Source organism: Orcinus orca, chromosome 15 (genome assembly GCF_937001465.1).
Source record: "Orcinus orca chromosome 15, mOrcOrc1.1, whole genome shotgun sequence".
In the NCBI taxonomy this organism is placed as follows: domain Eukaryota; kingdom Metazoa; phylum Chordata; class Mammalia; order Artiodactyla; family Delphinidae; genus Orcinus; species Orcinus orca.
In genome coordinates, this window is record NC_064573.1 from 2,135,872 (window position 1) to 2,280,050 (window position 144,179).

The following is a 144,179-nucleotide window of genomic DNA, read 5'->3' on the forward strand; positions in this document are numbered from 1 at the left end:
TTATTTGTTTATACCAATATGCCTTTGTGATTGCTTCTTTTATTCAAGGAGTTATTATAACCTATTACTATAATTTATTTTTTGCTCACTCAAATTGTTCCAAATCATGCCAGTGAGAGTCTGGCCAGCAGGACTCCTGCATCATTTGTTTCCTCACTGTCTGGTGTCACAGGTGGTTCGGGCTCATCTCATACTTTCCTTATCCCTGTAGTGGTACCAGCCATATCTCTAAGGAGCCCTGGTTACTCTCACTGGACAATGTCATTTACAAATCAGAACTGGGTACTAGATGTGATCCATATAGTAGAGATAGGAAATATATATAAATAGATATAGATAGATACACACACGTCTGCAGCTATTTTCATACCTATCCACCTCCCTTCCTCCCTCCATCCCTTTTTCACTCTCTTTGCATCCATAGCTCCCATCCCAATGGCAGATGGTTTCTTCCAGCTTTGCATTTTTCTTTATTTGTAACTCTCTTCTCCACCAGGAAGAAACCTTCCTCACATTATCCACAAGACCTCCATCTATTTATTTTCTCACACCTAAAAAGCACATAGTTTCATAATTACCAAAAGCCACATTTCTGTGTTTACAGAGTCCAAACACTGTCCCAAAATAGCTTGTTCCAAAGTTTATTCATTCTTCTCCCTCACCCGTCAGTATGTTAATGTTATTCGTTTGAAAAACATAAACCTTATTTCCTTCTGTTGTATTTTGGGGTTTTTCCTTCTTCTTCCACACTTGTTCATTTTACTTATTTTTCGGGAATATGAATCATTAAATTGTTCTAAAAGTCAGAACCATAAAAGGTATAATCAGAGAAGTATCACTCCCCTCACGCCGTCTACTCACTGCCCTGTAGGAAACCAATCTCATTCCTACAGCTGTGTCTCTTCTGTGCTTCCTTCTGTAAAAATGGGGAAACACATGCACAGTTTTCCTTATTTTCTTTCTCACTTGCACACACACAAAAATTATCCATCATCTTCCCTTATTTGCTTCTTTAAGTAACAATATAATAGAGCACTTGGAAGTAATTTCAGATTAGTTGACAGAGGTCCTCAAGGCGGGGGCTGGCCAGATTTGCACTCCTGGGAGGTCCATCTTGACACATTGCCTTGAGACCACTGTGCGGTGAGGAAAGCCCAGCTGGTCCAGTGGAGAGCCGGCGCTGCAGCCTTGGTTGCAGACCGTCTCTACTGACCCACCCGCTGGATGGAGCCCTTATAGGAATGTGGAAACCGTAGAAGGACTGCTCAGAACAGGAGGGGTGACAGAGTCCTTTTTCTCTTTAAAAAAAAAAAAAGGGCTTTGTTTCTATTACATCGAGACGGGTCTCTGCATGACTCCTTCCTGGTTTCCAACAGAGTGACACTTCGGTGCTCTGATGACACTCTTTTCCCCCTGTTCCTTTAACATTTGTTGCAGGCTACTCAGTGGTCAATTTATTTGCCGACATATTAGAACTGCTCATGAAGATTGTAAATCCCCTACTCGTATGTGTTTGCATCATCCCAGACTCATGCCTTCAGTATTTCCCAAATGCACGCCCCCTAAATGAACTACCCATCTTTGTCACCACTACAGGCGGAATCTTTCTAACCTCCAAGTCTGGTTAGGTTATTCTGATTTAAAGCACATCCGTGATTTCCTGTTTTCTCCTGTGTAGGAGACAGAACTCAGATTACTTGGTGGGGCATAAAAATCCTTTATTATTATATTTATAATATAATCCCCTTTTAGCCTATCCACTCTCATCCTCCACTGTTTCCCATGAATCCCAGCTCCAGCCTCCCCAGGATACCCACACGCTCTGCATTTATCATGCTGTTTCATGCCGGTCTGTAAAAACTGTATTTTCTGTTTTTCATCCTTCCCCTTCTTATACAAAAATCCCTTTATTAGTCATACCCGGCAAAACCACTCCAAGGATGTTGTCCCTGAATGCTCCGTATGGAGCTGCCATCTAAAACCTGTCTTAGGGTGGGAGGGAGGGAGGGAGACGCAAGAGGGAAGAGATATGGGAACATATGTATATGTGTAACTGATTCACTTCGTTATAAAGCAGAAACTAACACACCATTGTAAAGCAATTATACCCCAATAAAGATGTTAAAAGAAATTAAAAATAAAAAAATAAAATCTGTCTTGACTTCTCTTCAGATAAGCCTGTACTTGAGTTATAACATCGACCAGACTACTTTAAATTTAATTCACATTCTCTCTCTCCCTCTCTCTTATTTTTTACCCTTCATTTAGATCAGGAAAACAATATTAATTATGTTCGTATCCTCAGTGCCCAGCACATAGTAGCTACATGAAAAAAATGACTCCATTAATAATTCAAGCATAGGGATGAGTGTATTTTTTAACTGAACTGATTGTAAATGAAATGAACAGAAAGATGTCCTTCCAGGAAGTTAAGCTTCATTCCTCTGAATCAATTATCAAAATTACCTTGGAGTTTTTCCTCCAGTCTGTTTGGTAATCCAATTTAAAATTTAGGCCCAAATATTTTAAAATTTAAAAGTTTTGGGCTTCCCTGGTGGCATAGTGGTTAAGAATCCGCCTGCCAATGCAGGGGACACAGGTTCGATCCCTGGCCCGGGAAGATCTCACATGCCACGGAACAACTAAGCCCGTGCGCCACAACTACTGAGCCTGCAATCTAGAGCCCGCGAGCCACAACTACTGAAGCCCACACGCCTAGAGCCCGTGCTCGGCAACAAGAGAAGCCATGACAATGAGAAGCCCACACACCACAATGAATAGTAGCCCCCGCTCGCTGCAACTAGAGAAAGCCCCGAGCAAGCAACAAAGACCCAAAACAGCCAAAAATAAAAACAAATAAATATAATATTTTAAAATTTAAAATTTTATCAGAAAATTCGAACACAAAATGAGATCCAGGGTAGATTGAAAAAACCTCAGTTAAATCTACTGTGGGATTATTTTAGAGTTCCTATCATCAAATCAGAATATGTTATTACAACAAATAACCAAAGCTTGTGTTATTATTTCTAAGGTCATAACCTCATAACTTCAAGTTTAAAGATCAACTTCAAAAGCAAAATTGGATTTATCTCTTGGAAAAATTGGGAACTTTTTCTGTTCCTTCTATAAGGCTAACATAATTCTAAAAGCAAAACCTAAACACAACTTAAATAAGAATTCTGAAGCTCTGATATGTAGAGAGCTTGTCAGTCTCCACTCCCAGCCCTACACTAAGAAAACAACTGGAGGAACTGAAACCCTTTCCTTAGGAACTGAGAACCGAGGTCAGGACAAATCATACCCAGAAATCTGGAGAGATGGGTTCATCCGGCATCACAGCCGCGATGTGCCGGCCTGGAGCAGAAGCCTCTAGAACGTCAACGTAAAATGGTCATTTTGAGGAAGTGCTGGAGAGTGAAAGGGCGCTGAATGAAAGCAGGAAGCCTGAGGGTCTGCACACCTAGGGGACCTCAGCCTTCTGTGCTTTTGCACCTAGAACCCCACCAGGTTTTCACAGTAAATATCCCCTCTTGTACTTGGCAGTGGGAGGGGAAGGTCAGGGATGCTGGATCACACCCGGAACCTTCTCCACCACAAGAGCTACTCCACAGGGAGGAGAGTGTCAGCCTTATACCCTCGCCCAGAGCCCCCTAGGCTTCCTGTCTCTCCTAAAGGGGAACAGGTATGTGTCTTAAACACAGTCAGCGTGGTGAGGGAGTCAAGGGAACAGGCTGGCAACACTGCAGCCAGGGATGCACTTGGGGCAGGAGGACAAAACGCTGCAGCTTTGGAGAAACACTCGTGAAAGCCACGGCCCCAGGAGGCAGGCTCCAACAGGACCTGTAACTGGACGGATATGGGACACGCCACGCCTGCCTCCACACCAGCAGGGCTCCTGGGAGCGGGTCCCAGCTGAAAGACCCCAGGACTCAGACTCTGCCTGAAGAGGAGTGCTTGGAGGACCCTGCAGTCCAGAGGGCAGGAAAGACAGGGAGCTGGGGGACCCTGGGGTGTCTGATCCCTAGAGTGACAGCAAACATCAAGGACGCAGAACTCCTCCACAGAGTAACGTAAACCCTCACACTGAGGCCTGTCTGACTCAGTTCTTATTACACAATACAACACGTCTGGCCTTCACAAAACAATACAAGGCATGCCAAGAGGCAAGAGATGAGTGAACGTCACAACCAGACTCAGACATGGCACAGACGTTGGAATTGTGGTACAAGGAATTCAAAGGAACTATGATTGCTACGTTAAGAGCTCTCGTGGAAAACGTAGACCACAGGCAACAGCAGATGGGTACTGTCAGCAGAGGAAGTGGAGCTCTAGGGAAGAATCAAAATAAAACGTGAGAAGCCAAACTCAGTGAGAGAAATGAAGAAAGCTTCGGGGGCTCGTGAGTAGACCGACACAGCAGAGGTCATCTCAGCAAGATCGCAGAGAGGGCGAGAGACACTCTCCAAACTGAACCACACAGCAAAAAAGACAACAGACGCAGCACAGAACACACAAGACCTGTGGATGTGAGACAGACAGAGTCGGGATACCAAGAGAATAAGAAAGAGAGAACTGAGCAAAGGAATGTTTGAATGAAGAATGGCCAAAATCTTCCCAAAATTACTAGCAAACACCAGACCACAGATCCAGGAATCTTGGAAAACACAAAGCAAGATTAAAAGCAGACACATAGAAACCTCACACGCTAGGCATAATGTATGCTTTTTTGTTTAATTGGGATACAGTTGGTTTACAATCTTGTGTTAGTTTCTTCTGTACAGTGAAGTGAAACAGAGTTCCCTGTGCTACACAGCAGGTTCTTATTAGTTACCTATTTTGTTCATATTAGTGTGTACATGTCAATCCCAATCGCCCAATTCATCACACCACCCCCCACCCCCCACCACTTTCCCCCTTGGTGTCCACACGTTTGTTCTCTCCATCTGTGTCTCTATTTCTGCCTTGGAAACCAGTTCATCTGTACCATTTTTCTAGATTCCATACATAGGCATATTGTATTCAAATTGCAGAAAACCGAAGACAAAGAGAGAATCTTGAAACAGAGGGAGGACAAATCTCAACTCTAGAGGAAACAGGATAAAAATTACACTAGACTTCTCATTAGAAACTATTTGAGTAAGGAGAAAGTAGAGTGAAATATTTAAAGTGTTGAAAGAAAAAAAAGAAACACCAAACCTATAATTCTATGTGCAATAAAACTATCCTTCAAAATGAAGGGGAAAAGACTTTCTCTGACCCCGCAAAAAGAAACAAATACAAGGAAATCATTGCCTGCAGACCTGCTTCCCCAAGAAATGACTGTTCTTTAGACAGAAGGAAAATACTGTCAGTCAGAAACTTGCATCTGCATAAAGAAAAAAAAGAGCATTAGAGAAGGAAGAAGTAGAGAAAACAAGACCAGACTACAACTTGTTTAGAAGAACACACTTTAAGTCATCAGGGCAGCTTGGTGTTGCGAAAAGAATCTAAACGTGTCACAAATGTATGAAACAGCCTCCCCGAAGGCACTGGGGGAAAGTGCTGACCTAAGTCGATTTGGAAATGAACAGCGTCCGTAAGGCTACAGATAAGTGCTCTGCACACAGACACCGACTCTAGTTGACAGCTGGTTTCCATGGGGATGCAGGTTAATAATTCTGAACCAGCCACGCGTGCACACTGGGGCTGAACAAGGGAGTTAATACACGGCAGAGATGGAATCAGGACTCTCCCTGTCCTGTCAGAGGGAGGTTACAGATTAGCAAGGGGATGAGGCCAGAATTATCCGTGTGGTGCTGCGTTAGACACAGAGAGCTCAGGGAACACGTTTACCTTGACACAGATACAGATGCGGCCAGTAGAAATAGTTAGAGGTACGTGTGTATGCTGATTGGTTTACGTGCAGGTCTCCCCTTGCTGTGTCAGCTGAGAAAGACTCTGGAAGCAACACCTCCAGTGAGCACACCTGGTACCCAGGGCTTGGTTTCTAACACCATTTTCCAATAAAAGGAGCTAGCACTCCTGCCGAAAGTGACTGATTCTAGGACCGGGGCAGGAAATGGCCGGATAAGCCACAAGTATCTTGTAGGAAGTCGGGAAGTACTCAACAAAAATGAGCAAACAAACAAAACCAAAACTCCCGAATATGGTGAAGATATGTCACAGGACACAGGAGCCAACTGAAAGAGCTCCCAGGGGCCAAAGCCAATCAGAGCAATGATTACATAAAGTAGTCCTGGAATACAGCCATACTGTAGTATAATCCACCGGATAGCATCCATGTGTCCCTAGAGAACAAACGAATTCTTGAATAAATCAACCCCTGCGAGGGAACAGATAGATTCCGTGGCAGAAGATTTCTGTCGATTGTCCTCATGGAGAAGTTGGAGCCTAACTCTGCAACCCACATGCGGGGGCTTCCATCCACAAAGGGAAGAGATTTACCCAGGTGACCAACCGTATGGCTACAGAGAACCTGAATTGTTGCCGTTTGTCAGACTTTATACTCGCAATTAGAAACGGCTGAGAAAGACAGGACACATCCTGTTGGATAAAACAGGCCCACCTCGCTGAAGTGCTTACTTACGCGCGGCTCTGTGTTTTATAATAGATGTAGATATATCAATAGAGGATCACCTGTAAAGTGTTTCAGACGTGTCCCCTTAGACCAGACGGCCGGACACGTCCTGAGCTGGGTAAGTGGAACCATCGGGCCTTCAACCTGTCTGCACTGTCCTGGTCCTCCCTCCGTCATCCTGCGAGCCCCTGGTCCATCCCACCGCCTGAGAGAGACTTCCTCCGTCAGGATGGAGAACAAGGGACAGAACATTTCAGCCTCTGTCTGAATTCAAGCCTTGGATTCCATGTGCCGAGTCTTCCTCGTCGTTGCATATTCCTTTACAGGGCCCGTCTTCTCAATGTTTCATAAGTTTATGCCTTATTTACCCCTTTTTCTGACCCCTTTTTCTGTTCTTATATAAGCCTGCAAACAGGGCCTTAAAAACAGGCCCAAATACAGATATTAAACAGAGTAGATAGTCAAGAATTCAACTTCAACTTTTTCATTTTCATAGGCTGGTCAGCTGAGTAGGCCTGAGAATTTAAAGGACAGAGAAATTGTGACACCAGAATGTTGGAAAGTCACTTTAAATATGACCCTCTGAAGCTGTGTAATCAGGGCTTTGTATTCAGAGACGCTTAGGACCTCTATGGGGATTGAAGGTGATTTCCTAATATCAGTCAGGAGATGAGGTCAGCCATAGCCGATAAACACATGCTTTACTGTTCTTTACACATTGATTAGAGATGCTACAAATGGTCAACTACTCGAGTTCATCCAGACGAGGGGTTTCTTGGGGTGCCGGCAATTTGAGGAGATGGGACAAGCGAGTCTTCCCAGGGCTGTGCCTCTACCTGCTCCCGATTACGACCCCATTCACGGCATATGTCTGCAAAGACGCGTCAGAATCCCGTGTCTAACGAATGAACTTATCTACGAAACAGAAACAGACTCACAGACATAGAGAACAAGACTCGGGGTTGCCGGGGTGGGGGCGATGGATTGGGAGTTTGGGGTTAGCAGATGCAAACTGGTATACATAGGATGGATAAACCACAAGGTCCTACTGTATAGCACAGGGACCTATACTCAATATCCTGTGATAAACCATAATGGAAAAGAATATAAAAGAGAATATATATAGATGTATAACTGAATACCTTTGCCATATAGCAGAAATGAACACATTGTAAATCAACTATACTTCAATTAAAAATTAATTAATTATTAAAAGGCAAAAATAAATGTTAAGAAACCTCAAAAAAAAAAGAATCCCGTGTCTAAAAACATATGCACACATGAGGAAAGTAATGAGATACTGAAAGCAAACATCCATTTTCTCTTGTTCCCAGGGCATTAGTAAGAGTGAGGAAAATTTGAAAATCGAGTCACGCTCAATTTCATGTGCTGATACCAGCACTAGACGTGGACGCATTACAAGAAGGCAGCTTAGAACTGCCGGCTGGTCATTAGCACTTGGGGCCCAGAAAGCCTGCCCGCCATCTGGGGTGCTGTGCTGGCCACATCCCACTGCGAGAATTTCTCTGTGGGTTTAAGGTGTCCCCTGCACAGTTCCCCATCTGTATATACATTCTAGGGCCTTGACTAACGAAGCCCATTTTCATATTAGCAGGGAATGGAGCCTGGGAGGAGTAAGACCTGCCACAGGCCTCACGGGGGACCCTGCGCTGTGGATGCGAGGGTACCAGAGCACGGAAGAAAGGAAGGAAAGCAGGCAGCGCAATCAGAACGCCACACCCTGTCCTCATGAAAGCCGTGCCCATAGCAAACTCTGCGTGCAGACTAGTTATTTATAAATTCAAGTAATAACAACATAAACACTTTAACCTTCTGTGAATCTCCGAAGGGAACAGACATCGCTAAATAGCTTTCCTCTGCTTTCAAACTTGGATCCACCCTAGATTCCTCCCTTGCCCTTTGCAGGAGGGGAGCCCTCCTCACCCTGACGATGGAAATCACGACAGCGGACTTGTGAAACCAGCCGTCAGATGAATGCTTCAGGCACTGCTTATGGAATTCATCCTCGCGTTCCTGCTTTAGCTGGTGCTCAGAAAAAGACGAATAGGTTTCTCAGCCGTCGTTATAACTGAGGATTTGTTCAGCAAGAAGGGAAGCTGAGCATCTTCCTTTATTTCAAATACGGATACTCGTTTTAGAACAACCCAGACGGTGCTAGTCTGTAAACTGGGTTGTTTACGGAAATGGGGGGAAAATGTGCTTTCATGTTTCATTGGATGTTCTGGTCTCATTCACTCTCAGTGTGAAGTGAAGAAACTCTGAATGTATTTCCTATCATTTATGTCTGGACCTTTGAAATAGGAATAACACAGACCTCGGAGGTGTATGAAACGAGCCGGTATCTGCAAGGTGCTCTTTGGTTCGCAGAGCGAGGTTAGGTAATGCCCTCTATGAGCACTCACAAGGTCTCCCTTAGAAGCGCTAGCGTCAGTGGCAACATAAGAAATAAACTTTTGTGTGTGTGTGTGTGTGGTACGCGGGCCTCTCACTGTTGTGGCCTCTCCCGTTGCCGAGCACAGGCTCCGGACGCACAGGCTCAGCGGCCATGGGTCACGGGCGCAGCCGCTCCGCGGCATGTGGGATCCTCCCGGACCGGGGCACGAACCCGCGTCCCCTGCATCGGCAGGCGGACTCTCAACCACTGCGCCACCAGGGAAGCCCAGAAATAAACTTTTTAAATGGACTCATGTGCAAATCAAAACTACAAGGAGGTGTGATAACTGTCTCAACCTTAGAGCCGCTCAGTCGAGCATGCTGGCTCTGAAGACAGTGACGGAGGGCTCTGTGATTGGAGATGCTCTATCCGAGAATGGATGAGCTCCCAGAAACCTTGGTGCTCCTTTATCAGCTAGACTCTTGAGCTAGAGGACCTCTTAGGTCCCTTCCAGAAACACCAGCTTATAAGGTCATTTAATGCCATGTGAGCTAGAAGTGCATGATTCCTGTTTTACAGCTATGTCTCATTTAAGTATTATTTCAAGGTTACTAAAAAGTATTTTATTATTATGAATCATTGTTTAAGTTTGACCTTTCATCCCATTACTATTAATTACATCTTTAATACAAACTGCATATCTTACTATGTAAAAAGAATTAATTCATATTTCCAAAATTTTTTAAATACTTTGATAAATAAAATGTTTATTATCTAAAAGGTCAACATGTAATAACGTACAAATGATGACTCTTCGTTACCACATATGTTCAGGTTTTCTGTACACTTTCTCTGATTTATCTAATTTGGTGTCTGGGACAGCTTAGCGCTCAGGAGAAACGAGCATTCGTTCTTCCTAGCGCCACTTATAACACGGAATGTGACATAACATGGAGGTTCCCCTATAACACTGAATATAAACGGAAATAAAACTAATATAATGTGAACATCTAAGTTAAAGAAATCAGGAAATTTTCTGGAAAAGTACATAAAGGTGTCTTGATCTTGTTAGAAACACTGGAATTTGCCCAATATGCACTTTGCAGTCGACCTTGTCCTATTACTATGGGCACCATGCTGTAAAGTGAGGCAAATGACAATGAATAAAAATCTCACTTCAAATTTTATAAAATTACCTCTTTATGCAGAAAAAAAAGAGAAGCACCATCTTGTCTTCTTCATCCTGCCTCTGCCTGAGTTCCACGCGCAGCGCAGTCTGAATCTTGGTGAATCTAACACAAAAACTGTGCCGATAAATAACTCCAACTCAATAGTACAGAGAAGATGAAAATGTTCCCTTCACTCCTAATGAGGCGTGTTATGAGGACAGTATTCCGAGCCCTGCTGAACAACACACTGGGAATCACAGATTGAAAATGACTGTTCTCACGGGTTCAGCCAGGAATCGGTAACGAGAGAGTCCCTGACACCCCCGGCGGGATGACTTTGACATTTAGACCACACTGCGTCGTCACCAGCGTGTGTGGTGTGTGAGCTGCAGCGCACAGCCCATGAGAACTAGAGTATCACGTGAACCCAAGTCTCAGTCGTTCATAAGAAAAATACAACTTAATGTGTTTGCCTAGCCAAGGGGAAAACCCAAATCCCTTTCAAATCATCCGAAAGTAGGTATTTGCCTCATGAGTACTTGAGGAGATAGTTCTCTGAAACAAACCAGAGTAACAGAATTAACGGATCTCACAAAATTGTAGGAGCGAAGAAGCAGGAGTGGGAGGCAGGTTGGGCAGCTGTGATTCGGGAGCGTGACTGATGAAGATTAAGCGCTAAACTACAGAATTTTAATCCAGAAGAGAGCTGAGCACGCGAGGCAGGTACGTGTGAGGGTCAATCTGATCAGAAAAGGGGCCAGACCCGCCTGCCCACAGGGAGCCAGCTGGCCCCACCATCTCCCCCCAGGCCCCTCTCCTGGACTCTCAGGGAGGGCAGAAGTGTCCTAGCCTCTCCCAGGGCTCACACACTCAGGCAGCATCCTTGAACAGCCTCCCGCCAGCCTGGGGAGGATGCGGCAGCCTCCACCCACCCCCTGACACAGGCGCTCAACACATCGCCAGAGAGGCCTCCCTGGAAACGCCATCTCACTGGCTCCCCCAGAAACACAGGGGAGGCGTCATGAAGAATCCACTCACTTCTCTCGCCTCACAGAGCAGCAAGGAGGACACAGGGGGAAACCCAACAACCCGGCATCGTGAAACTTAAAAAGACATAAACTCTCTAACTCTAGAGTTAGAGTTTAGGTAAACTCTAAATTACATACGCGTAAGAGCTACCAAAAACAAAGAGACCAAGTGTGTGTTCATAAGTCCCCAAGGAAGCCTGGGGACACTCCAACGGGGTCAAGAAGGGGCAGGGGATTTCCGAAATTCTCAAGACCACACGCACCCAGAGAGCGGTACCTCCAGGGAGTCTCTGAGGACGGGATCCCTTAATCGAGTCAAGATCCAGAGGGGAGAGGGGATAGAAGATGCCTGTGGGCCTTGGCTGCTACCAGAAAGCAGCCATCATAACGCACTTTCTGAAAATGAGAGAGGGCAGAGGCCTCTGGAACCTGGTAGGGTTCTAAGAGTCCCAGGGGAGTAGTGGCATCACAGGAGCCCTTGAACTGTTTGTGGGGCTGTGATGCTGACCCGTCCACAGGACCCTGCCGTCACAGTGGCGAGTAGCATCCTCAAGTGCTTTAAAAAAAATTGATCAAAAGGAGTTTATTCTAGGGATGCAAGGAGCAGTAGCAATCCTGCTGCATCACTCATATTAGAGCTAAGAACAAAAATTATATGATCATCCCTGTTGAGGTTGAAAAGGCTTTTGACAAAACACAACATTTCTTGATTAAAAAAATTAAATATCAAAGGAACTATTGAATTCCACTTTTATATATATATGCAACAACTTAAAAGCCAGAGACTTCCCATGGCATCAAAGGAAATATTTCCACTCAACCCAGGAAAAAGGCAAGGGCAGCCACCATCCCCATTAATATTTACTGCAAGCATTTACTAAAGCAATTAGGCATAGAAAGAACGTGGATGGACAAAAATCAGAAGTAAATATACCCCTATTTGCAGATGATATTTATGCAAACACTATCCAAAAGAATCCACTGAAAAACAACTACAAAGAATAAGTGCATCTGTAAGGCTGCAGGACAGAAGGAAAAGGCAGAAATCAATACGCTTCATTTACCGCTTGGGACAATCAATTAGAACCATAGCATCATAGAAGGTTCAATGGAAGAGATAATGCTGCTGACAAAAACAGCAAAAAAGAAAAGGAAAAAGTACCTCAGGAGGATCCTAACCAAAACTGGGGGGGAAACACATTAATAGAAGTTTAGAAAAACATCAAAGACGTGAAAGTAGATCTAAACACACAGAAGGACAAACCCTGTTCTCAGACATGAGATTCCACATCATCACAATGTCAGTCCTTCCTGAATAATTGGATACATTTAACAAGATCCTAAGACACGTACCTGTAGGTTTTTATTTTAATGTCTGATTCTACACTTTATGTGGAAAAATAAATCAGTTAAAGCTGGAGAACTCTCACGGGGGGTGTGGGTGGGAGGCTGAGGGGTGACTGTTCCTACCGGACATTAAAATAAAACATAAAATGGCAGGATGATGAAAACGTGTCCGCTGGGTACACAGACAGCCAACAAAGGACCAGGATAGGAAATGTGAAATGATCAGAGATTTGGTAACACAGTCAGAAATTCAGCATATGATAATGTTTGCATTTGGGATTGTCAGATAAAATACGAGATACCAAGTTTAATGTAAGTTCCAGGAAAACAATGAGTAATTTTTAGTATATTTTTCAGAATGCTATTTTGATCTAAGCGTCACATGAATGTGTTACTAATGTAGTATCTGTTTTAAAATTTTTTAAATATTTTCAAACTCAGTTTGCCACTCAAAAGATGGGCAGCGGGGCTTCCCTGGTGGCGCAGTGATTGAGAGTCCGCCTGCCGATGCAGGGGACACGGGTTCGTGCCCCGGGCCGGGAAGATCGCACATGCCACGGAGCGGCTGAGCCCGTGAGCCATGGCCGCTGGGCCTGCGCGTCCGGAGCCTGTGCTCCGCAACGGGAGAGACCACAACAGTGAGAGGCCCGCGCATCGCAAAAAAAAAAAAAAAAAAAGATAGGCGGCAATTAAAATGGGGAGAAATACGGAGAAAGCAAAGCTCATATCTGGTGGGTGTGCAAATCTGTAAAAGCAGTGGGTTAGTACAGTGAAGCTGCGAATGTTCACAGCCCGTGAGCGGAGACCCGACTCCCAGGTACAAAATATAGAAAGACATGCTCACGTGCACCAGGAGGTGGGCCCAGAGAAGCCCACAGAGCAAAACTCAGGACAAAAGGCACATCCAGCTGGGGTGCAGCGCACTGTGCAGAAAATGCATTAACTACAGTAATTAACAATTAGCTTTTTCTTTTCTTTTTGTTAAAAAATATGTTTACATATACCGTAAAGAGAAGCCAAAGGAAGATAGTTTAGGCTTGTGGTTACGTAGGAAGGGAGAGTGTCAGAGGACTTCAAAATTGATGGTGATTTCCTGGCAGCAACATGCAGGGACCTGGAGATGATCGTATACTAAGTAAAGTAAGCCAGACAGAAAAAGACAAGTATCCTATTATTTTGCTTATATGTGGACTCTACAACAAATGAACTTATTTACAAAACAGAAATAGACCCACAGACATAGAAAACAAACTTATGGTTACTGAATGGGGAAGAAGGGGTATAGATTAGGAGTTTAGGATTAGCGGATACACACTACTGCACAGAAAATAGATAACCAACAAGCACCTACTATATAGCACAGGGAACTCTACTCAATATTTTTTAATAACCTATAAGGGAAAAGAATCTGAAAAAAATATGTCTATATATGTATAACTGAATTTCTTTGCTGTACACCTGAAACTAACACAATATTGTAAATTAATTATACTTCGATTTTAAAAAATCATTGTAATATAAAGGGCCTAGAGGAAAGAAAAAGAAAATTTACCCTGGAGTTCATCTCAGGATTTATAATCAATGGTTTGGTATATTTCATGTAATTTAAATTCATTTTGAAAAATTAAGGTATCATTGATCAGTCTGCATTTACATGGCTGAAAACCGAAGAATGAGCATCTTCGTAAGACATATGTTGTCCTAGTAACTCCATTATTAAATATAAAATACTCCTGAAAATATGAGAGCCTTTCAAATAAATTAAAAACAGCTTATGAAGACAGCACATTTCAAAATCAATTCAGAGCCAGTTCCTACTCTGTCCTGATGTTACTATTCTACCTCTTCAGGCAAATTCACAGTGTCAGTCTTTTCCGCGAAGCAGAAATCTAACTAAATCAAATGAAAGACACGTAGGTGGGTGCCAGGGGTTCAGTAAGGTGATCTGTGTTTCATTTAAAATGAGGACACCACTCCTTGTTATACCAAGGCTTTAAAAAATGCAAACTAAGACTAGAACGGCTGTCAGTAAAGGTAAGTGGGGATCATCACCGAGGGGGGCGTCCTCTGTGTGCACACACCCCCGGGCTCCCTGAGCCCCGCTGGCTACGGGCAGAGGCTGGAGGGAAGGCTGGAGCCCCATCCTTGTTCCTTTGTTCACAGTTAACCTTCCTGACCCGAGGCAGACGCGTGAAGAAATTGTGGGACTCTCCGGAGAAAGTCAGAAGCAGAGGATCTCAGAATTCCCCCTTCTCTCTGTCTCCACCAAACCTGTCTTGGTCCTTCTCTCCCAGGCTGAGGCGTGACTGTCCAGTCTGCTTCTGAGCTGTTGATTGAGGGTGACGAATAAAACGTGAAACCCAGAGAAAAGCACAGCAAAACAAATCCTTCGCCAGAAATCTGGCAACTCGGCTAAAATCAAGGCTAAGGAGCAACCGAGGTTCTCACCAGTCTTTTTTAAATGTCAAGGGGAAAAATAACAAAGAAAGAAATATGTTCCTGTGATCGTAAGAGCTACGATTTCACAGAAATAGTGAAGTCAGCTGAGGACTGAAGGAGAGGGAGGCCACCAGAAACATAGCCCTTGGAAGGAAGGAAGGAAGGAAGGAAGGAAGGAAGGAAGGAAGGAAGGAAGGAAGGGGAGGGGAAGGAAGGGAGGAAGAAAGGAAATTTAAAAATGGAGATGATGACTTTTTAAATGTTTATGGGAAACTGCGTGGTGATTCACTTCAGCTTGTAGGATTCTCTGTGGAAGCACTGAATTGTATGTCCTGAGGGAGATGACATGATGCCAAAGAAGACAAGATTGTCTTGGAATCAGACACTGGACTCAAACCCTTTAGAAAAGATAGGAGATTATCACTTCTCTAATTTTCTCCTTGACCAGAAATTTGGTTTGTGTACACTTGCGGTGTTTAACCACGGGGTTTGCATGTTGCAATACTGATTTTCAGCTGCTGCACTGATTTTGCAGTTGTGTGTCCACTTTGCAGCTTGGACTGCCTGCTCTGGACAGTCTCCTCCACGCTGCTGGGCCAGCACCCCTAGTAATAAGAACCCATACCAGCTTCCCGTCAGAAACAGGGGCCACCTCTACCTGGTCTCCAGAACCTTTTTTTCCACCCAAAGAAACTTCAGGGCCCTTTAAATCTTAACATTTCCTTGAAAGTTAAGTTAAATGAAAAAATCTTACCCAGAACCATTTGTTTACAAAGGAAGTCAGGGGGAAGTTTGGGATAAAGGTGACTTTGGTTACCACGGTAACCACTGCTAGCATCTCTCTTTTAGTTTAAAGCCATAGCTCAGAGAAGAATCTCTCTGCACGTGTAGTTATTGATTAACAGCACAGAATGCTCCCATCTGCACCTTTCCGTTAAGTGCCCTTACCAGCCGTATGATATTGACAGGTTTTTCCATCCTAAGCGACATCTAGAGAATACACTCTGAAAACTAGGATTCTATATGCTAGCTGTTAGCTTTTAGAATGGGAAAAGAATGACGAAATTTGGGTTTGTCTGGTAAAGTCACAAATCAGGACGAGACCTTATAAGGCTGTGAGGTCCAACCTCTACACTAGGAAACCAACGTTATAAACAACCTTATCTTTGGGAAATTATCATGACATAATTGACGGTCCCAGGATAATTCTTCTATCAAATAAGTGTTTTCTGGGGGCTTCCCTGGTGGCACAGTGGCTAGGAATCCACCTGCCAATTCAGGGGACACGGGTTCGAGTCTTGGTCCGGGAAGATCCCACATGCTGCGGAGCAACTAAGCCCGTGTGCCACAACTACTGAGCCTGTGCTCTAGAGCCCGCAAGCCACAACTGCTGAGCCCGTGTGCCACAACTGCTGAAGCCCGTGCGCCTAGAGCTCGTGCTCTGCAACAAGAGAAGCCACCGCAATGGGAAGCCCACGCACCGCAACAAAGAGTAGCCCCCGCTTGCCGCAACTAGAGAAAGCCCGTGCAGCAATGAAGACCCAGTACAGCCAAAAATAAATAAATAAAATAAATAATTTATTTTAAAAAATAAGTGTTTTCTGAAATATAAACTTCTTTTCTTCAAAAAATAATTTCCTCAGCTGCTTTTGCTTGGAATTAAAATTTTTCTGCTTATGCCTTTGTCATGATTATCCTAGTATTTACTCGTTCTCATTTGTACCCCTGGTTAAAGGGGAGTCATCCTGTGGAATAAAAGTGGAGGTATCTCCTCCGCTACCTCTCCTCTGTCCAGATGCTCATTTAAAATCTCAGCTCTGCCTGGAACCAGAAAGCGACCTTCCTCAACTTTCTGAACTTTCCTGTTCCCAGGGGTTTTCTCAGGGAAACTGGGATTGTGACACAGCACATAGAGCTGTTATGAGGATGAAATAAGATACGTAAACTCCTTTCTAAAAGCATCTGGCACCAGCCAACCCCAGTGGCTGGGGCACAGAATCAGCACAGAGAGGCCAAACGACAGAGGATCACCTGGAAATTAAGTTTCCAGAGACCTGGAGTGAAACGCCCTGCAGATGCATGAGAAGGTCCACCCAGTCGAGTGGGGACACCAGGGGCGGGGGGTTCGGGGGAGACGGTGACAGCCACTGGGCCTCTCACAGAGAAGGCAGCAGAGATGTCCCAAGGAATCCAAGCGAGGGGAGCAGGGGGACAGACCTGCCTCCTAAGCCCGCCGTTCTGGCCAGGGTAGAGAGTGTGGTCCTGCTGAGGACATGGCTGGCAGGAGGGAATCAGGTTGAAGGCTGTTTGCCCATTTGTTAGATAATTATTGATCATCTGCTTTGTGATAGGATGGACAGAGCAGGAGACAGGAAGGACTCCCTCCCACGGGCCATTTCCATGGATTGTGATAAATTCTCCAACGGAAAAGTACAAGTTGTCACAAGACCATGAAACAGAGGGACGCTGCTGAGAAGACATCAGGAAACCATTCCCTGTGGAAATCATCTTTCACCTGAGACCTGCATTTCTGTGGTCCATCCAGGGGTGTGGGCTGGAGAGGGGCTGGTCCCTGCAGGAGAAGAGGGGTGCAGGGTTGTAGGCAGGAAGAATAGCACATGCAAAGAACAGGAGGAGTGGGATTTGAGAAAGGGGGAAGCAGTGGAGGAAGAAGGACAGTCCCAGGGAGCGTTGAGGAGCTGATGGCCTCTGCAGGGACCAGGGTTCCACCACGCACAGCCCTCCGAGGAGCCGTGAGCTAGCGTCTCAGTCTGGCTCTCCCCTGGCAGTTCTCCGCAGGCTTCTGGTCTCCACAGGCAAAATGTTAATAATAGGATGAACTGCGGGGACAGGGGAGGGTGAGCATGGGAACTTGGCACCTTCTGCACAATTTGTCAGTAAAAGCAAAACAGCTCTGAAAAATAAAGTCTATTAGAAATTTTAAAAATGTTTAAATGTAGGTTAACAATAAAAAAAATTAAGTGCATTTTAGGTTCTGTCTTGGGAATTTTAACTTCCACTTTGATGCCTCCCGCCTAAATCAGGACTCCATGGAGGAAACAGGATGGAACGTGAGAATGAGAGAAAATAAATTTTGTTTTGAGCGCGTCAAGTTTAGTTTCCATCAGCCTATGTGAAAAACTCCACAATAATGGTTTAATTCCCATTTGCCTCTCACACTTCCAGCAATTCTCTCTGATCAGGGCACCAATGTGACTCAGCAAAATGATATACTGCAGTAGGACCACACTATTTCATTATATTGACAGAACCAATAAACGCTAAGCAACGTTAGTCCATTTATCACGTAAGTTATAAAGTATATATGAATCCCATTTTATGGCATCCTTTATAACTAAGCTCGATAACTCACAAAAGCCCTTGGATGTTTTTAAAATAAGATCTACTGGTCTGGCATTTAAAATTGTCTAAGTCCCTGAATTATTATGCAAACATCATCTTTGCTTTGGCAACGTGGATAGCCAGATTTATGGATTAATCCTTGCAGAGTTTTGGATTTTCACCAAATAATTGGATGAAGCGGAAACAAATCCAGGACTCAATCAGCATATTTAAGGAAATGTTTAAACACAGAATGCCTGTAAGAGGGGAAAAGCGGCTCTTTTTTTTTTTTTAAGAGATATGGTGTTCAGTATAGCTGGCACAGTTGATTCTGACACAAATGGAAAAGCGTTATGTTCTGTCTCCACTGTATACCTGCATGGAAGTGTACTATCCAGTTAGTGCAAGTACAAATGAAAAGACTTAATGACTTTTCTGGTCATAAATACAGTTTAGGTGATTTATAATATCTCTGTGTATTATAGAATTACATGAAGACTCAATGCAGCCCAGATCACCAAGCCATCTTTCTGCCACTGCTGCGGCTCACTGTTCATTTTGATTAATTTTAGTTGGAGACAGCCTAAGTCAATTTGTCTATAAGGGCAATTACTTCTCAGATTAATTATTTTTTCAGGGAAGAGCTAAATCTAATAAACTAGAACATTTTAGGAAATAAGACTTCGCTTGGATTAATTAAAACCTGATTAGCTGTGAGCTGCAACTTTTCTTATACTACCTCTCTTTTGCCAATTCATGGTGGCCTGACCTGGAATTTGCTGTTGCAAAGACAGGTGGTGATTTGAGGAGTAGGTTGTGAACTAGTGACCATATGACAATCCTGGGAGTGCTTTTCTCCTAGGACTCTGGTTTAGGGCTTTGAGGACACACACGCTGCTTTCAGAAATCATTTCTGATTCTGCAACAAGGAACATCGACCCGGTGCCTTTACCCAATAAGAAAATAGTGCACTGTCTTAGAAGTAATAATAATAGGATGAGAACTGAATACTCTTAAGGGGGATGGGAATACATTAGTTCATCCAGGGCTTCATTGTTTATATAATAATTGTCACATCAATTTTAAAATGAAATTTAGTGCCATTATAGAAATTTTATAATAAGCAGTAATAAAGCAAAGAGCATTAGAATATAATTCTAAAGACAGGAAGTATTTACGTTTAATACATTCATAAAATAAATACACAAGAGGACAGAAATTATTTAAACAGTACCAAACCTCAAGGCATTTTACAGAATTCTCTGTGTCATCATGGAATTTTACATAAGTCCAGTTGATCCTGCCAACAGACCAGACAGTTTTGCCCTTTCCCAGTAAACACATATTAAATCCCCAATGATGGATAATCATCTTTAAAATGGGTGATGCTCACTACAGAGGATGACAGAAGAGCTTCGGCGGGTCAAAGCTAACGTGTCCCTTTTGGGCAATCAACTAAAAGTGTCATGCCTAACCAACCGTACTTTGAGTGTTCAGATGGAGATATCTGCAGTGATTGTTATATCCAAAGAGTAGGTCTCAGTTAACTGAGATTGAGCAAAAGTTGTTCAAATGAACAATTATTGGTACTAAGTAAAATGATACATGCAGATGCCAATGTTAAAAATACATTTTAAGAGCCTTAAATAACCCTCATTTTTAACATCAAAGGGCCTGTAGAGAAAGAAAACATAACAGATACACTTGGGTAGAAAAGCATGACCTCCAAAACAGACAAGTCTGTTGCTAAGAGAAAAAAAATGTTGATTTTCAACTCCTTACTAAACAAAATTTAGTTCTTAATTTACTGAATCTGAAGACCTAAGGCAAGTGACCCAGGAAGGCCTGTTGATATAACAGAGCCCAGAAAGCCAGGACAGAACCTCTACTTGAGACCCAAATTGTCCCTGAACGTTCCAAGTAGGACAGGGCTACCACATGAATGCTTATTTATTTTTTAATTCTTAATTAATTAATTATTTATTTATTGGCTATGTTGGGTCTTCATGGCTGGTAGGGCAACGGTAGAGCCAAACGGAAATAAACAAACCCACAGTTGTACTTGGGGACTTGCACAACCTCCCACCCCTCAGTAACCGATAGAACTACCGGACAGAAATTCAATGAGCGCTGAAAAGATACGAACAACGCATCCACCAACATGACAGCCTGGAGGGGTGGGATAGGGAGGGTGGGAGGGAGGGAGACGCAAGAGGGAAGAGATATGGGAACATATGTATATGTATAACTGATTCACTTTGTTACAAAGCAGAAACGAACACACCATTGTAAAGCAATTATACCCCAATAAAGATGTTAAAAAAAATAAAAAAAAATAAAATAAAAAACTTCAATTTTTGCAATTGTCCCCTCCTGTGTGGAGGGGACACCTCCAGATCCCCAGGTCTGGAGGCCCAGGGATTATGACTGCAGCCCCATAAAACTGTATCCATCTACCCACTTTAATTTGATTTGATTTAATTTATTTTAATTTAATCTTGATTTATTGGCCGAGTTGGGTCTTCGTTGCTGCGCGCGGGCTTCCTCTAGTTGCGGCGAGCAGGGGCTACTCTTTGTTGCGGTGCGCGGACTTCTCATTGCAGTGGCTTCTCTTGTTGTGGAGCGTGGGGTCTAGGCGCATGGGCTTCAGTAGTTGTGGCGCTTGGGCTTCAGCAGTTGTGGCTCACGGGCTCTAGAGCACAGGCTCAGTAGTTGTGGCTCACAGGCTCTAGAGTGCAGGCTCAGTAGTCATGGCGCATGGGCTTAGTTGCTCCACCGCATGTGGGATCTTCCTGGACCAGGACTCAAACCCGGGTCCCCTGCAGCGGCAGGCGGATTCTTAACCACTGCGCCACCAGGGAAGCCCCCATCTACCCACTTTAAAAGCTGCTTCCGGGCTTCCCTGGTGGCGCAGTGGTTGAGAGTCCGGGCTTCCCTGGTGGCGCAGTGGTTGAGAGTCCGCCTGCCGATGCAGGGGACGCGGGTTCGTGCCCCGGTCCGGGAAGATCCCACATGCTGCGGAGCGGCTGGGCCCATGAGCCATGGCCGCTGAGCCTGCGCATCTGGACCCTGTGCTCCACAACGGGAGAGGCCACAACAGTGAGAGGCCCGAGTACCACAAAAAAAAAAAAAAAAAATTCTAAATAAGTCCAACATAATTTATTAAACACTCATTTGTACCCAACATGATCTGACTAGAGTTAAATTAGTAACTGTCCAGCTTTGGACACTTGTGGTCTAATACAAATGATGATGAAAAAAATGATGAATAGGAAACATAGTTAAGTAATAAGCTTAGTTCATAAATAAGCCAAATGCATATTATGGGACTAGTTCAAAGTTTAGACCAAAGAATGGATTCAGAAGACCTCACGGAGAAGACAGTCTAAGAGCCTAGCAAACTGACACAATTCATTCCCAATTCTGAGATGCTTGAAGACCACAGCTCTAATTAAAGCACAGCGTGGATAATTAATGACTTGCTGTCTCTCTTCACTTCTACACTGTAAGCTTAATTAACGAGTGCAAGAATCTTATCGCTCTCATTATTTTTCTGTATCCGCAGAAGGCAGCCCAACGTGCCATGCAGAGCACGCACCAGGCAGAAGCAGAAAGAAGCACAGCACAGGTGCCTGAGGTGCAACGGGCGTCCATCCGAGAGAAAGTTGGCTCAGCTGCTCTCCAACATCAGACCCAGCTTCTCCCCTCCCCGTCAAACTAGGGCCCTGACAGCACCTGTGCAACTGATTCCTCTGTGTGCCTTTGCTCAGCAGATGTGTCCCCCTCCAACACGGGCCAGACAGTGCTCGCCAGTGTCCCCATGCCCCTGGCCCAGAGCCCTTGCCGCCATCCCCAAAGCATCCGAGCTGCAGCCCCATCGGGGGCCTCCTGCCCCCTGTTGATCTGGGGAGGGGTCCTCTGGGTTCCCGATATCACACTTGCTGGCATTCTCCGTCACGGAGACACATGCAGCCCCTCGGCCAGAGTTAAGGATGTGAAGCTCCTTACCTCTGACCAGACCTCATGTCTCTATTTCTGTGTCCATGAATATTGGGAACTCCCCCTTAAATAATCCCCCACCTCCTATCCTGTGGATCTGTACTTTCTCATTCCTGGTTCTTCTCAAAATCAACACACACACCCCAGTGATACCTGCCAGTATCATCTTTACATTGTAAACAAACTCCACTTTTGTCCTCTAACTTTTGCAGAATCTCTCCATTTCTTGCCTAGGCTGAAAGCTGACATTTACCTGAAGCCTTACTTCCTTACAGCCTTTGGACATGGAAGCTTCTAATCCTTCCAGACCCTACATCCCCCAAGGTCAGAGAGGACGATGGGAGAAGGAGGGAGCTCGCATTTTCCCAACCTCCCACCCACACCAAGCCCACCTCAGACTCACTTCATTCATGCCTCATCCACTGGAGACTGAAACCCCCTTCTGTACCCAACTCCTGTAATGAATGGGGACATCTCAGTGGTCTGTGAAGCCTCACTATTCCAAGATTATGTTAGTTTAAAGAATTTCATCTCCATCAGACTTTACTAGTCCCATTGCCCAAACCCGGGTCATCCTTCCCATGCCAATATGCCCCAAAATGCTAAGCTCCAATGCTTACTCTCGACTATAACTTTGTTTTCTTGTAACCCTCTCTGATCTTCGTTACTTACGAAGTCCCCAGCCCCTTGAGCCTTCTGTTTCTCTCAGGCTCGCAGCCCACGGCTGTCACTCAACCTTCCTAACTCAGTCTCCTCCATCATCTTAACTGCTCTTACACGTGCTAAAATAACCCCATTTATTCACCACACCCGCCCAGGAAAAAAGTGATCCCCAATTAATGCTGAAACTTACCCTTTATGGATTCTACAACTAGATATTCAGTAAAACAAACAAACAAAAAAACCACACCTGCATCAAAATGTTGTCAATAAACACATACAGAGAGACGGACCCCACAATATTCCCGGCACCATTGGTACTATGAAAAAGTTGGTGACAGAAAACATAATCCACAACCTCATAAAACTTATAGTTTGGGGACAAGATAGCTATGAAGCAAATAATTATAAAATATGAATTCAATGACTATAAGTCAAAGTGCTACAGAGCCTTGGAAGAGGGGGGTGTGAGGGAAGCAAAGGAGGACATTCCAGGAGGGAAGGGATCTGCTCACAGGACAACCCAAGCACACTTCTACCTAAAATACTAAAAGTATTGAACACCTTGATGGTGCAGTGAAGGGATGAAGGATGAAACAGAATGGAGCAAACATAGAAGAGAGAGAGAGAAGGAGGGAGAGAGAGGGAGAGACAGACACAGAGAGAGGCAGAGAGATGAGGAAATGACGCAGATTACAGACAATATTTTGGTTTGAAGAAATGGAAAAAGACAAAAGATAAAAAGAATGAGAGCTGAGAAGACGAGAAAAGTAAAAGGAGGACTTTGTTTAAGTACAGGAAGCGCTTAAATGCGGACGAAGAGCTAACAGAAAAGGAGAGGAGACGGAGGTTCCTAAGGTGAAATGCCCTTGGAATGGAGGGAGGGATCACTTCCCACCGTGAACAAAACCGAAAAGATGCAGAGATGCTTATAGATGTTCCGCAAAGAGGCTGAGATATCTCTTATGTGATATTTTTAATTTATTAATGAAACAGGAGACGGATTCCTCTGCTGAGCATGAAGAGGAAGGTTTGAGTGACGGTTAGGGAGTTTGGAGGGGGCTCAGGAGGGAGACAGAGCCCGGGTGTGAGAACAGCGGCCTTTCTGAGATTCTGGTTGAATTCAATTCCATAAACAAGGAGAGAGAACTCTGTGACTCTGGAAACTGTTAACTTGGAAATAGAGTGTATCTTGGCCTTGGAGGGGTGCACTCGGCTTGCATGGCAAGTCACGGGAAAAGATGTTCATCTAGGGCTTCCCTGGTGGCGCAGTGGTTGAGAGTCCGCCTGCCGATGCAGGGTACGCGGGTTCGTGCCCCGGTCCGGGAAGATCCCACATGCTGCGGAGCGGCTGGGCCCGTGAGCCATGGCCGCTGAGCCTGCGCGTCCGGAGCCTGTGCTCCGCAACGGGAGAGGCCACAACAGTGAGAGGCCCGCATACCGCACAAAAAAAAAAAAAAAAAAGATATTCATTTAAGAAACCGTCCTCTCAGAGCATCTTCACATTAAATGCGCCCACGTGGGTCAGAACACTGGGCACCCACATCCTTGCTCACCTTTCTCAGGCCCTCAGCACCGCTGTCTTGAGAAGCTGTCATCTGGCATCTTGGCTTTTCAAACGCTGTGAATCACTTTTATGTCTTGCTCCAGACCATCACGGGAAAGGGAATATGATCTCAATCCTCCTTGCTTCCTGTCTCAACTAGGAGGAGAAATTAGGATTTCTTTGTGGGCAGAGTCCTTTATGTTTTCATTAATAATGTCCTGGGGCGATTAGTGGAAACATCACGCCCGCGGCGAGTGTTTGCGGCTGAAATCCAAGAACAGCAATCGTAAGCCTCTTTGGTCCACACTCCCGGCTCCCACTAATTGGTATTTCTCAGAAGAGAGCATCTTCTTCTTTTGACTGATTCTGAGAACTGCGGCATCGCGTCTGCTATCCTGCCAGGCGCCCATCGCCCACGGGCTCCCCCAGCAGCCTGTGATACCTGGACCCGAACCAACCACGGTTTTCCAGCTCCTTGTGGGAGACGGACCCCCTCACATACCCTGGCTGTGCTGAGGGCTGTCCTCACCGCATCCCCCCACAAAGCTGTTTTAAGTCATCAGGGCTCAGATGCTAATGACATCACAGGGCATTTGCAGCACTGGAGGTAACAAGGCACATGCAAATATGTCAGATCACAGCACAGAGATCTATGAATGAATAAAAGTCTTTTTCTTTTTTTTTTTTAAAGAGAAAGACAAGAGCTGGAGACTTTCTGTACCTTTTTAGTTATCACTCCTGCAGAGAACAGACAGGAAAGTCTATAGACAAACAGCGGCTCTCTGGTCATTTAATTCACCCATGACGTTTGACAGCCAGAGGGTCTCCCAGGCTTGGATTAGCCCCAGCCTCTATCCCTAATACCCCCTCCCACAGACTCTGCTCCAAATTAAACGGCTCAAGGCTGAGAAGGGGTGGGATTCAAGCCACCCCTCCCCCTGGACCAGTGGAGGAAGGGGGAGAGGACCTCCGCTCTCCACAGGCTGCAGGGATGGGAGGAGAGTGTTAAGCACACAGAATGAGGGGACCAGTGACAGTCCTGGAGCCCAGAGCCCTAGACCTGTCACTGGGCGCTAAGACGGATGAGGCTGCCCTAGAGGAGAAGGTGCAGAGCAAAAGATGAAATGCAGAAATCTCACTGCGGGCAGCTCTGAGCCAGGTGTTCTGTACATGCAGCCCCGGGAACCTCACCACAACGCTACGGGGTAGTTACTGTCACTGCCACCTTTTACAAACCACAGCAGTGAAGCCACATGTTCACTGGTAAATGGTGAAAACAGGACTCAACCTCGCAGCCGGCCTGCACCCGCATCCCTACGTGCTGCACTGTGCCAGCTTCCTGTCCGCAGGTGAACTCACCTTTCGTGACCCAGAGCCCAGTGCTGTTTGCTGGGCACCACGGAGCCACAAGGGCCTTTTCTGCCTGGAATCCCTGCCTGGAATCCCTGGGCTAACACATCAAAGGCAGTGCAAAGCACTTTCCACTCACACAGTAAGGAGACCCCAAGGAAAAGAGCTTGGGGGGGAGGTGAGTGACGTGGAGGGGAAACACATGCCGCAGCCCTTCCCCAGCCCCCAGGCTTCGCCCCTAGTCGGACACACCTTAGCTCATAACCGGCTTTCTAGGGAAGACGGCAAAGACCCTGGAGTCAAGTGGGAGAACACTGTCCGAGCATCGCACCGACAGCACAGGAGAGGCTGCACAGAAGGCAAATCCCTACGACAAAAAAAATTTAAATAAAATAGGGCATTTCACAGGGAACTCGGAGCTTTTATGCCAAAATCCCACCTTCACGCCTCCACCCACAGCGACTGGATCTTTACCGTCGCATTTAGAGCTTCTCTGCGAAGTTACAAGGGCAGCCTTGAACGCCCTCCATCCAGAAGTTGCTGTGTCCATCAACCTTCCCTGCTCGGGGAGGAGACCGGCACACGTGGCCAACTGAAAATTGTCACTCACCACCTGCGTCTACAAGGGTGAGGTCACCAGCCACTGCTGTCGCTGACCTTCCACACCCCCTGAAAGGAGTTCAGAGCAGAGCTCAGGAATGAGGCCCTCTGTGCTCTGTGAAAACCGGCAGAACAGGGCTGCAGAGAGTTAGGTGTTTCCAGGAGAAGATTTTATGACCCCGGTTTCTTGCATTTTCTGGTATCTGGAGAAGCACTAAAATCCTTGACGGAGACGTCTGCTTCTTGTGACTGGAAGCAATATTCTGCCAAACTGTGAGCTTGACCTCACGTCCCCCCTTCACTGAAATCACATCTATACTGACCTTCCCCCCGATGTCTTCAGAGCAGGTCCTCAGAGCCACCTGAGACGCTGTCTCCCGGGCTATAGTCATTTTGCCCCAAACGAAACTTAACTCATCCTTCTCACGTGGTGCTTTTTTCCTTCAGTCAACAGATCAAAGGGCTAGTAAGTGGTGCGCCAGAGATCTGAATACTGACATTTCTGACTTTGAACTCCAATACTTCACTGGCTTTGCCTCGTCCTCCAAAATAAGACGATGTATAAGAGGATGTGTGCGTACGGCACACGGCAGCGTTTCCCAGCCTCAGCGCCACAGACACGGTGGCTGGACGATGGTGGGTGGTTGGGACGTTCTGCTCATTGCAGCATGCTGAGCCGCGTCCCTGGGTCCCACCCACTCCCTGCAGTAGCACTGCCTTCTCCCAGCCATAACAATCAAGAACATCTCCAGACCTTGACGTTCAGACGCCCCTATATGGCTGAAAACACGGGAACCAGCACACTAGAGAGAATATCGGCCTCTAAGAGAAACCGGACCTTCACCCTCACACCTCTCAGGGCAGCGATGTGGATCGTGGGTTGGAAGAATGGCCGTGTGAAGCTGTCCATTATTACAATGATCTGGGGGAAACCGTGATGGTCCACGGCACGTCCTGCTTTGTGATTTTCCCTTCCCGCTGAATCTTTCTTAGCACATTCTAAGTTCAATCAACCGGTGTGATGTTGGCCACCCCGGGGCCTCCCTTTGTGGAAGGGAGTGTTGACCTCCTCTCCCTAGGAAGCCCCATGACAGCCGTGTGGACGTGAAGGGGACAGCCTTCTGGTGAAAACGGCGTTAGTCTCACTGCCTTAGGTCTTAGGGAGAAATAGTCTGTCTTTCCGTCAATCCAAAAGTGGTTCAGTATAAAAGAATTACAGTCACCTTCTAGTAAATAAAATGCGTGCGCGTACTTATCCTGTGCCTGCTGCTGACTCCCCTGGAGAAACAATTCTTCTCAGGAAGACATCCAGGCCGCCCACACACACTGCCTGTGAGCACGAAGAGAAGGCTTAATGACACCAGTTCGTCGCAGCTCACCAGTGCGAAGAACTGAACCAGTAACAGGTCAAAAGGGCCAACCAGCAGATAAAACAGCATTTTTATCCGTGTCTGGTCTTCTGGGCAGATCTCATGTAAGAATCAAGGGGCTGGCAGTAGCGAAGACCATTCATTGGAGACTTAGTGGTTTTGTGGTCCAGCCATCTCTCTAGAAAGCTCTGCACTGGATATGATTAATAAATATGTGAACATGCTTAATATTAACATCATATTATATGAATGATTAAATCCTGGAGTCCAGTTTAATGGTCATGCCATACTCTAAGTACAGGATGGGTACAAAAAGGATGTTGTCGGAGATTAACCATGATAGGAGATTAACCATGATAGGATTTTTTTCCTATGGGAGATAACAGCCAAAATCACACAGTTCACTTGCTCAGGGGCTTTTAGATCCCAGCTCATGTGCAGCTCATGTGCTGCCTCCCAGTCATTTTCTAGAAATTGTAAGCACTTCAAATTTGGCCTAAATTATGGGCAGATAATTGTTGTAATTAGAAAGGTAATGCAGCTTAGAAAGCCTACGTGTAAACACGCAATAAAATAATCTCAGTATTGAGCGACAAGGACACAGATACAGTCCTAATGCAGCTCTAGTTTTTAAAGCCTTTGGAAAAACGGGCTGGGGAAGGTGGCTCCATTAATTAAACCATCTGCTTTACGCTGATAGTTAAGACTTTAGGTATATGCATAGATACCGGGCTAAGGTAAAATTTTCTTTCTGGAAAGGAAATCTGAGATAATTTGAGTAAATCATTTTACCCTTTTATGCCAAATTTGTGAAACCCATGTGGTTGTTTTTCCTTTAAACTACCATATCACACCATTATTATTTTTTTATAAATTTATTTTATTTATTTATTTTTGGCTACGTTGGGTCCTCATTGCTGCATGCAGGCTTTCTCTAGTTGCGGTACACAGGCTTCTCATTGTGGTGGCTTCTTTTGTTGCAGAGCACGGGCTCTAGGCACACGGGCTTCAGTAGTTGTGGCACGTGGGCTTCCATAGTTGTGATGCACGGGCTTAGTTGCTCTATGGCATGGAGCACGTGGGATCTTCCAGGACCAGAGGTCGAACCCATGTGCCCTGCATTGGCAGGCGGATTCTTAACCACTGCGCCACGAGGGAAGCCCTCACACCATTATTAAGAACACATCTATCATTAAGTTACTGAACAACCACAAAGCGGGTTGACATTTTCATTAAAGGAAAAAGAGCAGATTTTTATGCCTGTGACATTCATTTAATAAATGTATTTGACCGACCTTTCATATGCGAAAGTCCATGACATTTAAAAATTTTGCTTATTTGGGACTTTCAGAAAAGGAAAGCTAATGAAAAAAGGATTTTAAGTTCCAAAAGTAAAAACACTTACTGAGAAATTGGAGTGTGTCAAAACCCAAGAATATAATATTTGAGTACTTGTTTTTGAATTTTATTTTATTTTTTATACAGCAGGTTCTTATTAGTCATCTCTTTTATACATATTAGTGTATACATGTCAATCCCAATCTCCCAATTCATCCCACCACCACCACCCCCTGCTTTCCCCCCTTGTTGTCCGTATGTTTGTTCTCTACATCTGTCTATTTCTGCCTTGCAAACCCATTCATCTGTACCATTTTTATAGATTCCACATATATGCATTAATATACAATACTTGTTTCTCTTTCTGACTTACTTCACCTGTATGACAGTCTCTAGGTCCATCCACGTCTCTGCAAATGACCCAAAATGACCCACTGGTGAAAGTGGGGTGTTAAAGTCCCCTACTATGATTGTGTTACTGTCGATTTCCCCTTTTATGTCTGTTAGTATTTGACTTATATATTGAGGTGCTCCTATGTTGGGTGCATAAATATTTACAATTGTTATATCTTCTTCTTGGATTGATCCCTTGATCATTATGTAGTGTCCTTCTTTGTCTCTTGTTACAGTCTTTGTTTTAAAGTCTATTTTGTCTGATATGAGAATTGCTACCCCAGCTTTCTTTTGGTTTCCATTTGCATGGAATATCTTTTTCCATCCCCTCACTTTCAGTCTGTATGTGTCTCTAGGTCTGAAGTGGGTCTCTTGTAGACAGCATATATATGGGTCTTGTTTTTGTATCCATTCAGCCAATCTGTGTCTTTTGGTCGGAGCATTTAATCCATTTACATTTAAGGTAATTATCGATATGTATGTTCCTATTCCCATTTTCTTAATGGTTTGGGGTTTGTTATTGTAGGTCTTTTCCTTCTCTTGTGTTTCCTGCCTAGAGAAGTTCCTTTAGCATTTGTTGTAAAGCTGGTTTGCTGGTGCTGAATTCTCTTAGCTTTTGCTTGTCTGTAAAGGTTTTAATTTCTCCATCAAATCTGAATGAGATCCTTGCTGGGTAGAGTAATCTTGGTTGTAGGTTTTTCCCTTTCATCACTTTAAACATGTCCTGCCACTCAATTCTGGCTTGCAGAGTTTCTGCTGAAAGATCAGCTGTTAACCTTATGGGGATTCCCTTATATGTTATTTTTTGTTTTTCTCTTGCTACTTTTAATATTTTTCTTTGTATTTAATTTTTGATAGTTTGATTAATATGTGTCTTGGTATGTTTCCCCTTGGATGTACCCTGTATGGGACTCTCTCTGCTTCCTGGACTTGATTAACTATTTCCTTTCCCATATTAGGGAAGTTTTCAACTATAATGTCTTCAAATATTTTCTCAGTCCCTTTCTTTTTCTCTTCTTCTTCTGGGACTCCTATAATTTGAATGTTGGTGCGTTTAATGTTGTCCCAGAGGTCTCTTAGGCTGTCTTCATTTCTTTTCATTCTTTTATCTTTATTCTGTCCTGCGGCAGTGAAGTCCACCATTCTGTCTGCCAGGTCACTTATCCATTCTTCTGCCTCAGTTATTTTGCTATTGATTCCTTCTAGTGTAGTTTTCATTTCAGTTACTGTATTGTTCATCTCTGATTGTTTGTTCTTTAATTCTTCCAGGTCTTTGTTAAACATTTCTTGCATCTTCTCGATCTTTGCCTCCATCTTCTTCCAAGGTCCTGGATCATCTTCACTATCATTATTCTGAATTCGTTTTCTGGAAAGTTGCCTATCTCCACTTCATTTAATTGTTTTCCTGGGGTTTTATCTTGTTCCTTCATCTGGTACATGACCCTCTGCCTTTTCATTTTGTCTACTTTTCTGTGAAGGTGGTTTTCATTCCAAAGGCTGCAAGACTGTAGTTCTTCTTGCTTCTGCTGTCTGCCCTCTGGTGGATGAGACTATCTCATATCTGAGTACTTTTAATATCTATGTACATACAAGAATTTCAAAATCTTGAAATACAGTTCTTTTACACTTGTAATATTGAGACTAATGATTCATTTAAGAGTGATATGATGCTGTCAGAGTTTTGCTGCTGCTGAGGATGTGGAAAGCAAGTGGGCTGATGTCACCTTGTGCTTAGAGGGGCCAGAATCCTGGAGCGTTTCCCTCAGGGCCTTGTCCACCTGCAGCTGGCCTCAGACACACCTGTTCCACAAGTAGGGTCTGTCCTCAGGTTCGTGGTCCTCCCCTCAGAAGTGGGCTACTTCTGCTCTTCCGGGCCAGCCTCAGAAGTAGGTGAGCGTGTGCACCTGAGCTGTGGGGCTTTCTCAGTGTTCCTCTCCTTTTCCCCAAGGCAGACAAACTAGCTGGTGTTTCTGATGGGTGCATGCTAGCACAGTTGGCTAGCATCCTTCGTCATCTCCAAGCTGAGTTAATACACGCACATCATTGCTGAACACAACCTTCCCAGTCCTTCACCACTTCACTTCAGGTGTGACTAAGGATCCCTTTCCATGCCTTCCCTACAAAGTTTCCACCACGCGAAGCATTTGTAGGCATGGCCGACCTCGCTGAATTTTTGTGACAACCAAGGCTCCTCCATCACGGTGTGGCCCTGTCCTCTCAGCCCCTCCCAAACTCTGTTTCCCACAGTCAGCTCCCTCCCTTTAGGTTTTCTCAATAAACTAATCACCCTCAATTTATGTTACAAGGGCTTCAGGTTCACCTCTACAGGGCTCTGATTGAATGATACAGATGAGCTTATGACAAAGCAAGGAGATGTGACATGTAAAATGTGTAACATTCTAAGAAATCAAAAGATACGGAAACGTCAACAGGCGGAACTCCCACGTGCCTGTTTAAAATTGTCATTCTAAAAATAATGTCCTTATGTCATCACCGTAGTCTCTAAGCACTGGCCTGTTGGATTGAAACATAAAGCAGAAGAGCTTCTGTTCCACAGTGCTGGGTTTTTAGCTATCTTTGAATGAAGAGGGGAGAAGCGTCAGGGCAGTGAAATCAGCCTAATGAAAGACCAGGCAACAATGTAGAAGGTCGCCAAGGGCCTGTTCGGAAAGCGGTAAGTGGGGCTCCATCAGCCATTTACAGCCACGAAATAAGGAGAAACTGTGAGAAAGTGAAACAAATGGGTGTCTGGAAAAGGCTAAGAGATGATTGAAGTCGACAGCGTCACACCCTGGAATCCTTTCCCCCAGCTTGATAAACCTCACGGTATATAGACGTCTCCACCACACACTGTGACAGGTGGTGGAGAGCGTCTACAGGGGTAACCTGGAATCTCTGCCAACACCAGGGAAAAGGTAGACATTGTAAGGACTCTAGGTGGAGGTGCTTTTATACAAAAAGAAATACAGGAGAAGAAACGCTCTCTATATTCAATATTCAAAACAGGTGTATCTGGAGAAAAGCTGGCTTCACAGTGAATCTCATTATAATAAACTGAGTCAGTGTGATTATTGAGGCTGTGCGAGTTGACCTTAGGACTCAGGGCCTGGAAGTACATAGTTTATTATTCCATAAGCAATGACCTGCCCTTGATTAGATAGAGACATAACTGGCCGGCTGTAAAACTGTCCCAAATTACGTGTCCTAATGCAATTTCTGTTGAAGGTCAATTTCTTACCATGATGTTATATTTATTCACAACGAAGTCAGCTTTCAGGGGTTTCATCAATTTAATCTACAAACACCACGCAGAACAAAATGGATATTTTTGCCTTGTTTAAAAAAGAAAATTAAAAAAAAAACACCCAGCTGTCTGGATTTCTTGGAATGATTTTAAAACCCTCAAAAGAAAATAATGGAAATCCTCAGTGGAACTGTAACAGGTAGGATTTGTAACTGGTTAGTTCTATTGATGAGGTTAAAAAATGCCATGAAAATCAGAGACCAGTCCACAAAGGGAACAGGTAGTTTTGTTTGCAGGTTGGACCCAGGGCAAAGCCACAGCTCTCGTCAGCCAGGTGGACGGCTCCATCACCGCTGTGGAAAATGAACTTGAAACACCTGCTCCACAAAGAGCATTTCACAGCAGAGGGATACAGGTAAACAGACGGAAAGGACGTGCCTCCTAAGTTCTTACTGAAAGGACAGAACAGAAGCAAATGAAATCAGGTCCATCTTTCATCTCTTTGTTTCCTCTTCTCTACCTTTCTCTCCTCCCCTCCCCCTAATCCTGTTACTGAGTCCAAGCTCGCTCTGCTCGCCACACGACAGGCCATAGAATCGGAGAAGAAGTGTTGAGGCCAGCAGACCGAGAAGACGGCAGACTAGCATCTCTGAAACACCATCTTCTCGGGGTTTGGATGCCAGTTTCTTTTATAGAACAGAGACGGGGAGGAGATGAGGAAGTAAAAAGGCCACAAGATTTGCAAATGTCCCCTGGAATGGCCACAGCCTCGGGGAGGGGATGTGTTAATTTCTTCTTCTTTGCAGCCATCCTCAGGTGGACAGGGTCCAGATGCCTCCCTGAACAAAGGCACTTTGGTTTAACATTCAGGTAGAGGGCCAGGTCTCCCCAAGGCAGGCCATTGTGCAGAGACAGTATCCTTTTAGTGAACAAAAGCAGAGGAAAGCAAAGGTTAAAGTGAAACAAACAGATCCAACACGGAGTCAGATTTGGCTCTTGTCTGTTACGATCCCATTCATACTAATTTACTAGGCATCATGATAAGTTGGGATGATTTCCATAGATGTGACAGACTTAAAGTCACACAGAATTGAACAGTATCTTCCCCAACTGAGACCCACGAGTCAACAGGGAAGATTCATAAAACTCAATTTAGATTTTCTCCTTGGTTTTCCCATCTTAATGTCAAGAAGTTTCAAAAGCCCAGGTTCACACTGCGAGAGGCAATGCTGTCAAAGATTGTTTGGTGGCATCGCCTAAAATAACACAAAGACGTGATTTTCCTCTTGAAGGCTTAGGATCCGGGAAACAGCGGTGCAATCAGCCAACATTCTTTTTTCAAAGGATTCTCTGAATCCGTAAAACGCCTGTTATGCAAAAGTGTCAAAATACTCCCGAATCACTGTTCCCGAAACCCAAAAAAGGGACTGGAATCTTCTTTATAATTTGGACTAGGTTATTCCGGGAAACAAGTTCATTTCTGTTGGGACATCAGGTTCTAAACGTTTATTATATTGACTTCTTGGTAAATCCCAGCTGACGTCCTCTGCTCTGCCCAACATCGGGCCACGAGTGGGAACTCAAAGAACATGAAAGTTCTTCACTGTCACCCACGGAAAATGTAGAAAAGCTATAAAATCATAGAATGTTAGAGCCTTAAAAACGTTACTGACCTGCAGACCAACTGCCTAATTTTTCCAAAGAACCTGCTAAATCCTAGAACAGAGAAGTAGTTAGTCAAATGCACCCAGCAGGTTAAAAACTAAATGTGGGCAAGAACCTAAGGGGCCGAGACTCTGATTTCTTATTTTCCATCCTGATGTTTCTGGCTTAATAAAGAGCATCTCACCACTGATTTCAAGGTTTTTAGATTCAAATTACCTTTATTCTTCCTTCCTAAATTTAACAGAAATAGTCATGGTAAGAGCTCACAGATAGGACAGAAAGTCTCTCTTCAAATATTTCTTCTAGGCTACTTCTGTAACATTCAAATCGTGGGTAATTACAACAGAGAAAAGCAATTGGTAATTGAGCTTTTCTTGCACAAACATGATAGGAATTTGAATCCTTTTGCCTTTGCTTCATCAAGAGTATTTTCTCAGTTTTTGAAAAGACAAGAGAAAGAAATGCATAACATGCACCATAATTATGGTCAGAAATGGAAGGTTCACCCTTGTAGTGGACAGCGAAGCTGAACCCTGCCTCTGTCCCCCGACACCGAACTAAATCTCAGAGACAGAGTTTTGGGTGAAGTAGAAAAGAATCGCTTTATTGCTTTGCCAGGCAAAGGGGACCACAGCGGGCTCACGCCCTCAAAACTGTGTGTCCCGACCTGGAGGGGGCAGTGAGGAGTTTTATAGCCATGGTTCAAGGAGGGCGTGGTCAGCTCGTGGACATTCTCCTGACCGGCTGGTGGTGAGGCAATCGGGAGTTGGCATCATCAACCTTCTGGTTCCACCAGTCTCGGGTCTGCGTGCTTGTGGGCAGCAAACAGTTAACGTCTCCCACCTGGCGGGGGGTTTCAGTAGCTGCAAAACAGCTCGAAGATATTGTTCTGTGTATCCCTTGAGGGGGGACCAGGACCCTCCCCAAGGCTGCGCTATTGTCTCTCTTGACTGCATCCCCTCCCTTCCCTAATTAGCAACTGTTTGAACCTGTCTCGCTGGAGCTCAGGGAAGGTCTTGGAGGCTGAATGAAGCCTATTTCCTGTAATCAAAGAAATGGGGGACACAGAAAGGTTTTTGTGCCCAGGAGCCCCATGGGACCCTGCTCAGTTTAAATAGCAAGGGGTGTGGCTGCCTCACTCACTGTCAATGTCCCTCTACAGAGTGGACACCAGCTGACCACATCTGTGATCTGTGCTACAGTATCCTCTCCAACTGACTTGATCGTCAAAACTGAGTCCATCAGAGGTTCTCTCCCAGTAAACTAAAATTTAGAATAGAAGGACTCAGAGACTGAGAATCATTGGGGGTGCACTGCATTTGTGGCAGCATCTCAGAGATCAATTATAAATGGATTAAGGGATTCAACGTGAAAAAAACAAAACAAACTATAAAAGCACGAGGGGAACAACACAGAAAAGACTGACCGATTCAACCATATAAAAGTGTAAAACTTCTCTACTACAGGAGATGGCACTAAAAAATTACCACATGAGGAATAGAATGGATGGAAATAGACACTATACACATATCGGATAATAGATCAATATAAAACACAACCTAAAAACCCCTACTAAAATACATATTGAAAATGGCCAAAAGGTATGAATTGTCCATTTCCACACGTGAATTACAAATGGAAGAACAGGTGGCGTGAACAAGTAGGGCTGTTGCAGTCTCTGGGGAGGACAGCTTGGACCAGGCTGACAACAAGGCAGGTGGAATACCGAGGAATGTTCAGGAGATACTGTAGAAGATAACCAACCGTAGTTGCGGGTTAAACATCTCAGGGTGGAGGGAAAAAGAGGTCTTAGCAAGGATAACGCCGGCTCAGCATGAGCAACTGGGTAGATAACGGCACAGTTACTGAGAACACGGGCAGGGAAGCAATATGGTCTTGGCATATTGCTGTAGCGTATTTTTAAATACTTAGCAGAGATGGCTTGGTAAATATGCATGTGAGTCTTAGTTTTAATCTGCATACCCTAGAAGTGTTAGTAAATATTGGAGTTATTCTAATCCAGAATACACACTCCAAAACCACACTGGAGAGCCTGCAAACACTCTGTTTGACCAGGGTTTGTGAATTAGCACAATAAATGTTAGAAGTAAGGTTTCACGGGTGAAGCTGAGGAGTGTTCAAGGTTCAGGAATGGGACAGACACACTGCATGATCACTTCCGCCCACGCGCAGATAGGACGGAGCGCTCTGGCAGGAGGCTGCACATGCAGAATAGCTCCCTGGGCTCACGGTTCCTTGTCGTCCAGTATTTGTCACTCACAGGAAATTCACTCCTCTGGCCCTGATTAGAAGTCACTAAATCCTGGGGCTTCCTTGGCGGTCCAGTGATTTAGACTTCGCCCTCCAATGCAGGGGGTGCGGGTTCAATCTCTGGTCGGGGAGCTAAGATCCCACATGCCTTGGGGCCAAAAAACCAAAACATAAAACAGAAGCAATATTGTAACAAATTCAATAAAGACTCTAAAAATGGTCTGCATCAAAAAACAAAATCTTAAAAAAGAAGTCACTAAATCCTGCCCCTAATACGGCTACTTTCATCTTAAGAAAACCCTTGTCAACGAGACTAAAAGAACAGCAGAATTCTGGAAGAAACCTAGAGCCTCCACCTCCTTCTGATGATGAGAAGCTGTCAACGTTTGTGATAGAAAGGTAATAAAAGTGAGCAAAGGACGCATGAAGTTTGAGATGCTGGTAAGTCTTCCAGGTGGCAACTGAAATAGGCAGTTGGACACAAGGATCTGAAGTTCAGAGCCATATAAGTGGGGTCCTAAGGATACAGCTGATACTGAGAACCATGGCATTGGTGAGTCACCCCAGAGGCAAGCACAGAGAGAGGGAGTGGGCGAGCAGTGAGTCCTCAGGAGCTCGAATATTTGAAGATGTCTTGGAAGGAAGAATCAGAGGAGCAATGGACAGGGCCACTGGAGAATTAGTAGAAACCCAGGAAAACATAACATTCTGGAAGCCAAAGGAAGAGACAAGTTTCAAAAGACAGAGAGTGGCCAACTGTGCCCACCACTAGCTCTGGTTTGTATGAGGGACAAGTCGGGAGAGAACATTTCTGCAACCCCGTGTCCTCGGCTTACCTCTCATCCCATCAGCTGTCTTACTGCCTGTCGCACGGTAGGTGATCAGTAGGTTATAACTGAATCATAGCAACATTTTACAATCGTAGAAATGGACTTTCACATAAATATCCTGAGTTCGACGTATGGAAAGATCCTGTCACGGGTCACACTTACCATACTTACATATTAGCTGCATGAATGGATCACACTAAGTTGTTCACAAGCAAAGATCGCGCTTGCCATGTCAAAAAGAAAAGATAAAATAAGTTCAACTACATGGCATGGCATGAAAATATCTCCAAGATATGTGAGAAAACGAGATGTGAGACAGCATGATGTCAACCACGTTAAAAAATAAGTAACCAAAACTATAGTTATTTGGTTTTGTTTTTAATGTGCATAGTTGCATAAAAAATGTTGGGAGAGAGGATGCATACTTAGCTGTAAAAGTAATAATTCTGAGAAGAGGATGGGATTGGAAGTTTATATGATTTAAGAATACACGCATATTTTAAATAAGCCTTATGCATATTCATTGGGGAAAATGTGTAAATAAGTATAAATAAGAGATTAAAGTCATCCATAATTCCACAACCTAGAGATAACTGTTGCCAACATTTCCACATCGTTTACTTCAGACTTTTTAAAACGCATATATTTACATGTAACTGAATCATACTATATCATCTTTTTTTCTTTTTTGAACTTCATTTTTCACAAGACATTTTAAAATTTCCTTTTACTGGTTATAAATAATCCCTTGTAAGGATATCCCAAAACGTATTGTATTTAAGTAGTCCCTACTATTAGCTATATTGTTACAAGTTTTCAATATAATTAGTATCACTGGAATAAAAATCTTCGTGCATAAATTATTGTCTGCATCTCGAATTATTTCCTTAAGTTGTGTTTTTGGAAGTGCAATTATTCAGTCAAAGGCTATGGAGATGTCTATGCATCTTGGCACTATTTTTTTTTTTTTTTTTTTTGCGGTACGCGGGCCTCTCACTGTTGTGGCCTCTCCCGTTGCGGAGCACAGGCTCCGGACACGCAGGCCCAGCGGCCATGGCTCACGGGTCCAGCCGCTCCGTGGCACGTGGGATCTTCCCGGACCGGGGCACGAACCCATGTCCCCTGCATCGGCAGGCGGACTCTCAACCACTGCGCCACCAGGGAAGCCCCTTGGCACTATTTAAACAGCTTTCCAAGGCAGTTGTACCAATGTGTTCCTCCAAGTGCAGTGAGAGGGGGAGTTGTATATCCACACCCAGATCAATGCTGAATATTATCCTGGATTTCACCTCCATCAATTTACAGCTGACCGATATTCCCTTGGCATTACTGAAAGGAAATCTTGCTGGTCCTGTTTTACATATTTCCATTTCCCGTGAATCACTGTGTAGAACCTTCCCTGCCAGTGGTACAGCCTCTCGTAGTTCAAGGAGATGAACCCGAAGTGTCTGTTACAGTTCCGGCAATTTTCTCCAGCTTGTTTGGCTTTTGGTTTTGTTTATAAAACTTTTTGACAATATTGGTTTTTTATGTCATCAAAGAAGCAATAGAACAGTCACAACCAATAGGTGTGCCTCCTGAGAGCTGGCGGTCCCTTGCGATGGGGCGGGGGGCAGTCTCAAGAGAGGCAGGAGAAGTAAGGCCAGGCCAGGCAAGAAGATAGCTCCTTGAGACATGAATTTATCTTGTTTTCCCCATTTTTCAACCCTTGCCTGGCAGAAGTTCTGTTCTAAAACCTCATAACACTCAGGAAGAAGGAAATGCATCTGGAAAACATACCAGAGAAGCTACAGAGACTTACTGGATAAAGTGAAAAGAACGGTGTTCTGGTCCCATGAGCACAGAGGCTGAATCCAGCTTCCTGGAAGGTATGGTGACTGAAAATTTGAGGGAAAGGCAACACCCTGCTCTCCCAGCACCTCAGTGAGGGGCCCAGATGCTCGGAGACACACCCCTTCTCAGGCTGAGTTTGCATCAACTAGAATCAAAGCTTCCTGATCAACCAGGAGCCTGACCGTGTCCTGAGCCCCCTTCATCACCCCCGGGGCTGCGTCGACGTCCTCAGTCACTGAAACTTGACCAGGAGCCTCAGGTGGAGGGCAGCTGAGAGGAGCTGGGAGGCCCCCTATCAGCAGACTCTGGGTAGAGCCCACCTCGCTCTGCCGGCCCCTCCCTGACACCTGCCAGCCTCGACCCGGCCTCTGACCCTGCAGGGCCGGCGCTGGTTCTGGACACAGGCTTCAGGTACAGACTCTGCCCTACGTGGTCACCCGGGCTCCGCAAGGGCTCCCACAACTGCTACATGACCTTCCCAAGGCCGGTGTCCCTTCCTGGTCTCCCTGGCTTTTGGTGCCAGAGCTCACGGGCCTGTGTCCTCCAAGGCCCCGGTCTAGAATCTAAGCTTGATTGGAACTGGCTAGACATCTATGTAGTTCCGGCCCCTGACGACACCCTGAGTGTCCCTCCGGGGGTTCCACTGAGTCTGCCGTACAACAGCCTGAGGGCTGGTCCATCCCCCTGTCCATCCGCCTCTTGGTCTAAAGACACAAGTCACCAAAGACGTAAAACAATGGTGGCTCGTAAAAACCTTCATCTCTCTCTTTTTTTTTTTTTTTTTTTTTGCGGTACGCGGGCCTCTCACTGTTGTGGCCTCTCCCGTTGCGGAGCACAGGCTCCGGACGCGCAGGCCCAGCGGCCATGGCTCACGGGCCCAGCCGCTCCGCGGCACGTGGGATCTTCCCAGACCGGGGCACGAACCCGCGTCCCCTGCATCGGCAGGCGGACCCCCAACCACTGCGCCACCAGGGAAGCCCAAAACCTTCATCTCTTGAGCACCAGGATATAATACCGCCCACAAACTAAATTCCTCCACTGTATGTATTTTTAAATATAACATAGGAATTCAGGCATTGAAAAAAATGACTACTAAAGAAAACTGCTTAAGAATCCTTTTTCCTGAGGTGGGTTTACAGGGATCTTGGATCTTTCCAGAACTGTTCAATTCTCGCACAGTCTCTTCCCTCCCCTGAAGCAGCCTGCCGCCCACCTGAGGGCCCAGCAATTAATAGGAGTTCAACAGAAAGGCTCTCAGGATTAGCTGCTCTTGCTCCTCCAGATCACTCTATACCGATAACGTTTGCTTCCACTGATACGTCTGCCATACTTAAAACGTTGCCCCTAACAAAATATATATTTGTTAAAGTTTAACCTTTCAACTTACATTTCCGAAATGAAATCCCTTCCTTATGTATGTTTTATGACATGATCTCCCAGACCAATACAAGTCTATAATTTTAAATGAATTTTTTCTGATCTTATTTTACTGTAAAATCATCAAGATCAGGAAAAAATTTCTCCACAGCTGCTTGTTCCTGGAGTGGCAGGGTTAAAATTGCATAGGCTCAGGGAAGGCCCACCTGTGTTTAAATCTCAGCTCTGTAATTTACCAGCTGGGAGATTTGGGGCAAATTTTTGCACAAGGGGATCAACATGCCTGCCTCACAGAATTGCGATGCCCTTGTGAAATGACCTGAGAGCTGTCGAGGGCCAACCCTGCACGCGGCAAGCACCCGATACGCGTTGCTACCTTTGATGGCTCCCCAATCCCAGGCCGTAGGTGAAAGGTTTACCCTCACTCATCTTTCTCAGCACAGCTTTCAGAAGACATCCTTGGATGGACCCTGTAGCTGGCTCCTCTCCAGACACCACCTTTTAGCGCTTCGGGGCGATGCAGGCTGACGGGAGCTGAGGAATTTTGTTGATCATCACCAGGGAAGCATGAGCAAAGCAACAGTGAGATGACCAGGTTCTCCACAAGGTGAAGAGTCCGTCTCCTGCCAGTTCTATCTGCTGCCGTCACCGAGGCAAGGCACAGCCAGTCCATTAGCAAAGCAGCCCGAGACGGTCTCCTGGGAGCGGTCTTTGGAGAAGCTTATCTCCTTTTCTGACACTTAGAGTCCATATCGAACCTGATGAGAGGTCTCCGGTAACTGCAGCTTTTCTGTCTGCACCTCTGCTATTGTAAAGGGTCTTCCCAGTGTCCAGGATACATGTATTGAAAACTAAGTAACAGCAGTGCAATGAGAGGGTTTTCTAAATGGACTCTGGAAGCATCTTCTGACTGACACCCAGCCCCTCCTACTGGGTACCCAACACCCAGCTTCCCACGGCCAGAGCTCCCTTCCTGCCACAAGAGCGGCCATCAAAGCCGCAGAACCCGGGATCCACAAGGACTGACCTTCCAAACACCTGTCATCTGCTGGTACCTCAAATCCAGACAGCCTGGCCCCGGGGAACCTGAAGGTGCCCCAACGAGGGCGCTTTCTCACCCGCAGGGCTGGTCCTTCCCCTGGCATCAGACCCTCCCTCGGTGCCTGCCCGCCCCTGCAAGTCCCGCTGAAGGAGATGGAGGGTAGGGACCCCGGGTTTCTCTTGATGCCTATTGGCCTAATTAAATTCCCCCCCAAAGACCTGCTCCTCTAGCCTCACCACAGGCTTCTGCAGATGTGGCCCCACAGACTGTGCAGTTCAGGCGGCGAGTCTCCAGCTCATGCCGGCAGAGTGTTCGCCACAGGGACTCCACCCGACGTGACAGCTCCAGGGCCGCTGATCAGACACCCCGAGATACAGAGCCTGGCAGGAAATGTGTGAAAACACCACCCGCCCCAGATACATGCAGAGCCCTGCTGGGCCCAGAGCCCCTTGGAGAAGGAAGGGCCCCTGAGACCCGGTCCTGCTGACCCTCTGAGTTTCTATCTGCTCCAAACACCCCCCTTTCTGAGGCCCCCTAACTGTATGGACCCTGAGGAACCCAACCACTAGTTCGTGGCTTCCTGAAGGGCCCCAGTACTGAAGCCCCTGTGGTTAAAGACATTTTGCAGGGAAAGGTGCATTGGACCAAGTGCCAAGTGTGGTTTCAGGGACTTTTTTTTGCTTTTTGTTTTGTTTCCATGGTTGAGTCACTTAATCTCTCTGAATCTCAGCTCCTGATCTAAAAGACAAACATCTTCTTTCTGCCGCCGCTGTCTATTAAGAAATCCAAATTCCATCCAAACAGATCCTGCAGCCGGGACCACAGGACCTAGGAAATCCTAAGGCGGTTCAGGGCAGTTCTTGTGGGTGTCAGCAGGCTCTGCCCTCTGGCCGGGCATCCTTGCCCCGCCAACTCCCAACCCCATGCCTCTGCTGGAGCCGGTCACCGGGCGTTGCTTTCCCGACATACAAAACGCACCTTCGGAAATCGGTGCCTCTTTAAATCCTTTCCAGCTCTAGAATTCAGTTAATTCTGTTCCACCGAAATTAAGTGTCTGAGAGGCCATAAATGATTTAGATTGTTATTATTGCAGTTGTGGCCAAGTTAGCAGGCAATCTTGCCTTCCAGAGGTGTGATCAGATTTTCCACAGCAGAGTCCCCTGCAGCTGCCCCCCAGGGGCTGGGATCGGAGCATCATTGGCATTTTAATAGGAAGCTTGTGAAATCCGGAGACCTCAGGACTCCAGGAGAGCCTCTCGGGGGTGTTCCTGGGCTGATGTTTGGTGAACAGGGGACTCCAGGCTCCCTCCGAGGAGACCACCTGTTCCCCAGGTCAGTGCTGCAACCAGAAGGTCATGGCTGCCCCAGGGTCTGCACTTTGTCCTGCGGAAGCAGCGTTAACCCTGGGCCCTGGGGCTGGCGATGCTACTCGCTGGTGACTCGAACCCACCCTGCCCTGCAGATATCACACCTGCCCTGGAAACTCACCCCCCTGCCTCTCTTTCCACCACCACTCAAGTGCATCACTGGGCCACTGGGCCACGCAGTCCAGCTTCTGGACAAAAGCCCTGAGCATTCGAGTTACTTCATTCTCTCACCAAGTGCACGGCTTATCTAAGCAGAAGACCAACATTTTATCTTTTTCAAGAAGGGAAACAAAATGCAGAATCATGTGCTGTCTGATGGCATTCTGCTATGTTCTTGGCATTATTTGGAAACTAAACATTGTCTCGTTTTCAATTTTCTAAGTGTTTTGCATACTTTCTACAGCTTCTTGCTTCTTGTTATTTCCTCTCGCTCTTCCTCTGCCTCTTTTATGAAATAAAATCTCTGTCCCAACCTTTCACCGGTGATTTTTTGCGTGTATTGGATACACTTCCAGTTTGCTGGTGCCCGTCTGTGGTCAATCACAGGATTTACCAAGGAGTTATTTCATCACATTCGTCAGCTAAGGATGGATGCTCTCACTGTGTTGATAACATCATTTTAATCACGTCCGTCAGGCACTCAGACCTTCACCTAAGACACAGCTAGGACGCTCGCCACGTTGAGAACCCAGTGTGCCAGTTTTGACTAAATGGATGGCGTGTGGTTTAAAGGCACTGAAATAGCTGTTCGCTTCCTTGTTAGAAAGTAGAATGTAGAATAAATAAAGGTGGAAGTTCGCACTGGCTGGGCAGAGCAGTGTTTTTTGTTTTTTAATTTTTATTGGGGTACAGTTGATTGACAATGGTGTGCTAGTTTCAGGTGTACAGCACAGTAAATCAGTTATGTATATATATATCTATATCTCCATTCTTTCTCAGATTCTTTCTCCATAAAGGTTATTGCAGAGTTCCCTGTGCTGGTCCATCGGTCCAGGCTGGAGAAAATCCAGGACTTTTAAAGCCTTGAGTAAGTGCTGAGCAACGCTGCTCCCCTGCCAGGGGAGTCCAGAGTCTCTGAAGGTCGTGGCTTTTGTCTCCGCCCAGCAGAAAGGCAGGATGTGCTGCATTCTCCCTTCTGGAAACACAAAAGCCTGCACTGTGGCTATCACACTGTCAGTCAGAGCCACACTGTCTAAGTCCAGCATTTAGTCTCTTCACACCTGAGTGACGAGGTCACTTTGTTCCCTGAGGAACAATCGCCTCCAAACCAATAAGGAGAAAAGAAAAAAGGTTTCGCCCAGAGCAGAGCACAAGACGGAAAGCCAGGCTCACCCTCCGTGCTGTCGGACCAGAACCGAGAAGCAGGGCACAGGGTCTGGGTGCAGCCCTGCTTCCAAGGGACCGTGTCCTTGGAGCTCAGTGGGGTCTTAGGGTGAAGAGCGCTTAGGTCAGCTCCCCGTGACTAAGAAGGTCCCCGTGCCTGCTGATGTGCTCTAGTTGCTTCTACAGACGACCCTGCTGGTCTCCTCCCCGCATCTGTGCTCACGCGTCCTTCCCAGCACACCTCCCTCAAAGGCCGCATCCCCAGCCTCCAGCACTGTCTTCAGAGGACAGCCCCCTCCGGTTAACTCACACACACAGGCGCTCAGAGTGGTAATGACGACGCAGGGCATATTAATTCCTGAATTAGTGAGTATGACACTCCTTGATCTGTACACACCCTAAAGGAATGCTTTGCTACAGGGAAGTTCCAGTAAAGACGTCAGTGGCCTGGCGCTCGGGACAGAACACATCCAAGCTTCTGTGATTCTGACAGCCTGAAGGCCACACATGAGTTACCTATGACTGTGTAATGAGTTACCCCGAACACTATGGCTACACTGTCACCAGTGAATCACTGTCACTGAGCTGAGGGGAAGGGGTAAGAGGGCAGGCAACTCCTGCAGCCTCTGGTGCTTTCGGGGGTCCAGAGGCTGCCTGCATCTTTGGTCCACAGAGATGGAGACGGTCTTCCTCCATCTCCAAAAAGCCAGCCCGGCAGCACCTGCCAAACCCTCTCTCCATCTGCTTCCATCACCACCTCCCCTCCTCTGACTCTACCCCTCCTGCGTTCATTTTGTAAGGGCCCTTGGGGTTACACTGGGTCCCCGTGATGATTGGGATAATCTTCCTATTTTAAGATCTTTAATATAATCACATACAAAGTATCTGCTTCCACGGAAAGCATCACTCTGCCTGTGCTGACAGCATGCCACCTCCTTCTACCTCCAAGCACCTCCCAACATCATGTCTTGTTGGACTATTGCAAGAGCTGCTGACAAATCTCCCAAACTCTATTCTCCGTCCTCCCAGTCGTCCTCTGTCTTCCGGCCTCCAAGTTACAAGTCTGACAGGTAACAAGTCACACGGAGGGTAAGTCACTTCTCTGGGGTCCCATGGGCCCGACTGCTTCATTATACTCATTTCACCTGTGTTTACACGTGCGTCCCCCCAGTTAAATGATGAAGTGATTGAGGGTGACTATGTTGCACAACTTGGGCCCCGCTGTTCCCTCTGGAGTGACACTGGCTGAGTGTCACCAGCAGCACGGTCCGTGTTGGAACTCAGTGCCAAGAATGAGGCTCTGCAAAGTGGTGGCCAGCTCACGGGGTGTCTGCGCGGCTCCTGGCCCTCTCCTCCGGGACCATCCTCTGCCCCCAGGGCTGCTGCACACGTTTCTTCTGTATCAGGACGTCTAGCATCTTCTGCCCCCTGACAGCCACCAATGCAGGGTCTGCACATACTTTTTCTAATTGGGAGCCCAAGCCATGTCATCCTGATTGAAATACAGCCTCCAAAAATTTCTTTTCATTCTCATTTTAGTTGTGACTTTTTAAATTACAAAATTTATATCTTCTTGTGGCTTAAAAACAGTACAGGAGGACTTCCCTGGTGGCGCAGTGGTTAAGAATCCGCATGCCAATGCAGGGGACACAGGTTCAAGCCCTGGTCCGGGAAGATCCCACATGCCGCGGAACAACTAAGCCCGTGCACCACAAATACTGAGCCTGCGCTCTAGAGCCCGCGAGCCACAACTACTGAAGCCCTCGCGCCTAGACCCTGTGCTCCGCAACAAGAGAAGCCACTGCAGTGAGAAGCCTCCGCGCCACAATGAAGAATAGCCCCCGCTCGCTGCAACTAGAGAAAAGCCCTCACGCAGCAACGAAGACCCAACGCAGCCAAAAATAAATAAATAAATAAACAAAATAAAAACAGTACAGGAATTTTAGAATAATAGTCAAAGCCCCCATTTACCTTCTTTTCATCCCGTGACCCTACCCTGGAGATAATCACTGTTGTCTATTGAGAACTTATCTTTATACATCATTTCTGCATATTTCCAACTCAAATAGAGTTCCCATATGCATTTCCAAATATGCCATTACATGTGCGTAGGTTTTTATACAGATATTGATATTCAGAATTTTCCATTCAAGCCGTTTCCAATGCTTTGCTGTCACAATAAAGTTGCAGTGAGGGTCAGTGTGCGCGCATCTCTCTGGGCTTGTGGTTACTTGTGCAGGAGAGCTTCCTGAAAGCATGGTTGGTGGGTCAAAGGATGTAGAGGTTGCAGAGCTGATAAACAGAGTTAAATTAATCTTCCAAAAGACCGTACCAGTTTCTATTCCCACCAACAGTGTGTGTGTGTTTTCTCATATGTTTATCAAAATCTGACAGAAGAAAAGTGCATCCCACTGCTTTTAAAATTTGCTGATTACCGGAGAGGTTGTAAAACTTTTCATATGTTTAATGTCCAGAAGATTCCATTTCATCCAAGGACAGGAAGTAGTGAAGGAAGGCTGGAGAAGACAACGTATCAAGTACCAAGGGCCAGGCCCTGCGACACGTGCTTTACGCGCAGGCGGTCGGTGACTGATTGGTTTTTCACACGAGGGCTCTCAGCGTGAGCTACACCAGCATCACCTGGAGGGCAGGCTACAGCACTGGCTGCCCGCCCCACCCAGAGATGCTGGCCCAGTAAATGGGGTGGGGTCTGGAGAGGTCCAAGGATGCTGCCTTTGTTGTTCCCGGGACCACCTTTTGAGAACCGCGGATCTCAAACAGATATAAGGTTCAAAATAATTCCCACATCCAGCATGCATATTTTTTCTTTATAAGAACTGGTACCTTTTTGACAATAAAATCCAATCAATACCTAAATCCAAAAGAAAATGTATCTGGTAGGTGAGAAGAGAGCCTCTGGGGTGTAAAATGAAACCAGGCTTATTTATTGCACCTTTACTTGGGCAGATTCCACACACCACAATTATCGTACAAGTCAGTAAAACAATTCCTTTCTATTTATGTATGAATTATGGGAGGAAATGCAACATCAAGGCAGCTCAGAAGGGAGTGTTGAGATGCCAGCCAACCTTTCTAGATCCTTTGGGTAGAAGTCGCATTTGGTTTTGAGTTTTCCAGGTTAGTAGTAAGTGTACTTCCCTTTTATCTGGTATTTTTCCTTCTTTACACTTTTAAAGGAACAGAGGATTTGATAATAGATTTCTGCGTCCCTATAGTGTGTGTATGTGTATCTGTCTGTCTGTCTTTTCTACATGGCCATATAAAGCATTGTTGGAAATGCTCTTTGATAGTTTTTGAAAAATTCATTTCTGCTTTTAAAAATCCCATGAATGATTTTCAGTTTCTCATTACAATACTTAAAGTCTTGATAACAAAATTCCTTTACTGAGAATATAAAACATGATGACCTAAAAGTTTCTGAAGGAGTCATTCTTTTCCCAAAATTGTGCAGTCTATAAAACAGGGCAATTTTCATTTTATTTTTACCCATTAGTAACCAACATGTCCTGAGATTTTACTGTAGAAGGAACAATGTATTGAGTGCTTTGAAGAAACACAAAAAAAGTTTCTCTTCACACTTTACTTAAACAAATAGCCCATTAAAATACGAATTAGACAGAAAAGTCAATCATGGAACAAATAGGTACAAACTACCAGTAACAGCGACCACAACAGCCCACATACACAAAAAAAGAACTGGCCCCAAAGAGAACAAATAACAAAAGCAAAAGAAATGATCAAGCAAGCCCACCTCCATGCCTTCAAACCTGTCCTGACATTATCCTAATTAACACCAACAAATAGGAAAGAAGTAAATGTAAAAACAGATAAGGGTAGAAGAAAAAATACATTATCGTTTAAATATACATAAAAGCTCTGAGTACACCTGGAAGCTAGAACATGTGGAGACACTGAGTTAGAATATGCAAATATATGCAAATATATGCATATATGTGCATATATTTATAGTATAGAAATGTGCCTCATCCTGAACATTCAGGGGATACCTTTTCTTGAGGCAACCATGGAAAGTTCATAAATTAGGCTGAAAGACAACCAAATGTTTTTGATCCAGAGGGAAAAACATTTAACACAAAATAATATTGTAATGCTAGAATGAAAAGGCACAAGTCAGGAACAATGGTCTATACTTAAAGCGAGTAATTATGCACCAGTTCCAAGCTCAGTAAACTGAGTTCCTACGTTGGGCTTCAAATTACAATGTATTTGCTCTTCTGAGGACACTTACAAGAAAATGCCGAGATAAGAGCCAGGCTGAGAGAAAATCTCTACAAGTCAAAGATCCGAAGAGAAGTGTTTCCAGAATAAATAAAGAACCCTCAAAATCAATAATGTGAAAAAGAGCAACCCAGGATTTAAAAATGGGCAAAAGATTTGGACGGACATGTCACCAGGGAATATATATGGATGACCGAAAAGATAAAATGAAAAGATGCCAACATCAGTAACACATAGGAAAATGTAGATTAAAAACTACGAGATACCACCATACAGCTGCTAGAAAGCAAAGACCCCGACACATCAAGACCTGGAGAGGATGCTGAACCAGATTTCTCACGTGTTGCTACCAACACGGCCACGGCCCCTGTGATAAACAGCTGACAATTCCTTAAATGTCAGACACACTCATCATACAAGCGAGTCCCTTGTGTAAATATGTACCCATGTGAAATAAAAACCAGTGCTCACACAAACACCTAGACGTGACTGTTTACAATTTCATAATTTCCGAACCCCAGAAAGACCCCCATGTTCCTCGCCAGGGGAATGGAAAAATAAGGTGGGGTGTGCTTTACCCAGCACTGGCACCTCCTCGGGAACAGGAACAAACCACATAACGAATGAGCCTCTGCCTGTTACACCAGGTGAAAGAAACCTCGAGGGCTGCACCCTGCAAATCCATTTGTGCGACGTGCTGAAAAGGGCAGAACTGCAGGGACCCAGAACAGACCAGCGGTTGCCATGAGTTAGAGGGAGAGAGTAATGGGCGTGCGGTGGGGTCTTCCCCACCCCAGCTCTGTCTGGAGATGCTGCAACCCCTCCCCGCATTTCTTAGTTAAAATCCCTCATACGAGTTCATGCAAGAGAAAGCCTGACCCCCTCAGCCAGTCTCTCAGGTCAGGCCACCAGGGACGGCCCCGAGACGGCTACTAACCAGCCTGGCTAATACAAAGGACATGCAGTAGGGCTGCTAATGGGAAACGTGCAGACAGCAGACATGAGCAGAGCAGTCACCCTGCCTTGTCTGAGATATTCAGAATATGCCCCTCACATTGCTAAGGAAAATAATGAAAGAAATCACATTTCATATTGCAAAAGAAATAAGACAGCCAAAGAAGCTGCCATGAGATACAAGCAAAACAAAACAGAAAAGATGATCCATCATTTACAAATCAATGTGAATTAGTTATATTACATCTTGAACTAGAAAAAACGCACTATGAGAAAAAAGTCTCCAACGAAAAGCTAGCATATGGGAATTCCACAAAATCCACTTACCCAGGGCCCTCAAGACACAAAGCTAGTACAGCCACTATTTTATAATAACTATAAATGGAATAGAATCCATAAAAATGTTGAATCACTATGCTGTACACCTGAAACTCATACAATATAGTAAATCCACCAAATCTCAATTTTAAAAAAACCTCACAAAACTACAATAAGAGACATAGGGAGTTTAAAACTTAAAAGAAGAGGCAAGTTAAACCAGTAAATGTAAACCAGTAGGAAGGAAATTTGGAACGTTAATATAAGAAAATGCAGAATTCAACATTCAGTGTATTAATCAGTATTTCAAAAGGTCATTCTTATTGAAAAAAAAATGCCATGTCCAAGTTAGAATATAAGGATATAACTAGGATAAAAGAGTCATGATTTTCTCTTTCTCTCTCCTATTAAAGAAAAAAGGAAAGAAACCCAACAGCAGTAAAATTCATCTCTCAGTCGAGTAGACAAAATAAAAGTGAGGATATAGGTAGTGGAGGTCAGCATGCTGCGGCCCCCGGGCCGAATCCCACCTTCCTGCCGCTGGCATGTGTCATATATGTGCTGTCAAAACTGCAGGCACTCTCCCGCAGTCGAGCTAAGTGGTCAAGACAGATTTCATGTCCTGCCCCGTACGTAAGTCACTCCCCAAGCCCTGATTTACACTGAAGTCTGATTTGATCCAGAGCGTTGGACCTCCCTCCCCAGACACCGCCTCTCAGGCCACACAGAAAATCTCAACAAACTCCAGAACAGAGAAATTGTATAAGCTGTGTTTCTCGAGCCACACGCAACAGGAATAAAAATGAATAAAAAAACAAAGGGAAAAAAATCTCAACAGTCGGAAGTTCGAAAAACACCAGACTGGTGTTCTGACGTTACCGTAATTAATATCAACTAATAAAGTAGAGAAGTAAATGTGAAACTGAAGAGAACAAGAAAAAATACATTAAAACTTTCATATGCATGAGTATAGGCCCCATTACTTCTATATTTATCATAAAGTGAAAAATATTTTAATCAAAGATTTAGTTTTAGTGCACTTCACTGTATTTTTATTTACAAAAGAAATCTAGTTATGAAACAATTGGTTGCATTAATTATGGTAAACCCATACAAAGGAACAATGCAGTACGCATCCATTAATGACATAGAAAAAAGGTTAAAAATTTCTATTAACTAGAAAAGCAGACTATCAATGATAATGTAATTATGGGTAGTTTTTAATTGTCCTGTTTAAGCATTTCTGCCTATAATTCTCTTCTATAATCACATGAAAGCCATTGATATATTTTATTAAGTCACCAGAAATAACCACAGGAGAAAATAATATGACACAATTCTCAGCACATAGAATAGAATGAACTCTATTTGAATTGCATATTTTCTTATTCTTCCAATTATTGAAATCTTTGAAAGTGAAAGTCATTTCCATTGAACGCTGCTTGGATGTAATGTGACTTACATTTCCAACTACAGTCTCAATGTTGAAAATACTCCCAGGAACAAAGAAAGCGATATTGCATCTAATATGAAGGTGACGTTTCTCTTTAGACGTGGAAGAACCGTTTACTCCCAGGAATAAGCTGAGGTCAGTCCAAAGCATCATTTACCGGTGGCCCTGCTAGGGGCTAGTTCCCAAAATGGTAAGAGCTGTTTGTGCTGGGCGTGGGAGGAGAGTTCTGTGGTCAGATGGCTGGAAGATGCTGATTCTAACCCAGTTTCTTTACTAGTGTCTGAGGATCCTAACAGGCTCCTAACACAGCCTGCGTCTCCAGGAGAGGGTACTAAATTCAGGTGCGTTCAAAGCTCTTAGGTTTTGCTTGATTTTTGTTTTTGTCTTTGTTTTTAATCCTGGACCCATTTTTTAGGAAGTAACTCTCACGGTTAGTATCCTGGCAAACACGCCTTGGCAAATTCATCCCTTAGGCCTCTAAGAAATGCAAGAGGATTGCTGGCAAGTTAACAGCAATAAATGGCTTTCTGGGTTTTACAAGCGCCGTGTCCCCTGCCTCCAGCCATTACACGCATGGGCCTGACGGGAACGACGTAGAAGCACCCAAAGAAACCAGCACCGTGACAAGCTCCCTCGCTGGACCAGAGCCTGAGGACCTTTGTGGGGAAGCCAAGGGAAGCCTGGGATAGCATCCAGAGATGTGATCTCGGCTCAGATGAACCGTGTTCCTCCAGAATCGCTGCACCATTCGTGGGTGTCAAGGAACAGCCCCTCAATCACAGCTGCATCACTCACACCTGCTTCACTCACACCTGCTTCACTCACACCTGCATCACTCACACCTGCATCACGACCCTTCCTTGGTGAGGACCCGGCACCTGAGCACTTCCTGGAGAACCGTGCACACCAGGGGTCAGCAAACACTTTCTGCAAAGAGCCAAATAGTAAGGATTTTAGGCTTTGCAGGCCCTACACTGTCACACTGCTCAGTGCTGCCTCGTGGCACCGAAGCACCAACAGACAATGGACACACATGACTGGTTCCAGTAACATTTACTTAGGGACACTGAGATTTGAATTTGCGTCACAAAAGATTCTTCTTTTGGCTAAGTGTTCTGGGCAGGAGATTAGGAAAAAGGCCGTTCTCCTGAGTGTGCGGACACAGCCAGATTCTGAGATCACAGCAGCTGCCCATGGGTTGGTCTTTCCTTTGAGTGGGATTGAGACCACGCCTGCTTTATGCAGTCGCTGGAACGCCAAACACAGAGTCATTTTTCTGACTACCTCCACCTTTTATAAATAATATTTCCTAATGCGGATGGGCGATTTTTGCCAAATAAACCCCTCCTGTTCCTCTGTACGTGAGACATTCAGAGCTGCACTCAGAACAGGCACACCCCTCTAAGCTCTGTTTTGTGTTCACTTTACTTCACGGACACACATTCAGTGAAGGACCCAGCCCACGTGGTCACCTGCACACGCTGTGGCTGTCCTCTGCCTTGTCAGGACACGGCCTGTCCAAATACGTCATTGGGGGTGATTTCTAAGCTTTCCCTGTTACAGTGTTACCGTGAATATATTTGTTCAACTTCATAAGGTCTTTTTTCTTGAGATTTATTCCCCGAAGTTGAACTTCAAATGAAAAACAGTACTTTCAGATAGATAAAAATGTTATTTCTTATATATTGCGACTTATTTTTTAAAAGTGGATTCTAAAGGGCCCCAAGTATGCATGACTAGAAAACAAGGTCCTACACCTACTGCTAAGCAGGTGCTCAGTGAGGACACAAATGACTTAAAAAAAATTCCCAGAAAATTAAAACACTCTAAAAATCTGCTGGGGACAAATGGAGGCTTTGCTCACAAATATTTTGTAACTGAGTTTCACTTGGGTTATTGTATTATTGTCCATAAAGTAGAGCTGATATGTGACAGCATGCAGAATCCCGAGGAATACTGGACACAGTCAAGTAACACTCACCCAAAGTAACTGCGAAAAGCTCAAATGTAAAAAAGAATCAGGAAAATATATTAGAATTTCAAAATTATGCAAACTAGCGTGTCCAAGGGGGGCTGTTTGCATTTTTACTTAGTTTTTATTCATAAAGTAATCAGGTGGGTGTGTGCCTTGTGGGTGCAAGGAATAAGTTCTTAAATGAATAAGGGAATGATAAAAAAAAAAGAAAAATACAGATACTCACCAGGGCTGCTATCAAATTAACAGAAAATCTAAAACTCCAGAGTGCCACTGGGAAGAAATTCAGAAGCCCAGTTACGGCTCTTGCCTTGGTAGAAACCAAGTCTTTCCTTGTGTCTTAGACCATCAAATAATGATTACATGTTATTAAAGCAAAATTAAGTGTTAAAGTACATTTGTCAACAATAATAAAGCAATATCAGGGCACCCCTATTCCGAGAATTATATTGTTATTACAATAAAGGCCCCCAACATTAAAGCTGGAGAGAGTCTGGGGAATATCCTCCTTCTTGTGTAGAAGAAGTGAAGCTCACAGTTGCCCTGTGACCGGCCCATGTCACCGGGGAGCTGGTGGCAGGAGGTACAGACTGCACAGTCCTCCCACCTTCCAGACACGCTCTCCTTCCATCCAGATCTCCAGGGAGGACCCAGCGAGGGTACCGCAGACAGGGTGACTTCTCTGAACTCCCCAGGAACAATACGGCACGTTAGCTGTTGACCATAATGAGGTTCCAAACCCAGGAAGCTCTTACGGAGCCATCACCAGTCAGGACTGGGAGTCTGGGATTGACATCTACACACTAATACGTAAAAGACAGATAACCGATAAGAACCTGCTGTCTAAAAAAGTAAACAAAATTCAAAAGTAAAAAAAGATTTTCTAAACAATACTGGGCTTCAGTCTCTGGCAGAGCACTGGGTTCTTGAGCAGTAAAATGATTTAAGTTGCTCAAAATCGGTCATTCTGCCGTTGTTAGTGCCAGCTGCAGACAAGGAGAAGGAATTCCCCCCTCTTCCCTCTGTGCCCTGTTCCCTCATCCGTGCCTCTCTGCGATCATCTGTTTGTCCTGCGCATGCTCTTCTGCGCTATGATAGCTCTCACTCCCATAAGCGTCTCTGCGCATGCTCTGGGTGAGGCCCTGGCCCGGAGAGCAGGAACAGAGGTACCCGTCTGGGTGGCCAAAGACAGGAGGCATCCGACGTCAGTCAGCTGCCTTAGGTGACTGTAACATGAGCAGATTCCGGAGCATTTAAGGCTATCTGGAGAAAATTCCCAGAACCCGTTGGTGAAGGAAATTTAGTTAGAAAGACAAAAACAGAGGGAAAGAAGGAAGAAAAGGAGGGAGGGAGGGAGGAAGGAAGGAAGGAAGGAAGGAAGGAAAGGAGGGAAGGAGGGAGGACCTGGGCATCCTATGGTCCAGGAGGAAGGAGCTCAGTCTATTATTATTTGCACATTAAAAGGACAGATGATGTCTTTATGCAGAAGAAGCCTGGAGCATCTGGATTACATGTCAACATAAAGTCCTTTTCCATTTTCTTAAAATTTCAAGGTAGGCAAAGTATTTGCAGATACACAAATAGAAAATAAACGAAGACCCATTAAGAAGGCAGAAGGGCACAGCCCACATGGACCCTACCTTGTAGGGCTGCACAGACAATTTGCACAAAATGTAAAGTTAAAAAAATGCACATATCTTTTTTGTGTGTGTATGTGAATATGCACTGTAAACACATTTATTGTACATATTTCACATAGATGTATTTAAAAAACAGTTGGCAAGGGATTATGGATCTTTTTTTTTTTGCGGTACGCGGGCCTCTCACTGTTGTGGCCTCTCCCGTTGCGGGGCACAGGCTCCGGACGCGCAGGCTCAGCGGCCATGGCTCACGGGCCCAGCCGCTCCGCGGCATGTGGGATCTTCCCGGACCGGGGCACGAACCCGTGTCCCCTGCATCGGCAGGTGGACTCTCAACCACTGCGCCACCAGGGAAGCCCTAGAATGAAGATTTTTGAAGGCTAATTTTCCATGAGATGAAAAAACAGATGCTGTCTAAACCTAAAATGTGTTTATAGTTATAAACATAATGACTCCAATTCCCTTCAACATTTCACAATCATTGTTTGTAACTTATGATGATCAACTATTTTTAAAATTTAGCAGTTCTTCCCATTTTACCTCGTTTGGTTTTTTTTGTGGATTAAATTCAAGTAAAATTTAAGTTAATAGTTTTGTTTATAAATAATATGCATTGTATGAGGCAATTTTTCTAAAATTCCTTCTTACCCCTCTATCACTTCCACTCATATTTATATTCATTGGACAGAGGTCTAGATTGATATTCAGAAGATATTGGCAAGGGCTACTTTTTGATAATAAAATTTTGGATGAATGCTTATTTCTTTCTAATTTTTGTAATTCTGTGACATTTTTATAAAAACAATAGACAGGTATTCTTTTTAAAAATAGAGAAGGAGGAATGGGACAGGAAGGAAGAAGGAGGAGAAAACATTTGCGAACATAGGTGTCAGCTTTCCACCGACGGGATCCACCCATATTTCCCATGACAGCTCCCAGTGTGAGTGAAACGAATTTAATCCAACAACTTTGCACTGTGTTCCTATACTTAGGAAATACCTTAGAAAATGGTGCAATTATGCTTCGTTTGAAAATAACATACTTGTAGATAAGAACACTTTGAGGAACAACTTTTATTTTCACTTCAAGAAAATTGATCCAAATTATAGATTCCAGCTACATTTCATGCAGAACACAGAGGTGATTTAGAATGACTACATTTGCTACGAAGTAAATTAACATCACCTCTTTATATAGGGGTTTTGGCTTTGCAAGTTTAGTGTTATTCATGCTATGTTTATACATAATATTCATGCTAAATTTATAGATGGTGAGACAAATTTTAGAGAAACAAACTTTAGAGGAGAGTTACAACATCATCGGGTGTAAGAAGACCCACACCCAGCATTATTTATGTAGCAGTGTTTAAGCAATCACACTGGTAAACAGAAACACAATATACATAGATTTTCTTCCTTATCCATATACTACTATGTTATCAGGCGATATTGAATTGAAAACTGTAAACACAGAGTAAGCTACAGTTATCTCTTACAGATAAAGACATGCACATATTTAATTTAAACATTGAGTTCAAAAATTCACATGTAACGATTCTGAATACTGTATTTATGCCTCTATATTTTAGGGGAACAAAGTGAGCCTACAGGTGCTCTTTTCCACCGAGTTATTTTATTTCATTCTCTTGAAGGAAAAATGATGATAACCTCTGAAACCTGTAAGTTATCCACCTCCTTCACACTCTTGAAAACTGACAAATTTCTACAGCTATGGTCATGTAATTGTTGAACAGACATTTTATGAATTTGTTCAAAGTAAACAATAAAACTCGGAATGATTTAGGTCCCATAGAAGCGCTTTTTTTTTCCCCACAGAACTGCAGAGGTTTAGACTTACAGAGAGCCATCTACTCAACCTGATGGCTCACAACACCTGCGGTCCACCTGGAAGCCTTAAAGAACTGTCTGTGCTCCACCTCTCAACCAATCAAATCAGGTGGTCGTTCTGAAAATGTGGTCCCTAGACCAGCAGCATCTATGCTACCACAGAGCTTGTTAGGTATGTAAATTGGGGACCCCACCCTGAATCTACTGAATCAGACGCCCAGAATCCGAGTTTCAGATGCTCGGTGAAGTTTGAGAACCACGGCTCGCAGCTAAGAGCAGAGCATCTGCACCTTCTGGATCTGCCCAGATCATCTGAGTGTGCCGTCAGTTTGGGGACTCACTCAACCTCTCCATATTCTTCTTTCACGTGAGGATACCAAAGACAGCGTTTCCCACAGCAGTTTACCAGCAGAGTTCAACCAAATCTCAAGCCCCCTAATGTCCACTACCTTTTCTAGAAAGTTCCAGAACTCTCTTCCTCACTTGGGCAGACCTAAGGTGAGAAATTAAAAGATGTGGTCAACCATATTCAAGAAATCTTTGGATTTCTATCCCCCATTGTCAAATCTTCAATCGTTATAAAATACACGGCAGCGAAACACGTCTCTTGGAGAATCAACATATGGAAAATAACATTTATGTATCCCCTGCTGGCTCATAAGTATTCCTAAATTATAAGCAGATTTAATTCTGAGAGAAGTATGAAGTGTACCTCTTTATCCATGCTAGCCCTATTTTGAAAACATCACGAACCCACGAGTCTTCTCATTCACTAAGTGTCTCCTGGCTGAGGGTCCTCTGCGGGGGCCCGTGAGGCTGCAAAGGTAAACACGACAGGGATGCCTGAGATACCCCTGGTCTCATGTCATGTTTGCTGACCTGAGCTGCAGCGCTGCAATGGAGTTTTTAGCCAGTTCCACCTACCAGCAACAGTCTCTTTAGAAGAAAAATGACACACTTTCCATTTTAAACAATATTTTCTCATAGTCAAAGCTAGGTGGCACTGACAGAATGTACCAAAACAGCCTGCTTGTGCCGATTGTTTTTTCTTTGTAACAAGATGCAGAGATTTCCACTGGAAATCAACGTGACCCCCATCCACCTCTGCTTCCTTGGATCTATGCTGTTTCTAAATGGAGGTCTTGATCAACAAGTGGTACCTACGATGCCAGGTGAAGGACAAGACACCTGTTTATGTTCTGAGTCTGAGTCTCCCACTTAGGGTTCTTCTGTGTCCCGAAGTCCCACCCATACTTCATCTTCACTCACGACAGACCAGGAAGTTTTAGCCCAGGGATGGTGGAATCTCCTTAGAGAAATGGATGTGATTAGCAGCTGGAGAAGGTCGGGGAAGAGGACCGGCTCAGCCTGATGAAGCGAGCCCAGCAGACCCACTGCAGCCACAGGCAGAGCCCAGCCGCCTGAGCCCTCCCACCGTCCGCTGAGTCAGGACCTCTCAGCAGTGACCAAGGCCACTTGCAGAAGCTGAGCTCGTATAGGTGCGGCCTCACCGAGCCAACCCCCCAAAGAGGGCCCCATGATGGACTGTGCCAGTGGACCTGCTCTACTGCCTCCGACCCTGTGCAGAAATTGGTCATTTGCGCTCCCTTAGAAAAGAGATTTGCTCTTAGCGTTTGCATTTCCGACGCTTCACTGTTAAAGGGAGGAGTGGTGCCGGGGTAATCACGAAAAAGTTATCAGCTCAGCAAAAAAAAAAAAAAAAAATGAAGGTATGGGATGCGTAGGGCGCAGGCCAATCACAAACCCCTCAAAGATGACAAAATTCAGATCTCAAGCATAGAAACAACGGTCGACCTTAAGGAAGCAGCAGGGAGAATGAAAAAGGCCGTCTATGAGTCGTAGAAGCAGGGAGTGAAGGGGTCATCAGGAAGAGTCAACCCGGACAATGGGTGACAGAGTCCTTGGATGAGTGGTCTTTACTTTTCGGTGAAGTGTTACATGGAAAGTGGAAGGCAGACTAGAGCAGAATGCCTCTGGCTGAACGGAAGAGGGGGATCGGAGCCTGCGCCCTGCCAGCCCCCGTCCCAACTCGCCTCCCCAGCCAGCGGTCCTGAAGGGGACCCGCAGATGGCCCAGGGCTCCTAGGGACAGGATCTGTGGCCAACACTTGGATGAGGCTCCGTGATTTCCCGAACAATCTGGCGATCCTTTAAGGGCCCCGGCATAGCCCACTCCGTCCTGAAGGCCTTCCCTGTTCCTCGCGTCCCACACAGAAGCAGGGAATTTACATGTTTTTCTAGAGTCTGACACTTACTCCCAGTCGTGACCAAGCCCCAGGCTCCCTTTGCTACATCAGCTCCGTGGGTCACGGGTGCCCCTCACCACACAGACACAAACTGTTCCCACCAGGTTTGCCTTCACTGCCTTTGCAGGCCTGGAGGTCTGTCCTCCACTGGCTCTGATGCTGAAAGGCCGTGAAGGACACTCATGTCAGGCTCAGCTCCTTCTCTGCCAGCACCAGGACCACCCGCATTTCCATACACCGTAGGGCACGTTAGCATGATTGCCCCAAACAAGCTCATCAAATGGGGAAAATGAGCTTAAGGGACACACTATGGTCTTTAGAACACATAAGGAGTTCCCATTTCAGTAGGCAATATCCCATCTTCTGAAGTAAGGTTCTGTAGTACATGGTGTCCCAAAGAAAACCTACAGCAGACTACAAAATGCATCCCAAATTCTAAATTACCTTGGCCTGTGACTTCTCTAAATGCTGAGAATTGGGGGCTGTGCAATACACCTTGAGATTGCCAGAAAACTGTTCCCCAGCAAAAAGGATGGGGCTTGCATATGATCTAGCAATTCCACTCCTAGGCATATATCCAGAGAAAACTCTAATTCGAAAAGATACATGCACCCCCATGTTCATAGCAGCACTATTCACAATAGCCAAGACATGGAAGCAACTTAAATGTCCATCGGCAGATGAATGGATAAAGAAGATGTGGTCCATATATACAACGGAATATTACTCAGCCATAAAAAGAATGAAATAATGCCATCTGCAGCAACACGGATGGACCTAGAGATGATCATACTAAGTGAAGTAAGTCAGACAGAGAAAGATGAATATCATATGATATCACTTAAATATGGAATCAAATATGACACAAAGGAGCTTATTTGTGAAACAGAGACAGACTCACAGACAGAGAAAACAAACGTAGGGTTACCAAAGGGGAAACTGGGGAGGGATAAATTAGGAGTTTGGGATTAACATATACATACCACTATATATAAAATAGATAAACAACAAGGTCCTACTGTATAGCACAGGGAGCTACACTCAGTATCTTGTAATAAACCATAATGGAAAAGAATCTGAAAAGCATCTCTCTCTCTCTCTCTCTCTCTATATATATATATATACATATATATATATATATATATATATATATATCTGAATCGCTTTGCTGTACACCAGAAACTAACACAACATTGCAAATCAACTATACTTCAATTTAAAAAAAAAAGACAGAAAAGGATGGGGCTCTCCACCCCAAAGTGACACCAAAAGCCTTAGCTACAGGATCGGCTCTTCGCACAACTGTCTGAATACAGCAAACTTGGCCAATGTTCAAACAGACTGGGAGAGAAAGCCCAGCTGAGGGTATTTCACCAGGTGTACAAAAGTAGGGCGCTTACTCGCCAACTTCCCCTCCCACTCTCCATCCCTGAGATGTCCCCACCACTACTGCTGCCCCCAGGACAGAACCCGCACTCTCAGGGCAGCAGGAGGTGCCCTGAGCGTGAGTGCAGGACCCAGCAGAGGGGCAGTGCCCAGGGCCTGTGAACGTCCCGAGTATCTTGCCACACTGAGCACACCTGCCCACCTCCGAATCCCAGGGTGGCAGCCCAGGTGCAGGAGGCAGGAGTGCGTGCACCTGCCACTCACACTCACGTAGGAAAAGAAACCACCATCTGGACCATCTGTGGTGCTTTCGCGGGTAAAGAAACAGAATGCTGGGCGATGCAGACGACGCACAGCTCGCTCCCCTAGACACGCTTGCCTGACGTACACACAGCCCACATCAAGGCTGCTGAAGCTTTTAAAATCACTCTGCAGGCTCAATTTTCCACTTCTAAAAGAGAAAATATTAAAACACAGCACAAATTAAACCCATTTTGCAATTTTTTTCTTTCCAAGACAAATCAGCATCGGCATTTAAGGCCACCTACCCTGACTACAGAGACTTTTAAAATCAACACGTCCTCAGACAAACAAGTCGTTAACATCTGCTTGACAAATAACTTAACATGCAACGTCTTTTAATGGCCAAGAAGAACATGATTACCTTAAATAGAAAGTCATTTACAAATTTAAAACCGGGAAGATATTTGTAATCAGTGCAGTTGGAAATTGACAAATTTTAGATGGTAAGTCTCCAGAAGGAGCCACCTTGATCTCTTGACTCAACTTACATGACCACGTGGTTTATATACATGTTTAATAACTTTTTAAGCAAGAACATGAGGAAGCTGAACAGTACATTGCTTTACTCAACGCAAGGCTGCTTGAACACAAGCACGTGGGATCGTACAGCTTATCTGTGGCATCTGTGGAAAGGGAATGGATTCTCTCCTGCCCAGAAGTCTGACCTTGGGTTTCAGCTAACGTCTTGGAATCATTTCTGCACCATCTCAACGCATCTGAGACACTGAGCAAATGCAGTCATCCGCAGGATCCCAACCGGAAGTTGAGTCACAGAAGCTTTTAGCCGCGCACGGCTCAGGCGGTTCAGACATGCCTCCACTGGTACGCCTGGGGTGAAGGAGGAATTTTACTATGGTATATGTCAGAGTGAGGAACGCTGCCTGGAAGCAAGTTAGGAGAGAAGCACAGGGGTTGGGAAAGCCGGAGGAGGGGAAGACGATGGTTTGACTCCCGATGTGTGCAGCAGAACGATCCCATTTACAGCAGAAGTATTTCCCTGCGATACTCAGAAAACGGCCTCAGCCCTCACCTGGCTGAGCACATGCGTGGTCAGAACAGCAGAGACTATCTACGCTCTTCCTGGGAACACAGGACAAGACAGTCTCCTCATCGGAGTCCCTATCTTCACCAGCAGGGAACCGAAACTGTTGCTTATGCATATGAAACAGCCAGCATGCCTGCCCACTATGTAAATATTCCAGAGCCACCGCCCCATGAGGAAGGAAAAGGTCCAGAAAAATAACAGCTGCCCTGGAGCACTAAAGCAGCCACATCTAAGGACAAAGCATCAATTTTCTTTGAAAGTCACGAAAAACAAGGTTTATCCAGCTGCCGGACGTGAAAGACGCACTGGGGGTCTCTCCTTTAGCCTGGCTGCTGGGAGTAAGGCAGGGGGCTGGGTTATACAGTGAAGAAGGGGCGGGGCCTCTGAACGGGTCCCTTTAATTACACATGAGGACATCGGAGCCCCAGGAAGCAGCTGGTCGGCAGATGCAATATAAGTTCTTCTGCAACCCCTCGCTCAGGAAACTTTACAGGGTTTTACATCTTTGCAGACCTACGTTATCATCAGCAACAAAACCCATTAGAGGAAGAGATAACCTCAACTCTGAACAAGAGGAATTGATTACAATGACGATGGCGGGAAGAATATCCTATGTGACCACAAAATGAAGCGACCTGCTTGTACACTCGGCACACTTGGGTTTTGCAAGTCCGTGATCACGTCATCTGCGAGGGACCAAGGCATTACAAGGGTAAATACGTCGTGTCGAAGCCCATTCTCAACACTTTTTAGAAAAGAGCAGCATTAGCTACTGTATTTGTTTTAATACCTCATTTGAGTGCGTGGAAAACAGAAGAGGAAAACAAGAGAACAGCCATGGTGCAGGGAATCGCCGTCATCCACGCAAGTCCAAAGGCAACCAGGAGGCAGCTCTTTGCGCAGTCGCGTGCATTCACACACTCAGAAGCTGTCCCGGCATTTACAACGGCAGCTTCAAGTTCCGCAAAGCACATGAGGTATCATCATCAGGATAAAATGTATCTGCTGCTATATTTGAATAAAGTGCAAACAAATTTTCCGTGCAAAGGACTTATGTTGTTCTTAAAAATACTCACATACACATATACATAATTTTTCCCTGGCCATCAAACACGAAAGCGCTTGCTTTCCCACGCTCTCTGACAGTTTTCTCCTATTCCGTCCAGAGAACTATTTATACCGTTGCAAAGGTAAACACCGTTTTCTGGAGGAATATAACTTTGAAAGTAAATTCATGAACTAGAGAAGTTAACGTGCAAAGACTTACATCGAGTTGGGTTTTTTGATCTAAAATTTGGTATTTCACATGAAGTCCTGATTTGACACAGGTAGGTGTACATTACACAAATTTCTTTTTTAAAAAATCTTCTTGCTTTTGTATCATCCTAAAATAGATCGAAGTCTTACAGTCTGAGAATTATTTTCTAATATAGGATCATTTAATCTTTTCATACTATTTTCTCATTGTAAATATGAAATCATCACAAAAACTACATTTGAAACTCAAGTCATGAGGATTTGAACCCCAAATGAACATTTCCAGAGGGAATGATGTTTGGGGCAAAGGTGCATTAGACATCATTACAAATTTAATGAAAAAAGCATTTGTTTGTACAAGATATGGTATCCCTGGGTAGAGCCACTCATAAGATTTGTTTTCTTCAAAATTTATCCGAACCAAACATTTAGTATATGCCTTCCTCACATGGCATGACAATTATCTCACATGACTTGCTAATTTCTGAATTTATGGAAATTATTTTCTGTACATCATCTTCACTGACATTTTTAAAATTCTCTCTTTGGGGTAGATTACATTCAAGGCATAGCTAATACCTTGCCATATATATATATATATGTGTGTGTGTGTGTGTGTATATATATATATGTATATATATAATTTTAATGTCCAATTTCATTCTCAAATCTCATTCACAGCTTCCACTATTAGAAGAGTTGCAGGTGGTGATTTCCCTGATTTTTTTAGTCAACTCAATAAAGACTAAGTTCACAGGATAGCTTTTAATTGACATCCCGATGGCTGACACCCAGGGTCATGGCCGCAACACCTCCTGACCTCCTGAGATAAACTTAATGGACCTCATGATTGCAGACAGACGCAGCACAACTCAGAAGCCCTGTACACTACTTACAACTGGGAGCAAATGTGACATGTGCACTAAACTTATTTCCATCAAATAGCAGTGTCTCTATATAAACAGTCGCAAAAATAAAACTCAGGGAACACTTTCATGTGTCCATGATCGTATTTTAAAACACACAGTTTTAATATTATCCCTTATCTTAAAATTGAAGAACTAAAGCACAAACACGTTTTCTAAATAAATTTGCTTCAAAATGTAGATCACAAATATTCCTGGCCCTCTTTCTAGGTCCTTATTCCTTATCCTATGAAGAACTGAACAAATGTAGGGAATTCTATTAAACTTTCATTTCTTAAGAGGTATAAAACTATTTTATTCTCTTTCGCTTATGGAATCAAATTTAGAAATAAAATAAAATTTAGAAATAATCTTCACTAGACCTAGGGATCTTCCAGGTAGATCAAAGTACTTTTTAAACATAAGTGGAATTTAATGAATATAATATGAATTGTTGTTAAGATAACAAGTTGCTGCCTTGTTTAACACCTCATTGTATTTTTTACGTGTCTACTCCACAAGTATGGAAACGCCGCACGAAGAACACGCTGATCTTTTTTCACACGTGAGTGCAATTGGTTGATGGCGGGGTGTCTATTCGACTTCTATTTTCTTTAGTGTCATTAAGAGGTGACTTATTGCGAACGTGGCACTTGAACACCTGCTTATAAGCCTTCCTGAAATTTTCAGAGAGAAACGCGTAAATGATGGGATTCACGGAGGAATTACTGTACACCAGGCAGTGGGCGGTGATCCGGAAGAAGAAGGAGGTGGGCGTCAGTGGGAAGACCCCAAACTCAGCCCAGAGGTGGATGACGTGGTGAGGCAGCCAGGAGACCCCGAAAACCACGACCACCACCAGCACCGTCTGCGCAGTCTAGGAGAAGGAAAAGAAAGGCGATGCATCGATTACAGCAGGAAAGGAACCCAGCCTCTTACAGCACGCCCTGAGAGAATTTTCTGTGTATTCTCACAGGATCAAGTACGTACTAAATCTGCCTTAGGTGTTAACCTTCACTTCGCGCAGCAGTTTTGTTCGAAACTTCCCCGGGACCGGCCTTGACCCTCCATAGGGAATAATTCTAGCAGGTATGTGAAACGCGTATGGATAACAGGAAGCGCGCTTTGAGTCACGGCAACAGGAACACACAGACTGAACACGGTAACTTTACAACCCGTCGCACAGCACACAGTGGGACTGAGCCCAGGGAGGCAGCTCAGCTGAGCTCGTGAACGCTGCTTCCGAGAGTTGCCTCAACAGACAAGAAGAGATGTTTATTTCTCCTTGTTGAGCTTGGACAAACTTAGAGACCCCCCAACACATGCAGTGGGTCCAGAGAGCCATTTCAGGGCCTGTCTCCCTGTTTGCTTGTGTCTCCACCCTTCCCTGCCACTCCTGAATCTGAAACACCTAGAAGTCGGAGGCAGGGTCCACACGCGTCCTTTGAGGTTTCTGCTGAGCAGATGATGGGAGAAGATCTTCCCTGGGCAAGAACCTCGGCACGAGAGGAGCCCTCCCTCCCGCGCACCACGCGTGTGCCCCCGTCTCCCCGCTGCATCTGTTCTGAGTGCCCGCCACGGGCTGCAAACCTAAAGGGCTGGGGTTGAGTCTTGGGACACTTTTCCTGTGCTCCATCACCACCAAATCAGGACACGCTGAAAAGCCAACAGTGCAACTAACTGAAAACTCCATCTCTAGGGATTCGAACAAAAGACAGTGGGCTATTAACAATTTTTAAAGTATAAAATAGAAAGCCATCCGCTGGTTTCTTCCTTAAAAGCGTGTAAGCTGGGCTCAACCGCCTGACGGCAGAACCAGGGCTGGGTGGGGGGCACCGAGAGGCGACCTCGGCTGACAGCTGGCTTTGCGTTCTTCACTCGCTGCCACCATCCGGGCAGACCGCACGATGATCCGCGGTGTAGATGAGGACGCTGAGACCTAGCCTGGCTAGGACACGGCCTGCTGCCCGCCCCCCCCACCCCACCCCCCCCCGCCGGCGGGATGCAGAGTTACAGCTGGAGGCCGGTCTCTGTGATCCCAAACCGTGCTCTGAACAGCGGGCGCTCGGGGAGAGAACATCCCACAAGGTCTACGTGGTAACGGCAGCCGCATCCCCGTCTCTGAGCACCCAGGGCTGTCTGGACCGCAGAGCCTTAGGGCAGCTCTGTGGGCTCAGTCCTGTAACTGAATCACAGGAGGGACGTTTGCTGGCTCGCTCTCCTGCTCCAGCGCCCATCCCCCTCCATTCTCTTCTAGGGCGTTTGCTCCTCGAAGGTGAAAGGAATATTAAGGACACGAGAGAGAGAGATGCTTTCCGTCTCTCCCCTGAGGTTGGAAATCCAGTAGCCTCTCTTCCTCCTCAGATCAAGCCCAGGCTGTGATGCTCTAAAGACTGTGTTGAACATGCAGAGCGGAAACGTGACCATCAGGACACCTCCCAGAGCAGGAGAGCGTGGGTGCCCATCATCCCCTCCCAGTCACGACCCTAAATCCACTGTAAGCACTACCTGAAGGTCCCCTGTCCACCTTCCCCTCTAGAGAGACTGGGATCTCGGCTGGGATCCACGAGTGTGCGGGGGGGAGGTTGAGGGGAAGGAGAGAGAAGAAGGAAGGAGGCTTCTTTCTCCTACAACCTCACAGGGTGGAGCAAAGTGATTCCACAACTAGGGAACCACTGTGGACCCACACATTCTTCCCCGGGAGAAGCGCAGCCCCCGGCCCTGCAGGAATGTTCCCACCTGACAAGATGACGTTCCTATTACTCCCCATGAATTAGAATCCTGCTTTTAAGGACAACAACACCCCGAAGGTAAGGATTAAGGCTCCTCCAGGAGGGGCACGAGGTAGCAGACTGACTCGGAGAGGAAGTCTGTCCAAGACACGGGCTGGAAGCCAGGAAGCCCAGGCAGAAACGGGAGAGGAGACACTCAGACCTCAGGTCGAGGTCAAGGCGAACGCGGTGGTCAGCGGGGCTGGAGATGAGAGCTAAGCTCACCATCAGAAGGTGCGCGGACCGTGCAGGAGCCAAGGACCGACATCAGCCATAAACGGGTTAACGACCTTTGAAAACTGATGTCACCTCCCTGGGCTTCACTTTCCTGGCCTGTGAAGAGGGTGACCCAACCTGACGATTCCCTGACTGGGCCTGGTCCATTTCAACGCTTCAAACAACTCAGGTACAAACCTGATGACGGGTTTTTATAGGGTGGCAGGTATACAGATTGAAGCCACCGACCACGTGACGCACAAAGCCAACAGCAACCTGCTCACGTATATTAAGGGACTGTCTGCTGTCAACCTGTTTACCCATCAGTGTGCGGGATACCTTCCCAGACGCTTTAATAAAAACCATCTAGACATAATTCCACCTGCAAACAGAACGGAACACATCATCTGTTCTTTCTAAGACAATAAGAAGATCTCTGTGCTTCACAGAACACTCTCTGGATATTCTGTTTCACTGTTCCTTTTAGGAAGTTCTTACTAAGTACCAAGCTTAGGGCAGAAATACACCCCAGCAGCTTACTGACAAGAGCCATGGTGTATCTTTGCATCATTGTAGGGCAATGGGCAGTATGGTATGTTTTCTTTGGGGTGTTTGTTACTGTCTGTTTACCCAAGTCCATTCAACATCTACCTTTTATTTTTTAGCAGTTCCACTGGTCTTTTCAGAACCATGAACGAGGTTCTTTTTCTCGGTCTACCTGTAGCTTTGAAATGTGACCGGATTACAGTTACGATATAAATTAGGGAAGAATACTCAATCGGTACTTATATAAACTGTATCATTTATCGAAGCCTGTTCCCAAAATAGTTTAATAGAATGTTTGTGCTCCCCGCTTAGTGTCAGCAAGGGTTCACTACTTATTTCCCGCCTGTTTCACAGGCATTCAGCCCGTCAGAGATGGTACAGCAGTGGGCGCCCTGCACACGGGCCCTGGCGCTCAGCCCCGCAGCCCTGGAGGCGTCCACACGGCCATGGCATCACGTTAGGCGAGCGCATCCCTGCGTGTAGGCAGAGGCGGTACACGGCTTCTTCCTCTGTCTCCTTTGCAGTACAGGCTTGCTGCAGATGCCTCTGGGTCCAGGGAACTGGGAAGACGTGGGAGAGAATGCAGGAAAGAAGTCCACACTGCAGAGCAGGGCCTGCAGCCAGCACTGCTTCCAACACCCGACTCAGAAAGCAGGCGCCTGGAATACGCCAGCTCCAGGTCAAGACCTGGTCAAAATAAGGCGTTGTACTAACAACCACGAACCGGGTTTCCAGCAGATCAGCGCACCATCATCACGCAGGGCAGAGCTTTGCAAAAATTCCAGTATCTGGGCCTCATGCCCGATGGCTCTGCTTCCATAGGTCACGGGGATTAGGTAGCTGCCCAGGAACCTGCCTTTCTAAACATCTCAGTCGGGTGTTTGAAGAACCGGTGAAGAATTCCACAAAGGCCACAACAAAAGCAAATCATCCCATCCACCCCAAGCGAAAGGCTAAAGTATTTCCTCCATGTTGACAGCGCCTAGGCTGACCCACACCGTCTCCTCGGTAGGATTCGCAAAAGCTGCTTCCTCTCTTCTCCTCTGAAATGTCAGCAGGTAAGGAGACAAGTCCCCTCTGTGGGGAATGAGGCTATTTTCATTTCTTACAGTTACCATTGGCCTCAATCACAGATGGATGTGCATCCGATGCACCTCCTACTTTCCCCACGTGTCTGTGCAGAGTACAGAACCACCATACCATCATCTGATAGAGAAGAAGGTATCATTTAAGGTCATGTGCTAAATCTCTGTACTAATTCCTATACTTGAGGTTGGGTGTTTTATTAGCCTGTCTTCTTTTTACTCCTCACTCTGAAAGTATCTGGAAAATACTAATTTCTCCTCCTCTGAGATGCTCCTTTTCAAGCCATCTGAGACATCCGTTATTTTTTCTTCAAAGAATTTTATTCATAATCCGTCTAATGGAACTTGGCAGAGAAGAAAAAAGTGACTAAAAGATGAGAGTGATGAAAAACATTTTGTGAATTGTATAAATGACGGCCAGAAAGCTTGCTGAATTACTTCAAGCCAGAAGGGGGAAAAAAGAGCAGCTGCTGAAAGAACCTCGTGGTTGAGAGGGTACCAAAAGGGCCTCGCATCTGCTTCCTTATTAGAAGGAACCATCCGGTGGGGAGGTCTGTCCCACTGGGAAGTCTCGCGGAAATTGGTTAAGAATCTCGTTTTAGTATCTAATCAGCCTTGTGCCAGAAAACGTGTCTTTATGTCCAGCAGAGCCTGGCATTAATGAAGCACAGGGCTCTGTACTATGATTACTACTATTTTGGCCACGGAAATCACACTCTTCATTTGTATTTTCCTCCAAACATGCAGGATAACTGTTCGGCACATTTGTGATGAAAGACCCAACTCTCTGCCCCGTGAGTGCTACCAGCCTTAACACTAAGGGGTCCCCAGGTGGGTGGATACAACACAGAGGAAGGTGCCCTACTCAGCCACTGAGAGGGGAGCTGGAAATGGGCGCAGCTGAAATGAAGGAACTATCAAAATCTTATCGCATCACCCCGTCATCCGCCAGCAACTGAACATGTATACACACCAGGAACACTTTTCTGCGCGAAGACCCGGGGAGGCATCACCATGAGACAATCCAGTCTCCGCCTTCAGGGTTGACAGTCAAGCTGGCTTTCCATCCTGGACCCTCTGCTCTTCCCCCTGTCTCCCGTCTGCTTGTTCTCCTCTCTCTCTCCCGTTCCCTCTTCCCACCCCACCCCTGCACCTGTGTGCTATCCCTTGCCTAGACGCAGGTGCACACACACACACACACACACACACACACACACAGGCCCCAGCACCACACTCTATTTGTTCTGTGCAAACAAAGAGGCAATTAAATATATCAAAAGAGATCTGCCATCTGTTCAGTGGTTATTAAGGGTCAGAGGTTGTGAGCATCGAAGAGAAAAGCTTCCCTCCTCCAAATGCTGAGAACTTCTCCCGTGGTAAGAATTACATTCACACATACGTATATAATATATACCCACACATATATATGTACACACACACACACCCCATGCACACACGTATACACATAAAACCAAATGATGTAAATGTTAAACTAATCACTGATCTTTAAATCATTTTACTGTAAAACAGAAGCTTTTCTAATCATTTCTTCCAAGATCTATTTTCTTTTTTTTTTTTTTTTTTTTTTGCGGTACACGGGCCTCTCACTGCCGTGGCCTCTCCCGTTGCGGAGCACAGGCTCCGGACGCGCAGGCTCAGTGGCCAGGGCTCACGGGCCCAGCCACTCCGCGGCATGTGGGATCTTCCCGGACCGGGGCACGAACCCGTGTCCCCTGCATCGGCAGGCGGACTCTCAACCACTGCGCCACCAGGGAAGCCTTATTTTCATTCTTTTAATCACTTTTTCTCCTCTGGAACCTCCACAATTTCTCTCCAACAGTTTTCAAATATAGAGACTAAAACTAACTGTAGCATGCAAGTAAGATCCAGCCAATGCTGAAGAAAAGTTTTATTTCCTTCCTGCCAAGAGGCAGAAAATCTTTGGCATCAATCATAAGCAGGTACCACGTTCCAAAGGCATAACCTCTGCAGAAGTCCAGCAAGCCCCCACCCTCCCCAGGGGTGTTAACCTCCTCAAATACGAGCTAAATTCTGTGCTTTTTAACCAACTCTCTGCTATTTCTTTTCACGGGCTCTGAGAACAGGTGTGTTTTTCGCCACATTATTGTTTATAAACAAGGAAAAGTCAGAAAGAGCTGTACTTTATTTATGCAGAAGTTTTTAAAGCAAATCTGATTAAACTATAATTTCTGCAAATTATGTGTCCTTGATCATAATAAATATTTAGAAGGAAAAACAAGGTGCTTTAAGACGTTATGAGTAATATTTGCCAGTAAAGATTCTGGTTATAATCTCCTCCTCCCTAATCATAGGGTCTAATAATCTCATCAACTTTCATTCTACTTTCTAAAAATCAGACATGATATAGATATTATCTGAATAAGAGGTAAATTAATCCTGATTTGTAAAACAGTTTTTCCTCAAAATGTGAAGTGTGATAAACTGCGGGATGTTAGATGCTGTAATACTCTTCAGGAGAAGCTTCTGGAATTCAGAATTCACGGGATGAAAAAGACAATTAAAAATGGGCTGAAGGGGCTTCCCTGGTGGCGCAGTGGTTGAGAATCTGCCTGCCAATGCAGGAGACACAGGTTCGAGCCCTGGTCTGGGAAGATCCCACATGCCACGGAGCAACTGGGCCCGTGAGCCACAATTACTGAGCCTGCGCGTCTGGAGCCTGTGCTCTGCAACAAGAGAGGCCGCGATAGTGAGAGGCCCGCGCACCGCGATGAAGAGTGGCCCCCGCTTGCCACAACTAGAGAAAGCCCTCGCACAGAAACGAAGACCCAACACAGCCATAAATAAATAAATAAAGCAAAACTGTAAAAAAAAAAAAAAAACACACACACACACAAAAAAATGGGCTGAAATCCCCCGAGGCCCCTCCCATCTTTAGTTCTCTCCCCTCGGGGCCAAAGTCAGCAGAAGTCTGGGAGGAAGAGAGACGAACAGTGCATCTGCTTCTGAGGCTTCAGGGAAAGGCTGTAACAACACCCTCCCGAAAGATTACTAAGACAGGGCCTCCTGGCATCACATCAGAGACGGTCAATACACAATAACATGACGGTAGTTTCATGCAAAGTATGGATCCAGCCACTCGACACTCTGTCCCAACCAACCTAGCACATACCTTGTCAAGAGGCTGAGAATCCAGAAAATGCACCTTTCCCCCCGTCCCGAGACTTCCATCCCTCGCGACACTTCCATCCCTCCGGAGACTTCCATCCACGTTTTCGCGCAGCACGGTCACCTGGCCACCCTCAACAGCTCACTTCCCGTTTCTACCCTCTGCCTAGCGGTAAGAGGCTCATCTCAAATCTCTGTACCCAGGAACCAAAACGTCACAGGCACTGGGTGGCCGCAAGGAGAGCTAAGAGTATACGTAAACTGAGCTCTAGAAACGCGCACAGGCTGGAAGTCCACGAATATTTTTACCTTTTTCTTCGATGCCTCTGACTTCTTTGACACGTTCTTCAACTTTTTATGCAAATGATGAAGGACCTGAAAAACACAGACTAATCAAATCGGTTTGTCGCAGACCCCACACATCACTGTCCATTTTGCAACACTTCTTGACGTTCTGAAATGGGACCACCGTCATTTGCAACGTCATTCAAACTGAAATTCACATGAGGTGGTGGAGTAATGATGACTAAGAACTGCCAAGGCCACCTGTTCCTCTAACCCTGAGGGGTGCCCAGGTGCCATCTGTGGTCGGAGCACCTGCTGGCAGAGAGTTCTGGTGCAGGGAGCTCTGCGGTTTCGTCCAGAAAGAGCCACACCGCTACCCATATGTGCATCCTTGTTGGTCTCCCTTCCACCTTGGCTTCCCCCAAGATTCTACATTTTAACAATCCCCAGGTCCCTGTCGTATGTTAAATCCTAGATACACGGAAAAACTACAGACTGCCCTCCAGCATCACTGATGACTGGAAGACCGTTCAGCAAGGTTCTACAATTAATGTCGCATCAGGAAGGCTTCCAGGGAGACACTGGTTTCCTTCCTTAGAGAAACTAGCTTTGTCTTCTCTCGCCAATGTAATACTCAGGAGAAATGATGTGAGTCACTTTGGTTCTATGTAAGAATTTACAACATAAGCTATACAATAGGGCCGAGACAGCTGTACATATGCCACACTGGTGTTGAGTTCTTTCTTATGTCCCATCTGAGTGAAAAATCTAAGGAAAATTAGCTCTGGGTGACTAAGGGCTTTAGACTGTCCACCGGTTACTCGATGAGTCTCTCCAAAAACTGGAAGCAGTGTTCCAGCCACCTCTCTGTCCCCCTGAAGCGCCGCAGCACGGAAGTAATTTAATGGAACTGGACTTACTGTGAAAGCCTGCTCCGTTCGGCGGGATGCAGCCCTTCTGGACGGCCCTTCCCTGATTGGGAAGCCAGGGGACTTATTCACACCCTCACGATTCCTATGCAGGTCAAGCAGCGATCACGGGGGGCGTGAACTTCCGACTCCAAATTCCCAGCTCTACTGAGATACTTCTCACTTCCTACAGAGGCTTAGCATCCTCTGCAAGACAAGCCTTTCACTTGCTACAGGGACATTTGGGATCACTCTCTGCACGCTGACAATGGGTTAGTTTACTGTCCTGCCAACAGAGACTGGGGTATAAGAAATCAAATCTAAGGCGAAGATAGAAGAGAGGCTTTGGCAGGAACAAATGAGGAGAACTTTCCAGGGGAAGGAAAGGGCCGGACAGGACCCTGCCTGGCGAGGACCGGCCTGGCGAGGTTCTTTGGGGACAGCCTTCCCAGAAGACCGAAAGCAAGGGACAAGAGGAGACACAGCGAAACAAAACCAGGGACGGCCACCTGGAGAGGACTCCATATGGAAAAGTCAAATGTTACCTGCTTCATAACACTACCCCGGGGGTTACTCATTCCTTCCACAAACTCGGGGGGATCACGTCTGCGTAACTGCAAAACGCCTAAGGAATGTTGCTGAGTGGTCAGTGGAGAAAACACCCAAGTATGTTTGGAATAAATATGCAAATATTACCTTGAATTCCAAAGAAAGTTCCAGTTATGCTTAAAAGCAAACTATTTCCATATAAAAACTATCCCAATGATCATATATTTTTTGAATTTTTGAAAAATTTTAAATTTTGCCCTATGTGTGACTTGTATAAATTCTCAAATGACAGAAATGTAACCTAATTTATTCCTAGACATTTACCTTGTTGTTTCCATTAAGGAGACCTGAATTATGTTCCCCAAAGACTTTCGGGAAATGAAGGAAGAATGTGCTTCAAGTCTAATCCATGTCATGATGATTGAAGAAGCAAATATTGTAAGAATCACTCTAGTCCCAAGGTCCATGCCCTACAGGCCCTCAGCAATTGCCCCTCTCTTGGGGGACTGGGAATCCCTGCACTGAAATCCTCCCTGAACCCTTTACCAGCTTCATAATCTGGGTCAGCTGCTTCACTCCTCCAGAACCCTCTTTCCTTGTCAATAAAATATGCACAATAGCTCCAACCCACTGGGTGGCCTGCAGATTAAGTGAGATAGCGCACACTGGAGACCACTGGGCTGGGCAAACCAAGCTTTGATTTGCGTTTGCAGAAGATGAAATGAATAAAACAGCCATTTACTGAAGAGCTAAGCTGCAGTGACCTCCCAATTTCCCCAATTACCACATCTCTTTATATATAACCCTTTGATGCAGGACATTCTTTCAGATCACATCCAGAAATATTACCATTCAAAACAGACATAACTCAACACAGATGATGTGGGGGGAGGGGACAAACCAAACCAGGTGGCTTTTAGTCAAGATTTCTGCTGGGGGGGAAAAAAAAACAAAAAGCTCTATGAATTGAATATAAGAAATGACTGCCGTTCTACCTCATCTGATTATTCAGAGTCCTAGAGTCCCCGCCTTATGAGAAATAGAATGAGAGATACGGAGAGGGAGATGAAGAGAAAATGGTGGAAATTTCAGAATGTGGTTACAGCAGTATTTTTCTCATGGTGATGGGTCTGGGGAGGGTGTGTCGGGGAGAGCAGAGCTCACCCTGTGAATCACGTCTCATAACTATCCAGCATACACTTTTACTCCAGTATAAACAAGACTTTCAGATCAGTATAAAATCTTCAGACTCATGTGTTATTAATGAAAGAGAATGTGACTGTGCTGAGCTACAGGGGGGAGGCTGGCACCAGGAAGGTTAACAGCCATTTTCCCAATAAGGAGGTGCAGGGGTAGGGGACCAGAGGTGTGTCAACAGTGTGTCTCTCAGCGATAGGGCTTTAGACCTGCCCCCTGAGGCACTTCATATTCCTTACCCCTTCCTAAAAAGACTCAAACGGGGAAGCAGCAGCTGGAAGCCCATCCACCCCAAGTTCTCTGGAGACTCTCTCAAGACTCCGTGAAGAAATACTGTCTAACCACTTGGATTTGTAACGCCCAACTTGTGTATAAGACGAAAGTCAAAGCTCTGTCGCCAGAAGCAGCGGCTTCACAGAGCCGGTCCCCGCCGGCCCCCCCGACCCTGTGCGCCCCGCGGGCAGTGAAATATCCCCATCAGGCCCTGCTGAGGGCTGTGGAGGGGCGCGGAGCCTCCACCTAGCAAAGGCGTGCGCTCAGGAGGATGGAGCGCTCGCCGTGACCCTGCGGCCACGTGGGGCAGCCCTCGCGCGGGCTGACGGGCGGCGCGGCTTTCCCCTACTGAGAAGTGGGCGTTGACGCCGCCTTCCGCCGGGACAACCTCAGGGCCCCGGGCCGGGGCGAGAGGACGGGCGCCCGGGGAAGTGACCTGCTGCAAACTTTCCCTGGCGTTGCCCAAACTCCGAGTAACTTCCGCGCAACGTCAGACCCGCGAGCCCAAGCCGAGGCCGAGGGAGCAGGAAAGGGTCACCGCGCGGTCCCCGCAGAAAATTCTGGGGAATGAGGGCAAAGCGGCGGGGCCGCTGCGGGTCCCGGAAAGGGGTGCAGGGACGCAGGAGCCGCCTCGGGGCCCACCTTGGCGTAGCAGAAGCAGATGAACAGGAGTGGCAGCAGGTAGCCGAAGACGAAGGTGCACACCACGTAGGCCTTCTTGTGGCGCTGGCTGGACCACTGCTCCCAGCAGAAGGTCTGGTTGCTGACACCCCGGTGGAAGAGGCGCTGGTGGTAGGCCACCGGCGAGGCCATGGCGATGGACAGCGCCCAGATGACGCCCACGCCCAGCAGCGCGTTGCGGGACACCCGCAGGGCGGAGGAGCGCCGCGAGTGCACGATGGCCACGTAGCGGTCCACCGACATCGCGGCCAGGGTGAAGATGCTGACCAGCATGGACACGGTGAAGAAGTAGTGGACGAACTTGCAGATGAAGGCGCCCAGCACCCAGGTGGGCAGGGCGTACACCGTGGCCTGGAAGGGGATGCAGAAGAGCAGGTAGGCCAGGTCGGCGATGCTCAGGTTGAGGATGAACAGGTTTGTGGTGCTGCGCGGCTTCCCCGGCTTGCTGCGCGCCAACACCGTGATCACCAGGCTGTTGCCCAGCACGCCGAGCGCGAAGATCAGGCCGAACACCACCAGCGTGATGAAGTTCTCCACGCCGATGCCGAAAAGAGTCCTGGGGTCCGGGGCGGGGGGCTCGGGCCCGCTCGCGTTCCCCTCACTGAGGTTCCCGGCCGCCAGCTCCATGGCGCGCGGGGGGCGCCCGGGTCGCGCCGGCGAAGGGTGCTGGCCGGGGAAGGAAGGCGCCGCGGGGAGCCGGGGTACCCAGCCCCTGGCACGCAGAGCGCGAGTTTCTGAGCCTGAGCCTCCCTGATGGGCACGCGCCCGGGCGCCCGTGCCTCGTGGCACCGTCTTTTTGGACGGGGCTGCCCGAGAGAGGACACGGACCGGAGCCGGAACTGGACCTTCCCAGACCGGGCCGGTTGTCCGGAGAACGCAGGGCTCCCCTTGCCCAGGCACCACCGCCCGCTGATCCGCCCGCACCCGGGAGGAGGGACCTGCCGGTGCAGCCCTGGGGGTGGACAGAGCCCTCTCCGCGCCTTACCGACTCCGAGCCCCTGCAGGTCGTCTCCCACGTCCCGGGAGTGGCTGCGGGCTGCACCTGTCGCTCTGAGCCTCTCCCTTCCCGCGGCGCTCTGGGGACACAGCCGGGCGCGCGGCCACGTACCGCCCGGTTCGTGGAGAAGGCTGCCCTCGCCTCCCAACCGGCCGGCGCCTCTCTCCCCTCGCGGTTTTCGGTCAAACGGGAGAGTGCTCTGTGCCTCTGTGGGCATTGGCAGAGGGCCACTCCGTCGCCACTGAGACGTAGGCAGGACTCAGCCCCGCGGAAATCCGCGCCCGCCGGGGGCCTCCCCGCGCGGAGAGACTGGACGAATCCCAATGGGATGGGTCGCCGCCCACCTCCTCGCCACGATCGGCCGCGCGCGCTCTCCTCCGCGCGGTGCGGACCTGCCTGCGTCCAGCGAAGGCGACAAACGCCGCGTGCAGCCCCTGCCCCGGCAAGAGAAGCAAAGCGCGCTCCGTGCGCGCTGGGCGGGGAGGCGGCGGCGCGCAGGCCTCGGTATCTGTCAGCGCCGTTTATCCTAGCCCTCCGGGGGTGGGGGTGGGGGGCGGTCGGGGAGAGCCCTCCCTACCCCAGGAATAAAGCCCAAGAAGTCGGTGATTGGCCCTGAGGCAACCTGGAGTTTTTGTAAAGTCCCTAGTCCCAACCGCCCCTCCCTGCCCGCTGCTAGGGAGCAAATAAGCAGGAAAGAAAAACGAGTGGCCTGTTTGAGTTTTCTTGATAAATGTGGATAAGATGAAAGGGGAAGGTGTCGTGCTTACATCGTCCAACTTTAGATCAGTTTTGCCTTATGTTACAAATCTGAGTGACATAAACAGAAGACGTGAAATATTCGTGAAGTGAAAAGAACACGTTTAATACCACTGTTGTAAAATGTGGATCCGCCCCCCCACACAAAAAAAGGAGCTGTTTAAGTGTACTGTAGTAGTGTTAGTAAACATTATCCTTGTTTATAATCTTGCTGGTTCACAACTAGAGAGATGAAATTGATTCCTTTATTTGCAGTGTTTATATGATTTGTCCATAAGAATCCTGGTACCTTTCAGCATTCTCCAGATGATTCCTGAGTGTACATTATGCGCCAGACACAGTGCTTGAGGGCGCTGGGAATACAAAGATGAACGGGATGCAGCGTTCCCTCGGGCAGGTGCTGACTTTGCCGGGGGAAGTCTGGGAAGTAAGTAGTATCTAATTTCTCTTTGACTCTAACTTGCTAGTTCTATTCTGCTTCATTTCCAGAAAGAGTTTGATGCAGTTCACTGAACACCTACTATGTACCAAGCACTTTATGTGCATTCATCGTTTCATTTAATACTCACAATTCCCTTGTTATATCCACACACATTTGCCGAGGATGAGATTGAGTTTAAGTAACTGGCTGACCCAAGAACGCCCTTGCCTTCCCTAAGAGGATTCTTGGAAAGCTCATTCAATTGTCCTGCCCATCGGTGTCGCTTTTCTTCCCAAGGGGCTCTCTGACCTACACTTTCAGGGTACCCTGTGTTGGACAGCCTGTTGCATCAAAAGTTGTTTGTAATTAGATTTGGGGAAGAGTTTTCTTATTATGAACTATTTTCAACATGGAACAGATATGATAGAACTTTATGAAATACTCATGTACCCACCATGCCGCTTAGAATAATAAAAGAAATTATCAGTAGAGTTGAAACCACTTTAATGTATTTCCCCAATCACAACCTCCACCACTGCTCCCTCCATCTCCAGGTAACCTAAATGCATCCTCTGTCAGTCATTTATTTATACATTTATGGCATATGCATATGTTCTTAAATAATATACTGTGGGGCTTTTGCCTTATTTGACTATTATATGGTCAGGATTATATTTCCCTTAAGATGTACTTTGTCTCTTATTACTGTAGATATACCAACATTCTTTGCATTTCACTGGCCGGTTCTATCTTTTGCAATCTTCCTATGTCCTGTGATTTCCTGATATCTCTTGGATACAGCACATAACTGAATTACTTTATAATCCAACTTGACAATCTCTCATTTTTTAACTGATGAGTTTAGTCTGTTTACATGTATTGTTATAATAAATTATAAGTCTAATCTGTTTGGCCTTATTTTTAACAGTTCATTTTATGCCTCCTGTTTGTTTCTTATTTCCAGGCTTCTTTCCCCCCTCCTTTTTGACATCTTGAGGGTCGCATTTGAAGGTGGCTGTTTCCCTCTTTTTGGAAGGAGAAGGAATGTGGTCTGTTTTGATCCTTTTACTAGTTACCCTTGAGTGTCTGCTATGTGCCTGAAATTATTTTAGGTTCTGAAAATAGAGCAACGAACCAAACCAAGTCCCTTATTTCATGGATCTTATCTTTTATTATGGAAAGAAGATATTAAAAATAAAAAAAGCTATAATATGCCATATAAATACCATGAAGGAGGAGAAGGCGGGATAGGATACAGTGACTGGAGAGTGTAATTATACGGCAGTCAGGGAAAGCGGGAACCTGAAGGAGGTAAAGGGGAAAGCCTTTTGTCTTAGTCTGTTTGGGAGGCTATAACAAAATACTATAGACCAGCTGGCTTATAAGCAACAGAAACTTATTTTTCACAGTTCTGGAAGCTAGAAGCCCAAGATCCAGGCACCCGCAGAGTCGGTGTCTGCTTCCTGGTTCATAGGTGGCTGCCTTCTTGCTGTGACCCCACATGGAGAAGGTTCAGAGAAATTGTGCAGGGTCTCTTTTATGAAGGCATTCATCTCATTCCTGGGGTTCCACCCTCCTAACCTAACCACCTCCCAAAGTCCTCACCTCCTAATGCCAGCATGCTGGGACTTAGGATTTCAACATATGAACATATGTCATTCAGATCACAGCACCTTTTGCATATTGAGTGGAGAGCATCCTAGTGAGACGGAAAGCAACCAGGGAGGGACATGCTTGGCATGTTTGCTTCTTAGGCCTTTGGGGGAGATCATTTTCCTTCTTCTTAAAGAATTTATTTCAAATTTTCCTTCAGTAGGTGTCAACAATAAAAATTGCTCATTTATTCCCAAAACTGTGGTTAGTTCAACCATCAGCCGGTGGTCGACCAGATGGACAGCTCTTGGCTCTCAGTGACTTGAAGACATTATTCAACTTTCCAGAGCTTTTATGTTTGCTCTTGAGAAGTCAGGCCATGCTATCGTCACTCCTTTGTAGATAATTTGACTGTTTTCTCAATTTTTAGTATCTTTATCTTCGGTGTTTTATAATTTCACTTCGTTGTGTTTGATTCTTTTCATTTTCCATCCTTCTTGAGGTTTGTTGAGATTCTGAGGCTGAGGATTAATATTTTCCATCAATATTGGAAAATTCTCAGCCATTATCTCTTTAAATATATATATATATATTTTGGCTGCATTGGGTCTTCATTGCCGCACACGGCTTTCTCTAGTTGTGGCGAGCAGGGGCTACTCTTTGTTGCGGTGCGCAGGCTTCTCATTTCGGTGGCTTCTCTTGTTGCAGAGCATGGGCTCTAGGCGCGCGGGCTTCAGTAGTTGTGGCACTCAGGGCTCAGTAGTTGTGGCACACGGGCTTAGCTGCTCCATGGCATATGGGATTTTCCTGGACCAGGGATCGAACCCATGTCCCCTGCACTGGCAGGTGGATTCTTAACCACTGCGCCACCGGGGAAGCCCTCTCTTTAAATATTGACTTTCCCCATTGCTGGCAATCTCGTCCCGGAATTCTGAGAGACACGAGTGAGGCCTTTTCACTCTCTGCCTCAGTGTCTCTTTTTCTTTTTTAATTTTATTGAAGTATAGTTGATTTACAATGTTGTGTTAATTTCTGCTGTACAGCAAAGTGATTCCGTTATATACATATATATTCTTTTCCATTATGGTTCATCACAGGACGTTGAATATGGTTCCCTGTGCGCTACAGTATCTGCCTCGGTGTCTCTTAATCACTTTTTCATAATTTTAATTCCTTACTCTGGGCCAATTTGTCGATTTTCCTTCAATTCTACAGCCCCCATTTCACTGTTCTCTCTTGATCTGTGATAGATTTTTTCTTTTCAAATTCACCAGGACTCGTTTTATTAATTTTTTCTTTCTCATTGCGCATGTTTCTAATGACCTCTCTGATTCCTTCCGGTGTCTTAAATGTGCTGGTTTTAGGTCCTGGAAACTCCGAACCCCTTGCAGCCCACTGCTGCTCACTGTTTCCTGGGGCTTCTTCTCAGTTGCTTGTGTAGCATCATCCCTTCGATTTCTACTTGGCCAGAATGGTCTGTGGGAATTTTACAAGACGTGAACTAAGAGGACGTTCTTACAAAAGCATTTGCCTTTGCTTCTGCCATTTGCCCCCATGGCTCCATCAACTCGGGGACTTTTTAAGTTAAGTTCTCAGCTTGCTAAGCCTCAGAACACACGTATGGGAGGCGGGTGATGTGGGCATAAGTTCTCAGAGGAGCCCTTTCCTCCCTCCTGGTCCTGAGGCTGGCCCAGTGCTTTCTAGACCTTTCTTCTGGCAGATGGTTTTGCTCCTCCTCTCCCTGTTGGAAGATCACACCACCTGCCTTTACCTTGTGACTGTCTATGCTGCTCTCAGCTACAGAAATGAGTCCCAGGGGCTTCCCTGGTGGCGCAGTGGCTAAGAGTCCGCCTGCCGATGCAGGGGACACGGGTTCGTGCCCCGGTCCGGGAAGATCCCACATGCCGCAGAGCGGCTGGGCCCGTGAGCCATGGCCGCTGAGCCTGCGCATCCGGAGCCTGTGCTGCGCAACGGGAGAGGCCACAACAGTGAGAGGCCCGCGCACCGCAAAAAAAAAAAAAAAAAGAAAAAGAAAAAAGAAATGAGTCCCACCCAGTTCCCTCAGGCTTTGGTCCATGAAACGTGTGTGCGGCTGGAAGGTTTCCAGAGCTAAAGCTTTCAGCGATGCCAGGGACCCCATTACTTTCACCCAGGACGGCACAGCCCAGACGGGAGGATTTTTTAAAGTAAACTTTAATGCTGTATCATAAATATATTGCGGGGGGGAGAGAGATTTAGAAAAATACCTTTAAAGAAAGATGTGAAAAGTTTCCTGGGAACATGAAGAAACAAATCTTAAAAAACATGTCCACATCCAAGTACTTCCTGTTACATGTCCGCCTAGTACAGGGCACCTTAGGATTCAACGTTTACTTCCACGGGCTTTCACTGTGTTGGTCCTATGTCATGAGGGACACTCAAGCATACGGGGGATGGGATTTGTGAGCAATTGACAGAATTATTACCCTGAGTTTTTAAGAGGACATGAAGGTGGGTGTGCAAACTCGGGTCTCCATTCTGCTTAACACGGGGATTATCGTCCTGAGACGGGGCTCCATCCGGCCAGTCCTGCGTCCACACCTCATTGGTCTCCCACCAGGCGCCCTGGCCACAGGGGGCCCTTCCACAGTGGAGCCGATGTCTCTGCGGCCCCTTCTCAGCCCTCTCTGCCCTCCCGGGAGCTCGCGGCTCCAGTCACGTTATCGCTTTCCCCCTGCACGCTGTGCTTTTCCATGACGCTTCGCCTCGTTTCGTGCCGCTCCGTCCATCTGAATGCCAGCTCTCCTTTCATCACACCTGGAAAACGTTTACTTCTCGTGCCCAGCCACCCTGCGGCCTTCTTCCTGGGATGTCTTTGACTCTCCCATTGGGGCAACTCACTTCTGCTGTCTCTTCTCGAAGCACCTGTGAGTCATGATTCTGTGTGTTGAGAGCACGCATTTCCCACTCTTAAACCCGCAGACTCTCTTCTGGCTAAATATTCAGATCGCTTCCTCCGTGGAATATTCAGATTCTCTCCTCCGTGGAGCTTCTCTTCTCCGTGGATTTACTCTCAGCTTCTGGAGGGAAGCCCTGTCTCAGCGCCGTGTCTGCTGAAAGGTGGCCGCAGCCCCCCTGCAGCCACGACCTCCTTCTCCACCTTCGTGTGCCCTGGGCGCCCTTTCTGCTCACGCCGGGGCTCCCCAGGACAGCTGTCTGCTCCCCTCCACCCCCCGAGACCCAGGAGAGGCCGGATGCGGTCCCACCTGCTGTCTGGTGGCCGCAGCCCCTCTGGGCTGCAGAGTTAGTGCAACCCTCCTCTCAGATTCTGAGACGACAGTGGCTCGGACACCAGGCCCACTGCTCCCGGGCACCAGGCCCCGCCACCTGGGCCCTCGGCTGGACCAGCTCCACTCCACCTATGATTTTCTTGATATTTACACCGTTACTGATTATTTGGGCTGCGCCTGTCCTGGCAGCTGTAGTGGATGACAGTACCCTCTAGAGTATAAGGCACTGAGGTCCCATCGTGTAGAAACCCGCTGACGTGAATACAGGCTTTATCTGCCAGCATCCCTGGCAGGTGCTAGGAACATTGCCTTCACACTCTGTAGTAATCCTGATTGATACCTCGACATCCTCACCAGAACTGAGCACCTGTCCACGCTTGGCCCCGTCAGAAGACTCCAGAGGCTGTGCTTCCCCTGGGGTTCTAAGCTGTGACATGTACATAGGGTGAGAGCTGCCTTTCTTGCCGTGGGAAGTGAACCCCTTGAGACCACAGATAACATGAAGGAAAGCAAAGCCCAGGGATGGAGAGAGAGGAGCCCAGACCACAGCTCTACAGCTGCTGGATCCAGCCATGCCTGAAGACTTCCCAGTCACATGAGATAATGAACTCCTGGTTTTTTTCAAGTGGATTTTAGGTCAGGTTCTGCCAACTGACAAAAGTCTGATACAGCACTGCTTCATGGGAATTGTATATAACACACCTCAACTATTTAGATATTCATGCGCAATTTGAGAAACAAGGTATATATGAAAGAGAAAAGGATATAAAAGATGATATAAATTAAATGCACCAATGCTTGAAACCAGTTATTTTTGGTCTGTTTTCCAGATTAAAAATTTCTAATTTTTACATTTTTTATCTCTTTGTTTCTTTCTCTTTATTCACATTTAAGGTAATCATTATGTTTACCCTTAACATTTCTAAGAAAATTGGGCTCAAAGAATAGTGAGAGGCCACTCAACATTTGATTTAAGAATCATCTTTGTAAATAATTTTTCTTCCTTTAATGCATTGATTCATTCATTCCCTGAAGGAAACCACTTAAACCATCACAGGATCCTCCCTCTAGGAATGAAATGTAGAACATTTACATCACGAAAGGAACACCCTCAGGGCTTCCCTGGCGGTCCAGCAGTTAAGACTCCACACTTCCAATGCAGGAGGCATGGGTCCAATCCCTGGTCAGGGAACTAAGGCCAAAAACTTAAAAAAAAAAAAAAAAGGATTACTCTCTGTGCAGCTTTTTCTAAGAAACATTTCTTACTGAATTGTAATAAATACACACTCCCAAAAGTGTGCAAATTATAAGTTTACAAATGGACAAATCTTCAAAGTCCTTTAACGCATGATGAAAGCTGCATTTCTAAGCCTCCTGTAAAACGCAAGTCACTGTGCGAGATGCTGCCGGAAAATGAAGGATGAGAAAAGCACAGGTCTCGGAATGAAAGTCATTTTGCATGTCTAGGGGATGGGTGAAAGGGGACTGGGTCCTGTGACGCAGAAAACTTAGGTGAGGCAAAAAGCAAAGCATCCTTGAATGACATTACTGCCGTCCTGAAACTCCTCATTTAACCTCATCAAAAGCAAGCAAAATACCCTCGAAATAACTCGGGTGACTGTGAGTGTCCTTAGTGAGCTGCTTCCCGGCTCCTGGCTGCTAACACACCTGGGTGGGGAGGGAGGAGGGGGCTGATCTTTGCAGCATCACGGATGTGCCCACGAAGCCTGTGGTTGACTGTAACTAACAAACGCTTTCTGGCTATAATTACGCTGAGGAAATGACTCACCGTCCACTTACATTACTGATACTTTATGATGTTTGACATTGTTCTTCTTGAAATACATGTTGAATTTCTTTAATTCACTTCTTTAAAGTCAGTTGGAACTTCAGTATTTAAAGTGAATGGTGTTTTGTTTTGTTTTGTTTACTTCTTTTATATTTGGCTGCACTGGGTCTCCATTGCAGCGCGCGGGCTTTCTCTAGTTGCGGCGAGCAGGGGCTGCTCTTCGTTGCGGTGCGCGGGCTTCTCACTGCGGTGGCTCCTCTTGTTTCACAGCACGGGCTCTAGCGCACGGGCTTCAGTAGTTGCAGCAAGTGGGCTCAGTAGTTGTGGCTCGCAGGCTCCAGAACACAGGCTCAGTAGTTGTAGTGCACGGGCTTAGTTGCTCCGCGGCATGTGGGACCTTCCCAGACCAGGGCTCGAACCCGTGTCCCCTGCCTTGGCAGGCGGATTCTTAACCAGTGCGCCACCAGGGAAGCCCTGCATTTTGGCATTTAAAAGGTGTCATTGATTTCATCTATCCAGTTGTATTCATCGGTCTACTCCTTTAGCCTTTCTGTTCTCTTCTAAGCATTTTGTTAAAGCAACTGGGGAGAACTCTGTCCTTCATATCAGGAAAAACATGACACCCCAGCACTGAGGAGAAACATCCTCCCCCGGCCTGGATTTCCGTCCGTTTCTCTAACACTTACCTACTCCAGGGTCAGGGGTCAGGGGTCGGGGTCAGAGAGCCCGTCCACGCCTTGAGAAGTAGGTCAGCTGAGAGCACCAACGACACCCACTCTGATGGTGACGGGTTATGCCTGCCATGGACTCGGCACAGGGTAACGACTTCTGGAAGCTCCTAAGCTTTGGTACTCTGCCAAGTGTTTACAACGTAGCTGTGGCTGTTGACTGATCCAAAGTGCAGAGGGGCAGAGTCTACAAAAGAGACTATTTCACATACGCAGGCTCTTGCTAATTGTGTTCTCCTGATCTGTTTGTTGAATGAACGAAGAAAAGCTTTCAAACAGCCCAAGTTGGATCTGTCGGTCATGAGTTTATTTTCCACAAGGATGGAATGGGTATAAAGAATTTTGAGTTAAAGGGACTACGGTGAAATGTTATCCAGATCTAGCTAAGATAATTCAGGAAGGTGGCTACACCAAATGCCAGCTTTTCAGTGTAGATGAAACAGCCTTCTACTGGAAGCAGATGCAATCCAGGACTTTCACAGCTGGAGAGGAGATGTCAATGCCTAGCTTCAAAGGCCAGGCTGACTCTGTTGTTAGGGGCTACTGCAGCTGGTGACTTGAAGTTGAAGCCAGTGCTCATTTGCCATTCCAGTAACCCTAGGACCCTTAGGAATTATTCTCAACCTACTCTGCCTGTGCTCTACAAATGGAACCACAGAGCCTGATGACCACACTTACGACATGGTTCACTGAATATTTTAAGCCCACTGTTAAGACCTACTGCTCAGAAAAAAAGACTCCTTTCAAAGTATGACTGCTCACTGACAAGGCACATGGTCACCCAAGAGCTCTGATGCAGATGTACAGTGAGATTAATGTCGTTTTCATGCCTTCTAACACAACGTCCATTCTGCAGCCCATGGACCAAGGAGTAATTTCAACTTGCAAGTATAATTACGTAAGACATACATTTTGTAAGGCTATAGCTGCCATGGATAGTAATTCTTCTGATGGATCTGGGCAAAATAAATTGAAAGCTTTCTGGAAAGGATTCACTATTAAGAACAGTCGTGATTCATGGGAAGAGGTCCGAATAGCAACATTAACAGGAGTTTGGAAGAAGTTGATTCCAACCCTCATGGATGACTTTGAGGGATTCAAGGCTTCAGTGGAGGAAGAAACTGCAGATGTGGTGGAAACAGCAAGAGAACTAGAAATAGAAGTGGAGCCTGAAGATGGGACTGAATTGCTGCATCTCATGATAAAACTTTAATGGATGTGGAGTTGCTTCTCATGGACGAGCAGTGATTTCCCGAGATGAGTCTCTGCTGGTGAAGATGCCGTGAAGATTGTTGAAATGACAGCAAAGGATTTAGAATATTCCACAAACTTAGTTGATAAAACAGTGGCAGGGCTTGAGAGGATTGACTCCAATTTGGAAAGGAGTTCTGTGGATCAAATGCTGTCAGACAGCATTGCCGGCTACAGAGAAATCGTTTGTAAAAGGAAGAGAGTCCATCAAACTTCACTGTTGTCTGATTTTCAGAAATTGCCACACCCAGCCCAGCCTTCAGCCACGACCATCCTGATCAGTCAGCAACATCCAGGCAAGACCCTCCACCAGCCAAAACAGTGCCACCAGCTGAAGACTCAGACGATGGTTAGCATTTTTTAGCAATGAAGGTAAATTTTAATTAAGGCATGTGCGTTATTTTTTGACATAACGCTCTTGTGCACTTAGCAGGCAACCATATATATAGTGTACACACACCTTTTATATGCACTGGGACACCAGAACATTCATGTGACACGCTTTCTTGTGGTATTTGCTTTATTGCAGTGGTATCTCTGAGGATGCCTGTATTATCATTGCATGTACACAGGACTGTAACTTACAAAAGAAATTGTGAATAGATGATGGAGTCGCTAAAGCGCGGAGTAAAGACCATGAATTCGGCGGCTTGCTGAGCGGTCTAGAGCAACCGACTCAGTTTTTCTAGGCCTCAGTTAATGAATCTGTAAAATAGGTTTGTTTCCATCACTACGGGAGATGATGTACAGAAAACCCCTTGCGTGTGGCACAGAGTAACATTCAGCAACAGAGGCGGCAGTTTTCCTCAGAATGCGACTGCCACCCTGGACAGCGCGTACCAGTCAATTGAGTGCTGAGGCCAGCACCAGCTCTGCAAGACAGAAGAGAAGCGCGCGGCTAAGGAAGTGAGCGGGACACAGAGCTCACCCTCAGCAGGCCTCCTAGCAGGGTGTGCACGTGGGAACACAAGTTCAGTACCTCGCCCTGTAAAGGTGAGGTCCTTGTTTCCAAAGAGAGACTAAAACCCGAGTCTGCATGTGATAGAGAGGTCGTAGCTGTGTGTGAGATTCCAGGGTGCAGAATAGACACACCCCACTCATTAAGAGCAGACAGACCCTCTACCAGACTCCACTTAGTGAAATTAATGACCCAGAAAACAGGTATATATGGGTCTCTGGGGAAGTTCCTTCAACTTTGTCCCCAGGATCTGTAGAAAGTTAACTTCACAAGGGAATCCTTAAACCTTGCACTTAAACCCTTAAATCCTTAAATCAGATGTTTCCTGCTTGATTGTTTCCAACTGGTCCCTGAAAATGAGTTCTGTTGAGCATTAACCAGAAAAAGAGACTGTTCACTGTCACTCAAGCTTTTGGCAATAAACCTGTCGAAAACTACACTCTAGCCCAACAAAGTGTGCCTAACAGTAACTGCCAAAGTGGAACAAAATTTCCTTCAGATAAGACAGGAAGCAAGTTCCTCGCCTCTGAAACTTGCCCATCATGCAGTGTGGCTTGAAATTTTAACCAGTCACCTCATTCTTTGGGTGTGAGGTCTGGATCCATTTTAAATGGATCCGGGAGAGAAAGAAAGAGAAAGGGGGGAGGGGAGGAAGGAGGGGGGAGGGAGAGGATGAAGGAGGGGGGGACAGGGGAAGAAGAAGAAGGAGAAGCAATAAAATCAACTTGGGACTCAATTGTAACCCGAAGTATAAAACAAGCATCCCAGAGTCCATGCTGATGCAAATACATGATTAAATAAATGGGAAGGAAGACAGACGGTTCCCATACAGAAGAATCCCAAATATTTAAGTGCGTTCTACCCCCTCAAAGAGATGGATACAGCTCCCCTCCCCTCAAATGCAGCCTTTTGTAGTAACTTCCTTCTTCCCTCCAAAGACCACAGTACAGAAAGGCGGCAGAGATAACTTTACATTGAAGAAACCTGACAGACGCCCCCTCAGCAAGTGACCAAGGTCAACATAAACCATGACGTCGTGTTGAAAGGATACGCCCTTAATTAGGATGCGACAAAAATGGCACTAATGGGCTTCCCTGGTGGCGCAGTGGTTGAGAGTCCGCCTGCCGATGCAGGGGACGCGGGTTCGTGCCCCGGTCCGGGAAGATCCCACATGCCGCGGATCGGCTGGGCCCGTGAGCCATGGCCGCTGAGGCTGTGCGTCCAGAGCCTGTGCTCCGCAATGGGAGAGGCCACAACAGTGAGAGGCCCGCGTACCGGGAAAAAAAAAAAAAAAAAAAAAAGCACTTCATCTCTAGGCCTTCTTCCCGAAACCTGTCTCCCCAGTGCAACCATGGAAAAAAAAAAAAAAAAACAACTCAAGTTGACAGACATTCTACAAAATATCCAACAGTCCTCCTCAAAACTGTCAATCATGAAAAACAAGAAGAATGTGAGAATTCCGGCACTGCCAGAAAAGCCTACAGAGATATGAGGTTAAATGTCATGTGGTCCCTGCATGGAATCCTAAGACAGAAAGGAGACACTGGGGAAAACTAATGAAATCCAGAGTCAGTACAGAGAGTGGTTAGTAATGGTCTATCAGCACAGGTCCATTAACGTGATAAGTGTACCATGGTGATACCGTAATATATCAACACCAGAAGGAACGGGGTGCAGGGTACACAGGAACCCTCGGGACTTTCTGTGCACATTTGTAAATCAAAAACTTTTCTCAAATAAAATGTTTATTTGTTACAAAGTAGGAAAGGAGTATGGCCAGGAGGTCCACGTGACCCACTCTCAGTGTTCAGCTCTGAGCAGGTGGTGAGTCCCCATCCCGGGCTGAGCGCAGCAGGAAGAGAAACGGTTAACAATGTGGGTGATACTAAGGAACACACAGCCTCATGGGGGAAAAAGACAAAAATCCATTATTCACAGGATGGTAAGGTCCATTATGGAGACAGGGATTCCAAGGGGGTACAGACAAAGGAGAGAAGGAGAGAGTTAACGCATTTGTACTTTGGATGGCCCAGGTTGTTTTTGCTTATCCCACATTCATCAGCTCAAACTCAGACTCACACATATTGGCAAGGGAAGTAAACATATACTTTCTAGTCTAAAAGAATGAAGGAAATTTTCCACGGCTCTTTTCTGGAAAAGTGTCATTGTTTCATCTCATAGGACTCAATAAAATGAAAACTATAGGTAGAAATTCCTCTTTTACAAGCAAACCACTCAAAATGATCCAAATGAAAAGTCATTTAAAATGTCATCCAAGCAGAACTCCAGATTCAGCACCAAACAGCGGGACCTGCTTATGGACCAGGTGTGCTTGGGGGAGGCCATGAGCCACTGACCCCGTCCACATGCCCGACCTCCACTCCCAGCTCAGGACGCAAAGCACAGAAACCCTGGGCACAAACTTGACTCAATGGAGCAGACAAACCAGTCCTCCTATCCCATGCACTTCACTTCCAAGTGCATCCGTGTCCTGTCAGGGCAGTGGGCACTCACCCTTCTCCCAAGCTAACCTGACACTTGGTTCCTGCAGCTCCTGCTTCCTCCGCCAGCAGATCCCTCATCAGTGATGCCAACTCGTCCTGGAGTGGTCCACCTCTGCTTGCTTCCACTTCCTCAGTCTACAGATACGCTAAGACCAAGTCATGCTGGAAGAAACTCTGATTCTGCTTTCCCTCAAGCTCCTCCCCCCTCCCCCCTCCACTGTCTGACTTCTCAGAGTGCCGAGAGCTACAGACTCAGTTTTATTCAACCGTTACCCATTGGAATTTTGCTCTGTCCCTCCAAGGAAACCAAGGCTTACATCCCTAAAGACCTCTAGGAGAAGAGCTGCCCCACCCCCTTGAATGAAGACTCAGAATACTGAGTCCAGAACAGATCTCTATTTGATAGAGTCATTGACATATCAGGGTCTGCTTGTTACTGCAGCCAGCCCAGTCTGATTAGCGTAACTGGCAGAGGTCAGACCACACAGCGTGTGCAGAGTGACGAGAAATGATGATGCATGACCAAACCTTGAAGAATCCTAAAATTCCAGGAATAAGAATATGAGAAACCAAAAAAGAGAGGGGAGAAGGGATCACCCTAGACATAGAAGGAGAACACGAGAGACAGACAAAGAGACAGAGAGACAGAGAAAGCGGAGAACTTGGACATACAGACAATTGACAGCATTGTTCATATTTTCAACAGGCCAGGAAGAAATTAAGTTAAAAAACTGTTGATTAACCAAATGTCAGTTTCAGTGGATTTTTTTTTGAATAATTACAAATATAGTATCCATAAAACGATGTACCCGGCTTTTATTTGCTCAATCCTAAAAGAATTCCTGACATTGTTCTACGTTCTTATCAGCTCTCATTTTTAATCCACTAAGTAGATAGACAACAGTTTACCTAGTTCTCTTCCTATTGTTAAATATTTAGATGGCTTCTAATAATGAAATATGGAACGCAAGGTCACAGTGAACAGTTGTGCTTACAGAAATTATTTCTTGTGATGGCTTATCTCCTCAAGATTAAATACCTAGAAGTGTGCTGATTTTATATGTGGTGCTTAGAACCAGTGGCAATTATGCCACCAAAAATTATCTATTATTTTCTTCTAATTTAGTATATCAAGTCTTTCAATTTCTTAAGGTAGTTTAACAATTTCATTGAAAGCTGTGGAAGAAATCTCTCACGTTTCATGGCCTAATGTTCTAATCAGCTTGTTACACTGAAGTTTAACTTAATTAATCGTTGCATATTAATGCAATAATAACCCCTTTCCATGATGTGCCCAGTAACCTGCCTAATAAAGTAACAGTATCACTGGGAATTACACAGAAATGAGTGTCTTCTTTTTATTTGAAAGCAATGGTACATTGGTTCATTCTCTGACCCAGGTATATTCAATTATCTTGTTCTCCATGAGATCATGTAAAAGAACATTTATTGGGATGATTTTAAAACAGAAAAGCATAGGTAAGAATTGAAAATGGCCTATAAGCCTGTTGCCCTCATAATCCATATTGACATTTTGCAACAAATGAAAGTAATACATGCAGATGGTTAGAAAATTCAAGTCATAATGAAAGGCATAAAATTGAATGTACCTAAAACAGGCAAATTCCTAGAGACAGAAAGTACATCAGAGGTTACCAGGGGCTGGAGGGAGAGAAGGCTGGGTGATTAATGTCTAATTGGTACAGACTTTCAGTTTGGGGCATCACAAAAGTTCTGGAAGTGGAGAGTGGTGACAGCTGCACAGCACTGCCAGGGTGCTGAATGCCACGAGACAGTGCGCCTAAAACGCTTAGCATGGTAAATTTTATGGTACGTATATTTAAGCAAAATAAAATAAACTTTAAAAATTGGTAACCTGTAAAAAGAACAAAAAAAATGGATATAAAACCCCTGCCCTTTAGTCTTTGACTTCCCCCCAAACAATCACTGAAACGGTTTAACAAGTATCCTCTGAGAAAAAAAAATATATGCATATCTAGAAATATATAGCATAAACATTTTATTTACATGAATGGGGAGATAGCATATACAAAAAAGCTAGATTTTGCTTCTCTTTCTCTGAATATTTCTTGAAAATCTTTCACATCAACGAATGAAGATCTACCTTATTCTTCTCACCTGTGTCTTTACCCTTTATATGAATTATCATAATTTATTTAACTAGTCTAGTCTACTGCCAATGGATATTTACATTGGTTCCTTGTCTATACAGCAATAAGATCTAAGATGAAGATATTTCCAAGTTGCTGTTGTGAGGATTTTTAAATGATACTGATACCAAACACCATTTCCATCTTGATAATGTTGACACTCACTTCCTGCTGTTTTAATGGCCAAGATGTTATCTCAGTAAGCGGCTATGTAGCTCCTCATACAGCCTTGTATTAAGAAGCAATCAGATGACATTCAAGGTTCCCTCTGGTTCTGTCTCAATTGAACAAGAAATATTTACTGAGTGCCTAGCATGTGTCTGTCTGTGTCCTAATTATTCCAACTACAGTATTTGAAATGATAAAGCCCCTGCCCCTAAGGGGTTTGTATTCTAAGGGGAGAAGACAGACAGCATATGAACAGGGGTCACAGACCGTGATCAGTGGGTTGAGAGGCTTCAGGTGATCTGAGAGCCGCCTGAGGAGAAGACAACAGCCACACAAAGGTCTGGAAAGAACACAGCAAGCAGGAGACAGGGCCGAGGCCTGACCCACAGCTGGCACGTGCAAGGCACAGAACGCCCTCCAGAAGCAAACAAGAGCGAGCGAGTGATGGGAAGTGAGGCCGGCACGAGGCAAACCCGAGGAGGTTCCCGGGGGTGTCAAGGCCCTGGTGAGGCTCCAGACATTATTCTAGTTGCAATGGGATGCTTCTGCAAAAGGTGAAGTAGGGGAGCAACAGGAAATGATGCGTATCTTCACAGGCACGTTCTAGTGGTTCTGTGGACAGTGGGCTGTAGGCGGCAGAAGTGGGTGGGGCACCCAGGTAGGAGATTGTCCAGGAGACCTGAGGGTGTCTTGGCGTCAGATTTTAAGGACAAAGACGATAAGAAATGGTCAGATTTAGAATAGGATTGGGAAGGAAAAGCAGGACAATTCCTAGGTTTTGGCCTAAAGCATTTGGACAGTGATGTCAAGTCCTGAGATAGAACGACTCCAGAAGGAGCATATTTGAAGGAGAAAATCCGTTGTTCTGAGTTGGGTGCGTTCAGTGTCGGATGCTACTGGGCGCGCAGTGAACATTCCAGGCAGTTCTGTGTTGGGTGGTGGGAAGTGGTGTCAGGGGGCATCATCACAGAGACGGTCAAGGTCACCCTGGGAAGGTGCCTGGAATGGAGGAACTGGCAGACTGCAAAGAAGGAAGGGCTTCCGAGACGGAGAAGGACTCGGCGGGGCCTCCTGTAATCCTGGAGGAGGGGATTCGCGCAGGAGGGGCTGGGCTGCGGCCCCACCGCTTCCGGGTTCTTACTCCATGTTTTTTGGGTTTTTTTGCTCACATGATGATGACTCTTCTCTTAATTCATTTAGATCAACCTTATTTAGCTTAATGTCCTCTTCTGCTAGTTCCTCATTCCAGATGATTCTGTGAAGAATAACAGCCTGGTTCTTTGGATCAGATGACTTGTTCTTTTCCGATCAAGTCTCTTCAAAAGTGCTGTTGAAATCTCAGTATCGGTTAATACGGGACTTGGAGCCTCATGCCTGCGACACCTCTGAAGGTCACCTGTTTTGCATGTCTTGCCACGATCATGCCCCCTTAAACCGGGTGACATCTGACAAGTCAAGTCACTTCAGAAATGTAAGTTCTTTGGGTTTCTACGAGGATCCTATCTAGAGGGTGTGATTAATTAACAGAGGACGTAATAACAGTAATGGAGACTGACCAAACCTTCAGATTCACATTTTGTTAAAATTAAGTTTTGTTAAACTTAGGTCAGTGGACCTAACTGACCTAATTGTGTCATTGTGGACTGTGGACTGTGTCCATTGTGTCAAATGCGGACTGACCAGATGATTCATTTTGGATGCTGGCTGTTCGCTAAAACAATCACTGATCAATCATTAAAGCTTACTGAGTGCTTGCTACTCATTAACAACGGGAGACGTGCTTTATGGAACCTATTCTGTCTTAGGTTAGATATAGGATCTCCTCTGAGAGAATCCACACATTGGTTTGTGATGTATCCATGATCGCCCTATTTAATCCTTTAATATCTTGACCTTTTTTTGTATATCGGTCAAAAAGCTAAGAAACTTACTAGTTCTTTCCATTAGCCTTTGTTTCTTTCCGTTTGAATTCTTCTCACTTATTTCTAGGAAATGTTCTGAGATTTATTTAGAAGCTAGTTACAGTTTTGTTGTTTTATTATTTTATGAAATTATTATTCAAGTTGACATTTCAAAAATACTGATCTGTTTATTAACACAGACATAAAAATTTTAATACATTTTAAAAGGACGTATCATCTGGACCCCATGGACATTCTGGCTACAGAGGGTGTCCACCCAGCTCGCACCACTCCCTGAGCCTGTTCCTCAATTCCCCCACCACGATAAGTGTTCCATTTCGACTTGCAGAGTGGGCCGCTGTCCATGGTATTAAATCCCGTGTCCTGGGAGCGTGATCCCAAGTCAGTCATCTCCCCGCTATCCAGGCAGCTGCAGAATCCCATCCCACAAATACACACCCATCTCCCACCGGTGCATTCTGGGCAGATCATACAGCTCCCTTGAGCTGAAATCTCTTTCCTTCTGTGTTAGGACAGCGTGTCCCCAGATAGGTCATGCAGCACTCAACCCCAGCAGGAGGAGAGCTGAGATGGGTTCTGCAAAGGAGAGGCCCTGTCTTTTCTCCCAGCAGCATGGGGTGGGAGATCTCTAGCACTTACAAGGCCATTTTTGCAGGTTCAGAAGGTTTAACAGAGTCTGGGGGCCAAAGGCTTCAGGGAACATCCATCCCAGATGTCAGGTCTGCAACCACATGACTTGTGGTCCTGTGGGTTCCAGGCAGGTTTCACAGATGGGCATCTTGCATCCATGAACCTCCCGAAACATTGCTCAAAATCCACGTGCCAGCCTCATTAGATGCTGCTCAAGGATATCAATGACTTTGTGAAGTTAAGAGCCATTGAGTCCAGGAAGTCCAAACGTGCAATCTTGACGTGGTCAAAGTGCCCTTTTGAACTGGGCAAGGGAAGACAGGGGCTTCCTTTAATTACAGCAATGAGCTCAGTTTGAAAATGAACACAGTTTGCAATGGGGGTCATAAAGCTTCTGTGACTATTTTGACTCATCTAGGAGAGGACATGTGAGAAATAAGTCATTTGATCAGAATTTCATCACATAGATTATTGGTCACTTGGGAAAGGACCAATTTGAAATCTCGGTCTAATGATATTTATAATGGTGCATAAAATAAAATACTCTTAGAAAAAAAACTTCTTAATTACATGATTGAAAGGTGTCAATGAACAGTGCCTTAAATAGGAAGCTTTAAATCTCTATATAACACAGTAATACGAGTGTGGGATTGAAACTGTCCAGGTTCAAATCCCAGCTTTGGGACTTCCCTGGTGGCTCAGTGGTTAAGAATCCGCCTGCCAATGCAGGGGACCGGGTTCGAGCCCTGGTGCAGGAGGATCTCACATGCTGCGGAGCGGCTGGGCCCATGTGCCACAACTACTGAGCCTGCACTCTAGAGCCCGCGAGCCACAACTACTGAGCCTGTGAGCCATAACTACTGAAGCCCGCACGCCTAGAGCCCGTGCTCCGCAACAAGAGAAGCCACCGCAATGAGAAGCCCGCGCACCACAATGAAGACCCAATGCAACCAAAAATAAAAAATATATATGTAATAAATAAACAAATAAATAAATAAATCTTAAAAAAAAATCCCAGCTTTGCCACTCAGTACAGTGTGACATTAAATTTAATTCCAATTTGGCTAATAGGCACAATCATCTATGCCCAGGGGAGTGAAGTTGACATGGTGAGATAAGAACACAAAACCTCAACGGCCATAAAAAAGAATGAAATTCTGCCATTTGCAGCAACATGGAAGGACCTAGACATGATCATGCCTAGGGAACTAAGTCAGACAGAGAAAGACAAATACTGCATGAGATCATTTACATGTGGAATCTAAAAAATAATACAAACAAATGTATATGGAAAATAGAAACAGACTCACACATATAGAAAACAAATCAGTGGTTACCAAAGGGGAGAGGGAAGGGAGAGCGAAGGGAGAGCGAAGGGGTATAGGATTTAGAAATACAAGCTACTGTGTATAAAATAGATAAGCAACAAGGATATATTGTGTAGCACAGGGAATTATAGTCATTACCTTGTAATAACTTTTAATGGAGGATAATCTGTAAAAATACTGAATCACTATGCTGTACACCTGAAACTAATATAATATTGTTAATCAACTATACTTCAATTTTTAAAAAACACCTCAACGGAAGGAAAAAAAGAAACTTAATTCCTTTGTGCCCTAATGTTCTTATCTTAACCACAGCAGATAATGATGGTGATGTTGGTGATGATTATGACAGCACCGGTAATAATACCCGGCTCAAAGGATACTGTGGAAATTAAATGGGCTAATACACAAAGCTGGGGAAGTGAGCCAGGGACCCCCCTCAGGGTCTGTCCGTTTTGAGCTGTTCCACAGCCAAGCACACACAGGAGGCTGGAGTCTGGTCTTAGCGTGGCCACTACCTACACAGATGACTTTAATTGTGTTTCTTATACTCTCCATGCCATATCTTTGTTATTAGTTAGTATAATTAATCATATAATTTTAAGATAGTCTAATAAATGGATGTCATTTTATCATATGTAAGGTTAAATCAATTCACAATCTATTGAGCAATATAGCCCCGAGTCACCTTCTCTTCTCTTTCATTGAATCGCCTTAGTATTTTTATAAGCTGCATCAAACAATGCAATGTTTAAATGACTATAACACTAACAGTGACTGGCGTAACATTAATCCAGTATTGACCAATTAAAATATGTGTGTTTTTAAGAGCGGTTAAGTCACTGAAACTAATCAGTGGCTCCCAAATACTCCAGAGCTGGGGAAAAGAAATGGGACTTAGGAAAAGAGATACGCGCTTTCAAAGGGCTACACATATAAGTCGCCTCCTGAGAGCGATGTTTTTACCATCTGCACCCTGGAACAAACTTTAGTTTTCCAACTGCTTGATTGAGAAGATACTTCAAAGATGTTCATATTATTCAAAGTATCTATAGCAGCCTTATTCTGTGATGTTAGTCTTAGTCTTACGGGTGTAAGAAAAAATAAAACCTTCAAGAGGTTTAGTGTAATCCAATAAATCACTTCTTCACCCGAAACACTGGTGAATGTTGGCTTTTTAACACTGGCTTTTTAACATTATTAAAAAGTTTACCATCATATTTCATATATGGAGAGTACTGTATCCCAAATTTGGGATAATTCTTTCAAGTTAAACAAAAGTGGTTTATTAATAAAATATAAATATATACAGTGGAATATTACTCAGCCATAAAAAGGAATGAAAGAATGCATTTGCAGCAACATAGATGGATCTAGAGATTATCACACTAACTGAAGTCAGTCATACAAGGAAAGACAAATATTAAACGATATCACTTATATATGGAATCTTAAAAAATGATACCAATGAACTTATTTACTAAACAGAAACAGACTCACAGACATAGAAAACAAACTTATGGTTACCAAAGAGGGACAGGAGGAGGGACAAATTAGGAGTTTGGGATTCACAAACACACACTACTATATATAAAATAGATAAACAACAAGGACCTACTGTACAGCACAGGGAAATATAGTCAACATCTTGCAATAACCTGTAATGGAAAAGAATCTGAAAAAGAATAGATATATATGCGTGTGTGTGTGTGTGTGTGTGTGTGTACACACACGTATATATGTATAAGTATATACATAACTGAATCACTTTGCTGTACACCCGAAACTAACACAACATTGTAAATCAACTAGACTTCAATAAAAATAAATAAACAAACTTTGCAGGCGAAGCCAAGTCCCAATGATTGTAAGGGATTTGAGCCGTGAAGATAACACCTCCATATCGTGTTACTTTCTTGCCCCTCAGTTCATCTGTACCTGATCCTTCCTTTCTCCTTCATAGATTTTTTTTCACAAGCCAGAGCTGACAGCAGCAACAGTAGCATCTTAATTTCAGGACAAGTTCTGAAATTAAGTGTAATAATTTTATTAAGTGGATGACATGATTGTAATAATTTTACAATAATTTTATTAAGTTAATGACATGATTAGTCTTGACATTCAAGAGTTTGCGCTTTTAGTGAGGAGCTAATACTTTCTAGCGCATTAAGGAACGTTCGCCTCGTTGGCAGCCTCAAATAAAGTTTCTCCCAAGTTGCTACAGAGTGTAAAACTTATTCACAACACCAAAAATGAAGACCAAATTAATATCAAAATCTGGAGACAAAGGACAATAAGCAAAAATAAACCTCATGAAACACCCTCAAAAAATACAACTACCAGAAAAATTAAGTGGACTTGGCGGAGCCTTTATAAATCCCAACACACGTCTCCTGGCATTAAGAAACAGGGGTGGCACAGACCAGAAATTTGGACAGGCATCCCTGTCCCTTAAGTGCTGAGCAGTGGTTTACCCTGAATGCCTGCTCTGACCACTGCTTCCACCCATTAACCCTCCCTGTCTTCTCTATTCATGTACAGCAGATCCAGACTTGAAGGTCTAGAGAAGAAATGGGGTAAACAGTGGAGCAGAACATGGATGAGTGAAGTGTTACAACTGGACAGGAGTCGTCCTCAAAGTGTCGCCCTCAGAAGGGCGGCACCAGGCTCTGAAGTAACTCGTGGACAAGCAACCTGGAACTTTGAACCATCAAAATCTTCACACACTCAGGGTATGAAAGACACAGAAATCAGGGCTTGAAGATGGTGCATCTCAGCAAATCTCAGAGGGAACAGCTAAGATCAATTAAGAACCAGAATAGCAGCTATGGGGATAAACCAAGAAGGAGACGTGGCCACACCTGGCGATGGTAATGGAGCGCAGGGCCCCCAAAGCAGTCTCACCCACTGGCCGAAGGCGTCGCGACTTGTTTAAGGAGAAAAAGTGTATCATGAGATTGAGGCTTTGGCACTGCTCTGCAGTATCAGACTCACACGGTCTAGAAAATCAATCCCTTATAAATGGGTCATCAAAGACCACCAGGCGTGTAAAGAAAAGGGGTGACCTGGGAGAGAAGGATCGATAAACACTGACACAGGAAGAAGGCTGAGATAACTCAGGGAATAGAAAAAAAATTAACTAATATGCCAAGAGATCCAAGAGGATGTTGCGTTCACAGAATGAATTAGTGTGCTAGCAGGCACAACAACCAGAGGAGGAAAAGGCTGTCAGACATTAAAACATGCCGATAACTCTTTAACAGCGTAGCAGCATTGCAAAACAGAGTCAAGGAGGTGTCTCAGAGTGAAAAAGAAAACAAAAGAATAAGAAGGAAGAGAAAGAAAATGGGAAAACAAAGGTAGAGTCTCTGTCCTCCGGTGCCCGACTGGTGGGGACCTCAAAAGAGATAACAGAGGTGAAGGAATTGCCAAGAAATAATGGAAAAGACCTTCCCAGCACATCTGAAGAGCAAAACTGCTCAGGTTGGAAAGATCCCCTCCAAGGCAAGTAAGATGAATTTTTCAAGATTCATCCTTAGACACATCCTGAGAATTCTGAGACTAGAAGGAGAAAATGGCAGCTTCCAAAGAGAAAACTGAGCACAGGTGACCAAGAAAGGGCCTGGCACTGACAATTTCATCAGCACACACTGGGCTGGGCTGAGCCTACCCTGCACCGGGCTAAGTTATCAGTCACAGGTAAGGCTGGATGAAGACAATCTTGAGTGTGGAATAACTCAGAAACTGTAGTCTTTTTTAGATAACTTCTTGAAGACGTTATAAAGGGCTGTTATTCAGGAATAAAAGGTACAGAGCCATGCACAGTATAAATAAGATGCCGGATGCACTGGGCTCTGTGTTAGAGGCCTGTGTTTCTCTCGTCAGTGAGAAAGAAAAAAGCAACCAGAAATTCACGGGAAAAAATTAAACTTCTACAATGGCAGAATTTTAAGCACTTGATGGAAACATTTTTCTTGGAGGGGGATTTGGGGTGATGTTGCCACTTTGGACATTGTCTCTGCAGTAACACAGCTGTGCCACCACCAGCCTGCAGAGGAAGGCCTTCATCTCCATAGATTATTCGTCCTGATGTGATCCTGCAGCAGGTGACAGCCTGGAATCTGGAATCCAACCTTTTAGATTCAAACCCATCTCTACCCTTCATTATTTGAGAGACCTTCAGAGAGTTACTAAAAGTCTCTTTTGTTGCTTGACACTCAAAATTTCACTTCAGATACACACTTTTAACATTTTTAAGACACTTTTTTTTTAAGGCAAGGATTTATCCACATTCTTTTTAAAAATTCCTTATTGTAATTTTTTTTCAATTACAGGATTTAATTTTCTCTCTCCCTCTTTTATCGTCTTTTATATTTTCCAGACTTTTGCCCATTTTTTCCTCACTGGATTCTCTAGGACTAGAATAATTTATGAAATACTGTACTTAATGATACCTAAATATTAGTTTTGAAAGGATATTGAGTAGAAATGTATATGCCATTCTATGTTATTTGATAAATAAGTTTAATAATGACAAGGAGAAAATTGAGTAGCGTATGTCATATGGGGCAAAATACTAAGGCATCAGATGAAGTCTGTCAAGGTCCCAAGGAACTCAACTCTCTTTCTTGTGATTTAAACTCTTTCAGAACAAAGGGGAAAACAAAACTTTCTGAAATATTTCTTCTGGACAAAGAGGCAATACCAGCATCTGGACAGAAAAGAATCTATAGAACAATCTCATTGCCGTTAACGGAATATGCCATTAATCTTATATTCCACTAACGGAATATGGCAAGAAAAGAAATAAAAAGCTAAAAACACTGGAAAGGAGAACAAAACTGTCACATTTGCACATGTGGGTGATTGTCTAAGCATCTGGAGAAGGCAAAAATTTATTAAAACTGAAGAGTTCAATAACGTTGTTCAACATTATCACTTATACGTAGAATCTAAAAAATAAAACAAACCAATGTATGTAACAAAACAGAAAGAGACTCACGGATATAGAGAACAAACTAGTCGTTACCAGTGGGGAGAGGGAAGGGAGAGGGGCAAGATAGGGGTAGAGGATTAGGAGATACCAACTACTATGTATAAAATCCAAGGATACACTGTGCAGCACAGGGAAATAGAGCCATTATTTTGTAACAACTTTAAATGAGTACAATCTATAAAAATGCTGAATCACTGTGTTGTATACCTAAAACTAATACAATATTGTAGATCAACTATACTTCAATAAAAAATAAAGTAGTTCAACATAAGATTAACATAGCTTAACTTTCCTATGAACTAAAGAATAAAGTGCCTAGACCCACCGTGTAAACAGACAACAGTCAACAATGGAGACAAGAGGGAATTCCCTGGCGGTCCAGTGGTTAAGACTCCGCACTTCCATTGCAGGGGGAACGTGGGTTTGATCCCTGGTTGGGGAACTAGGATCAAGGGCTAAGATTCTGCATATGCCACATGGTACGGACAAAAAAAAAAAAAACTGGAGACAATATTTAAGTACTCTATAGTAATTCCCCCCCAAATTGATCTATAACTTCAGTGCACTTTCAATCAAAACTTAATTACAGTTGTAAGAGGGTGGTGGGGAATTTGACAAAAACAATTCATCTGGAAGAGTAAATTGTAGGAAAGGCCATGATGTTTTCTGAAATAAACCACATGAATAACCACAGCGAGGGCAATGATTAAAAGTGGGCTGTTCCGGGCTTCCCTGGTGGCACAGTGGTTCAGAGTCCGCCTGCCGATGCTGGGGACACGGATTCGTGCCCCGCTCTGGGAGGATCCCGGCTGGGCCCGTGAGCCATGGCCACTGAGCCTGCGCGTCCGGAGCCTGTGCTCCGCAACGGGAGAGGCCACAACGGTGAGAGGCCCGCGTACCGCAAAAAAAAAAAAAAAAAAAAAAAAGTGGGCTGTTCCTCTTTTAGGAGTCTTTCCTACAGAAATAACTAAATGTCACTGTCCTCATATGAAAGGGTGCTCACTACTGTATCATATAATAGTAAGAAACTTGGAGATTATCCAAGTGCCCATCCAAATTACACTGCAACAATTAATTATGATACATGCACTCTGTGGCCTTCCATTCATCCACTGGAAAGAATACTATCTGTGAAGTGCACTGAAAAATACTGAATGACATAGCTAAGCCTTTGCTAACAGGGAAGTACAGCAAGAGACATACTTAGGAGTAAAAAAATCACATTACAAAACAGTATGTGTGCCTGGTCACATTTTTTTAAACACTTAATATGTGAACATAAATATCTCTACGTGCATTGATATATAGTGATGTCCGTACGTGAACTTAGAAGAACCCACCCCAAACTCCGGGGAGGGGAGAGAGTGACAGGCAGAAGGGGATCCTCAAGGTTTCACTAAACACATTGTGTATTGTGGGATTTCATTAATTGAGTGAATATTCTGTCATTTTTTAAATGATAAAACAGGAAATTTTCAATTATTCAGTAATTTAAAAATATTTTTCTGTGTACAAATATAATCAATTGCTATTCATCAGAGCGTTTGTCACTTAGTAACTTTTGCCTAATCTGACAAACAACTCACCAACTTCAACAGATAAAATCCCCCACATCCACAGTTGATACGATAAAGCCAGCAGAGGATAATTCTGATTTTCCAAAATACGCCTTTTATTACGCACAAAAACACACAGACAAGACCATCCGCTTGCTCTTTTCCCATCATGGTTCTATTGCGCCCCCTTGAGTTCATTCTGAAGAAATCTCTAGAGATACGCAAACAACTTACTGAAACAGCTCTATCACTGATGACCTGGATGTTTCTAAAAACCGAAAGCCAACATTAATCGCTGAAAAAAACTTTCTATCAAAAATACTTACCTGAAATTCAGGAAAGGTTGTTCAAATAATATTAAAATTACTTAATTGGGAAGTTTATTTTGTGAAGGAAAAGGGTCAGGGCAATCATGACACAAAGCAGCTCATAAGACTCCCTGCGGTCGGGCCCTTTGGCTGCCACTCCAGCCTTGCTTCTTGTTGAGATCTCTGTGCTCACCTGGCCTCTGATGAGCAAGCACACCCCTGGCTTGTCCTGAGTCAGGATCCTTCACCCCCATTACAGCCAGAGAACCCGGTTCCACGTGGGTGGTGACAACAGCACCACTGGTCTTTACGGTGATGTTCCTGCCACCTCAACTGAGCATCCCTTACAAAGTTGGTAAGTGGAGTGTCCCCTGGGTCCCCCCACAAAAGGTGGACACCTCCATCAGTGCCTTTGTCTGTGGGGTCAGTGCCATCAGCCTGGGAAGGCCAAGTGGAAGCCTCTGAAAGTTTCCCCCAGTTTGGAAAAATAAGGAAAATCAAAGATGACTCAGGAAGTCCTTGCTTTGCCTCTTCTGCTATGCACATTTTAGTTAAACACACCGGCCCCCAATGTATTCATCAGGGTTCTTCAGAGAAACAGAGCCAGTAGGATGTGAGCATATATGTGTGTGTGTGTGTACAGCTGTAGAGACAGAAGGATAAAGACAGAGAGGGAAAGAGAGAGAAAATGGACATGTGCTTTATTTTAAGGACCTGGTCATGTGATCATGGGGGCTGGCAAATCCAAACTCTTCAGGGCAGGCTGGAGAGTCAGGGAAGAGCAGACATTGCAGCTCAAGTCCTGCAGCAGAATCCCTTCTTTTCCGGGAGCCAGTCTTTGCCCTTGAGGCCTTCAACTGATTGGATGAGGCCCACCCTCACTGTGGAGGGCAATCTGCTTTACTCAAAGTCAACTGGTGGAAAAGTTAATCTCAAATAAAAAATATCTTCACAACCATGTATAGATTGGTGTTGGACCAAATATCTGGGTACCAGGGCCTAGCCAACCTGACACATAAAACTGACCATCAACCCCAAGAACCCAGTTCAATTTTCAGTTACCACAGATAGACTGTGAGTACTTATATGAAGTGCAAACATTGCTACTGCTCTTCAGTCCACAAACTGCCACATAAATAAGATGTGCGTCACGGCCAGTGACCAATCACGTCACTTCTTTCCAACCTGTTCGTGACTGGTCACCATACATCTGTTATTAAGTTCATGCACAGACAGCGAAGGGGGCAGAAAAAGCATTTGTCAAAATGCAGCATCCCTTAACAATTTAAAAAAGAAAAAGAAAAAGAAACTCGACAAACTAGGAATAGAAGAGAACCTTCCTCAACCTGATACAGGACATCAAAGAAAAACCCACAGCAAACATCATGGGCAGCAGTGACAGACTGACACCCTTTCCTCTAAGCTCAGGAACGAGGTAAGGATTCCACTCTCACCACTGCTCTTCAACATTGAAGGCAGGGCAGCTAGGCACGAAAAAGATACTAAAATCCTTCATGTTGAAAAGGATGCGGACAGATATTTCTCCAGAGAAGATGTACAAATGGCCAATAAGCACACAAAAAGAGGCTCACATCATTTGCCAGCAGAGAAAGCAAATCGAAACCACAAAGACGTACCACTTCACACGCACTATGATAGCTAAAATCAAAAGACACACAGCAGCAAGTGTTGGCCAGGATGTGGAGGAATCCGAATATATGAGGATACATCGCCGGGGGGAAAGCAAGAAGGTGCAGCTGCTTTGGATAACATTCTAGTACCCTCTCAAATGGTTGAACATCGTGTCTCCATATGACCCAGTGATTCCACACCTAGACACATATCCAATGAAAATAAAAGCCTACATCCACACCAAAGCTTGTACACAAATGTTTATAATAGCGTTATTCATAGCCAAAGCGTGGAAAAATCCAGTGTCCATCAAGGAATGAGTGGATACACAAAATGTGGTCTGTCTAAATAGTGGAATATTCTTCAGCCATAAAAACGACAAAGTACTGCTGTGTGCTACAAAACTGAAGATCCTTGCAAACGTTATGCTAAGTCAAAGAAGCCAGACATAAAAAAAGCACACATTGTACGTGAAATGTCGAGAATATGAAAATCGTAAAGACAGAAAGTAGATTAGAGGCTGCCTAGGGCTGAGGGCAGGGGTCTGGGGAGAAGTGAGGAGTGACTACTAACAGGAATACGGTTTCTTTGCAGAGCAATGAAACTATCCTCCAGTTAGATTGTGGTGACGCTTGCACAACCCTGTCAACATACTAGAAAGCACTGAACTACTGTATACTTTTTTTTTGGGGGGGGGGCTTCATTGGGTCTTTGTTGCTGTGCACAGGCTTTCTCTAGTTGTGGTGAGTGGGGGCTACTCTTTGTTGCGGTGTCTGTGTAAGGGCTCTAAGCCTGTGCGCTACAACTACTGAGCCTGCGCTCTAGAGCCCACGAGCCACAACTACTGAGCCCACGTGCCACAACTACTGAAGCCCGCATGCCTAGAGCCCGTGCTCCGCAACAAGAGAAGCCACCACAATGAGAAGCCCGTGCACTGCAATGAAGAGTAGCCCCTGCTTGCCGCAACTAGAGAAAGCCTGCACGCAGCAAAGCAGACCCAATGCAGCCAAAAATAAATTAATTAATTTTAAAAAATCATTTTTTATTAATTCCAACTACAAATAGGCTGGAATAAGGCGACATATAGAATGTAATTGCCTTGTAAACTATTAAAGTGCCTTCTACATGACACTTCTAATGTACGTGACAGCACACCAAATGGTCCGGGGCCATGTTTTCAGTCATCGGACTCAACTTCCATGAGACCCTTTGACCAACCTTAGAAATTACACCGTGATTAAGACCCCAGATCCCCACATTTTTCAGGGAATCATTCTCTAGCAGAAAAAAGCCGAAGCAGTGAGTTCAGCTGAATACAAGGTCAAGTCTTGAATGTATTTTTCATAAATAACAGATTTTCTGCAATTCTACTTACTAAAGCCCTAAGCTTCTCCTCGATGCCTTTCAGATTCGACTAACACAGAATCTTTGCTGTAAGTAGTTCACAGTCCTCCCTGAACAAGGACCTTTGGTCGATAGCACCATCCTGAAAATAATTGTTGGTGATTGAAAGAGAGTTTGCCAAAGGATGTGAAATTGCAAAGCACAGCGCAGTGCTTTTCAGCCCAAACTTGGGTGGGACCAGAGTCCCCTGGAGGGCTGGTCCCACCCCCGGGGGTCCTGATTCAGCAGCTTGGAGGCTGGGCCCAAGGTTTCTCTGGTGTTTCCAGGCAGGCGAGACTGATGCTGCCAGGCCAGGACCACAGTTAGAGGTCCACTCCCCAGTGGACTATTTCATCTCCTTACTTTTTGAAGAGAGTTCGTCTCTTGTCACCACTTTCTACTGGACTCTGCCTGGCTACAGCTTACACAGTTGAGTCGGTTTGCTAAACCTAGCTATCACAAAACCTTCTTAAGAAGGACTACTGACCTGTTAATGATTAATTCTGAGCCTCTATGACTTTAAGATGTCCCCAAGTGTAATGTTTTCAAAGCAACATTTCCATCGTCGCCCTGGGATAGGTCAAAAGGTATAAGTATAACTCATATATAAGTATAACTCATATATAAGTATAACTCATATATAACTCAAGTATAAGGTAACTCATTTTCTTTAAACGTTCAGGGCCTTTTAAATGATATTCCCAATATCAAACCCCTCTGACCCCCTCACTCCAGTTCGTCCAGCGTCCCAGAGCCGTTTGCTCCTGCTGGCTGACGGGTGACTCCAGACCCCGCCGGCCATCTTTCTGCTGTGCTTGCGACACGCCTTCTCATTAAAGAACTAAAACTTCCCCAATAGCTTCCAGAAAAAAACTGCCGAACTGAACAGGAATTTTCTGGTTTTTCTCCTCAAAGGTGGGCATGTGAATACCCTGAGGATATTTCTACCTCTGACAAATTAAGATTTGTTTCTTCAGACTTTGCCCATGATTAATTTTTGTCTAAAATGAATAAATCTGTGGTGCTGGTCTCACCCATCAGTACTTGCAGAGGCGCGCAGCATTCCCAGCCCAGGGGAAGCACTCAACAGCACGGACCCCGTCAGGAAGGCTGATCCCCCTTCACAACTGGCTCCAGTAAAATCGTCCCGTTTGGCCTGAGCCATTACACAGACTGAAATTTCATCTAAGGTTCTGTCATGGATGGTTCTCAGTCAATTTTCACAACGGATGCAGCCAGTGTGAATCAGGGGAAAATACGATGCGAAAAACATTTTCGAAGAAATTCAGTTCCATTACTTCCAAATATGCCTCTAACCTTCTTTTCTTGCTTTCAGTTTTATCCCTTTTTGAAAATATCTAATGGCTCCCCTGAGGTAAGAGGAATTTTCCTAAAAGATAATTTTTGTAAAAGAAAATATAAAACCTTCTTTGCATTTAATCCTCTTATCCTCAGGGTGAAGTTCAAAGTCCCCAAGGAGGCGCCCAAATCTGTTTCTCCCAAGTCTGTTTCGCTTCATCCCGTCACTCAACTGGTCTCCATCAGCTTCTACCCCAGGACAGCGCCCCCCAACACACACACAGACACACACACACACAGATACAGACACACAGACACACAGAGACACACACAGATACACACACACAGACACACACACCAAGACACACACACCAAGACACACACACAGACACACAGAAACGCAGACACACACACAGAGACACACACAGAGACACACATACAGAGACACACACACACACAGACACAGAGACACACAGACACAGAGACACACACACACAGACACACACAGACACACACACACAGAAACACATACACAGATACATACACAGACACAGACACACATAGACACACAGACACACACACAGACATAGACACACACACAAACACACAGACACACATATACACACTGAGACACACACAGAGACACACACAGACACACAGACACACACAGAGACACACACACAGAGACACAATCACACACACACACAGTCTCACACAGACACACACACACAGACACACCGGCACCCAAGCAACAGCCCACGTGCCCCTGCCCAGCTGCTGCAGCCCAGCACGTGTCGGCTCCCAGGGCGTGTGCAGACGGGCTCCTCACCCTGTGCATTGCTGGCCACCCTTCAAGTCTCAGTTTCTAGAGCTCAAGCCCAGGACACACTGTCAGCCTGGGTCCTGGCGCCCACGTCAGACTCTCGGTCCCACCAGGAGAAGTTGTTTCCCTTCTTAAGGGGCCCAGCTGGTCTGAAAATTAAACTGACAAAAACACACGAACAGGAGAAAACATTAACCTTTAGGATAAGTTTGTCACTTTGCTGTACACCTGAAACTAACACAACATTGTAAATCAACTATCCTCCAATAAAAATATTAAAAAATATAATACAGAAAGAAAGAAAAACAAACCGTACGTTCTACCTGCCCCGGGAATCTCAGAAGGAAGCGAGGACCTGGAGAACCAGCCGGACCCGAGTGCTGTGTGTCAGGTGTGACGGCGGGTCGATGGCGTGGAGGTCCAGGGCAGGTGAGGGCTGTGAGGAGGGGCTGCCCGGGGAGCTCGGCAGGGCTTGTGGGCTGGGGATCTGCTCACTCGTGTCCTCCGGGCGTCGGGAGGCCGGTACCTCTCCCGGGAGCCTGTTAGGGCCGGTTGCAGGGAAGAAGGGTGGGCGCAGGAGGGGCCCGGGGAGGCCTTCCTGCTTCTGCCTTTTCTGCAAGTCTTTCCGCCTGAAGTATTCAGGATGGCGAGGGGCGTGGCCGTGCTGGCGTGCTGAACCCTGAGCCCCATGGCTGTCTCCACTTTCCTATCACGGAGCCGGTCACCCCAGATTCCCTGCATATTTGCTGGGCTGAATGCACCTCTGGGCCTGGAGGGAATCACTCAGCGCTGTGTCTCCAGCCCTGACAGGGTGTCTGGCACTCGTGCAACAGACACTGAATGAAACAAGGAAGGAAGGGAATTCAAGTCCATGAAGAACCTTTCAGTGTCAACAGAATCCCACAAAGATCGCACTAGGCCTATTTGAATTATCGCACTGAGTTCTCCTGCATATCCTTCTAAAAACAGGCTGCTTGTTTGGAAAACCTACACACTCCTCAGCCGCCAGGAAGGGGGAGAGAAGACGTCAGTCCTCTCTGAGTTAAGAGAAGACGTCAGTCCTCTCTGAGTTACGTTTCGCACGCTTTCTGAGATTTCTGAAGTAGCAGGACCCCTAACGAGACCACTCCGAGACATGGCAGGCCGCCTGGAAGCCGATCTCCGCTGTGGGCAGTGCCTCCTGGCCTCTTGCGTCTGGGCGCACACTAAATTTTGACCCCTTTGTAAGGCACCTGGGAGAAGACCCCACGGCTCTCAGCTGGAGGGGAGTCACCTGTGGCCCTGGGCAGAGCCCTGGGGCCAGACAGCCTCAGTGTTTAAATTATTACGCGTGCACAGGCTGTGTGGTTGAGGGCTCTTCTCCGGGAAAACCTTCAGTGGCTCATACTAACATTGAAACGGTGGCGTCAGTAACCACTGGCTTGAGGGAAGGAAAGGTCCAGGGTCCCCCAATGTCACTTACTACGCAAAGCCGACAGCTGGGGGAAAGGTGGGTAAGTTCACCGGAAGAGAAGAAATAAATCAAGAAATAGATCCCTTCCGTTTTTCCACTTGTTTCTCTTTTTTTCATTGAGAGTTATTGGAAATAATTACTTACAGAAAAATTCAATGTTTTAAAAACCTTTTATTGGCGTATAGATGAAAAATGCACCCTTTTTAAGTGTCCAGCTCTATGAGCTTTGACCGAAGAGATACAGTCGTGAAACCACTACCACATTTAAGAGAGAGACAATTTCCATCACCCCAAACGTCCCCTTCTACCCCCATGCAGTCGACCACTCCCAGCACGCCCAGCTCTTGGCCCACAGTAATCTGATTCCAATCGTATAGTCTGGTCTTTCCAGAAGGTCACATAAATGGAATCACACAATATAGAGCCTTTGAGTCGAGCTCCTTTCACTTCACACAATGATTCTGAGGTTCACCCATGTGGTTGCACACATCAGGAGTCCGTTCCTTTTCCCGCAGAGCTGTGTTTTGTTGTGGAAATAAACCTCACTTCGTCTCTTCACAGGCTCATGGACAGCTGGGATGTTCCAGTCTGGGCCTCTGTGGATAGAGCTGCCACAGACATTGATCTGTGGGTCTGTGTGTGGACATGTTTCCACTCATCCCAGGTAAATACCCGGGACTTGTCTTGATGGTTGAGTGGTGAGCATACGTTTAACTCTGTAAGAAGCCGCCCAGCCGTGTCCCAGAGTGGCTGCCCACCAGCACGTGCGAGGGGTCCTGTGGTTCCCCATCCTTGTCGACAATCTTGTCAGGGTTTTTCAATAAATTTTTAAGACATTCTCATTGACGTGCAGTGTTGTATTCATTTGGTTTTAACTTTGATTTCTTCAATAACTAAAGACTTTGAGGCTCTTTTCATGTGCTTCTTTGTCGTCATAGTTTTTCTTGATCAAGTGTCCAAATCCTTCCCCCTGCCCTGTTTTCATATTTTTGAGTTGTGGGCATTCTTTATACATTCTGATTACTAGGTTGTTTTTTGTTTGTTTGTTTGTTTTCATAAATTTATTTATTTATCTATTTATTTTTGGCTGTGTTGGGTCTTCGTTGCTGCACGTGCGCTTTCTCTAGTTGTGGCGAGCGGGGGCTACTCTTCATTGCTGTGCACAGGCTTCTTATTGCGGTGGCTTCTCTAGTTGAGGAGCACACACTTTTGGCACGTGGGCTTCAGTAGTTGTGGCACGTGGACTCAGTAGTTGTGGCACGTGGACTCAGTAGCTGTGGCACACGGGCTTAGCTGCTCCACGGCATGTGGGATCTTCCCGGACCAGGGCTCGAACCCGTGTCCCCTGCATCGGCAGACAGATTCTTAACCACTGCACCACCACGAACGTCCTTGAAGATCATTAACTTTTGATGACATTTATTCAATTTATCAATTCTTTTCTTTTTTAGTTTGTGTTTACTGCATCTTATCTAGGAATGACTCCCTTGTCAAAAGGTCAGAAAGATTTTCTCTTATGTTTTCTTTCAGAGCTTTTTTTAGTCTTAAGTCTTACATTAAGGTTTATGGTCCACCTCAAGTTAATTTTTGTATATATATGTGCAAGACATAGGTTGGGGTTTATTTTTCATCTAGAGATGCCCAACTGAGCCAGCACCATTTGCTGAAGTCTATCTCCTCTACATTGGATTAGCTTGGTACTTTACCCAAAATCAATTAACCATATATGGTCTTTTTCTGAACTCTTTTCTGTTCCACTCATCTGTATGACTACCCTTCACCAATGTCACCATGTCTTAGTTACTGTCTTGAGACCAGGTATTACTATCACAAAAGTCCTCCTATCCTTATGTGTTTGAAAGCCAGCATTCACAGGTCTTCTTACAGAGATCTGTCTAGAGGAAAGTACAACAGGGCTACAAACAGGACCTCACCACTGTTACCTGGAGACAGCTCAGAGGAAGGGGTCATGGGGGAGGCTACAATGGCAGGCATGTGACCGGAAGGCTCTCCAGTCCAACACGGGGGTCTGGCAGTGGGGCTGGTGCACTCTGGGAAGAATGGCCAAGTGTGTCATTCATGTAAACTAGAGAGCTCTGGCCCTGAGAGTCCGGCAGGGAGCACTGCTGTGGTTTGGGCAGGTGTCAGAGCAGCATCGTACAGATCACCACACTGTGGTCATGACAGAGGCGTGGCCGTCCACGCCAGAGCCATCGCTGGGCAGATCATACAGCTTCCAACTTTGGCAGAAGCCTTTGGAAGTGTAAGTACCTCCTCTGGACCGTGGAGCACGTGGGCATCAGACTTAACAGTCAAATGAAGCTTCAGGGGCACAAACACCTTGACGTTCTGATCGCTGAAGTCGCTGGGGCTCAAGAAACTGCTTTTTTCATGTGGCCCATTTTGTACCAGACTCTAAAGAAACGGTAGATCAAACCATTTAAAAGTGTGATTTTTTTCATTCAAAAATGGTAGAACATTGGCAATTTCACATGTTTCGGATTCATAGGTTATATCAGTTTCATTAATACACTTTCAAAGGATCTGTTCTGCCGTAAATCCACACCAGCTTATCATACATGCTTCCTGTCTTGGAAGAATTCTCTTTTTTCTCCTGATTTTGCTGTCTGTTTTCTTCCCACCAGTTTAAGAAGGCTACTCGATAGTTCAGAAACTTTGTACAATGAATTTTAACACCAAGCCTCTCCTGATTCCCTGTGTTCACAGCATCACTTATTCTGGTCAGATCCTGTCTTGCTCCTGGGCTCACGGTCCTGTTCTGTACATAGACTTGGGTGATATTATTCCTTTTGATATCTTTGTCGAAAAATTTCCAAAAACACTACAGGATTCCTACAATCAGTCCCTAAGAAGGACATTGTTTTTCTCTTTCTGTAACCCCTTTAAGACCTCCGACCAGGAGTTAAGAGGGAACTAAGATTTATTCGAATTTACTTACTTTCCTTCCTGACCGCAGATGGCTGGGGTGAGCTTTAAGCTAATGAGCTGAAGTTAATAAGCAAAAGGAAGGAAAACTGCTCCAAGGGGACAGCTAATTCACAAGCTGCATAAGAAGCCGATGGGACCTAAATGAACTTGGAGATTTCACTGAGATTCGCTTGCAAATACTTAGAGATGAACTGAATTTTGAATATTTCTCTCAAGAGAAATTAACTTGCAAAATTGTCACAACTTGTGCTTTAAGGAGCAGACAGGGAAGGTGAGTGTATAGGGTTATGGAAGAAAGAGACGAGGCAGTGCACTGGATGGGCCCAGCGCCAGGGGGACACAGGCTAACCACGGCCCCGGAGGAGGACTGCAGACAGTAGAGCAGCTCCAAGCCCTGGCGTCAGAGAGCAGGGGTCATCCGTCTGCACTCTGGAATCAGACAAACCAGATCTGCCTGTTTGCTTTTTGGACACATTCTGAACCTCACCAAGCCTTCGTGTCCTCATCTGTGCACTGGTGAAGAGAATAGTACCAGAATTGGAAGATGGCTGTGAGAAGCAAAGAACAGAAACCATGTCAAGCGCTCAGCCTGCTGGGATGGGAGGGAAGATGGTGACACAGATGGTCAACTGCGAGTTGTGAGCAGCAGTGAGCATTTTATGGGTGAATCGTGAAAGCCTGGAGGAGAATCCTGGGAGTTTTCATCAGGCTGGTACTGCACTCGTTCACTTATGGGGAAAGAAAGCAAATTAGGTTACTAGGAAAGGACACATTTCAGTCCATAAGAGAAAAACTCAAACATAAACTTGGATTGAGACAGACCACTGTACACACAGCCCGCCTCCGCTATGGGAGGTGAACAGGGACCAAAAAGAAATGTATTCCTTCTTATGAAAAGATCTCACTTTGCAAAGAGTTAAGAAAATACAGTATTTTATTCATCTGCTCATTTGGAGGCAAATTCACACAATGCCGTCCAGGTCCACACCAGCTCTCTAGAAAACAGCCAAATCCATTTGTTAACTTAGTTAGACAAGCAATTCTACTTAAGAGAATTTTATCTTAGAGGTATATGGGCACATACACAATTTAAAAGGTGCACGTATAGTAATTTCAGCAAAAAGACTGTAAACAATTTGTCAATGAAAAAAATGGGCCAAGTTAAAATCATATATATTCAGTAAATTTCAACTCATGGTATAGCAGCAACAGAAGAGAATGAAGAAGGTCTTCACGTCCTGATATACGACTTATCTCCAATACACACTGTTGAGTGAAAATGGCATAAGAACAGACAGACAGATCAATAGAATTGACAGTCCAGAAATAAACACTTACATGTATGGTCCACTGATTTACAACAAGTGTGTCTAGACGTTTCAATGGGGAAAGAACAGTCTGTTCAAGGAAAGGTGCTGGGACACCTACAAAAGAATGAAATCGGACCCTTGCCTCACACCATATACAGAAATTAACTCAAATGGAACTAAGACCAAAATGTAAGAGCTAAAACTATACAACTCTTAGAGAAAAACACATGCATAAATCTGCATGGTTAGTCAGTGGTTTCTTAGCTATGACACCAAAAGCACAAGCAACCAAAGAAATAGATAAATTGGACTTCAAAATTTAAAACTTCTGTGCTTGAAAACACAACACCAAGAAAGTTAAAAGACAAGCCATACAATGGGAGAAAATATTTACAAATCATATACCTGAGGAAGGCCAAACATCCACAAGATACAAAGAACTCTTACAACTCAGCAGGGAAAAGACAGCTCAGTTCAAACATGGGCAAATGGGGGGGCTTCCCTCGTGGTGCAGTGGTGAAGAATCCGCCTGCCAATGTAGGGGACACGGGTTCGTGCCCCGGTCCGGGAAGATCCCACATGCCATGGAGCAACTAAGTTCATGCACCACAACTACTGTGCCAGAGCGCCACAACTATTGAAGCCCAAGCACCTAGATCCCGGGCTCCACAACAAGAGAAGCCACCGCAATGAGAAGCCCGCACACCGCAGCGAAGAGCAGCCCCCGCTCGCCGCAACTAGAGAAAGACCACATTAAGCAACGAAGACCCAACGCAGCCAAAAATTAATTAAATAATTAATTTTAAAAAAAGAAATCTCTTTAAAAAAAAAAAAGGCAAAGGGGGACTTCCCTGGTGGTCCAGTGGATAAGACTCCACACTCCCAGTGCAGGGGGCACGGGTTCAATCCCTGATTGGGGAACCAAGATCCCACATGCCGCAGGGTTCAGCCAATAAACAAATAAATAAATTAAAAACCGTGGCTGTGTAAGTCAATCATACTTCAGTTCAAAAAAATTTGTTTTTAAAAATGGGAAAAGATCTAAATAGACATTTCTCCAAAGAAAATATGCAAATGGCTAACAATATCATGCAAAGAAACTCAATATCATTAGCTATCAGAGAAATGCAAATGAAACTCATAAGGAGATACCACTTCACACACTAGGATGGCTATAAAAAAAAAAGACAGACAACAAGTGCTAACAAGGGTGGGGAGGATCTCTAACCCTCACACACGGCTGGTGGGAATGACAATGGTGCAGCCACTTGGGAAAAGAGTTTAGCAGTTTTCCAAATAGTTTTGGCAATTTGAGTTTAACTCAAAGAGTTAAATACAGAGTTTCCATAAAAGCTAACAATTCTACTTTTAGGTATATACCCAAAGAACTGAAAGGGCTTCCCTGGTGGCCAGTGGTTGAGAGTCCGCCTGCCAATGCAGGGGACATGGGCTCGAGCCCTGGTCCGGGAAGATCCCACATGCCGTGGAACAACTAAGCCCATGTGCCACAACTACTGAGCCTGTGTGCCACAACTACTGAAGCCTGCGCTCTAGAGTCCCTGCAGCACAACTACTGAGCCTGTGCTCTAGAGCCCGCGAGCCACGACTACTGAGCCCAAGAGCCACAACTACATAAGCCTGCGTGCCTAGAGCCCGTGCTCTGCAACGAGACAAGCCACCACAATGAGAAGCCCGCGCACTGCAACAAAGAGTAGCCCCTGCTCACCGCAACTAGAGGAAGCCCGCGAGCGGCAACGAAGACCCAACGCAGCCAAAAATAAATAAATTTATAAAATATATATATATTTTTTATGTTAAAATCTTAGGGAAGAAGTGTAATCAAGTATTAGGATAAAGAGAGTGTAAGCGAGCCAAATATTAATCTTTCATACCAGGGAGTTGGTAACGTCTGATGCTACAAATAAAAACTACATGTAAACATGTTGTCTAATGCATGGGGGTACTTTCCCATAGAACTGGAAATGGTAGTTCAAAGCTAGTGAATGGGGGAGACGCAGTATGATTGTGACACTTTACCTTAAGCCCTTTTGTACTATGTTATTTGTGACCAGGTGCAAACTTACTTTGACCAAATATTTTTAGTTACAACAGAGTGAAGTAGAATTATAATAACAGCTTGTAAAGTTTTCCAAGAAATACGATAAGAAACCAAGTTGCAGGAGAGGGCACATAATATGATGACTTGGTTTAAAGAAAAAAGGAGGTTAGAAGGAATTATTATATAAATATCTTTGTGAATAACTGGAGATGTTTGAAATATACACAGAAGGGCTGGCGGGGGCGAGCCTAGGGGAGATACAGGAGAGTGAGTTGCCAAGGCCAGGAACATCCATCCCCACCTTTAAGTTTCTGGACTTCTCTCCACCATGACTGTGCTTATTTTTATCATACTTTTAATATTTAAAATAGACAATGGAAACAACTTCTTTTTAAGTACTTAAAAATTCAGTCTGATTTTCTATTGCCTTAATAAAAACCACTAATTTTCCAGTTAGTTTGAAGGGTAAACTTGAAAATAGCTTGAAGGCAGACCATCGAATCCTTGAGAGGTAGGTCACACCTAGGAAGGACAGGAAGGCTCTTTCAAGGAGATGGAAACAAACAGAACAGCCTCCTTGTCTTTGACCTAAATTAAACCTGAGCTTTGGGCACCTTTCCTCCTGGTTTCTCTCCCTGCACCCAACCTCCAAAATGCACCAAAAACTTGAGTAAAACAAATACTGACAAACAAGGAAGATATCCCCCAAGTAGGGCAAAATACTTAGCCAGCCGATGAATGAGCTAAGGCCAAGCAAACACCCAGAAGCAGAGGAAATACAGCCCCTGAGCGAAGAAGGCACAGACTAAGCCAGTAAGCTAGAAAACCAAGTAGAAGGACGTCAGCTTCTGCAAGATTGCGATTCAGATCGGACAGGCTTGAAAAGCGGACTGTTTTTTCTTATTTGATTTATTTGATATGTGAAGGATGTGACATATCCAGTTAGAGTTCAAATTTTAAATAAACATGTGAATTTCTTAATAAAGGCCTTGGAGACTGATAACGATTTCTAGTATCCAACTCAGCTAAATAGTTCAGATCAATTAACTATGTCTTCTTGTCACCACTTGATGGCAACATAGTTAACCTACAGGGGCAGTTAGGGCCACGGCAACATCCAAACTGATCTAGGGCTGTTACAGAGGTGACTTCACGGCTCAAGATACGGTTCAACAGAAATTCACAGGGACAGGAAAATTATTTCAGACCCTCCAAAATGATTGCACATACTGGCCTCTGCTCTCTACAAGCAAGACTCTGGCATTCTCAGGAAACAAGGAAGCAAAGGTTGCAGGGTGCAACCAGAAACATTTTAATTTGTCTAGCTGCCATGATTGAATTTTGTTTTCACAAGCCATATGCAGAGAGTTACAATGCGTTTAAATTAAATTAAAACGATATCTTCGAAATGTCATGTGCAAAATTAGTTTGTAACACACGATATTCTCCTGGTCTAATGGCAAGTGTATTTGGGATGTTGCCTAGCAAAACAATTTTTCCATTGGAAACGTTAAGTCTTATTCTCCCCCGAGATTCTCCATGTGGGCAACGCCGTCCAGGATGTTTATCTCTTTCTTAGTTTTAATGTGGAATCTTTAAGGCGGAACGGAACCTGAAAGATGCAGCCGTGGCAAAGCAAGAGTGATCCCTCTACGGCATTCAGGTGGGATGTCCACCTTCAGTGAAGGTCCTCCATCTCAAGGATAAACCTTTTCATTTTTAACCATCATATTCGGGTTTTCCAGAGAAACAACCAATAGGAGATGTGTGTGCACGCATGTGTGTGCGTGCGTGCGTGTGTGTGTGTGTCTATAAAGAGGCTTACGATAAGGCATCAGCTCACACTATCTATTACGCAAGCTGGAGGCCCAGCAGAGCCGGTGGCAGAGTCTGAAGGCCAGGGAGCTGGAGACCCTAGAGCCGTAGGAAACCAACACCCCAGCTCAGCCAGTCGGGCAGAGCAAATCCACCCTCCCTCTGCCTTTTGTCCTTAGGCAGGCTCTCAGCAGACCGGGAAGGCCAACCGCAGTGCCCAGTCCACTATTTCAAATGCTAATCTCTCCAGAAACACCATCACACACACGCCCAGAAATAATGTTTAACCAGACATCTGGACATCCACCCCTTGGCTCAGCCAAGCTGACGTATAAAATTAATAATCGCAGCCGTTGTCCACTCCTTGGATTTCACGTCAAGCTACAAGTAAGGAAAATGAGCACCGCTGTTCAGAACGCCCCACATGAGCGCTTTGTGTGTTGAAGGTTGAAACTGATGGAGGCGTGTGCTTCTCAGCTGTGTCCTGCAATAACCCATACAGGACAGCACACACAGACCCGCTTCCCACTAACGCCACGGCCAAGGGCAGGCGAGGGCCACCCTAGGCTCAGAATACCTTTAGGTTCTCTTTTGTACTAATGTCAGTAGTTACGGAGCCAGATACCAAGGACCACAGGCCTCAGAGTCACAAAAAGAAGTAGAGATGAAAGGCCCCAGGGAGCAAGAGAGCACACCCTTCCTTCCGTTTCAACGCGAAGACGTCCCGGGTCCAGGGAGAAGGTCTCCTGTTGCCTGAGATGCAGACCCCCCTGCTGGACCAGAGGGCTTCCAGGGATGGGGATTCAGCTTCTTCCACGGTATTGAAAACAAAGCCAGGGGAGGCTGAGTAGGCAGCCCCCAACCCGCTCTGGGAATCAGCGGGCAGAGGAGGTGGTGGGACATGGGCTGCTGGGCCCCCTGCCCGCTTGCACCCCTTCCCTGATGTCCGCAGGCCCCGGGGAGCAGAGCTTACACGCTGGTTGGGAGGCAAGGAGGCCGAGGGGCGACGGCACCCACACTGAGAAGGTATGAGAAGGGTCGGGTCCAGGGAGGATGCAGCCCACCCACGTGTTCCCACGATGACCCCGCGGTGCCGCCAGACCAGCGGGAACCCCCCACCCCAGTAAGGGACCGCCTGCTACAAAGGAAGATCGGCTAGGACCTGGGTCTCCTAATGCAAGACCCGGATGTCCCAGCTTCCATCCCAAATCACCCATCACACGAAGAGTCAGGATAACAGCAGCTCAGACGATGAAGAACGATCCACAGACCACAAACCAATGAGCCAGAGGCGGTGGGTGCCCCACGGAGGACGCCAGCATAACCACCGCAAAGACCACAAACCAATGAGCCAGAGGCGGTGGGTGACCCACGGAGGACGCCAGCATAACCACCGCAAAGACCACAAACCAATGAGCCAGAGGCGGTGGGTGACCCACGGAGGACGCCAGCATAACCACCGCAAAGACCACAAACCAAGATGAGCCAGAGGCGGTGGGTGACCCACGGAGGACGCCAGCATAACCACCGCAAAGACCACAAACCAAGATGAGCCAGAGGTGGTGGGTGACCCACGGAGGACGCCAGCATAACCACCGCAAAGACCACAAACCAAGATGAGCCAGAGGTGGTGGGTGACCCACGGAGGACGCCAGCATAACCACCGTAAAGACCACAAACCAATGAGCCAGAGGCGGTGGGTGACCCACGGAGGACGCCAGCATAACCACCGCAAAGGGCTTCAGCAAGCGGAGAATCTTCTCCACTCAGCGCTCAGAGCACCTGCCAGGGGCTCACGCTGACTCTCCCAGGAGAGCCCTGGGTGCTGGGGAGTGAGCAGAACAAGACTCTTGGGTGGTTCTGGATGCCGTGCACAGACAGAGTGCATCCTGCCCGTAGAGCCATGTCCCACCCCCATGCTACTGGACTAGAAGGAACAGACGAGTCAGATGACAGGGCAGTACTCCTGAAGACCAGAGACTGACAGGGAGAACTAGGACACGCCAGCAAGGAGAGCACGTCTGGAGCCACTCCGGTCATCGCCCCTGGGGGAGAAGGGGGGTGCTGCCATCTCTTGCTTGGAGGTCACAGATGTTGCTACCACCCAGCAAGGTCCAGGACTCGCCCCCGTCCCCGCCAGAGGCGACTGGCGCTGAACGTCAGCCGTGCTGTAGCCAGAGGGGTGTGACAGCAAATTTGCTCTTAGGACCATTTTCCCCGGCGTAGAATCTGCCCCCTAGAGTGGCTGGTGTCAGGCTCTGTTGTGAGGCCTCTGCCCACAGAGAGTCCAGGGGGTGGGGAGTGGGGAGTGGGGGAGGGCCCAGCCCTGCCCCTGCCCCTGCCCCGGGAGAGGGAGGCTCGCTCCCCTCCACTCTGCACCTGGGGGGCCTTCCCCCTTGTCCGTTTCTCAGGTGAGAGTCAGGAATCAGGGATGATGCTTCATTACCGTCATACATTTGTCAGGACGCCTTTGAGGGCCACCAGGCAGGTAAACATCACAGCCCAGCCAGACACAGACTTAGCGGTGCAGTCTGTGGAGTTTCCCTCCCCACACTTGTGCTGAGATGCTTCCCACACCTGGGCTCTGCTTTCCCCCAGCATCACCTCCATCTTTCCTCCAATAAAAAAGGACCTCACATCCCTTAAGGCAGGATGTTCATAAAGCCCTCCCACAAGGGGGTTGGGGGCTGGGGAGCAGTTCCAGGCCCTGCTTCTTTTTTTTTTTTTTTTGCGGTACGTGGGCCTCTCACTGTTGTGGCCTCTCCCGTTGCGGAGCACAGGCTCCGGACGCGCAGGCTCAGCGGCCATGGCTCACGGGCCCAGCCGCTCCGCGGCATGTGGGATCCTCCCAGACCGGGACACGAACCCGCGTCCCCTGCATCGGCAGGCGGACTCTCAGCCACTGCGCCACCAGGGAAGCCCAGGCCCTGCTTTTAAGAAGCCAGAAGAAAGAGGCTTTGAGCAAACTTCACAGCCGTGGGTCGCTCGTACCCATGATGTCACCTTCATGCCGACTAGCACTGCTCCAGACCTGGCAGTTCTCTCCTTGCAGGCACAAGTATAACACGCATCAATAAGCCACGAAACCCTTTCTTGCAAATATAATGAACTCTGACGTTGTGATTCTGTGATTCGAACAAATGGTATCAGGAAAATATTTCTACTGTACAGCACAGAGAATAGGGCCAATATTTTTAATAACAATAAATGGAATATAAACTTCAAAGGTTGGGAATCACTGTTGTACACCTGAAATGTATATAATATTGTAAATCAGCTATACCTCAATTAAAAATAAAAGAAACAATACTTACAGCTATAAGAATTTCACTAGGGACTTCCCTGGTGGTGCAGTGGCTAGGAATCCACCTGCCAATGCAGGGGACACGGATTCAATCCCTGATCTGGGAAGATCCCACATGCTGTGGAGCAACTAAGCCCGTGCGCCACAAGTACCGAGCCTGCGCTCTAGGGCCCACGAGCCACAACTACTGAAGCCCTTGCGCCTAGAGCCCATGCCCTGCAACAAGAGGAGCCACCGCAGTGAGAAGCCCGCGCACCGCAATGAAGAGTAGCCCCCGCTCGCCACAACTAGAGAAAGCCCGCGCCCAGCAACGAAGACCCAACGCAGCCAAAAATAATAAATAAGTAAATAATAATAAAAAAAAGAATTTCACTAAGTGATTCCCATTTGGGAAAGGTACCTTCTGAACAAGCAAACAAAAATTAAGTTCAACCAATTAAGAACAGAGATTCCATTTTAAAATGATCAGAAACTCCTTTGGAGGCAAAGCCAGCATGATTTTGGAAGCACACTCAGGCAGCTGACGGGGCTCTGGGCTCAAGTGCTCATGTCTTGTGATGCCTTTTGCTGTTTTCTCCTTTCTCGGGTTTGGTTCTTGGACTTCATCAGTGAAAATATACCAGGCCAGGCCCTTCCAGGTTTAGTTTGGCAAATAAACACATTTCTGACTTTTCAGAAATTTTCCCAGTAGAATAAAAGCAAGAAAATAAACACAAACCCCACTTTTAACCAAACTAGGGACATCCGTACTTGCAAATCACAAAATATAAAGACAGACCATGGGTGCAGAAACGGTAGAAGATTTGGGAGACAGAGAAAGCAAAGAGCCAAGTGTCTGCAGAGAGGTACCCTTAGGAAGACTCAGAATTCAGAGTGTGGTTGGCTGCCAGGTAGGACATAGGGTTGAGATAGGTCCCCACCCACTCCTAAAGCTCTCAGGTAATAACTACCCCTCTCCCACTTTCCGAAAGATAGAAAACACATTCTCAGAAGATTTAACCAGAGAAGAAATTTCACCAGTGCAGAAATGGCATTGGTTACAGGGTAACACACACAATAGTTTCCCATTACAAAGACTCCATGTGCCTTGTTTGGCGATCTTAAGAAACACCTAGTTGGGAAGAGTTGATGATTAATTTTTCTTTTCAAAACTGCTGGGAAGATATTCAGACTAGTGGTTCTCAACTGGGGCTGGTTTTGTCCTCCCAGGGGATGCTGCAGGGGAAGGGAGGCTAGTGGCATCTCCTACATAGAGTCAAAGGTGCAGGTAAACACCCCACAGGGCACAGACTCTCCCTGCAGCCCAACAAAGGATTATCTAGCCCAAATATCAATAATGCCACAGTTGAAAAGCCCTGGTTTAAACCTATAAACTTTCAAGCCATTTCTATGATACATGGGCTAAAGAAAAAGCATGGCATAGAAAAGGAACCAAAGGAAAGAAGAAGCATCGCTCCCCTGTTCCCATGGACACTATGTATTTTTGTCTGTTTCTTAGGCAAAGGCGAAGATTGCATGACTAATTCACCATGACCTCCTTCCTTTTCTGGGTGAGTAATACCTAAAATCCCAAATGACCTAATGAACTGAACATGTGGTTGAATGTGCCAATATAGACTTAATGCTTTAAAATATCCTATTCGGTAGAATATGCAGAGAGAGAAACTGTTGGAGAATCTATGGTATTGAAACGTGCTGGTAATCGGGGCACATCAGCCTGACTGATGGTTCTGAGAGGCACCCTTGCTCCACGGCCGCGTGGTTCCACCGTCTGCTGGGGTCCCCATGCCCCGCGCAGTCCACACAAAGGCTACACCTTAATCAGTAAACAAGGATGGGAGGGGCCTGCAGAAACTCATCAAGTCCAACTTTTGAATTCTCTTGTTAATTTCTTTAAAAGTTAAATTCCAGTAGCTTCAACACTGCCTCTAGAGCAAACTAAATGTATCCTATAAGAAATCCTAGAATGAGAAACTTTAATTTTAGGAACTAGAAGTTATAAAATAAATATTTTCCAAAGAAAACAGTGACTAGAGATTTGGTTCAAAAAGAAAGTATAAAAATAGGGGGAATTACTCTTGTGAATTAATTGAACTGCTAAAAGTTACACATAATATCTCAATTATGTCATCTTTCTGCCTATTAATTATGTGTCCATAATCATGTGTACATACCCCACTCCCAAATTTTATTTTATATTTTTATAATTTGGTTGGGGGGGATCAGAAGACCTGGTTTACTCCAAGCTTCACCCATTACTCTGTATTCCTGGAAGAAAGTTACATGATTAATTCTTCAAATTAACCTTCAAATTTTTCCTCAAATTAATTCTTCAAGTAACCACTAAGGTAATAGGAATGAGGGTCCTCTGTAAAGTGTTGTATAAATGGTTGTTCATAGCAGCTTTAGTACTGAGCACCAAAAGCTGGAAGCAACCAAGATGCCCTTCAATAGGTGAATGGATAACTGTGGTCCATCCAGAGAATGGAATATTATTCAGCGATAAAAACAAATGAGCTATCAAGCCATGAAGAAGAAGCTTAGATGCACATCACTCAGTGGACGAAGCCAATCTGCGAAGCCTACTTATTGTATGATTTCAATTATGCGACATTCCAGAAAAGGCAAATACGGACAGAGTGAAAAGATCAGTGGTTGCCAAAGCTGGGGCTGGGGGTGGGGCTGGAGGGATGAATAGATGAGGACAGAGGACTTTTAGGGCCACGGGCTGCTACAGCTGGTGCCAGCTCATTAGCAACAGATGTCCAAACTGTTGACAAACTCCATGTTTATGAAGTTCCCAGCATTAATTACAAACACCAAACTGAAGATCCAGGGAACACAGAGAATACCAAGTAGGACACACACACACACACACACACACACACACACACACACCTACTGAGGCATATTGTTTTTAAAGGAGACAATCTTGAAATAAGCCAGAGGAAAAACTGTCTTACGTATCTCATGTACAGAGAAACAGAGATAAGAAATACAGCAGGGAGGCGGAGCCAAGATGGCGGTGTGGGAAGACAAGGAGTTGGCATCTCCCCACAACTAGCACGCCTGCCGGCTGCTGGGGGGGTACTCTGACGCCCAAGGAGACGGGAGGAAGCCCAGAGTGAACCGGTAGGACACAGGGGGACTGAGGGGGGAGGAGAAGTGGAGGCCAGACAGGATGGGGTCCCTGAGGCCGGGGAGATCAGGAGAGGCAGGGGGAGGGCCCCTGTGGGAGGAGCAGGAAAGGAGAGGAGGGGTTTGCCCCACCCACTCGGGCCCAGGAAGCCTGCTGAGCTCCCAGGTGAGGTCCCCTGCCCTCTGAGACCAGGGTGGGGATCCCACCTGGGCCCCTTCTGTTCCTTGAGCCTAAGCCCCACCCCTCACAGCCCCCAGGGCCTTTTCCAGCCCTGTGGGTCCTGAGCATTGGCCCCGCCCACCACCCAAACCCCACCCTTGCTTAGGTCCCACACTCCACAGCCAAGCCCTCCCCCCTTCTTTTGTTTTTGTTTTCTTCTTTTCCCTCCTCTTCTTTACTACTGTGGTACTAATGTACCTTCCTACCTCCCGGCTGTTGATTCATCTATATTTTAATTTTTACATTCTTCCTAACATATCTGTTAGTTTCCTAGTCTAATTTTGTTACTTTGTTATTGTTCTTTTTGTTCTGCCGCCCCACGCAGCCTGCAGGATCTTGGTTCACGAGCCCGGGGTTGGGGGGAAGCTCCTGCAGTGGGAGCTCCGAGTCCGAACCACTGGACTGACAGAGAACCTCAGACCCCAGGGAATATTCATCTGAGTGAGGTCTCACGGAGGTCCTCATCTTAGCACCAAGACCCAGCTCTGCCTACAGACTCCAGTGTTGGAAGCCTCAGGCCCAGCAACCAGTAAGACAGGAACACAATCCCACAATCCCATCAAAAAAACAACAATCCAGTTAAAAAATGGGTGGAAGACTTAAATAGACATTTCACCAAGGAAGACAGACAGATGGCCAAGAGGCACATGGAAAGATGCTCCACATCGCTAATTATTAGAGAAATGCAAATCAAAACTACAGTGAGGTACCGCCTCACGCCGGTCAGAACGGCCATTATCAAAAAAGCCAGAAACAATAAATGCTGGAGACGGTGTGGAGAAAAGGGAACCCTCCTGCACTGCTGGTGGGAATGTAAATTGATACAGCCACTGTGGAGAACAGTATGGAGGTTCCTTAGAAAACTAAAAATAGAACTACCCTATGACTCAGCAATCCCACTACTGGGCATATACCCTGAGAAAACCATAATTCAAAAAGAGACATGCACCACAATGTTCACTACAGCTCTATTTACAATAGCCAGGACATGGAAGCATGTCCATCGACAGATGAATGGATAAAGAAGATGTGGTACATATATACAATGGAATATTACTCAGCCATAAAAAGAAACGAAATTGAGCTATCTGTAGTGAGGTGGATGGACCTAGAGTCTGTCATACAGAGTGAAGTAAGTCAGAAAGAGAAAAACAAATACCGTATGCTGACACATATATATGGAATCTAAAAAAAAAATGGTACTGATGAACCTAGGTGCAGGGCAGGAATAAAGACATAGACATAGAAAATGGGCTTGAGGGCATGGGGGAGGAGGGTGAAGCTGGGGCGAAGTGACAGTAGCATTGACATATATACACTACCAAATGCAAAATAGTTGGCTGGTGGGAAGCAACTGCATAGCACAGGGAGATCAGCTCGGTGCTTTGAGATGACCTAGAGGGGTGGGATAGGGAGGGTGGGAGGGAGGCTCAAGAGGGAGGGGATATGGGGACGTGTATGCATATGGCTGATTCACTTTGTTGTGCAACAGAAACTAACACAGTATTGTGAAACAATTATACTCCAATTAAGATCTATTTTAAAAAGTCACACACTCATTAGAAGACTATATAAAATCATATCTATAGATGGTAGATAGATGTAGACAGACATACAGAAAAGATCTAGAAAGATATTTACAATGGCCACTTTGTAATGGGCGGTAAGGTTATGGGACTTTTTAATTATCTCCATTATTGACCTGTATCATTTTTATTTTTCTGCAATGGACATGTAGTGCTTTTGTAATAATAAGTGAACATTGGTTAAAAAAAAAAAGAATTACAGCAGAATTCTTGTCAGGAACAGTGCAAGCAGAAGAGAGCGGAATGAAATATTTTAAATCTTTTAGAAAAAAAACAAAACCTACCAACCTAGAATTCTATATCCAGAAAAAGTATCCTCCCAAAATGAAGGAGAAATAAGGACTTTCTAAGACAAATAAAAAGGGAGGGAACTTGTTTCTAGTGACCTGTCCTGCAAGAAGTTAAAAGGAGTTCTTTAGGTAGAAGGAAATGATACAGGTCAGAAACACACACACACATATCAAAAAAAAAAAAAAAAAGTTGGAGCATCAGAGAAAGAATAAATGAAGATAAAATAAAATCTTTTATTTTCCCTATTCTTAGTTGATTTAAAAGATAAATGCTGATTTAAAATAATAAAAGCAACACTGTATTGGGTGATTACGACATACAGACAGGTGAAATAAGTGATAGCAAGTCACAGGGATGGGAGGGGAGACTGAGAATATTCTGACACAAGGACTCTGCATTACACCTGTTGTTTGAAGATGGACTTAGAGTAGTTAAAAATGCTGCAAACTTTAGGAAAGCAACTAGACAAGAAAAACTCTTAAAGGAATGTATTTGATATGCTAAGAAAGGAGATAAATGGAGTCATATAAAATGCTCGTTTCAAACAAGGGAAGGGGCTTCCCTGGTGGCGCAGTGGTTGACAGTCCGCCTGCCAATGCAGGGGACACGTGTTCGTGCCCCGGTCCGGGAAGATCCCACATGCCGCAGAGCGGCTGGGCCCGTGAGCCATGGCCGCTGAGCCTGCGCGTCCGGAGCCTGTGCTCCGCAACGGGAGGGGCCGCAACAGTGAGAGGCCCGTGTACCGCAAAAATAAAAAAATAAAAAAAATAAAAAATAAAACAAGGGAAGGTTAAAAAAAAAAAAAAGGGTGGGGCGGAGTTCCCTGGCGGTCCAGTGGTTAGGACTCTGCACTCTCACTGCCAAGGGCACGGGTTCAATCCCTGATCAGGGAACTAAGATCGGAAAGCCATATGGTATGGCCAAAAACTTAAAAATTTAAGTGAAAGTAGAAAAAGAGACCGGGGAAAAGAAGTGAAGAAAAAATGCAATGAATAAAAGCAATTGCAAACCTGGTGGATACTAATCTAACTATATCAATAATCACTTTAAATATGAATTGTCTGAATATACCAGTTAAAAGGGATTGTCAGAGTGGGTTAAGAAAAAACAGATCTAACTATGTGTTGTTTATCAAAGAAAATAAATTATACTGTCAAAGAAATTCATAGATTTCTAAGGAACTCAAAACCATATCAAAAGTTCATTCAAAACGAGATTTGGTAAGCAATTTGTTATTTATTTAATTGTTATTTATTTAATATTTATTCATTACGTACTGTGCATCACTCTTCGCTAGGGATGCAAAGCCATGAGGACAGTGCCGGTACTCTCTGTTCACTAGAGGGACATGAATATGTAAGTGAACGTGTGTAATAAAGTTTTGTAGGTTTTGTGGCAGGTGGGCACAGGGTACAAGGTTCAGAAGGAACCCAGAGATGACCCAGGCCACTCGGGGGGGCCATGGAGCTGTGATCTTGCAGGTCCCAAATCCCCTTCTTCGGCAACCACACGAGCAGCTACACCACATAAGGGAGCGTGGAGCTCGCTTTCCTGCAGCCTCGCACCTGGTTTCTCACCGTCCTTTGCCCACCCTCCCACATTCCCATCGCTTGCATTTTCCTGCTCCTCTTGTCTTTGCGCTGTGCCAGTTTTCAGGCTCGCATCAGCACTTGCCAGCCTGTTATACTGTAGCCCCCCCCCCCCCGGCTCCCTTATCCACGGTTTCCCTTTCCACTGTTCCAGTTACCCTCAGTCAGCCAAGATCTGAAAATATCACATGGAAAATTCCAGAAATAAACAATTCATAACTTTTAAATTGCCGGCCGTTCTGAGTAGCGTCGCGACATCGCCAGCTGTCCCACTCCGTCCTGCCCAGGACGTGAATCATCTCTTTGTGCAGCTAATCCACACTGTCTACACACATTAGTACAGGAAAAAACACAGTGTATGCCGGGTCTGGTAGTATCCACGGTTTCAGGCACCCACTGGGGGTCTTGGAACGTCTCCCCTGTGGATAAGGGGAGTCTACTGTAATGACCTGACTTCGTCTCTCTGACTCCAGTCCGTCCCAACCTATATACAGCAGCCAAAGAAATTTTTGTAGAACCCCAAATTTATTTCACACTGTAAAACCCGCCATCAGCTCCCGGTGCCTCTGATGTGCATTTCCAGTCCCTTAGTGGCTATAAGCCCCCATCCTGACGTCATCACAGTTTCGTATGTGTTGCCACGGCTCTCTGCCAGCCTTTCTGCCTCCAGCGCCCACGCCCCCATCTAGAGACATGTCAGGCTTGCATGTGCTCTCGCTGTCACCTTTGTGTCCTCAGCGCTTAGCAGGGGTTTCTGCACAGGTAGCCATCGGCAAATACCTGTTGAAGGAGTGGGTAGCTGGACGGATGAGTGAGTGCACGGCTTCCCCAGGATTTATCCGTTGCCAGGCTTTGCCTGTCTGCAAGCCTACTGTGCGCCTGGGAGCCCCAGTACCTTATGCTTCCCTGGACCTGCTCTTTCACCCCCAAGCCTTTGGCTGGGCTGCTGTTGGCCTAGGATGCCCCCGCCTGACCCCCCTCCACTAAACAGCCTCCGGCCATTCCTCCTGACTCTGCTTCCAACACGACTTTTTCTGGAGCATTTTCCCACCCATCCTAGGTTATAGAATAGCTAAGGTTTAGAGTTTTTTTCAACTGTTGGCTCAATCCTTTACTATTCTTTTTTGTTTGTTATTTATTTACTTATTTAGGCTGTGCCGGGTCTTAGTTGCAGCACACGGGATCTTCGTTGCAGCGTGCAGCACCTTTTTAGTTGCGGCAGGCGTGTGGGATCTAGTTCCCTGACCAGGGATCGAACATCCCCTGCATTGGGAGCACAGAGTATTAACCACTGGGCCACCAGAGGAGTCCCCTTTACTGTTCTTTTTGAAGGCACTTTGTTTTGCTTTCCTTTTAACATGGAGCTTTTTCTTTTTTTAAATATTTATTCATTTATTTATTTGGCCATGCCAGGTCTTCACTGCGGCACACGGGTCCTTTTTTAGTTGCAGCATGCAGGATCTCCTTCCCTGACCAGGGATTGAACCCAGGCCCGCTGAACTGGGAGCGCAGAGTCTTAGCCACTGGACCACGAGGGAAGTTGACAGAATGAACAGAACTTTTCAGATTCTCTTGCTTATTACAGGCTTCACCTGCTACAGTATTTCAAAGAGAGATTGATACAGCTACCCATCCACAGAATTTTTAAATCTGTGCTTCCTGATTTTGTGCCGTTAGACTGAAGAACTCACGGAGATTTTTCTTTTATTTCATTTACTTTCAGATCTTCAGGGTCACTTTGGAAATGGAGATGTAAGATAACTGCAAAACCTTTAACCCGAGATGACAGGAAGAGTCCCATCATATGTCTCATTTCCAAAGTCTAAAGCCGCAGAGTCGGGCTGTGCTGCCTGACTTCTCTGGTCTACAGAAGACAAGCTTCAAACTCGTGTTAAACTTCCATAAGTGAGCTGAAATGAGCGCCTCGTGGTGAAGGATGAGATCTGGGTTCATGAGTTTACGCAGGAGCTCTGCCAGATGTAGCAAAGCTGATGGGCAGCCCACCATCAGCCTGTCCCCAGCCTGCTCCTGGGGAAGGAGGATTAAGAGATCAGGCAGAGGCAAGATGACATAAACATGTTCTCACCATCGGGGGAGGAATTTCGTGTTGTTCCGCCATCCTCCCCCTGGGGAGGCAAGAGGAGTCTCAATGCCGCGAACGCAAGCACTGTCGCTCCGGCCAAATCCGGCAATGGACATGTCAGCAGATTGTTTTAAGTTCTGACTTCAGAAAACTCCTGTTCTGGAAAGGGTTACCCTCATATGCTATAAAGGAAACATGAAGCTTTGTAGCTCTTTTCGAAAGCAATGCGACAACAGATGTTTAACAAAAATACACAAACTCTTCACCCCAAACATCTCTTAGAATCGATCCCACAGGAATTACATAGAAAACAGAGACAGTTGTACGAGATGTCGATTCGTTGTTTATATTGACAAGAAACTGGACAGAAAGAGAAGAGCCCTCAGAAAGAGACTTTCTAAGCCCCTAAAACAACTGGGCAGATCGAGCAGCCTCACTGCAGCAAGAGATGGGGGTCCTCATCAATGTTTAGAAAGCTAAGCTAAAGCATGATCAACACGAATTTGCAAAGCAGGAAGCTAGCCGAGTCAAAGAAACCACTAACTCAGAACCTGTGAAATGGGTAACCAAGATACGTTGAGGGTGGAGCTAGAACAACGTCCACAAGGAATGGTTTCACTCCATTTTTACAATCCCAGACTAAGGTGCTGTGGTCACGAAGACTGGCAGAAAGCCCAGCAAACACGAGCCCCACGTGCACCAACGTGCAGCCGCCGCGTCCCCTCAGCCCTGCTGGTAGGACTGTCTTGGTCATGGGAATGTGACCTCGGAACGCACAGATGAAATCCACCTGCTGCAGGAAGACAGCCACTGACCCTCCCCTGCTGCTGCCTTTGCTGGTGCTACTGCTTTGGAGCTGGACTCCTGAGCCCGGGCTCGCCACCTCATTTCACGTAGACGTGTGGTCTGTGGGATCAGGCAGGCGTCGTAACTGAATCAATGCAACACAATCAAATCTCAGTCAAAACAGGGGAGGCACATTATTTATCATGCAACTACTGTCCTTTACTGGATTGTAATTAGGCTGACGCATTACCATCTACAGAGCGCCTGCACTTTTCCAGAAGTATCTGAAAAAACGGCACAGTTCCTAAGACTTCTTTCAATAATTTTTTATGAGTAGAAGTCAAGGAGAGAATTATAATCCTAAAAAAGCAAGCACACTTTATGTTCCAAAGAAGAAAATTTTAAGAATTCAAAAGAGATTGGAAACAGGGAACATTGGGTGGTAATTTCATATAAGTAGTATTAATGTCCACTAATTGAACAATGTAACTAACAAGTGTTTCCCTTGAACCTGATTAATCAGCTAATCAATCAACAGGTACATGGTAGAGTCACTCCACACATGGTAGAGAGGGTCTTAGTGAGAACCTGAGCTGACCTTCTCCTCTTCAAAGGAGGAATCGGACACAGAGGAGCTGTGTCACTAGCCCAGGATCCTGAGAATCCTGCTGGCTGCCAAAGGCTAAAACAACGAAGTCACCACCTGCAGCAGGATATCGGTTACACGTTTTAAAGAAAACACTCGGGCTTCCCTGGTGGCGCAGTGGTTGAGAGTCCGCCAGCCGATGCAGGGGACACGGGTTCGTGCCCCGGTCTGGGAGGATCCCACATGCCGCGGAGCGGCTGGGCCCGTGAGCCATGGCCGCTGAGCCTGCGCGTCCGGAGCCTGTGCTCTGCAACGGGAAAGGCCACAGCAGTGAGAGGCCCGCATACCGCGAAAAAAAAAAAAAAAAAAAAAACACTCATTGAACATGATTATTTTTAGCTTATAAAAGTCTATTCATTTAGAAGCATTCAATGCCATATATTATTGTAAGAAATATCTTTAAGAGGAGTTGCAATAATTTGTATAATTTACATACATTATATATAATATGCTATTATATATATTTAGGGGGTCTTGCCTTCAAAAACTGTATACAGGAGTTGAAAAACACCATCAAATAATATATAACAACAAATAATATTTAACACTGTCAAATAATATATACATGCAAGGTTGTCTTCACAAGACAGTCATTTATTGTTGAGAAATTACTAGTCTCTCTAGCCTCAGAACAAATTCTATGGGAAGCAGCTGCAGAAACTCAAATAGTGGAAGAAGATTAATATTAAGCTACTGCCCTAATCGTCAGCTCACACAACAGCGCCTCCTCCATTCCCTCTCAGGGTTAAGTATCCCTTTCATTACACTGTGATGGAAACAAACCAGATGACTCCACTGCAGCCAGCGTCCAGCCGGAATAGAATGATTCTCTTCCTCATTGTGGGATCTCTGGAAGTTTCCATGACATGTAGATTGGCCTTAGAGGAAAGCTGCTAACGGCAACAGCGTTCTTGGCAAACGTGCATGTATACGATATAAACGTGATAAGAGGGATTCCCTGGAGGTCCAGTGGTTGGGACTCTCTCTGCACTTCCACTGCACGGGGCACGGATTTGATCCCTGGTCGGGGAACTAAGACCCCACAAGCCGTGCAGCGAGGCCAAAAAAAAAAAAAAAGTGAGCCAAGATGAGATGGAGAAACAGCTGAAATTCATTTTAGTTCATCTCACAAATCCCCGTGTGGACTTGACCAAGACAACGGAATATTACCTCATTAGTGGAACATTATCTCTTTAACAGACCAGTAGGCCTGGATTTTAACATTGAGCATGAAACGACATATTGAGAAATGGGAAACTAGTTAGTGGATTTCTGAATAATAATTATTGTTGCTATTTAATTATTAATCGTGTTTTTCTTACTTTGTGTCTATCGTTATTATTATTTTCTGGAGCTATCTATTGCAGGTTTCCCTAATAATCTTCAGGTTCTCGTGGAGCTCGATGATTTTTTGTGATCAATGAGCTTTGGTCATGACTGCATAATGGTTTTGCTTATAGATTCCTCAAATTCAACTTAGAAGAGTTTAGTCCCACGTCAGACCCAATCCTATGGAAGGATTTTCGTTTTGCAGAGAATTTAGAAAGAACCTACAACGGTCAAGTTTGTGATGGAATTAAATGAACTAAGAACATTTGGAGGTCTACGCTACTACCAAGTAGTCTGAAATGGATTTCTGTCCCTGCCCAAAGGCCTTGGTCTGTTACACCAAGCAGCTCAGTATGTAAGACGTTCTTTGCTGTCATTTTTTTAAACACTGCGGTGGATTCCATGCTGCTAGAGACGGCTGGTACATGAGGTAATGATTTCCAGGTGTGCTGTCTGTCCGGGCAGGAGAAGTGATGACTGCCTCTGGACCCTTGTACGTGCACAGTTACTTTTGTCCACTTACAAGTGTAACTGTGGATGGTTAACTTACACGTAAGATTTGAATTCCTCTCTCATTTTGCTTACTAGCTACCTTTATCCACACCAACTGTGATGGGCCAACTGGTACCCTGTGCAGTCTAGTGAGCAAGTAAGATAACACAACACTCTGCAGAGATAATTCATCACAATTTGGTATCTGCAGTGAGAGACGGTTCAGCGCACCAGGACTTTCACTTTCATGTTGGTGGACATACAGACAAGAATAAAGAGCTAAAGATTCTAACATTACGCACAATGGCTCGTTAAGCACGTAGGCTTTTTGATAGGAAAGTATCCTCCAAAACTTATTATGAGCAGTCTACTTGTGGTGAAGTTATGGCCGTGGGTGGAGCTGAAGAATGTCTTGAGTCCTGGGAAAGCAGAAGAGACTCCGCTCTTTGCACATACCTTGTTTTACAGATACCGTGGTTCTTGTAACTGACACCAGAGTGTCGTTTTATGATGTGCAGAGCTAGTGTGGTGTTTGTTCCATCCCAATATATCTACACAGATTCAAAAGCCAGGAATTTCTTTACTTTGTCATCTGTTAAGCATCTCCCTTTTGGTACATTTAGCTCCAAATAGGCAATAAAGTACCTTAGCAATTATTGCCTTTTGTGCAAGTAATTAATGATAGACAATAACTAGACTCATAACTGGCTTTTCCTAGAAAGTGTTTAGCTTTTCTTTCCAGTCTTAGTACCCTACCTTGGGATGATGTGAATATCTCTGGGTCCCTCGTGAACCTCCCAGGCCAAGCCGCCAACATTCCAGGTCTTGATTGCAATAACTTCCTAGCTGGTCAATCAGCTCCCACACTTAGCTCACTACGGATGACTCAGGGGTGTTTTACAAATTGTGAATTTCATTAACAGAACCCTCCTCTGTGGTGTCCAGCCAGGATGGAGCTGATAGTAGCCACTAATAACCATCGCTGCTGATGCCCGCTCTGAAGAGGGGAAGCCGAAAGCCTCACTGGGGGCTTACAAGCTTGTTCCTCTCATGTCCTATCACTTTCAAGCTGAAAGTGAGGACTTTTTAACAACCACACACGTAGAGCACTATAATTAAACTAAATAGACTAATAAATGCTAGGCCACATAGATTTAGGACAATTACTAACCCTTGCTGATCTCTACTGTAAATGCAACCAGCAGAGATGTGAAGTGAGCTAAAGCGCTTCAGCCATCAAGAGTACGATCCCTGAGCTGTGGTGCTCGTGCAAAGTACCCGCCGCCTAAGCAGCTGTCACAGAAGAGATGGGTTACAAGCATCTAATACGCTGCCCAGAGACAATGGACTACTCAAAGACAACTTAAATGAAAGATAATCAAACAATTATATCTAAAATCCTTAACTAGGGGCTTCCCTGGTTGCTCAGTGGTTAAGAATCTGCCTGCCAGTGCAGGGGACATGGGTTCGAGTCCTGGTCCAGGAAGATCCCACATGCCGCGAAGCAACTGAGCCGGTGTGCCACAACTGCTGAGCCCGTGTGCCACAACTACTGAGCCTGCGCTCTAGAGCCCGTAAGCCACAACTACTAAAGCCCGCACACCTAGAGCCCATGCTCTGCAACAAGAGAAGCCACCACAATGAGAAGCCCGCGCACCGCAAGGAAGAGTAGCCCCCGCTCGATGCAACTAGAGAAAGCCCGCGTGCAGCAACGAAGACCCAACATAGCCAAAAATAAAAAATAAATAAAATAACTAAATAAAAACTAAAACCCTTAACAAGAGGCTTCTTCAAAGTGGGCTTGAAGCTAACATCCTCATACTTAAGAACTGGAGCCCTCTGCTCAAAGCTCACATCTCGCGATTCCTTTTATGAAAATGCGTACACCTGGGCGAGAATTAAAGGGGTGTGCTGCTCTAATTAGATGAAAAAACATTCAGAAATATTTGCAATTCTCTCTCTCCCTCATCCCCACATCCATCAGCATGGATTCCTAAACACACCGAAAATCATTCAAGAATTCTACTCCAGGGCTTCCCTGGTGGCGCAGTGGTTGAGAGTCCGCCTGCTGATGCAGGGGACGCGGGCTCGTGCCCCGGTCCGGGAAGATCCCACATGCCGTGGAGCGGCTGGGCCCGTGAGCCATGGCCGCTGAGCCTGTGCGTCTGGAGCCTGTGCTCCACAACGGGAGAGGCCACAGCAGTGAGAGGCCCGCGCACCGCACAAAAAAAAAAAAAAAAAAAGTATGGCTTGTTAAGGTTCAAGAAAATACATCACGGCCTGTATTATTATGCACAAAACGAGAAATTATAAATGGGTATTCATGCATAAATGCCAATTTCTGCCTCTGCCTCTCCGTGTAATGATGTTAAGGGAAAATTGCGTGGAAGCAATTAAGTCAGCATATTTTCAAAATATTTCTTCCAGACGTTTATAGGGTGAATCCACACTCTGTCTGAGACAAACTATTATACAACGCTAGCAATTAGCTCACTGATAAATGGAGTTCTTAGAAAAGTATTAAATTGTATTATTCTGCTTTAGAAACGCAAACATTTTGTACAAACCCCAAAACATCTAAAGTCTTGATGCTCAAACATTGGCACAAAATACCCCTGAAACAAAATCTATTCATATTCTCTAAACTAGGGCACAGCACAAAAAAGATGACTCCCCATTTTGAAAAATGGTCTATCTTTACTTATTTACACATCTCCTCTTCAAGAAAAAAAATATATATTTTCAGATGGCTCACAGTAAAACAAGTGTATACTAAGATAGCAAAACAAAAATTTTAATGTAGAAACAATGATAAAATAAAATTTTCACCTTTTCCCTCTTCTCTCTAAATTTACTGTTAGTTCTTCGGAGGTGAGACAACATTGAAAAAAAAACCTTGAAAGAATTATTTTCAAGGTAAATCTAAATTAGGTCAGACTGTAAAACAACTGTCTACTAAAAAGGCAGGAACTTGTTTTGAGATAAATGCCATTTTAGTGAAAAAATGAAATTAATTCGTCAACCCCCCCCAAAATACAATTAAGTTAAGTAACCCAGAGGTCCATCCACTGAGGAATGTATTTTTAAAAAGGTAGTCTATCCGTACAATGGAATTCTGTTGGGCAAAAGAAAGGAATGAAGTACCAATTCATGCTACAAGGAGAACGAACTTCAAAAATATTAAGCTAAGTGAAAGAAACCAGTCACAGAAGATCGCAGATTGTATGATTCCATTTATATGAAATGTCCAGAACTGGCAAATCCGCAGAGACAGAAGTAGATCAGTGGTTGCCTAGGGCTGGGGGTGGGAGGGAAGATAGGCAGTGATTGCTAATAGGTACGGTTTTATTTCCTAGGAAAATGAAAATGTTCTAAAATTGGATTACAGTGGTAGTAAATATACTAAAAATCATTGAACTGTACACTTCAAAAGCAAGACTCTTACAGCATAAAAATTATATCCCAATAAAATACACAAACTATAAGGTAGGCCACAGGGGGGTCTGCAAACACAGACAGGGTCTTCCTTGGGCTCTGTCCCGACGCTTGAACAAATTCTACTCGAGTCCCCATACGCTGGTCATATGCCCATGCAGCACGACAGGGCTGGTTTTGGCCAGAAAGTCTTTCCAACCAAATATCATCCCTGTCTCATCCAGAAGAGGGAAAACCTCAGGAGGGTCCCCAGAGAGCAGCCTATTCTGGGTAACGTGACTTGTCCTTGGGCCACTGATGGAGAAAATGTGCACATGTCGAGCCATGGGGACGTCCTTTTGGCTTATACGTGGTTCAGGCTGTGCTTTGTGTGAACTCAAGCAGCCTGACTCGGGGCCTGTCAAACGCACACAGCACATCTGCCTTAACCATTAGGGAAAAAATGTCCAATATAAGGGGAATTAACTCCCTTCCTGCGGCACCCACGTTCGCATTCCTGCCCCAAAGACAAGGTTCCCTTCCCAGACACCGGCGTCCTGCTGCTGGCTTGCTGTATTCATACTAAATCTGTCTCTTTTGCACCCTTGAAGGATGCACCCCTGCCGCGTTTGACAGTCTTCATTCTGATAAGGTGTAAGACTGGGTGAGACCCGCGCTTCAGCGAGTGGTCCTCAGAGCCGCTGAGAGGCCGCCTCCCAGGCTGTACTCCTCAGGCTGGCTTGAATAAAACCCTTTTCTATTCCTTATTATGGATTGATTGTTGGTGTTTTGAGTTGACACCACCAAGAAGAGCAACCCCCAGGTTTCTAAAGACCTGAGTTGCCTTATGAAATTACTTACCACTCGCCAGCAGTGACTCTGAGAACATCTGCCTGTGGTTTACATGCATTGTTTTTAGTGTCTAACCTGGCTAGTGAAAGGGGACTCCATTCCCTGGAATAGCTAGGCTCGGGCTGTGAAGTAGGAAGAGCCCTCTCTTTGTTGACTACCCATGCAACAAAAATCTAGGGAACTCGGAAGCCAGTGAAGAAAGCTGTGGCCAGAGTGAAGGGGGAGCCAATGTGATGCAGCAGAGGGAGAGAGTCCGACAGCACTCAAATTCCTGACCCAGGTGAGCCTGCGGCCTCTCTGTATCCCCATCCTTCTTACAGCTGCGCTGGGTTCCACGGCAAAGATTCACCCTTGTATTATTTCATTATTTCATTCAATTTCATTGCCTCATTAAATCTCCTTTTCATTCATCTTGTTCCAGTTGAGTTTCTTCCACTTGGTAATAAAAGTTCCAGCAGACAAGACTATCAAAAAGGATTCATTTTGTTGTACTGACAATCATTTATTCAACCATTATTTATTGAGTGACTGCCCTGTGCTAGGTGCTGTTCCAGGTACCAGGCATATGATCCAGGAACCAGACAGAAGCCCTCGCCCTGCGTCCCCTGCCTACAGGAAGTCACTCATTCTACCATGCACTCCTGGATGCCCACAAAACCTGCATTCCATCAGCAGCACTGGCTGGGTTTCTCGAAGCCAAAATGTCCACGTTCTTGGTGACGTCATCCATGGTCTTGGCCACCGCTCACATCGAGGGCATGCATGGTCTGGGCTTCTCACCGAACTACCTTAGTGACCATTCAGCAACTTGTCAGGCGAGACTTCCCACCGGTGATGGTCAGCAACACAGCAGGCTAAGTCCCTTGAGTTCATCTCAGGTCATTGGGTCTCAGCTCTCAGGGCCTCTTCAGATCCTGTGGAGACTCAGCTGAGAGGCAAGCTGAAAGAAAGAGTTTGCAGGCCTGGCAGTCCAGTGGTTAGGACTCCGTGCTTCCACTGCAGGGGGCACGGGTTCAATCCCCTCTCAGGGAACTAAGATCCCGCAAACCACGCAGCGTGGCCACAAAGAAAAAAAGAAAAAAGAGTTTGCATATCCATCAGTTACCTGCGATTTATAAATATGTAACATGGTGTAAAGACAATGGACAAGGCTGGAATCTGATGACTCAGGAGGGCGTGCTATAGATGAGGCACGATTTTCCACTGAAACAAAATTTCTCTCTACAGCCTTTTGGTCAAAAGCAAACTCAAAGAAAGACTATTCTTGTTCACAAATTAAGGCTAGTCTCATTGGACTTGGCTTCATTTTATACGTAGGTGTTACAAAAATTGTAATTTACCATAGGTCTTCTTAAGACTGCTTTGCTTAAAGTTTTCATAAGGAATCTCAGATTGGATTATAAAATCCTCTTAAGACGAAGAAGACAAGACAAGAACTTGACATCATATTTCACCTGCAGGATGTGTAGAGTTGGGTGAATCCCTCTCTTCCTGAGGTCTCCAAAAGATCCTAAGATTCCTGAGTCTGTCAAGAAGTGACCACCCTTACTCACTTGTAAGGCTAGGAGCCTTGGAAGCTAAGAACCAGACAGTTTTCCCTAAAGGAGTTTGTAAGCACCAGCTCCATATAAAGTCACCCGTAGCTCCTTAAAAGTCACTCAACGAGCATCATTCTCAAATATGACATTCCAGGCCAAGTCCCGATTGCATAACCAGTGTTTCTAATTATGTCCTCTTAACAAGGAGATCAGACTCTTTTGAACCTGTGAAAATAACTATACTGCCGTGAAATAAGAAGACTCGAGGAGTTTCAGAATTCTGGAGGTGTCAGGCAAGGAGAAATAGATGTCATTTAAATACTGCATTTCAGGACTTCCCTGGTGGCGCAGTGGTTAAGCATCCGTCTGCCAATGCAGGGTTCACAGGTTTGAGCCCTGGTCCAGGAAGATCTCACATGCCACGGAGCAACTAAGCCCATGGGCCACAACTACTGAGCCTGTGCTCTAGAGCCCGTGAGCCACAACTACTGGGCCCATGTGCCACAACTACTGAAGCCGGCGTGCCTAGAGCCCGTGCTCCACAACAAGAGAAGCCACTGCATTGAGAAACCCGTGTACCGCAACGAAGAGTAGCCCCTGCGAGCCACAACTAGAGAAAGCCCACGCGCAGCAACGAAGACCCAATGCGGCCAAAAATAACTAACTAAATAAATTAATTAAAAAATAAATAAAGTACTATTCATTAAATAAATAAAGAATGTCTGTTAACTCAATTTAATATCAGTTCTAGATTGTTAAGTTACAAAAAATTCAGGACGTTATCTTCAAGTTAACGTAATTGCTATTGAAATAGAGTTTGTCAGCATAGTTATTCAATTCCGGTTAAGTGTAATTTTGCATTTTTCATAACCTTAAAAATTTACTAGGAGCAGTGCGAGCTTATTCAATAAGTCCTGTACAGGTTTAGGAAGAATATACCCAAGTAGAATCAACATGTATTTCCTGAACACTGGTAACGCAGAGAACACACGGTTTGTTTTTATTAACACCAGTAAACAGACTAGCGTTAAAGTAGTCTTGTTTGCCAAGACCTAAGTTATGTGAGCTTGAACTCTTAAAACATGCTCAGATTGTTTTCCAAAAGAGTAACTTTTTCACATTGAAAGCATTACAGGTTCAATTTACTTAATTCCTAGGAATTTAAAAAACTGAATTGAATTTATATAAGTGCTTTTATTTATCTGCAAACTAATCAGGACAGAGCTTCATTTAGAAACTTTATAATCTAATTTGGTAATACCCGCAGTCGGTAGAAAATACCAATACTTACACAATAAAAAATAAAGGCCTTTCTGAATTAGACATATAAGTCTATAGACACAGAGGGAAGGCTGACAGTTTTAACTCTAAAACCGCAGCCATGGATCAAGCAGAAACACAGAAACACAAAATTTACCGCTTCCCATGGGGCGTGAAATTCTTCATTCTTAATTTGAGCACCAAATAGACCAAGAGATCACCAAGTGGTTAGGCCACAGAACCAAAAGAATTCAGCATCTACAATCAAGCAAGTACGCAAAAGAACCATCTCAAACCCACACCAAGCTGTCGATGAACAAGTGTCCCGAGCACAGGACCAAGAGTAAAACTCACCATCACCAGGTGGCCCAGCAGGAACAAAGCACAGAGGGTCCGAGAGCCTTGTTACCCAGATGGAGGAAACGCAGATCCCAAGACAAGGTCCAACCCATCCGATTCAAGACACCAGCTGTGAAAGACAAAAGTGCACCAGACAATTTAGTAGATGATTTTATTCAGGCCGTTGTGATAGAGATAAGTGCACTAATGAAGAAGGTTTCAAGCAAGAGGGAGGAAACCTGGAGTTTCTTGAAAGGAGAGAATTCTTGGGGAAGGTGGAGTTTGGTCTCATCTCTCAGAATATGTGCTCAGCCATTTCCCAGAATGCAGCACCACCATCTGGGAGAACAGGGCTCAGATGAAGTTTAACATCATCAACGTGAAGAAAGCAATTCGATCAGGGTGTGTGGATGAAAAATTAATCAATCTATAAAAGAAATGGAAAATTTTATTCGAGCCAAACCGAGGATTATAACCAGGGAACAGCATCTCCTAAAGCTCTGAGAACTGCTCTGCCCATGAGAAGTCAAACACAGTTATATTTTTCAAGACAGAGGCTGTATGTTAAATGACGTATTATTGAGAGTTTACACAATCCAGATCTGCTAGTACAAGGGGGTGGGGTCATCATGACCCCTTGCAAGATCAAGAAGGAATGTTATCTTTTTCTTTAATTTAATTTATTTTTTTATACATCAGGTTATTATTAGTTATCTATTTTGTACACATCAGTGTATATATGTTGATCCCAGTCTCGCAATTCATCCCACCACCACCATCACCCCACCACCACTTTCCCCCCTTGGTGTCCATACGTTTGTTCTCTACATCTGTGTCTCTATTTCTGCCCTGCAAACCGGTTCATCTGTACCATTTTTCTAAGTTCCACATATACGCATTAACATACGATATTTGTTTTTCTCTTTCTGACTCACTTCACTCTATATGACAGTCTCTAGATCCACCCACGTCTCTACAAATGACCCAATAAGAAGGAACGTTATCTTTTAAGGAGTCATCTTGTTGATGCTGGGAGAATGTTGTTCTTTACAGTTGAGCAGGTATTTCTGCCGATGGGGGAGGTCTGGTCAATGCACAGTGCAGATACACAATGCACAGTGAGGGGAGAGAGGAGACCCAAGGGCAGAGAACGTTTTTACGCTTATATTTTTTCTCGTCCTACCATAAAACACAAATCCTATTTCACAACAGGTGCAACGATCAAATCTGTCACCTGCTAACTGTAGTCCAGGGAAGTGAAGACTGAGACGGAGCTGACGGGGTCTTTGCTGATTTTGCTACGGAACTCGTTCGTGCGCCCCACACACAGTGAGGCCAAACGAATCACAACATCAGAGTCTGGAGCAGAGAAAGGTTTATTGCGGGGCCAGGCAAAGAGAAAGGGTGGCTCGTGCTGAAAAAAACCTTTGGGGTGAGGGCTGTGCAGGGCGTGTGACTTTCTTCTGATTGGCTGGTGGTGAGGTCACAGGGCGGAGCTCCAGGAATCCTGTGCTCAGCCTGCAGTTACCTTCCTCCACCTGAGTGGGACCCTCAGCTCCTGCAGAAGAACTCAGAGATATTGTTGTGTACATGCCTTCCCGTGGAACCAGGACCCTGTCCCAAGGCAGCACTACTTTTTCTAGACTGTTCCTCCTTTCTTTCTGCATCCCCTCCCTTCCCTGACCAGCAACAGTTTGACTCTGCCTTTTGGAACTCAGGGAAGGTCTTTGGAGGCTGAATGAAGCCTATTTCCTACAAACAAGAAACGGGGGACAGGGAAAGGATTTGCACCCTGGAGTCGCACAGGGTCAATTTCAACAAGACTAGTTTTGGTTCCAAGATGGGAATAAAATCTCCTGTCGTTATCAATTTTACATAATTATTGATAAATCAGTTTTTCCTTCAGCCTTTCAAAGTCTAGAAAGTGGGATGCTCTACTCTCTTTATATATTTTGAATATTTATTGGCAAAGACATTTAACAAATTTTTTGCCAATAGCAATATTTATAAATATATTTTGTCTAGTGCCACGAAAATAAAAATGGGCCTTGTGCCATGACTTTCACAGTTTTTCAAGTTTATACTAGTCATATTCTTCACTTTTTAATCACTCATTCTGGCCGAAATGTAGTCATACAATGCGTTATCTGAATGCACTACTTTCTGCCATGTTTGGATGGGCCTTACTTTCTATCAATAGGATTATTTCTGAGCAAAGGACATGCTAAAAATGCACCCCAAAATCCCTAATATGATTCATAATCCTCCCTAATTCTTACTTTGTAAGGAGTCATGGGATTAAAGAAAGTAATTCTGTAACTTTTAAATTTGCATTTGAAGAAGGCTTGCCTGAGAAGAGGAAGCATGTTCTCACACAGCCATAATTAAACAACGAAAAAAGAAAGTGGTAATCGCAATGCCTTGCATTTAAACACTGCTCTCTTCCGAACAGCACAGTCATGGGACTCAGAGCTGGGAAGGACCTTGCAGAGAGAAAATCAAGTTCAACCTACCATTTAAATGATGGGAAACGGAGGCCTAGAAGAAATTAAGTGACTTTTAAGGCCTTAACTTCAACAGCTAATGGCTGGGACCGCTTAAAATAAATGAACTTCCAAAAATCTCTGCTTCAGGAGTCACATAATTAAGCTGTGAATATTATCACCTTACTTTTAAGCAACAGAGGAAGTAAGTTAGAAACAGGTGACTATAATGTATCCAAGTTACAAAGTAGCAAAATGAGAGCTCAGAATTCTTGCCTCTTGTCTGGAGGCTCTGACGGAACCCCACCTGCAGTACTGAGCTGCATGGATCAGGTTCGTTCAAATTTACCACTCAGTTTTCTACAACCCTACTCTTAGTGTTATCCCTCACTTCAGGATGTAAAGGTGTGAGGACGGACAGTTTGTATGTCCTTATTAATCACGATTTTGGGAGAATGTAAAAATACAGAATCAAAGACTGTCTACAGATGTCTCCACGTCACAGTGACGCTTCCTTAAAAATTCAGGAATCCTCACCGGAGGACAGGAGTAAACCCAGCTGCCAGCAAAGGCTTAAATAGGGATCAAATAGGCAGAAGCACCAGTGATCAGCCTTTATTTTCAAACCCCTTGCCTTCTTGTTTCATTTTAAGAGTCCTGGGTAACGGACAGTAACTATGGGATACGTGTTTCCCAGGTAGCCAGAGCTTTTTAGAATCCGAAAAAAAGGTCATTAGGGAGGTTATTCCCAGGGGTAAAGCTGGATATGCCTGGGCATTCGGGAAGCAAACTCGCAAAAAAAGACTGGAAAGGCCTTGGGGTCGGATTTCACAGAGGTCCTGCTGAGTCTCAAATGTTCCTAAATTTAGAAAGTAGACGTGGAAACTGGCACGACTTGAAAAATCATAAAACATTTCTGTATTGAAGAGTATTTTAATTTTAAAATATTATGTCACCTTCCTCTTCCAGGAAAATGGAGTAGCATG

At 45.4% G+C, this 144,179-nt stretch overlaps 1 protein-coding gene across 3 annotated transcripts; it reads right to left on the reverse strand.

Moving 5' to 3' along the window:
- Positions 1-59,673: 59,673 nt before the first annotated feature.
- GALR1 (galanin receptor 1) lies at positions 59,674-108,891 on the reverse strand. 3 transcript variants are annotated; one of them, XR_007471670.1, is made up of 4 exons: positions 108,581-108,891; positions 108,264-108,418; positions 72,192-72,257; positions 59,674-64,994 (listed from the first exon to the last, which is right to left on the reverse strand). XR_007471670.1 is itself a non-coding variant. In XM_004280015.3 (3 exons), exons 1-3 carry the CDS (start codon positions 76,400-76,402, stop codon positions 64,677-64,679), a joined length of 1,050 nt encoding a protein of 349 aa, XP_004280063.1. In that variant the 5' UTR covers positions 76,403-77,006; the 3' UTR covers positions 59,674-64,676. The 3 variants fall into 3 exon arrangements, 1 of the variants encoding a protein (XP_004280063.1); XR_007471669.1 differs by lacking the exon at positions 108,264-108,418 and having other exon boundaries at positions 108,569-108,891; XM_004280015.3 differs by lacking the exons at positions 108,264-108,418; positions 108,581-108,891 and adding an exon at positions 75,737-77,006.
- Between the last annotated feature and the right edge of the window lie 35,288 nt (positions 108,892-144,179).

What these genes read in the sequence shown, in the direction of transcription:
- GALR1 (XM_004280015.3), bottom strand. Translation starts at nt 76,402, where the DNA reads ATGGAGCTGGCGGCCGGGAACCTCAGTGAGGGGAACGCGAGCGGGCCC. An exon ending in TCTGCTTCTGCTACGCCAAG is followed by an intron (nt 72,258 to 75,736) that starts GTGGGCCCCGAG and finishes TGTGTTTTTCAG; the next exon opens with GTCCTTCATCATTTGCATAA. An exon ending in CAGAGGCATCGAAGAAAAAG is followed by an intron (nt 64,995 to 72,191) that starts GTAAAAATATTC and finishes TCCTTCTCCTAG; the next exon opens with ACTGCGCAGACGGTGCTGGT.